This window comes from Chanodichthys erythropterus, chromosome 10 (genome assembly GCF_024489055.1).
Source record: "Chanodichthys erythropterus isolate Z2021 chromosome 10, ASM2448905v1, whole genome shotgun sequence".
Lineage (NCBI taxonomy): Eukaryota > Metazoa > Chordata > Actinopteri > Cypriniformes > Xenocyprididae > Chanodichthys > Chanodichthys erythropterus.
In genome coordinates, this window is record NC_090230.1 from 15,147,939 (window position 1) to 15,292,117 (window position 144,179).

Here is a 144,179-nt window from a genome sequence, read left to right on the forward strand (position 1 = left end):
AGCCTCCAAATGGTTGAAGGTGAAAATTACAGTTTCATTGCAGCTTCAAAGCGTTCTATGCGATCCCAGATGAGGAATAAGGGTCTTATCACTCATTTTCTAAAAAAAAATTTTTTTTATAAATTTGATACATTTTAACCATAAATGCTCATCTTGGACTAGCTCTCTTCTTCTTCTTCTCTATTAGAATTCCGGCAGTGTAGACACTGTAATACTAAGTGTATTACTGCCCTCCTCAGGTCAAAGTTTGAACTAAATTGTCATATACAATATGCTAGTGCAAGTATATAACAATTACTTCAAACTTTGATCTGTGAAGGGCAGTAGTACACTTAGTATTACAGTGAATTCTAATAGAGAAGAAGAAGAGAGCTAGTTCAAGATGAGCAAAATGTCAAAACAATTTTTTTTAAAAACTAATCACTGAACATTTTTGCAAACTACTAAACAAGGTTTTCTTTGGTGACATTTCTGACATTTTGGTGACATTTCTGACTTTTATGCCCCCCCCCCAAAAAAAAAACACAAAAAAAACAAACAAATACATTTTAATACAGAAATTAAAAACATGCTTATTATACAAGAGTATACATTGCGTTCTGTGTGTAAATTGCAGATTTTAATGCACTTTTTAAATATATCGTAATAATAGTAATAACATTAGCGATAGTAAAAATTATTAACATCAATAATAAAAACAAAATGATAATTAACATCATTTAATTGAATCACTACAGCTTATCAAATAAAATCATCTTTATGTCCATAAAACTTAAAACTAGACACATTTGCTTATAACAGACATTATTGCATAAAACTTATCCTGACTGAGTTGTCATACTTTGATAATTCTTAACTTCTTTTACTTACTGTTAATGGATAATCTGACTTTTCTCAAACATGTTACAGTACATCTCAAACATATCTCAGTTTGACTGTAATAGCAGATATTTTCTCAGTGCGGTTAGGGTTGGTGGGTGTAAAGTGGATTAAGTGACCTAGTTGCTCTTTTCCTGAGCGCTGAAGCCATTGTAGAAACTTTACCAGACATGAACTAGAGCAAAAGCAGTGGTTTTGTAGAGGAAATAGCACAGAAGGATGCAGATGCGGTAGTAGGACCAGTGCCCCTGCACCAGCAGCAGCCTGTGGAGGAAGCTGAAATATGCATTGTGGAAATTTAAATTTAGAAATTTGAGAATTTTAGATTAGTCTATGCTTACCCATGTTTCACAGTTTGATCTCCATTCAGCTCATGAGCCCGATGGAACTTGGTGTCTCTGCAATTGAAAGAATTATAATGATGTTGAGACATTTAGACAATAATCTCTCCACAGTCTGATATAATTAAAAAAAAATTCAGTAATGACTGAAATTATAATGTCAAGTAAATATGTATATAAAAACTTAAACTGCAAAAACATTTTCTTGGTATTTTTATTTTTTGTTTTGTTTCCTATTAAAATATAATAATTAGTATAATTATAAGAATTATATAATAATTAGTATAATTTTTATTATTATTATAGTTAGTAGAATTTCAAAAGTGGACTATAGAAATAAAATGTAACATAAGTTTATTTTATTTATATTAATTATTTTATTTATATATAAAGTACATTACAATATATATATATATATATATATATATATATATATATATATATATATATACACACACACTCTAAATGCTGGGTTAAAAACAACCCAATTGAAAATGGACAAACCCAGCGACTGGGTTAAATGTTTGCCCAACCTGCTGGGTAGTTTTATTTAAACCAACGATTATTTAAAAATTGCTATATGGCTAGTTTAAAATGAACCCAAAATAGTTGGGGAATTAAAAACCAGATGCAATTAGAGACAACAATAATAGACAAAAGGTGAATGTTTATTAATAAGCTTTAATATTTTATTAATATAAATTTATTAATAAGCAATTTAATAAATGTTTATTGTTTAATAATTATTCATTGAAAATTAATAAATGTTCATTTCCAACATACTTTGGGTTAATTTTAATTAAGCAATACAGTAATTTTTAAACAATAGTTGAGTTAAATAAAACTACCCAGCAGGTTGGGAAACATTTAACCCTACCGCTGGGTTAAAACAACCCAATTGCTATTTAGAATGTATATATATATATATATATATATATATATATATATATATATAAAATAAATCTAACAAAAAAGCATATGTAATAGCATAAGAAAATGTTGAAATTTTCCTTCTCACTTAAACATATCTTTTGAGACTTGGATATTTTACTGTGAGCATTCTGCAGCATTATTTATTCATTTCATTTTTTATTCAATTCTGTGTGAAGGATCAGTGAGTTGAAGTCCATCAGTTCTGGTGTTTGGCCAGAGGGAGATGCTCTTACCCATCAATGTTTCTACATAGCAAAGACTGTGTGGTTCAGAGAGTACAATATTGCATCTTTTATTATAAGTGAAAACAGCGTTGGTTGAGATTGTGACTAGTGAAATGTCTTTAATTCCACTTGCTATGTCAGTGGCCAGACCTCTACACCCACACTCAAACAGCATTCAGGGGTGGCTCAACTGTGAAAAACCATGGCATATATAGGAGCACAGTGAATGAAGCAGCCAAGATGCACAAAGCAGCATATTTTACACCCCTCAGCAACCGTACGCTAACCACTAGGCAATACACAGATGATTCATAAGGACAAACTTGGTTTTAACTTGCCATTAGTGTGTGGTGACATGCCGTGCCATGGTGGTTGTGTGGATAGAAAGTACTGACTAAAATTTTCCTTTGTATTTCTAATTAATGCTTAATGAAAGCTTGTCAACATCCCAAAAATATTTTTTTTATTATTCATTAAAAATGCAGCAAAATGCAATAAAAGCAGCAGGCCTACATGAAATAAAGCCTTTTACAGTGATGGTTAAACACTAGTTTAAAACAAACCAGAACTGTTCCAGGGTTGAAAGTATGATCCTTAAAATGGGTATTTAGGGGGTTTTGTTACTCTTAGGTGTGTACAGTGCCTATAGAAAGTCATCACACCCCTTTGAAATAGTTACTTTATTTGTTCTACAGCCTAAAATCAAAACCCATTCCAAAAAAAAAAAAAGCTTTATTTACAAATTGTGCCTTACAACATCAGTAATGGTGAATGGCAAAAAGCAAACACAGCACACCACCCAAAACGCACCATACCTACTGTGAGTGCAACAAGCTTACTCACTAGCGTAGGACTTCAAAGTTCTTTTGTACTCAACACAAAACGTCAGTGAATAAAAGTCTTGAATCCAAAGTTCTTCGTTTGACTGTTTAATTATGAATCTCAAAACATAAAAAGAAATAAAAACTTAGGATCTTTACTTTTCTAACAAATTAACTGCAGTTCCGTGCAGGTCAAAAGACTGTGTTGCTCCAAAGTCCAGTGGCTTCTGACTGTTTCACAGGGTTCTATTTCTTTTATACTAAATCTAACAGCCAATCAAATTACATTATACTAAATCACTGGCTATGCTTACGTTCCAATTTCTACGTTTCATTTGCAACACAGGTTTTTCTCAGATTTTACAAAATAAACCAAAAAATATTATTAATTCCATAGAAATGGCTTCAACATATCCCGGTCCCTAATTGACTAGGCCTTAACATATCAATTATCAACTTAAATTTAAACTGAAGTCATTTACACTTACATTTAACACTTTTTCTATTTCTTTTAGCAAGAATCTTCTTCTCTTCACAGGAAAGTGTTTAAAGGTAAACATTAACTGGTAATTTCTATTCTATTCAAATCTTTCTCTTCCATCTTCAGTCTTCTCCCTGCAACAAACAAAGTTTAGTTATGGGTCTATGAATGATGCTGGTCTTCGTCCGAACTTCAGCACTTCGGACAATGCCTTTGGAATCAGGCAATACCCTCATGATTCTGCCTAACATCCAGGAGTTTCTTGGCAGAAACGAATCTGCGACGAGGACAACATCTCCAACCTTGAAACTTCTCTTTAAGCTGAGCCATTTTTGCCGTTCTTGCAGAAGCGGTAGGTATTCGTGAGTCCACCTTCGCCAGAAAAGATCCGCCATATATTGTATTTGTCTCCAGCGCCGGCGGGCGTAGACATCATCCTTAGTGAACACACCAGGTGGAAAACTAGGCTGTGTTTTCAACGCGAGCAGATGATTTGGCGTCAGCGGCTCGAGGTCATTGGGATGATCTGTGTTCGTGGTTAAAGGTCTCCCATTGATGATGCTCTCAACTTCGCATAAAAGAGTGTGTAGTCCTTCATCTTCTAAGAGCTGTTGTTTCACAACAGAGCTCAGCACTTTTCTCACCGTACGGATTTGGCGCTCCCAGATACCGCCGTGGTGAGACGCAGCAGGCGGGTTAAAAATCCATTGCACACCCTTCCTCATCATGACTTCATTAATGCGAGACTGATCCAGCTCTGCCAATGCCTCGCGCAGCTCTCGTTCAGCACCGACAAAGTTGGTGCCATTGTCGGAACGAATAATTGACACTTGACCTCTTCTGGCCTGAAAACGCCGTATGGCATTAATGCATGAATCAGTGTCAAGAGAATGGGCTACTTCTATATGTACTGCCCTGACAGTTAAACATGTGAAGAGCACTCCATAACGCTTAACCTTTGCACGTCCTCTTCTGACCTCGAAAGGTCCGAAATAATCTACACCCGTGTTGGTGAAGGGTGGTTTGTCGGGGAGCAGACGGTCTTGTGGCAGATCTGCCATTTTCTGCTCTCCTGCCTTTGCATGCATTCTTCTGCAGAGGTTGCACTCTGAAATCACTTTTCTTGCTGCTGCATTGGCTCTTGGTATCCAATACCGTTGTCGCAATATGGCTAAGACGTGGTTTCTACCTCCATGTCCATACTCTTGATGGATGTGGTGGAGAATGAGGTGAGCTATTCTGTGCTTTTTATGCAGAATGGCAGGATGCTTAGCCTCCTCAGGCATCGCCGATCTGTTCAAACGTCCTCCTACTCTCAACACATCCTCTTGCAAGTATGGATCCAGTTTGAAGATAGAACTGTTCTTTTTCACACGGGAGCCTGCCAGCTGCAAGGCTTCTATCTCCTCCATGTAAGTTTGTCTCTGACTGTATTTAACCAGTTCAATTTCAGCTCTGGATAGATCTTCCACGGTAAGTATTCTTTTTTCTAGGTTTTTCTTGCACATCACCATTTGCTGTTCAACTATAGATCTGCATTTCTCTAGATCATTTTCATTCTGCTGTATGTTCTGCTCAAACTCTTTTCTCTTCTCGCTCAGGTGCCGCAACATCCTTCTCAAGTGCAAAATCCAGGCTGCCGCCTTTTTCAGCTTATGCCAACTGGAGTAATACTCAACGAGCTGATTCAGTGGATCTGTGCACTCGTTTGAGTTTGTGCATGACACTGCAGCAGATGTCTTCACCTCAACATCATCTTCAGTCAGGTAAGGACACTGTTCAGGTTGTTTTGGCCATTCAACTTCTTTTCGCAGAAAACTAGGCCCCTGAAACCAGCTCTTACTTTCCATGAAGCTCTGGATCTTCAAACCTCTGGAAGCCTGATCTGCTGGGTTTTGTGTGGTGTTGACATACTTCCACTGAGAAGATGTAGTCGCTTCTCTAATGAAAGAGACACGGTTGGCTACAAATGTCTTGAAACGAAGGGCATCATTTTCAATGTACTTTAGTACCGCTGTACTATCCGTCCAGAAGACCGACTCCATCAGGGGAACTTCAAGTTCTTCTTTCAACATCCGATCGATCTTGACTGCAATCATTGCTGCCGTCAACTCCATTCTCGGGATCGTGATCTGTTTGAGCGGAGCGACTCTAGACTTTCCCATCAAAAATGATACGTGTTTCTCACCTCGGTCATTTGTCAGCAAGAGATACGACACAACGCCATATCCGTCTCGACTAGCGTCTGAGAAATTGTGAATTTGAGCAGCTTTTGTGGGCCCAAATGCAGGGGGTTTGAAACATCTGTTCAGACGGAGTTCTGAAAGCTTGTCTAAGTCTGTCAGCCACTTCATCCATGTCCGGCATTCCTTTTCGTGGATCTCTTCGTCCCAACCTTTCTTCTCTTGGCAGAGATCTCTTAAAATGAGTTTGATGGGTAGTAGGAGTGGTGCCAAAAAACCCATTGGGTCATACACCGAACTGACTACAGATAAAATGCCCCGTCTTGTGCATGGCTTGTCCGGCAAATGTATTTTGAACCTGAAGCTGTCAGAACTTGTGCACCACTGCATGCCTAATGCCCGTTCCACTGGTAACTCATCATGCTCCAAATCAAGATCTTTCACTTCAGCCGCTCGTTCGTGGTCAGGAATGGGGCTCAGCAGGGCTCTGCTGTTGCTGACCCACTTGGTCAAATGGAAACCACCACTGGCACACAATGTCATCAGTTCCCTTGCAAGAGCAACGGCTTTATCTTCTGTGGCTACTGACTTCAAACAGTCGTCCACGTAGAAGTTCTTGAGGACTGTCTGTGTGGCTTCTGGGGTACTCTTTGATGCTGCATCTTCCGCTGTTCTTCTTAATGCATATGACGCACAACTAGGAGATGATGTAGCACCGAACAAATGCACACACATTCTGTACTCTTCTGCTTCCACATTCAGATTACCACCTGGCCACCAGAGAAAACGCAGCATATCTGCGTCTGTGTCTGGAATCCACACCTGGTAAAACATGGACTCTATATCTGCCATCATGGCTACAGGCTCCTGTCTAAATCTCAACAATACTCCGATGAGGTTGTTAGTTAAGTCAGGCCCTTGCAACAACTGGTCATTTAGCGACACACCTTGGTAAGTTGCCGCACAGTCAAAGACGACTCTGAGTTTCCTCTTTTTTGGATGGTAAACCCCATGGTGTGGAATGAACCATACTCTTCCATCACTGCGAATCAACTGTTCTTCTGGAATCTTTACTGCGTAGCCTTTTACCAGTATGTTGTCCATAAAAGCCTTGTACTCTTGAAAGAAGTCTGTATTCCTACTGAACTTCCTCTTCAAAGAGTTAAGCCTCTGTTCAGCAATACCACGGTTGCATGGCATCTTCACCTTGTCATCCTTCAGAGGCAACTTGATGCAGAAGTGTCCATCCACGAGCTGAGCTGATGTTGTCACCGTATGCATGAACTGTTTGTCATGTTGCGACTGTTCTCGTCTATCGTCACATCTTCTTTCTGGAAAATCTGCATTGTAGTGCTTCATAAGCATGTCTTCAACGCTTATCACAGAAATACGGTTGACAAGGAAACTTTGTCTTTTGCCATCATCTGATTCCTTCTCTTGGCATCTGCTGATTGGCCCACTGACGACCCAGCCAAGAGCTGTCTTCACAGCGTATGGTCCGTCGTTCTGGCTATTAATGATCTCCCATGGCTCCATGGCTTTGTACGCGTTGACACCGATGAGCAGACCAACTTCTGCTTCAAGTTTTGGGAGATGGACTCGACTCAGGTAAGACCACTTCTCTAAATCTTTCTTCTGTGGGATGTTGGCCTTTTTTGCAGGTATATCCGGCTGAGTATACACATTGGGAAGCTGAATGTAATCTTGCTCCTCTAAGCCACACACCTCCAGATCGGTAAGTTCATAGCTATTCACTTTCTGTTCTTGCGCTATAGTACGAAGCAGGAACTCTGTCTTTCTGCCCCGCATATTCAACTTCTTCGCCAATTCTTCAGTGCAGAAAGTCGCTGAGCTTCCTTGATCCAGGAAAGCATAGGTCTTGATTATCTTTGTGTCTTTCTTGTGTTTTATCTGCACAGGTACGATGGGAAGAATACACTCACTGTTCCCGGTCCCAGTATGGTCACCTTTCCTAGCAAGAGCACTTGTGACCTCACTCGTGCTTTGTAACTTGTCGTCTGCACTGTTGTTCTTTGATGAAGCATCTTCTTTAACAACATGCAAGATAGCTGGGTGCTTGAATGAACAATCTGGACAAGAGGCCCTTTTTTTACAGTCCTTGGACATATGACCTGCCGTCAGACACCCAAAACAAAGGCCGTTCATTTTCAAGAACTGAATTCTTTCTTTTAGAGGCTGTTCTCGAATCTTGTTGCATGCATTCAGTGCATGGTTCTTCTGGCAGTAAAGACAGGGACTTTGAAAAACACTTGCTGACTTGGCTGCAAAAGGTTTCTTCTCAGGTTGGCTTTTACTGACATTATTTTCGGTAGCAGATACATTCACAGCAAAACTGCTTCTTTTAGACTCACTTTTTCTAATGCTTGGTTTCTTTTTTGAGCTGGTCTGATCACTTGAAGTGGAGTCCAGGATATCTCCAAACAGCGGGTCATTGGCAACCTTTGCTTGTCGGTACACATATTCCACTAAATCAGGAAATCTGGCTCTTTTTCTTGTTCTTTCTTGTATGTCATAAGCATAACTTCTCCATCTTTCTTTCAGTTTGAATGGAAGTTTGGATAAAATGGACTTCATGTTGGTAGGATTGTTCATTTCTTCCATGTAGTCCACATCATTCACTGTGTTACAACATCCAACTAAGAACAAAGCAAAAGCATTCAATCCTTTTCTGTCTTCTGGCCTTATCTGAGGCCATTCCATGGCCTTCTTGATATAAGCTGTAGCGATGGTCATTTCATCTCCATAGTGACGATCAAGCAGTTCTCTGGCTTCTTTATAAGCTCTGTCGGGTTTCATGTGCTCACAGCTCCGAATGAGATCAAGTGGCTCTCCGCTCGTGAACTGTTCGAGGTAGTACAGCCGGTCCTGATGACTGTCTGTTTTACTGTCGATAGCATGCTCGAATGCCCTTATGAATGATCTGTAAGTCAGAGGATCTCCTGTAAACGTGGGTATGTCTCTTTGAGGGAGTTGAGACAAACTCTGTTGTTTAATTAGCATCTCTGTGACTTCGTTTTGACGCTGTAACACTTCGTGCAGGCTATCTGTAGAAAAATCAGTGTGATCATGATGATTAAGATGTGGCGTGCTGCTGACAGCATCAAACCTTGACGATGACTTTCTTCTATCTGAAGCACCAACTTGAGTGGCTGGCTTTGGATCGAATGTAAGGGATATCTTACCAGCTCCACGACACACATAATCATCTACATTGTGTTTTTCTTGTCTACACATCAGGGGTTCAAATCTGGGTCCTGAAGGTAGCTCTGATAAATCATATTTAGATTCATGAGCATCTTCAAAATCTTCGTACACCTTCAGTTTGGCGTCTGAAGCAGCAAGCTCAGTTTCAAGCTCCAATTGCTCTTTTTTAATTCTCAAGCGAATTTCTTCCTGTTCTATTGCTTCTCTCTTTTTCATTGCTGCAGCTCTTGCCAACAGTGCTTCGCGTTCAGCTTTAATTCTCAGCATTGCAGAAGTCGTACTGGAAGTATGGCTTACCACGGAGTTAGCTTTGGATACACTATCATGTGGCCTAATATCATCTTCCTCATCTTTTAGGACATCTGCAATCCATTTGTTTGTGTCTTCTATAAACCGCTGAAATTCTGAATATCTGTTCTGATAAGCATCTTGATCCGCTTTCTTATCATCTTCATCTATTAACTCACACAACTCTTCATTAATCCGTTCATACTGTCTTAAGCATCTTTCGAAACGTAGCAATTCTTCATCTTTAATGAAATTAACATTGTGTTCATTTTCCTTCAATTTGGCTAAATCATTCTTCTGTTTGGTTAATTGTGCCAACTTTCCCTTGCGTTCTCCTTTCAGCCTGTGTAGTTTCTCCTCTACAGCCTTTTCTGTGGGCTTTGGCGCCCTCTTTTGGTCAAGACACGCAGCTGCGCTTTCATCTGCCATGTCATGTCACTTTAAAAATCTTCACGCAAAACTGTCACAATTCTTAATATTTTCCACAGCTTTTAATCTTCTTATAAACACTCGTTTAAAAGAGTCACTGATGTGCAGGATTTATGTCAAGCTCTATGACTTTAAGAATGAAATATCCAGTGAACACTTACTTTCACTTTTAGACGTTGGCTAATAGAGTCATGAAGAAAATATCAGAATAACTGTTCCAGGGAAAGTTTCATTCAGCCAACGACTCACTCTCAAGATAGGCTACCTCTGGCTTTCTTTCTGTATTCTTTTGCTGCGACGTACTTTTCGTCCGAATTTGTCCCTTGTCTGTTGTTAGCAGCCGCTAGCGTGTTTCCCTCAGATTCGCCCAGTCGATTAGATCGCCGTCATCACGAGTGTCTTTTTCTTTAGCGATCTTCTCACGCGGCTCGTCTTTCGGCTTTGTCGAGCGATCTTCTGAACTTACTCGATATTTTGACTATGTCGAGCAGTCTTTTGACTTTGGATGTGAGTGCAACAAGCTTACTCACTAGCGTAGGACTTCAAAGTTCTTTTGTACTCAACACAAAACGTCAGTGAATAAAAGTCTTGAATCCAAAGTTCTTCGTTTGACTGTTTAATTATGAATCTCAAAACATAAAAAGAAATAAAAACTTAGGATCTTTACTTTTCTAACAAATTAACTGCAGTTCCGTGCAGGTCAAAAGACTGTGTTGCTCCAAAGTCCAGTGGCTTCTGACTGTTTCACAGGGTTCTATTTCTTTTATACTAAATCTAACAGCCAATCAAATTACATTATACTAAATCACTGGCTATGCTTACGTTCCAATTTCTACGTTTCATTTGCAACACAGGTTTTTCTCAGATTTTACAAAATAAACCAAAAAATATTATTAATTCCATAGAAATGGCTTCAACACCTACTGTGAAGCGGGGACTGGGCAATAGGTCAGGACTGAAGAGAAAATGAATGTTGCCAAGTGCATCCAAATTCTTGAGAAAAATCTGCATCCCTCTGCTTGACAGTTGAAGATGGGCAGGTCATTCACTTTCCAACATGACAATGATCCTAAACATACTGCCAAAAGAACAACCCCAACATCCCCCTGAAATCAAAAATTAAGTTTTTTAGCTTTTAGTATGAATATGTTAGCCTTAAGGTTATGAATATGTTAGCCTTAAGCTGGTGTGTTCCAAAACAATGCCAAAATTTGCATTTAGGAGATATAAGCATTCAAAACTTACAATCACTCACTTCAGTTAAAATGGATCCTAGATTTTCATGACATCAAATATGCTTTCCATTGATCCGAATTAAGTCCGTTTTTATGTTAGTGTAATGTGAACCGTCGCAACCCGAGCAGTCTGCGTCAGTCCAGAGACATGAGAGCACAGAGCGGATCATATGTGCTAGTCAGCGCAGACCACACAGAATGCTATATCTTAAAGTGATATGGAGGAGATTATGAGGAGAAACGGTTAGAGATTAGAAGGAAACCAAAGCTTTACCGAGCTCAGAGGCTCTGGCTGAGCTGTGATATAAACTAAACGCTATTTGCTATTTTTTAAAGGGAGGCGGAGCTATTCAATATATCCCGCTATGTCTTCCTGTTTCAGTTGAAATTACATGAACACATTGAATAATGCTGTGCGCTCCAAGACACTTCAGTGGGCCTTTAAGGAAGGTGAATGTCCAAAAGTGGCCACGAGAACCCTGACTTGAACAGAGCAGTCCATTTCTGCCCACCGCGGTTTTGACTAAACTTAAGCAAATATTCCCCAATTTAGGTGTGCAAAGCTAGTACAGACATATCCACAAAGATTAATGGCTGTAAATAATGCAAAAGGTGAATCTATGAAGTATTAAATTTAAAATTTAAGTAGTACATTTTTATTAGTTTTCAGAACTGTTGCTTTTTCTTTCATGACTGCAAAGTTTGTGAATACAGCTGGAAATTTTTTTTTTTTTTTTAATGAGTTCTGATTTCAGGCTGTGCGACAAATAAAGTACCCATTTCAAAGGTGTATGATGATTTTCTATAGGCACTGTATAGTTAAAAAGTGTTAACAAACGGCAAGCAGGGTTGATAGGTTTATGTTTTTATACATAAAAGCCTTTCTATGGGCTTGAGATGCAACATAACAGTCAAATTTACTAAAGGAAACTAGTTAATTTTACTCAAATGGTATTTAAGAGTTCATTGTACTTAATAGAAAAAAGTTATGCAAACTCAACTGATTATACTTAGCAGAACTTAAACTAAATGAGTAGATTTCCTATTATAACATGATTACAATTAAATGTTTGAAATATAAAGCAGTATAATGGAATGTTTTTGTACAGGTAAAATAACTGGAAGCCAATGCCACCGAAAGCCGGACACATTCAAGTTACAAATGACCGCGCCCACTCTTTCGTGGAGGGTGTCATAATCCAGACAGCCATCATGAAAACAACCTCGATAGGAAACATACCATCATATATCGCATTTAGACATGTTTAAGCATTAGCTGTATAAAACGTCCTATAACAGTAAAGGAAACCCACAAATCTGCATGACCACAGCAAGAATGAGAATAGTATTTGCCACTCACTGGAACAGTTAACAAGTTATGGTGAAGAAAGGTCAGGTCAGGTCATATTTGTAGCTCCACACCAAGTTGCTGAATGTGTTAAGAAATATTATTCGATAAACATTATTCAGTGCTTCCATGACTACTTTCCCAAGTCAGTATGATTAAAAAAAAAAAGTTTCTGACCGCACAAATAACGGCTTCAGCGGAAACATTGGAAAGATTTGCAGTGTAACGACTCATGAAAACGACAGTTGATCTTAAATTCCCAAACGTCATCATCAAAAGGTTTAAAGAGACGGTTTAAGCTCTCACTACATGCATTAAGTTTCATTTTCCTGATACATGATTCATGTTTTGGCCACGCAATTGACAATGAAGTGACTCACATGCAGTTTGTAAAGTAAAAAGTTTCAAAAGTTGGACTTTTAAGTTAAAATGTCCATGCATTTGCATTAGAGGTAGAAACACTTTAAAGATCTAGAGAACACACAGGAACATTTGAAATAGCATGTCACCTATCCCATTCTGGTCTTTAATACACAATTTATGCATCCCTGTCTCATTTCAGCGCTGCGCTCATTCTGTTCTGTCTTGGTTTGTATTTCCACAACATGAAGGTTAGATCTTACGGATTTTTATACTTGAACAGCTCGTTTTAAATTCTTCCCGGTCTACTGACATGTTTATGACATCCGCTTCAAACATTACAATGCTCATGATAACTTCCTTTAGCTAATTACTCTACAACAGCGACGCCATAGAAATATACAGAGTTACTACAAAAATGTTAGTTCAAACACAAGAATATAGCTGCGAGCAGCGATGGCGGGCCCAAGCCCGGTGGCACCGCCACCCCGGTGGCTTCAGGGCAACTGTGCACAGCGGGCAATAGGCACTTAAAACGGTTAAACATCAAAGGACTATGTCAAATTCACTCCACATTTACTGCACTACAAGGTGCCGTTATAGAGCCCCTCCTCCCTGCCCATTTTCAAAGGATTACATGTGCCAAGTTTTAACATTATTCTGATGAATTTTGAAGCAAATCAGGTAAAAATAAGAGGGTGATCTCAATGTATGCTGAAAGTGACACATTTTCTGCTTCCAGTTGGTGGCGCTATGACTTTGAATCACAATAGTCAAATCCATGTGATCAGCCTTGTACAACGAAGACTAAGCCAAAGTTTCATCAAAATCAATTAATGTATGCAGAAGTTATAACACTTTGTTTCCCTTTTCTTGCCATAAATTCGTTGCCTCGCCACGGCCAAACCGTTTGAGATATCCAAAATCCGTTTGCAATTAAACAACTTCAATGTTTTAGCAACAAGTTAAAAAAAGCTTGGTGTAAATTGGATAAACTCTGTAGGAGTAGTAGTATAAAATTCATAGCCTGTTTTTTCAAAAAATTAACATTCAAACCAAAATAGCTGACTTCCTGTTGGTCGGAGCTAATGAATGTAAATTAGAAAATTGTCCGGCTTGATGAGAATAATATGTGTACCGAGTTTGGTGACTGTAGGAAAAACTAACCCCCACTTTTGTCAAAAGGTGGCGCTACTGAGCCCCTCCACCACGCCCATTTCTATGGCTTTGTCCATGTCTACTGGTTGACAATATTGATGTGTGTGTCGAGTTTCATGCAATTTGAAGCATGTTAAGAGCCTCAAAAACACTCAAGAATATTATTACAGTTTGACCTGTTGCCATGGCAACAATATTTCAAATATCAAAAATCCTGTCATAGGTCTACATCTGCTGTGTATTGACATTACACTGATGAAGTTTGAAGCAAATCAGGTAAAAATAAGGGTGATCTCAAAGCATTTTAAAAGTGATACACTTCTTGCTGCCATTTGGTGGCGCTATAACTTTGACTCACAATAGTTACATCCATGTGATCAGACTACTACAACCAACACACTCCTGAAGTTTCATAAACATCAATCAATGTATGCAGAAGTTATAACACATTTCCTGTTTCCCTTTTCTCGCCATAAATTCGTTGCCTCGCCACGGCCAAACCGTTTGAGATATCCAAAATCCGTTTGCAATTAAACAACTTCAATGTGTTCGCAACAAGTTAAAAAAAGCTTGGTGTAAATTGGATAAACCCTGTAGGAGTAGTAGTATAAAATTCATAGCCTGTTTTTTCAAAAAATTAACATTCAAACCAAAATAGCTGACTTCCTGTTGGTCGGAGCTAATGAATGTAAATTAGAAAATTGTCCGGCTTGATGAGAATAATATGTGTACCGAGTTTGGTGACTGTAGGAAAAACTAACCCCCACTTTTGTCAAAAGGTGGCGCTACTGAGCCCCTCCACCACGCCCATTTCTATGGCTTTGTCCATGTCTACTGGTTGACAATATTGATGTGTGTGTCGAGTTTCATGCAATTTGAAGCATGTTAAGAGCCTCAAAAACACTCAAGAATATTATTACAGTTTGACCTGTTGCCATGGCAACAATATTTCAAATATCAAAAATCCTGTCATAGGTCTACATCTGCTGTGTATTGACATTACACTGATGAAGTTTGAAGCAAATCAGGTAAAAATAAGAGGGTGATCTCAAAACATTTCAAAAAGTGATACACTTCCTGCTGCCAGTTGGTGGCGCTATAACTTTGACTCACAATAGTCACATCCATGTGATCAGACTCCTATAACGAACACACTCGTGAAGTTTCATAAAGATCAATATATGTATTAAGACGTTATAACACATTTCCTGTTTCCTTTTTCTCGCCATAAATTCGTTGCCTCGCCACGGCCAAACCGTTCGAGATATCAAAAATCCCCTGGCAATTTTTAATCATCAGTGTCTTGACTTCATGCTGACCGAGTTTGGTGGCGATCGGATTAATCGTCTAGGAGGAGTATATCAAATTCCAGAGCATGCGTTTTTCAAACAACCCTTAATAGCTGACTTCCTGTTGGCGTGGTGTTTAACTTAGAGCGCGAAAGTTGTTCGGCCCGATGAGGTCTATATGTGTACCGAGTTTCATACTAATACGTGCAAGCATGTTTAATATATGGACCAAATTTTCAGACTTTTTTCAAGGGGGCGCTGTCGAGCCCCCCTGCCACGCCCGGGTACCAGCCTCTCCGGCGTCCTAATGGCCGCGGATTCCAATGTGTGTGCCAATTTTCAAGAGTTTTTGAGCATGTTAAGGCCCCCAAAAAGCCCCGGAAGACGAAAAAAAAAAAAAAAAAAAAATCCTTAGAAGAACAAGAGGGCCCTGCGCGAATTTTCGCTTGGGCCCTAATAATCCTTAGAAGAACAAGAGGGCCCTGCGCGCTTAATTCGCTTGGGCCCTAATTATAAAGAAAAAATTATATAGTTTTGGTTGATTGTTAATTGATAATTATACGGTTTGTCATTTCACAAATGAAAGGTTAAGTTGAGTGCATTCCATCCTCCTGCCTTTCAGTTCTGACTCAGGTTGTTTTTCTAACCAGTCAGATTGTTTTTGCTTAGCAGACCATTAAAAATCCACCTAAAAATTATATTTGTAACTCCTCCTTCATTTTATTAACCATATTGTTTCATTGCTTTAAGTCCGAAGGCCTTAGGTCTGAGGTTTAGTGACTGAACAGATTTATATGTTCATTCATTATGACTTTGCTCCTTAGTACTCTTTTCTGTTTAATTTTCTATTACAGATTAAATAGTTCTGATCACGTTTAGGTTTGTAGAGAGCACTTCACCTGTTGTGTAACTGCTTGAAATAGCACAAGAAGCAAGGGGAAAAGGTTATAAGTGCTTAAAGTGTGGAAATAAACATAAACACACACTTCCAAAGGGATTTCCCCCAGATTTCCCACGGACGTTTCTCTTTCGTCTACACCACACACACACACACACACACACACACACACACATATATATATATATATATATACTGCCCTCCAAAAGTTTGATACATAAGTATTATGATATTAGATTAGTTAGTTAGTTAGTTAGAAAACTTTAATGTCCTCAGAGAGGCAATTTGTTTTACAGTACAGACATATTGACACATAATTCACAACACAAACATTATCCACATACACAATATCAAAAAAAAAAAAAAAAATCATACCCCTCCCTATACATTATTTAATTGGGTTATTGCCATGGGAATAAATGAGTTTTTTGCTCGGTTAGTTCTAACCTTAGGGTATCTATATCTACGACCAGAAGGGAGACGTTTAAACTCCACTGAAAGTGGATTGGTTGTATCCATGCAAACCTTGTCTGCCTTCTGTACCAATCTCGTCAGATATAGTTGGTACAGGTCTACCTGTTGTTTACCAATGATTCTTCCACACGTTTTAACAATCTTCCCCAATTTGTTCCTGTGGGTGATTTTTGAATGTCCATACCAACATACAATACAGTAAGAGAGAATACTCTCAATAAAAGACTTATAAAAAAGGGACAACATTTTGTTATCAACATTAAAATAATTAAGTTTTCTAAGAAAATATAAACGTTGTTGACCCTTTTTAAAAACGGCATCAGCACACTGATCCCAGGATAATTTGCAGTCAATGATAAGACCGAGATATTTATACTCCGTCACCATCTCTATCTCCTCTCCTTTTATCAGAGTTGGAGTGGGTGAGGGAGCCCCATGTCTAAAATCAAAAACCAACTCTTTGGTCTTGGTCGTATTCAAATGCAACTGGGAGGCTTCACACCAGTCAACGAATTCATGCAACACTGGACCGTGCTCAGTTTCATCTCGCTCCAATAGACTAATCACAGCAGTATCATCTGCAAATTTAATTATATAACGTCCAGGATAACTACTGCGACAAGAGTCAGTGTACAATATATATAATAGTGGTGACCCTTACTCTTTGTGGCCGCCCACTCAGGAAGTCCAAGATCCATTTAATTAGTGTTGAGTTTAGTTGGAAATTGTCTCTAAGTCTGTTTGCTAAAATTTGTGGATGGATTGTATTGAATGCTGATGAAAAATCTGCAAATAAAATGCGAGCATGTGTTTTACAACCCTCCAGGTGTGTATACAGATAATTTAAAAGCACTAAAATAGCATCGTCTGTCCCCCTCCCAAGTCTATAAGCAAATTGTAGAGGGTCAAGAGCATGTCTACAGGAATTCATGATGTGTGTTTTAATGATCTGCTCAAGTGATTTAACTAAAAGAGAGGTGAGGGCAATAGGCCTGTAATCCTTGGATGAGGATGGATGGGAGACTTTGGGAAGGGGGTTCACAACTGCTGTTTTCCAAAGCAGTGGAACCAGCTGGGTGTCCATTGAACGTTGAAAGAGGGAACAGAAAATACCACTTAATATATAAATCCTTATCATTTTTTTGTTGCAAATACATTACAGTAACTTGACATTATCATTGAAGGCCAGCAATAATAATTTTCATTTTGATTACATAATAATGGCAATATATACATGTCAAAGTCAGACATGCCCCTTTGCCAGCTGTGATGCCTGGTTACTGGTTTAAACTTGGCCCAGGTTTGTAAAAGATTTTTGGGTCAGCACACCTTAATAGCTTCAACAATTGATTGCCAATTAAGTTTAGAATACAATGAACTAATGGTGTATATTTTGATGCATTGAAAATTTAATTTTTGTATAAACTGTTTATGTAATAAAACATTTTTTCATAGTTTGTGTTGTCCCTTATCAGTGCAAATTTATCACAAATTAAAAAGGATTCATGCCAATTTTGTCCAAAACCCCACTTTTCTAGGGCGTTTCCAAACTTTTGGAGGGCAGTGTGTATATATATATATATATATATATATATATATATATATATATATATATATATATATATATATATATATATATATATTATATATATATAATGATACAGAAAGCAATTGTTGGTAGTTAGAATGGTCTTTTTTTTTTAAGATTTATTTTTGGTGTTTTTGCATTTATTATGATAGGACTGTGTTTAGACAGGAAGCGAAGTGGGAGAGAGAGAGGGGGACAGGATCGGGAAAGGACCACGAGCCGGGGATGACCCATGAGGCCATCGGCGCCGACAGTTAGAATGGCCTTTTGCGTTGTAGAAATTACTTCTCAAGTAAGATGTCTGGTAAGAAAAGAGTAAATATATCTATTATATTTTATATGGTATATGCATCTATATGTTTCATGTATGTATATTCAAAATAGGCCTATTGTCCTCAGGTATCCTATAGTCTGATATTTTTTATTTTCTTAGTTAAGCAGACTGAAAAGTTGAGCAGATAGCAGTTGTTATGCCTTTATCTCGTTATTGTTGTCATCTATCATTTTCACTTCTCCTTTTTGTTTCATGGAAACAGATATAACTTTACACATTAGCGAAAATGCCACAACAATCTAACCTAAGCCAGGAAGTTAACCAGCACTAAAAGTGTCTGAGAACAGCATTAGGTGTAAAAAAAAAAGACTGGTGTGTTAGCATGTATATGGTGCAAAGAATGACATATTTATCAGATAACTACACTGAGGACATCTATAATGTTTAATTTTATTCTGATAAATACCAGATAAATGGATGGTTAACGGAAATAACACCTCTATGTTTTAGGCCGACTCAATACTGTTCACCTACTGCTCCATCTAGTGGCCTCCAAAGACACTGCAGCTAAATTAGCATCCATTCACCTGCTGCAAGACCATATAAAAGGGCCCAAATGAAGATGCTCATCTTCCTCATTTCATATCATGACCTGTCTCATTTCAAATCAAAGGATTTCCCTCATGGTGGCCCCTATGTGCGTGCTATCAAAACTCGATGGGCAGCGCTGAAGGCGTGTAGGAGTTTTGACAGCACGTACGCGTGTGTGTGTGAGATAACACGTCTCAAGTCCTATCAAGCTCATCTATTTTTACATGTGGCCCCTCTCAGATGGAGAGTGGTTTGCGAGATGAGAGGAGAGCCAGACCTGCAGAGCCGTTGTGACCGGATGACCAGGTTGCTATTGGCAATGCTCCATTACAGTTTAACTGTTGGCCCATGCCTGTCAAACCGCAGCTCAGTGCTCATATCTCGCTCTCAAAGCCTCACCGCATGCGGTTCCACAGGTGCTGATGGAGGCCTACTAAAGGGTCTGTCGATGCCCATTATCAAGCACTGGAAATGATCTCAATATCAATCAGAACAAAGTAAATATATTTAGATTGTACATATGTGGCCTTGTGGGAAATCATGAGAGTGAAAAATGGTATTGTACTAGTCGTGTGTTATATTTATGTGCGAGTACAGTAGTTTAAAGCTCAGATATGTATTAATGCGCAACATTAATGGTTAGGAGCCATGAAAAATCTGCAGAATATCTTATTTTGACAATTATGTACACTACAAGTCTAAAGTTTGTGAAAATTTGTGTTTGGGAATTTGTGTTTGTGATGTAAAGGCTTGAAATTAGTTTTGTAGACAAAAATATAAATCACGGGCATCAATTTCATCAATATCAATTTCAGTATAGCACTGAAGTGCAATGTTCAGAGATGAAATCTAGAGAAAGGCCGGCAACTTTAAATAAGTTCAAATAAAAGACATTTTGACTCATATAATCCTTATTTTATATAAAATATAAGATTTATCATTTGTTTGTTATATAATTTCCAGACTTTCACTAGTGTGATGTTATAGTTTTGATGAATTTAATAGCATCCAAACATCACATTCATGTAGCCCATGTGACTTTTGTGCATTTTGTTTGATAGTTGCTGAAAAAGGGTGTCAATCACTCATAGAGGTCAAAGGTCAAAAGAAATCGTACAAAAGTTTGGTTGTCGGTACAAAAGTGTTTTTGAAAGAAGTCTCACCATGGCTATATTTATTTAATCAAAAATAGCAAAAACAGTAATGTTTTAAAAAAATTTTGCAATTTAAAATAGCTATTTTAATATTTAATTTGTTCCTGTGATGCAAAGCTGAATTTTCAGCATCGTTACTCCAGTCTTCAGTGTCATCCTTCAGAAATCATTCCAATATGCTGATTTGTCGCTCAAGAAACATTTATGATTACTATCAATGTTGAAAACAGTTGTTCTGCTTATTTTGGAGACACTGTGATACAGTTCTTTCAGGATTCTTTAATGAATAGAAAGTTCAAAAGAACAGCATTTATTCAAAACAGACTCTTTTTTTAACATTATAAATGTCTTTACTGTCACTTTTGATCAATTTAATGCATCCTTGCTGAATAAGTAGGGGTGTAACGATTTATCGCAGTACAATATTTCGCGATGCAAAAATGTTACGATATGCATCGTAGAGTGATGGCGATGCTTTTACAATATGACGGCAGTCTAATCTTATTGGTTGAGCTGCCAACGTGACCTACTCTGCGAGGTGGGAGTGATGCTGCGTTCCAGGCAGGTTTTTGAGCCCGTAAGTCACAACTTTAAATCACGACTCACGACTTTGTAGCGTTCCAGGAAAGTCACGCCAAACTGCTTAAAGTGTAAATGGCAGACCGTAGGGGGCTTATGCTCATTAACAATTATTTCTATCGCCAAAGGTGCTTACTCCTTGCTTATACGAGGGAAACAGAGGAGGAAAACGGCGCTTAAGGCAAGAGAAGCTGTCATACCTCTTATTTTACGTTATTTTACCGTGCACTTGCATTTAACGCATCCGTAGGGGCTGCCATTGATGTTTCGCGGGCTATGTGACGTCAGAACCCGTAACTGGGAGTATATAGATCTAGTACGAGTTTACGGGTGGGAAGTCACGGCTTTGACTGTTGTTCCAGTGCACTTTCACGGGTAGAAGGTTGGAAAAACACGGGTTACGGGTTGCCTGGAACGCGGCATGAGAGAAGCCGGTTGTCACCGCATATAAATGGTGTGTCTCAATCAGCTCTCTAGTTCTAATGTTTCGGGCACACATTGAATCTTGCAAGCAGGTTTACACGTTTCTCGCGTCAGTCTCTTGCTTGGCTTTCCTTTACCGCAGTGACACAGCTGTGCTCACAGAAAAGCAAAAGATGCTTGCGATGCTTTGCTTTAAGAAGTTCAGCGGGGCCGTTCACATAACTTGGGTAAAGTTGGTTTTATATTCGCACATTCGGACTTCTGATAAATTCAGACTTTCCAATAAATGTGCAATAAATGAATGTTTGCGAATTTTAAGCAGCGACATTATATTGACAACCAACGATTGTCAACTTACAACCTTTTTCACAGCTGATCAAAATAGGCAAGTATTGTTTTAATAGCATATTTACTTGTGATTGTCCAATGTAGTGTGATTAACAAGGCTATTGAATACGGATGTCCGAATGTGCGAATATAAAACCAACTTTACCCAAGTGTTCACATATTGCGTCTTTTCCGCGTGCAAGTCAGTTATTTCAAATGTAGGCGCCCCAGACAGCAACATAGTGTGGCCCAGATCCGGCCCACATCTGGTACATGTGGTTTACACACGGACCAGATGTGGGCCGGATCTGGCCCGACAATATGTTGCTGTCAGGGGCACTCATAATGGGATCAACGCGGTCGCGACGCGCATCCGGTGCGTTTTCCAGGCGCATCGAGATGAACAATTCTCAACTTCTCAGAATGCCGCAAGCGCACCGCAGGTCGTGTGACAAGAATCGACCGATCAGCTATGGCCTTTCCGTAACAAAACATCAAAAGCTCAGCCGAACAGCTGATCATTGCTGTACAGGCCTACAGGGTATATCTTATCTCCATAAATATACCTAGTAGTAAAGCTAATGCAAGGGCTAGAAATCATTTATCCTTTGCAGAAACGTCCCGATCCTCTTGGAGAGCGCAGTTCATGGTTGCACAGCAACGACCGAAGCCACGGGAGCGCAAGTGCTTTGGAAAGAAGGAGAAGCGGTGCGGCTGCACCTTCCACACATTTTTATACGCGATATGTGAACGGCCCCTATTCATGTTAAATTTAACATTCTTTTTCAGTGACAGACAGACCTATTCAGCGGTTGATTTGAATACAGAAGGTTTTTATTAAACCTTGAAATGTGATCTTGTATGTACAACAAGGAAAATTATTGAAATTTGTTAATGTTTTTTGATTAAATCTTGTTTGAATTTCAGTTTCATTTTGTTCAAAATATCGTGATACGTATCGTATTGTGAACTCCATAACGAGATACGTACCATATCGTGAACTGAGCGTATCGTTACACCCCTATGAATAAGTATTAATTTCTTTAAAAAAATCTTATTGACCCCATACTTTTAAACGTATATAGCTATGCCAGGCAGGCTCTATAAAAGTCTGTATCAGCTCTTTTCCAAATTTTAAACATCTCTTGCATTACTTTTCATTGAGAATCCTTTACTTAAAACACATACGAATACAGGTTTATCATGATGGATACCTTTCTTGTGAAAAAGCCTCAGATCTTACTTGAAGAAGTCTCAGCATCACCATTTCCAGGGCCTTTCCAGCCACCCTAAACAATTATTTGAACTACTTATGCTATAGAATGAAAAGCGCACAGAAAACGTCAAGACTCCAAAAGGCCCAACATCTAATGTAAAATATCAGCAAAATCATTTGTATTCTGGGAAGTGAGTAGGTGGCTATGAATGAGGTTTGCGGGGTATACCCCAGACTACTGCTCTGCAGACGCTGCTTTGGTTTCTGTTCCGACGAACGAGTCAAAAACGGGAGAGGGGCTAGTTAAAATGAGGTCGTTGTGAGGAGAAAACACTGACAACTCAGAGACAGGAAGTGGTTTGAATTCATTTGAGAAAGAAACAGGGGGTGACTGAAGTTACTGTACAGACAAACAATGCAGCTGATCTGTATGCAAAAGGTGACAGCCCTGACAGTACAAACTTCATCTCGCGAAGGCTACGGCGAGCGTTCGTCCTCGTTTACACGTGCACTTGCAGCATACCAGAATATTTTGTGTACATTTTCAACTAAGACATCGATTACCTGGTTGAACTGGGACGTTTATGCACGCATGTGACTATGCACACCGCGTGAGGGGGCTGCGTGCGGTAAACAAAACAGTACATCTGAACTAAGGGTTATGTCCCACGTTAAAACATTTGAGTTCTGTGGAGCTTTGAGGTGGCGTTATGAGTCACCAGGCACCAGAAGAAGAAAAATCACAGAGAGATCCAACAGCTATTCGATGAGTCAACGGTACACAACAACAGGTAGGCCTATGTCACCCCTCACAACCACTGCGACCCCAAGCCCTGAGAATGATCCAACATGCGTTTAACACTCCAACAACATCTTGTGCTTGAGTGAATTATGTACGCCCAATTTTCATCTTGAAAACACAAACTGTCTTCAAATGTCAAATGTGGCTTATTCTTCAAACCTTGTAACCACAAATGATGCATAGCACTAATTAACTCTCATAAGTTAAATAAAGGCAAAACGTGCATCGAATATCTCTTTTTTTTTTTGCAGCTTTTTCAGAGTGATGTCAACCTAATGGTGGTTGGAAGTGGAGCTGCGGCAAGTCGAACTTCAGAAAGTTGCTGTAACCCTGTGGCGCAAGCTTCAAACCGGCATTATGTTTCACACAGACACAGATTTAGTCATAATCTAGAACACAAAAACATTTTCTGTGGAAATTTGGAAGGACAGTCCCAGATGACAACCGTAAACTCTGCAAAACCCTCTATTTTTTCACGCAAGTCATTCTCAGTAATCTGTTCTTTTTAACCACAAGAAACAATGTTTTACATGATCTTACCATCAAGAGTTTCAGTTTTTATTGAGCTTCAACTTCTTTGTTTGACTGACATTCTAACCCTTTCTGAAGAATTTGGTTTACTAAGAAGTGAAGAATACTTGCGTATACAAAGCAGAATATAATAAATAAATAAATACACAACAACGCACATATGCCCATACAAGCACGCTATTTGAATTGTGAAGTAAGGCCTCAACATGAATATCGGCTTTATATGCACAGACATCCAGACTGACAGGCTAGTGACATAGTCTAATTAATGTGCCATCTTTGGTTGAAGTGCAGGACTCTTACATAATAGTGCATCCATGACATAAAAAATAAAAAAAAATACATTTAAATAAAATGTAAATTAAAATCCATGACTTTAAAAATAAATAATATTGAAAAAATAATCTGTTATGACCAGATAATGGTGAATGATATATGTAATTCAATAAACAAAAAAAGTTTTAGTTTCGATCTGAATGGAGAGAACTAAACAATAATTGGGAAAAATGCAAAATGTAAACATAGAAATGTATAATGTAAACAAAATATCAAAATGATGAGTGTGCCAGCAATAATTTTTTTTTTTTTTTTCATTCTTTTAAAAGTAGAACAAACAAAAGAGTGAGTCATAACTTAAGCCACTGGTTTGAGATACTTGTTTGCAAGTCCCCGCCTCCATATCTAAGGAAGGAAGATGTGGTCCTCACCTACTACTCATGCAATAGGCATGTGTGTGCATATCACATGTGCCACCTTGTCTGTTATTGGTTGGTGACTCTTTGAATGTTTCCAGCCAAAGAGTTTTACTTTTAAGCTCATGTCCTTTAATTCATTTACACTTTCTAGCATCATTCCTGTGGCAACAGCGTAAGGTAAGGTAAAGCGAATGTTTCTCACCACGGTTCTTTTCAGTTACTGTATTTGTATTCTGTACGCAGACTTAAAAATATTGAATTCATTAAATAATAGAAATGTCAGTCATGCAGTAATTTAATTCTAGATTGTTGCAGGAAGCAGAGGCAGTTTTCATATTCACCAAACCAAAATATATTGCTTTAGAAAATAAGATTAGTCACAAAATGAATAGTCGCTATTTGATGCTGTCAATTTTGCAGATATGCAATGGTTTCAAATGACCTATAAACAGTCTTCCTTTTAGCAAAGTAAAAAATAAAGATCTTTATCCATGGTTAACCCTCACCAAAATTGGTCTTATCAAGGTTGTATGCATCAGATCATTAATACAGCATGATGCATTTCTCAGAAACTACGTATATCATTATTTTGAACATTTAAATGCATGATTTGCCCAGTATGTTTCCTTGGTAGGCTAACAAACTTCTCATGTCTATATTTATCCTCTTTCTAACAGGAAACTGCAGTATGTACACTAATAAGTGATAATGAATTAAGTTGCATTGTATAATGCAGGCGTATTCTTATACGGAAGAGGGAAAATCAGCTTTTGAAGTCATACAGCAAAACCAATTATTGTTATTCTATTGTTCTCTAAACAAAAAAAAAAAAAAAAAAATATATATATATATATATATATATATATATATATATATATATATATATATATATATATATATACATACACTTTTTTTTTTTTGCTAAAGTATTGGATTGAAACTGGGGCCTTCTGATCATCAAGCTCTTTGTCTTTCCAGAACAATGAGCACCATAAGAAGTCCCGAGCATCTAGCAGACACTTGTCTTCCCTCCTCCACGGGCGAGATCTCGACAAGCAAAGATGAACCTGGAAGTCTAAGCAGGCTTCTGCCCCTCACTGGCTCATCTTCACTGGCACGACGACTGTTTCACCTCCAGTCGTATCGCAACCCACTCGTACCCAGTAGACGACGTAAACGCGAGATGACCCCTGCTGAGAAAAAGGATGCATCGTATTGGGTCAAGCGGCGGAAGAATAACGAGGCTGCCAAGCGTTCCCGCGAGAAGCGACGACTCAACGACTTCATGCTGGAGGGACAGCTTCTGGCGCTGAGTGAGGAGAACGCCCAACTCAGGGCAGAGGTGCTGAGTTTGCAGTATCACATGGGAATTGGGCGAGGTCTGGACGTCAATCATCCCGTGATGCCATTCCACTATCCTGTTGCGTCCCATCTCAAGCCTTCCCTGTGGGGTTTGGGTACCGGTGCCACTGCTCTTTCAGCAAAAGTTCCAGAGCGGTACCCCTCTTGGCCACAGCATAGCTCTTCTCCATTCATCTCACCTTTGAGGGTGCCTCCTAAAAGTGCCGACCTACCTTCGCAGGTTAGCCACTTAGACGCTGACCGAGTAGAGTCAGATACAGCATCTCACCCGCAGGTCTCTTCCAGCAATGACCCACCGAGCCACCCACAACTGTTTCCGGCCCAGAGAGCACCTGCAGCCTCACCGCCCCCTCCTCAGCTGCTGCCCGGGTTGAGCCACTCTGCCACCCAGCACAACAACCAGATGTTACCTTGGGACTTGTCGTCTTTGCGTCCATCTCCCCTTCATCCCAACTGGCCGTTGTCCTTGCCTCTGTCACTACGAGACACAGACGGATCTCGTAATGGAGGAAGGTCCCTCTGGAACTTCAACAGCAGGTACAGCATGCTGTCTGCTGAGATCTCAGGACAGCTCAGAAGAATATTTTGCCCGGAGAACTCTTAATCAGCAATAATGCTGCCTGAACAGTAATTTTATTACGATTATAAACTGCTAAAGGGATCATTCACCCAAAAATGAACATTCTGTCAACATTTACTCACCCTCGTCCTTCCAAACTTGTATGAATCTCTTTCATCTGTTTGAAAATTGTCTCAGTGTTCAAATGGGGTCAAATCAGTGCTGTTGTTTTTTGGACCCCATTGACTTTCATTGTATAGACAAAAACAGTCCTTCAAAGTATTTTCTTTTGTGTTCTGCAGAAGAAAGAAGTCAGGTTAAGAACAGCATGGGTGAACTATCCCTTTAAGGCATTAGCTGTGCTTAATGTAGTGATGGGCAAGCCAACTCCTCTATATACGGCCTGCCCAACGATAGACATAACTTGAAATGTTAATTCTGCAAATATCTGGATTGCAATTAAAAGTAATTAATCCTTTGCTTAATCCTCTTGGTTATTTGCTTATTGCATATAACTCTGATTCAAGTTTGGGACTCTCCTCTATATATTCTCACAGCCATATAATTTATTGGAAATTATTAAAAGTATTTACCTTGCTTGTGTGACATACCAGTTCCAACTGATTATGACACTGAAAACAACCTTTCATTGAAGCCGTTATGCAATAGTGATGTTCCACGTAAAGGAAAAACAGAATAATGAGAAAAAAAAATTACGTGGCTACCGCAACACAGACAGTAACAGCAAAACTAAAAATGGTTTCATTTGCTGCTCATCGCTGAACTTTCAACTATTTCATATTAATTAGTAGAATGTGTAATGAGAACAACTATGCTAATCATTATGTAGTTAATTCTTAATTTATTCTCTACAAATAAATATGGGGTAGGCTACATGTAAAGTAAATTATTAAAGTGATCATGATTAAATATGAAGCATGGTCACAATGTAGATGGTTTTAGGCTGGGGTAAATTTGTCTGATATCTGATTGAACTCAGGCTTGACAAACCGCATGTTCACACTTCTGGTGTGTGGATGTACATGTACTTGAGTGTGTGAAGTAGAATAAAGACAAATTTACAGGCGTAAATAGACCAGTTCAGCTCAATAGAGTATTTAATTTAAAGTATTTGGTATGATCTCATCTTATTTTCTTTGCCTATGGTGTAAAAGTCTCTCGCTATATAATAATAATAATAATAATAAATATATATATGGATCTGACTTCAAATTTTGAATATAGTGAAGAATTTATATATTACACGGTAAAAAATATAACGATAATTGAGGTACCATTTGGTTTTCCTCAGATCAACACAGTGGCCAAAAGTTTTGGCGGTATATTTTTGAAGGTGCCTCTATCCTACTTGTGTAATCAAGGAACTTCTACAGGCCTATAACTGCCTAAAATCCACAAGCTCTTGAGGAAACTTTTTAGAGAAGAGCTTTTTCAAACGATGTCTAGATGTTCTCCAATAGGATCTACCACTGTTACGATATGAGGAAATGGTGATCAAAAACATTATCTTATTGATAACTGAGATTTTTTCGCATATGTAAAAGAAAAACGTTAGCATTTAAGTTAATAACTAGCATTAGCCTAAATAGCATGCACTGAGGTGCAATTAATCTAACGTTATAAACACCACAGAAAACTTGACTTCACTATACCATTATCAAGATCACGTTCAAGTCAACAAAGCAGTTAACAAAATGAAACAAAACAGCAACAAAATCATCACACAAACACGACCGTCGATGTGTAAAAGTGTGCGTAGAGTCGTTAAAAAAAAGTGAATACTTCCCATAAAATATGCCTACACTCACTCATGGATTTATTAAGTCTATATAATAATTCATCAAGATTAAACTTAATAGAAAATTTGAAAATGGTAGGCTAATTTTCTACCTACCGTTGTTTACAACTGCACGTTCTTGGTCGGAAAAATGTTTGAGTTTTTTTATGACTGTAGATGGATAAAAAAAAAAAACAAAAAAAAAAAAACAAACTTAAATTAGACTACGTACCTTCTATTAAAATTCACATGAATTATATGTGAACAGCTATGGGGATATAACCAGTAGGGGGCGCGCTGTCCTTGACAATACACACGAATTGCACACTAGCCACCACAGTCACTCGCACTTGCCATCTGACGACAGCTATTATTGTGTATGTTCTTCTAATTATTAGGAAAAATACATTGCTTTTTTGTTATATGTGTGGTAAAAACACAAAAAAAGAGCAAAACAGATTTATCAAAACAACATTTATGTGGTTATTTGTTTGAAAGTAGGAACTAGCAATGATGTGACAAAATATTCTCAGCTGGTGGGAACAAATTAAGAATTTAAGAATCATTTGGGGTTGGGTGGGGTATGAATTTAACATTATTATTAATATATATTGAATTTGCCATTATTATTTTTATTAATATTGGAGGAGAATATGGTGGTTACAGCCTGGAGAATGAGTAGGCTAGATAGATAAGTGCCTTATTTTGAAGGTGGCTGTGTATTTTACATATTTCCAAAACAGCACAGACTTCTGTGGTTCCTTAATCTTCAATTTATTACTTTCATATTTTTAGTTAATGGCTGAAGATCAAGTTGAACAGCAAGGACCTGGTCATGGGTAAGAGAAGACAAGTATCTGGTCATCGGAAAAGCTCAATCACTAAGAGTGGTTTTCCATATCTGACCTTTTTTTTTTTTCATAAATACACACACACCCACCCACTGATACACGTATGTGAGGGACATGTGGGCCATGATGTAGACCCATCAGCTTTGTGTTAAAAGAAGTAGTCACAGACAGGGGCTTGTGGGCTGATCTCATAAAGCAGCAAACAGGCAGCCTCTAACTTTTAATCACACTTCACACCAAAGAAAAGCCACGAGTCAGAGAGGAGAGCGTTTAATCAACACTGCACAGTAGATGAGACGCTCAGGTCATACACAGACAAGACAAGGGTTTGATGTGCGGAAAGTCGGCTGGTTCCAGTATTGAGGAGCATCCTCAGTGATGTCAACGCTGGGTGACCTGACGAGGCTCTAGGAACTGTGAGAAGCTGTGAAGGTAAGAAACGGGTGACTTTTGTGTGTCTGTCAGTCCAACTATGAACACAGTTATGAAAGTGTGATGTAATGACAAAAAATAAGCAAACTTCCTTTGACTGACTACAGAATTTGAGGTGTCACACCATCAAGCAAAATAAAAAAAACATGGCGTTGGCCTTACTTTAACAAACATCTCGCTATCTTAAAAGCTTTTTTTCGATAAATAATGCAATTAAAAGGAGAACTACAAGAAAAGACACATCAAGATATGCAGACGGAGGTGAAAATGCTTCATTTAGTTTGAAAGCAGTAACTGATGTGCAAAATTAAACGTAACTAAAACTCATTTCAGGTGTAACCTTTGGTTTACTGGCATTGCACGCATCAGATTTCCCAATCTCAGAACGAAAACAGTTTATTATATAAATCAGTACATAAATTGAAACAGTAAAACAGTACATAAAAAGCTGTCCAATATTGTGTTAATGTAGTGAATGTTTGTAACCTTTTGCATTTCTTAGTATTGGAGAATTTTTAACCCTTTAGATAGCGTTGAATACAATAGTAATATTTCATATTATGTTATATTAAATAATTAATGCAAAAGTGTATATAAGATTAGACTGGATTTGACTTCAAATCACATTTGTAAATGTACCTTTTTTTTTTTTGAAAACCTTCCAAATATTGTGCTTCAGTGAGTGAGTGATGGATCTTGTGCGGCTGGTAAATGTGGCTAATTTTGAAAGGGTGTGTGGTGTGGCATCTTGACGAATACATCTAAATGATTTCAAGGGAAGATTAAAAAAGACAATTGCTGCAAAACACATTAAAAGTCATAAAAGGCACCTCTGATGTAACTTGCAGCTTGAATTATGTACCTTTCTATCTGGAAACAATGCTAAAAAAATTATATTGCTATCCCCATTCAAATTACAATGGGGTACACCAGTGCATTTTTATTACAAAATTTAAATTTGTAAATTATATTACCAGCATAACAATGCATGAACTCCACTAAAACGTGAAGATCATGTTCTCCAGCATGATTTGAGATCATCTTGTGCTTCGATGAAAACATCTGACCGTCCATACTAAGGAGTTTCTCATGATCAATGCCACAAATTTGAATAGAAATAATGCAGAATCTTACATATTTATTATTAATTTTATGTCAAAAAGACATTTTATGTCAATGATTTTGAAATCCTAAAACTTTTATAGGTTTAAATTTGATTTTGAATCCCAGATTTTCAACGTGGTCTCAGATTTTTTGACCCCACAATATTGGCTGATACAAAATAAATGTTATAACACTGGAATAAATTAACAGCACTGAACATCTGCAATGCAACAATACACTTTCAAGGAAAAAAAATATTTTTTTTACAGAAATACGTTATTTTCTATGTAGACATCTCATTTTATTTCAAAACAACCGAGGGGGAAAAAACATAAAAAAAAAAAAAAAGCATAGTCCAGGAAACAAAGATGTACAGAGAAGCAGGTGGTGGGGGCAAAAAGCAACAGATAGGTTGCCAAAAAGGAGAAGTTTACAAGTTTGTTACTGAAAAGCTCCATCTAAACTTAGCAGCAGGTGCAGACCTGTGGCCTGAGGCCTCTGGGGGCCTTGAGACCATCAACTACAGTCATCGAAAGCTGTATTTGATGCCCATTAAACAAATACTACTGGTGACAAAAATGAAATTGGACATTTTGACCGTTATTTCACTGGAAAAACAATACAGTTCATCAAACTTCAATTGTGGGACAGAAAAACAGCAATCGGAAGAAGCAATATTAGACTTCAAAAGGCGATGATTTAATTGTAAGCGCTGCAGGTTTCAAAGTAAAAACGCGACACGGTTGCTCACTCATTAGGCTCGTGCTTTCAAAGCAGTTCATGATCAACGAACACCGATTCATCATGCCAGCAATTGCTTAAAATTATGTCAGTGTTTACATTATAGTGTTTATATCAGACCCCTGCAAACTCACTGCATTACTAAAAAGGCACAATTGTGTTTCTGCTGTTCCATAAATGCCACCTACTGTCAGAGAATGAGATTGCATTTTCATTCAATAGGTAAATCAGACATAAGCTAATGTGCATTCATTAAATCTAAACACTTAGGATAATAATAAGATAATCACATTTGTAAAGAATACGATAAACATACTTATATATACATACACATTATAAATGCATTCTTATATATAAAAATATAACTATAATAGCCTAATTTACAATTTGACATCTCTTTTCTTAGTTTAAAGGCTGATTTATCATTTGATAAAATGCTTTGTTTTTGTCAAACCCTACATTATTTGAACTTGTATTAAGTACAACTTGTATTGCTCATATGGTAGTAATTTTATTCGTGCAGGTCTTAAAAAGGTCTTGTGTTATGTAATGACACAAAAAAAGAAAAAAGCAAACCTCCTTTGGCTTACTACTGAATTTGAGGAGTCACAACATCAAGCAAAAAAACAAAAAACATGGTGTTGACCTTACTTAAACATTTTACTATCTTAAAACTTTTTTTTGCATCAAAATAATGCAATTAAAAGGAGAACTATAAGATAAGACACATCAGATTCGCAGACATTCATAGTTCCAGGTTAAAGTACTTCATGTTGTTTGAAAGCAGTAGCTGATGTGCAAAACTATAACTAAATTCAGATGTAACCTTTGGTTTAAAAACTGTAGATACCCAGGACATGCCCCCCACCCCTCCAAACACACACACTATTTGCGGTATGTCACCATTGAATGGTCTGTGATAGGCAAGAGAGACATGCATGAAGTGTTTATATATTGTTTATATATTGTATTTCAAGAGCTTTTCTAGGTTTTCTGACTAACTTCTGTTCAATGTATACTTGACACAGGAAGAGGGAAAGCATGTGAACAGCCACTTTTGACTTTCTCTTTGTGTATGCATCTGTGTGTATGTGGCACAGCGACAAAGCGGGCAGAGGGTATATTTAGATACACAGCGTGTGTCACCATCACCACACCTAAACTGTTAGCCTATCCAATGAGCGCATGTCCGCATTAGCAGGCTGGCAGACAACAAAAAAATCATCTCACAATTAGCAAGCAAAGCCTTTCACAAATTTACATTTCCCCAGAGGATGGTTTTCAAAATCTGTTATACATTTAGCAGCAAACAGATTTTGTCGAAACTGACTGCAAGATGCCAAGTTAGCAACTTATGTAAAATGCACGACAGTTTCACGTTCCAGTAACTGGCTGAAAATAAACAGGGTGGTATTACTGGCTATAAACAGATGTCTTGGATGTCATCAGTAGGTACAACTATAGTGATGAAACCAAACATGAAATATCGGAAACACAAGGTGAGAATTTAGTCTGCAAATCGATGCTACGTCTTTACAAGGGAGCAGCAGAGCTGTCAATGTGGAGCGGCTCATTTGAGCGACTTTCAAAGTGCACTGCTAAAAACCCACCAGCCCTTCAACACATTAACACCTAAATGTCTTTTATTTTGACACATCACTAAGAAATGTTGACTGATAAAGAGAATTAGGTTAGTCTTGGAGTAGAACCGCATGTCAGTGTGGTTAGCATACCACTGTGGCCCACACAATTATTTAAAAAAAAAGCCTGTTTGCAAGCTAACAGTGGTTAAATGGGTGTTAGGTACAAGAATTCCATTGGCCAGTGGGAAAAAGAGAAATTGCTGTAGGCTAAAATTGATTTTACATATCAAGGATCTACATCTATAAAATTATGTAGCATTCTGATGCATAATATAATATGTATAAACAATGTGTGGCTTTCAAAATCTAACCGACAATGATGACAATATAATATTTGCATACTGAAAAGTGATGGACGAACTTTCTATCTGTAGAGCGCTGATGACGTATTTTTGCAGGCTAACCTCAGAAGTTAGCATCAACCTGGTTAGGGTTAGGGTTAAAAAAAAGGGGGAAAAAAAGGATTTTTCCATTAGTTTTCGTTCATTATGATAATCTTCACAAATCACACAACTTTTATGAATTTTGAAATACAATCAGCAGAATTAAAAATCTAAAGGTAAGCTATAAACGAACAACACTGTGGTCGCATTACTTCAACGTCATATCATTAAGCTTCTGACAACTCTTTAAGTCTTTATTTATCAAAAATTTTCCCTGAAAGTGAGTAGATGAGTTTACCGCTTCGGCTGATGATGTTTAATGTTCCTGAAAACCTCTATAGTCCCATTTAGCCACTTCTTATCCTTTTTCAAGACATGTAAACAAAGGGGTATTACTGATGTCTTGATAAATAAAGACTTAAAGAGTTGTCAGAAACTTAATGTTGTAGTTTAAAATGTGAAATCTTGAGCTTGTGTTGACCACAGACCTTATTTCAGACATTTAAAGGTGCCCTAGAATTAAAAATTGAATTTATCTTGGCATAGTTAAATAACAAGAGTTCAGTACATGGAAAAGAAATACAGTGAGTCTCAAACTCCATTGTTTCCTCCTTCTTATATAAATCTCATTTGTTTAAAAGACCTCCGAAGAACAGGCGAATCTCAACATAACACCGACTGTTACGTAACAGTCGGGATTATTAATATGTACACCCCCAATATTTGCATATGCCAGCCCACGATTGAGGCATTAGACAAGGGCAGAACGTCTGGATCTGTGCACAGCTGAATCAGACTAGGTAAGCAAACAAGGAAAACAGCGAAAAATGGCAGATAGAGCAATAATAACTGACATGATCCATGATAACATGATATTTTTAGTGATATTTGTATTGTGTCTTTTTAAATGTTTCGTTAACATGTTGCTAATGTACTGTTAAATGTGGTTAAAGTTACCATTGTTTCTTACTGTATTTCCGGAGGCAAGAGCCGTCGTTATTTTCATTATTAAACACTTGCAGTCTGTATAATGCATAAACACAACTTCATTCTTTATAAATCTCTCCAACAGTGTAGCATTAGCCGTTAGCCACGGAGCACAGCCTTAAACCCATTTAGAATCAACTGTAAACACCCAAATAAATACAATACTCACACAATCCGACGCATGCATTCAGTGTGCATGACGAACACTTTTTAAAGATCCATTTTGAGGGTTATATTAGCTGTGTGAACTTTGTTTATGCTGTGATAGAGTCGAGAGCTCGGGAGGGGGTGGAGAGCGCGTGATTTAAAGGGGCCACAACCTGAAATCGGCTCTTTTCTAATTATGCCCCAAAATAGGCAGTTAAAAAAATTTATTTAAAAAAATCTATGGGGTATTTTGAGCTGAAACTTCACAGACACATTCAGGGGACACCTTAGACTTATATTACATCTTTTAAAAAAAAGTTATAGGGCACCTTTAACCCAAAGCCCATTCAAGATTTTAGGACGATGAAACTGGAAGCGCTAAATGCTAACTCGTTTCCAGGTTTTAAATTACAAAAATGTCATCCCTGGAGAACTCTATTTGAATACCAACTTTCCATTGATCTTTTCTTTCTTGCATTTGCATCTAAACATGTGCTCAGTTGTCCTGGACTTATACTGACATCTCATTTCTAGTGCAAGCGAAAATGCAGGGGAGTTTCATGGAAATCGCAGATAAATGTGACAAAATCTGAGGCAATCGGTGCTTTCTCATGCGAGTGAAAATAACAACAGCAAGCTAAATATGCTAAATGCTAAAAAATCTGGACCTTTCTGCGACTCAGAGTCATGCAGTGTGAAATGTGTCTTGACTAGAAATTACATCTGTGATGACCTACAGCCAATGAGAGCTAAAATACAGGGCAAGGGAAGCACAGACAACTTGGATTGCAAGCTTCTTGCAGGCTACCATTTTTGAAAGGAATAAATCCAGTCTTGCGCGAGAACTCCTGTCTCACTTGTGATCTTATTTCCTGTATCACTTCTCGCGTGTTTGGTTGTGAAACATAGTTTATAGACCAGTTAGAGTTGTCAGCGATTCCTCGTGTTGAAAGGTTGTGTAACGTGTGACCCCCTGACGCCAGTTTGTTGTGTAATGTGCACAGAATTAATTGTGAATGTGCGTGAATGTGATGATGAAGACAAAACGGTTCTGGTTCTCCATCAAATTTTGTTTTCCTTTTTTTCCTTGAAGGACTAGTATTTCCTTCTGGTAATACAAATCTAGCCTATCACTTTCAAATCTGCAAATGACATGCAAATCTGTTTTTACACTAGTGAAGCTAAATTACTGTGCACAAATGCACACGCTAATACTGGTCAGCGTAGCACCACATTGCAGGCTTGGTCTCATAGCTGTGGTATGAGCGAGCATCCACAATTCATACCCTCCACACCAAGACCATGCACTTCTTGCGCTGCATTCAACAAACACACAATGTTTCATTGGCTCGTGGGTTGGCCTAACAGTCTGTTTTTTTTTTTTTGCTCTGTGGTAAGCATACACGTACCTCGCTGTCACGCTCTGAAGCCCAGATTCCAAGCTCATAAAAAGGCAGAGCAGATGAAAGAAAGGGATGAACAGGATGTGGTTAGCCTACATGAAAACTCACACACTCTGTTAACTTGGAGAAAGGTTCTGAGGAGAGAAAAAAGAAACCACAGTGAGCGTGGGGTTAGCTGTACAAAACGCAAGGTGCACAAGACTAGAAGATCTGCGCACACTCTCATGCTACTGTTGAGATTTTGATAATATGCATTCTGTGGATCCAAAATTATTTAAACTGTTAAGGTATGAATTTGGCATTACATATAGCAGGGTTAATATGGTTAACTAAATACATAAACCATAAAAAAACTTGATGTTAAGATAACTGAAACAAACAAAAAATGAAATAAAAATAATAAAAAATGAATACAAGCTATATTGACATTAAAAAAAAATCTAATAAATATAGCAAACATTTACAAAAACGTTAACATTAAAATGGAAAATATAAAAAACTCATTCAAAATATTAATAAAAACTATAAAAGTATCTCTATGATACTAAAATAACACTGACAGGCATATATCAAATTAAGTAGTATTTAATTTTAAATAAATATATCACACAAGAGTTTTAAGTTAAACTACTCACAAAAGGTTGTTAGGTTCTAAGTTATTAAATAATCAATACACTAATTAAAGTTCACATTTTGGGGTTTCTGTTTTAAAAAAAAAAAAAGTAAATGAAAAAAAAAAAAAAAAAATACAATAATCCAAGTCAAAAATTTGTGACTTAATATATCCACAAAGCATTTTGTTTGCGCATGACACTTGCTTTGATACGGAGTTATGTAATGCAATGACATTCAGACATCTGTAAATGTGACTACAAGAAGTAAATAAACTACTTAAAAGACCCATATGATTGAGTGGAAGAAAATGATGTTTTATCTGACCTTTTGTCTGGAAAGGAAGCTAAAATTAACATTATCAGCATAGCGCCAATACAATGTGTTAATGACATCAGAGGGGAAGTAGGTCTATGTCTTGAGTCTAATGTACAGTTGTTAGCATGGCATTTGTTGTCACTATATCTCTCTGTCCTTCACAGTAAATTGTAGCGCCCCACTCCAAACTTATGTGAAAGGGGCCCTGGATTCGTTTGTGGTTAGATCTCTCTAAATATTCTCTGATAATTATTAGCTTCGTTTCAATAAACCTTTTCTCTGTTTTTGGTATGCGTATTAACTGATTAAAATAACCACACTGTCTGTTAAATGAAATTGAACTTTGATTAGTTTACTTAAGGCAAAAATAATAAATAATAAATATAACAGAAAATAAAATGTCAAGTTTTCCCCCTTACAGATGCACAATAGTCAAGTTTGCCCTCAAAATCAACAAATTACAAATATAACACTTTGTATTTGTTCAATGTAATTAGTAAAGTTGGACAACAAATGCAAAAATGTCTCAAAAATCCCTCAATATAATATAAAGTGGTGCTTTATACTCCAGTCCAACTATTCACCCAAATTGGTTCAAGCAAACACAAAATAATATTCAGAAACTAATTTTCAATGTTCAAAATGGCCATAAACAAATTATGTAACCCGTTGCAGGCCTAAAATGTTGCTGGGGTTCGTTGAGGCACAAAACAACTTGCCGCTTCGCCCAATGAGCAACTAAAACAACAGCGGTCTTACCAGCGCTAGTCCGCGATAGCTCTTGTGTGACGCACTTTCTTTACGAGGGAATTACAGTCCGGGAAGAAGGGAATGCAGACCGAGGAACCTGTCCATCGATGCCAGAGGAACCACTGAGAAGTCCTGGTATCTCAGGGCGCTATCTGGGAAGTCTCCAGTGAATTCAGTTAACAAAAGAGGCGATACGCGATGGTTTTCCACCATCGCGAGTCTCTCACGTGCTGATGAGCGCTGTTTCTTTAGAATCAGCCACGCAGCTCTGTTATCCGACGATCCGAAGGGAAATTTCTATCCCCTCACGCACAAACAACATTAAACCAAACTTAAATCAGTTCTCTTTTGGATAACTGCCGTAGAATGGTATTTTTACTACTTTAGTTTAACTTAAACACTCGATCATACAGCCATAACTTCTTCCCCGTCATCTCCCCCTGTTCCCGCCTACTTGTGCATTCAACCAATCCCGTTGCACAACAACCGCTAAGACTTATAACAAATGAACATACATTTTTTCTTTTCAATCAAAATGAACTTATACATACATACAATTAGGGGAAAACAATACACATGAAATAAAAATATAAAATAATAAAAATTATATATAGAAAATGCTGACAAACCAAATGAATTAAACTGCAATTGTGCTTCAAAATTATTCTTCCACTGGTAACCCCACAAAATGACGGCTTATCAGACAGTGTGTGGGTTCTTGGAACCCTCAGTGGGAAGTCTCAGGTTCCGATCTTGTCTGAATCATGCCAGTGGTCACACTCATGTCCTGGATGCTGCACCCGCCCCCAACACTTCATAGTCACTTCATAATCAGCCTGTTGCTATTAGCATTGCTCGTGTGTTGAATGTGTTTGAACTGACAATGGTATTGCAATTGCTAATAGGCAGAGAGCTGAAACTGAAAGTCCTTGACAAAGACTTTGATGTTTCTACAGGTATTAGTAATAATCTGCAACAATTGTTAATACTTGAATTTTAAATTAGCTAGTCAACTGCCTTGTGCAACTGCAACAACAATAACAACAGTCACCACAAGGGGATTTTTTTGTCTTATTACCTCATCTACAACATTACACAGTTTCAGCTGTGTGGCACCTGTAACCAAACTGGTCTCTAGCAGGTAAAGGTCAAGACGTTTAACAGAAATTGATTTGCTATGACACTCATAACCTATTGCAGATTGTATCAATGACTGTAATCTGACACATAAATGAACCAATAAGACCACCTGCAAAGGAAATAACTCTGCTCTTTCATCATAGGTAAAGCTCCTGGTGACAGCATGACTGAGAAGTGGGTCTAACATCTGACTAACTCCAGACACCACATACAGAAAGAGAGCAGGTGCATCTTGCGTGAAACCAATCAGAAAGTTCCTCCCCGGTGAAAATGGAGTCTGCGTTCTCACGGATGAGGTGGGAACCTGATGAAGAGGCTGAAGAGACCTCCTTGAGAGGTCTGGGATTGCGTCGCAAACGGGAGTTCATCCCCGAGGAAAAGAAAGATGCGACTTACTGGGAGAAACGCCGCAAGAACAACGAAGCGGCGAAACGCTCGCGAGAGAAGCGAAGGGTCAATGACTACGTATTGGAGACTCGTTTGGTTTCATTAAGCGAGGAAAATGCCCGTCTACGAGCTGAGCTGTTGACTCTAAAGCTTCGGTATGGTTTGCTCAACTCTGGAGCACCCTTCTCTTCATCTCAAAGGGCTCTATCTCAGCTTCACTCTTTGGCCCCACAACCCCTGGTTTCTTGCCCGGACAAAGATCTCTACTGGGGTAGAAGACAAGAGAGAGAGGCTTCCAATCTATTGGGGAACCAACAAGCACCCGTCTGTCTGGGTACCCACCCTGGGTCGGCATTCCTTCCCACGCAGCCTATGGCCATGAGAAGAAATCAACCATACTTCCTAGACATCCCCACCCTCCATTCTCATACAGCCACACCTTTACTCTTTTCACCACACCTCACCCCAGCAACAGCACCTTGGGCAGGACGGCCCCTGCTCCAGCCAGGGAGTCAGAGGATCTTGTCGGACGACGAGGGGGAACAGCAAGTGCCGGCGGATTCCAGCACTGCCCTGCCCCATAAACTAAGACTGAAGTCGCAAAACTCACAGCGCAAAGACAATAGAGCTAAATCTACATCTCCTATTCCAGCATACATTTCAGATTGAAATCAAACTGTCTAAAATAATTCAGCAGATATGACTCATCCTTAATTACCACATTTGTGGTATTTAAACTAGGCTATTTTCCATGAAGTTTGTTGTAAACCATTTGATATAAGAAAAAAGGTCAGACATACAGATAAAGTTTCCGAAATTCATTTTGAAGAGTCAGTATTTCCAGTACTGAGGTGGAAAGAGGCCAACTTGAACTGGGATAATGACGCACGTTTTTTAGTACTTGAAATGTTCCACCTCTGTTTTTACCTTTAGCATAGACAGGAAAGTAGAGATAAAAGAAGGAGAATAGGATCAGGACTTGACCCAGGTCAGACTCAAACCGGAGTCATTTTGAGCCTACAGCTTTGATGTCAGATTGGCATTTTCGCATATGACAGATGCTTTAAAGCAGAACTAAGTAACTTTTTTTACCTTCATAAATAGTTTTCTAAGTCCTTACGATGGTTAATTGACTTGTAGTGGTGTGTTTGAGGCGTGCACTAACCCCCTCTGGCACGTCTACGCCAGAAAACAGCACTTGCTAGTTGAGCTTAGCCGACCTGACACAGTCTCGCCTCATGTTCACGTTCACGCGAGAGTGACAAAATGCTTTACGGTAATTCAAAAACAATGTATATATTATGATTTTATAAGACAATTTCGAAAATTATCCACCTCCATTGAGGTTTCTTGTACTGTACTTGCAAAACTACTGCGCTGGTGAGCGTTGTAGTCGTTGTAGTCCAGAGCTGCGCTTGGAGTATTTAAGACAGTGTGATTCACTGAAGGAACCTGTAGGGGGAGCTTCGCGAATCTTACTGAGTTCCGCTTTAAGCGAGTTACGTTGCATTCAAATTTTATCATTTCATGCATTCCATATTACAACAGAAATGTTGTAATGTTCAATGAGGGGGGGGATCTTAAAGAGGTTGGATCTGATGCTGATAGCATCCATTTGCAATTTCTTTGGGAACATCAATATATGTGTCTGAGTGGCCTAAAGTATTTGGTTAACCACCAATCAGATGCATGCAAATTTTAGGGAAACTCACCACACCTTAAACAGTCTGAAAGGGGGAGCTAAGAGGATCTTTCTGAAATCCTTTAACAAAGTTGTCATCACACAGTATGTGGCCTGTAATTTCTGTCATCATATCTTTTAACATGTTTTGAGTTCTTGTTTTAGTTTAAACTGCATATGAACCAGTGCTACACATGAACATACAGTGCCTTTGCACAATATACCTGCTGTAAACTAGCCTTAATTCAATTTCATGTAATTTTTCAATACACAATACATTATGTATAATTTTGAAAGACTTGGAATTGTAAAGCCCTGATCTTTGATGATGCCGTAACTGTTTTGTATCATTTATATTGTATAATTTTGACTAATGCATGATCATCTCTTTTAGAGACAAATGCCTCAAACATAGACTGACTGACCAACAAAACCAACTTCCAAATCTCAGGCATTTTGTTTCTGTTGATGCTAAAACATGCACAAGGGCTGCTAAGAGCCTTTTTGATAGCCTTGCAACACATATGAACTTGCTTATAAAATCTTATCAGTCTTCTTTTTTCTTTTCAGCCACTTTATTCAAATGACATGCTAAGTTCTTGGTAGGCGCTTAAAGACCGATCTTCATTTTATAAAATAATTTACAAGCTGTTTGTCTACAATGTATTCTTTTTATTTTTTGGTACATTCTTGAAAGACAAAATGGCTAATGCAGTTAGCATCGGCACGCTAACTGCAGTAGCCATGTTAGCAACAACAGTAGCTGACAAACCATGAAAGGAGGATATCTAAAACCTTGTGTCACTGACTGACCAGCTCACTTTCATTTAGAAATACAGTTTATGAATGTAAATCACTTTTGCTTAAATGCTGTTTTAGGTTCACAACTCAATAATGAAATATTGAATATAGAAAGACATAGTGTCAAAATAATGATTAGTCTAGTTCAAAAACGGATTACCTTAAGTCTTCTCTTAAGGTGCATTAATTAGAAGATTTCAGCTTGTAAAGGGCATTCACATCCTTGTAGAGCTTGTGATTACAGCTTGTAAGAATGGGTCCGTTTGACTTGAAAAGGCACTGCAGAGATCGATCAGTGTATGACATCAAAGTACTGCGAGAGTGATTAAAGAGCAGACATAGTGTTGTGCTAATAGTTGAGCTACAGGAGCAGCACTTATGTTTTTTATATATATATATATATATATATATATATATATATATATATATATATATATATATATATATATATTTTTTTTTTTTTTTAACAAATTTTTACAAAGATTCATATTTTATACATTTTGTCATGTTGCATTAAGAGGTTTTTTTTTTTAATTTTTACAATAAAGTGCAAATGAAAATCTCGGCTTTTTGACTTCATTTATTTAAGCAACATAGCACAGTTCAGTCATGTTAAAGCACTGAACACAAAATAAATTATTATAATACATTTTGAGAATTACTTTTATCTTGATGCTTTTCCTTACGGCGGTGAGACAAGGTGTGTGTGAGTTGTGCTGCTTGCTTCTGGTGACAGGCTGAAGGACTTCACAGGGGCTGTTGCGGTTTAAGAGTGTGAAAGGGGGGCTGCAAACAAAGTTTCAGTGGCGTGTAGGGGTGGGAAAGGTGGAGAGGGGGTTTCTCAGCACTAATGAGTCACCGTTAATGATCAGTTGCGTTGTCTACAGGATACACGCCGCAAACACACTGCACAAGGTGAAGAGAGCGAGCAACAATCCGATTGTTACCACCAAAGCAAGCGAGTGATTCAGTGACTTGCATAACAAGCCTGACACAAAGTAATCTTGCATAACGATGGCATTTCTTCATGAACCAAAGTAGTTTTTAGCATTTTGGTTGTTTAAAACTGGATTTGCATACACTTCACTTTCACTTTACTGTTAAAAGTTCTTCATTTCCTTTTTTATGCTCTAACCACCTGAGAGATGAAGGGAGAGAAGTACAATGAATAAATAGGAAGTTAAAAGTATATTGTCTTTTACATCTGTGAACCACATCCTCTAGAGCAAATTAACTCAGTTGCAAGAGTACAGGATCTAATTGTTTTCATGTATTTATCATTGTTTAAAATCTGTTTTAGACAGATCTTTGACCCAACAGTACCTTGTGAGGCTAGTATAAGCTACAAGCTAGCAGACTTGCTAATCTTAAAGGATTAGTTCACTTTCAAATAAAATTTTCCTGATAATTTACTCACCCCCATTTCATCCAAGATGTCCATGTCCTTCTTTCTTCAGTCGAAAAGAAATTAAAGTTTTTGATGAAAACATTCCAGGATTATTCTCCTTATAGTGGACTTCAATGGCCTCCAAATGGTTGAAGGTCAAAATTACAGTTTCAGTGCTGCTTCAAAGGGCTTTAAACGATACCAAACGAGGAATAAGGGTCTTATCTAGTGAAACGAGCTGTCATTTTCAAAAGAAATTTAAAAGTATAAGCTTTATATAAACAAATGATCACTTTCCTCCAAAACCACACTTTCATATTCTTCAAAAAGCTTATGCTTAATGTCCTACGCCTTCCCTATTCTACTTATGGAACGAACATGGCACCAGTTCCATTTTTTCCGTAAGTAGAATAGGGAAGGCATAGGAAGTACAGCGTAAGTTTTTTGAAGCAGCACAGAAACTGTAATTTTGACCTTGAACCGTTTGGAGGCCATTGAAGTCCATTATAAAGAAAATAATCCTGGAATGGTTTCATCAAAAACCTTAATTTGACTGAAGAAAGAAAGACATGAACATCTTGGATGACATGGGGGGTGAGTAAATTATCAGGAAAATTTTATTTAAAAGTGAACTAATCCTTTAACAAATTACATGGCACAGCTTTATAATTTTGGATTCTGACTAGTCAATCCCGGCATTCTGCAGTCAAATATTTTTGTATAATAACTGCTATATTTGTCAATGGCAACCAGTTTCCTAAATAACAATGCTGCCTTCATGTCTCTTGTAGCACTCGACAGTCTTTCTTCTCATATAATAAAACAATTAATCTTAAATCCATATTTCAGTGTTTAGACCTACTCTGTCACCTCTTTTCTGCCATTCACCAAAAGATATAAAAAGAGTCATTGATATATTTTATCCACAAGCTGATTTATATAAACTTAGCCTACCACAACAAGCTCTAACATAACATAACAGAAGATAAGATCGCTTAAAGAAATATACACTGCATTCTTAAACATCTTTCCTTAACGACAGCCATGATTCATCAATCACACATTTTTCTTTCAGTTTGAGTCACTGCCCGCCATAAGCACACTCTTTGTGCGATTACATCATACAGTAGGTTAGCAAAAGAACAAATGTATTGCATGAATATGACTATCAGATACAACTACTAGACATTTTGTAGGCATAATAATGGATAAGTCCTTCCATAACAAATCAATCAATTGCAAAGTACAGATGTGCAGTACACCTAATAAACACACAGAATAATACCTGCACAGAGACCTGCATTATCTTTTTTTGTACAAAGTGCTAATCTCCATAATGGGTAAATGCATATTAATATTGCATAGACACATCTTGCATCTTTGGTGTGAAAGTGAAACATGACACTTCTCTTTTTTTATTTTATTTATAGACTGTTAAGTACAAAATTCCTGGCCACACACAACTAAATCTACAACATCATTAAGACATCAGATCACTCTTATTTTGTATTATGATTACATTAATTTACTTTAGATAGGCCTATACTATATAAATAAGAAGGTTGTTGTGTGAGAATCACAACCAGTGTGATATTGCCTAAATTTATATCACTAATTTAGAGACAATATCATTTTTTTTAATCCAGTGGTTCTCCACTATGTTCCTGGAGCCCCCTAAAGGCAGGAACACACCAAGCCGACACTGACGAACTAGTGGAGATGAAATATCTTTCCTTACCAGCAGGTGGCAGTAGCTGAACAGCCAATCAGAATGATCAGTGGGCCCGACGAGCTCCGACGCCGATTCAACGTGTCGAATCGGCCGAAAAAAGAAGACGAGGACCAACTTAAGCCGACGGTGCGGAAAACACTGAAGGCCAAAACACACCAAACTGACGCCGACGAACTAGTGGCGACGAAAGAAGACTGTGGGGTTGGCTCACGTCGGCAGCGTCTGTGCCCAAAGTTGCCACCACGTTAAAGTAGCACGTCAGTTCTGCGTCTGCGTGAGATGAAATGCCTTTCCGAACCAGCAGGCGGCAGTAGCTGAACAGCCAATCAGAATGATCACATGGCCCGACGGACCGACGAGCTCCGACGCCGATTCAACAATTCGAATCGGCCGAAAAAAGCAGACGAGGACCAACTTCAGCCGACGGTGTGGAACACACTGAGAAAACTTAGTCGGCCGATGAAGAAAAACTGCCTGACGGCCGACCGTCGGCTTGGTGTGTACCTGCACTGCACTCCTTTGTCTGACACACCCATTTCAGGTCTTTGAGGGGCCGCTTACAGGAAACCATTTTCAACACAAAAAAAAAAAACGGACAACTTTATGCGTTTTTGCCGTTCATTAACATGACAACAGCATTTTGGAGGACTAAAAATGCACATTTTTGAAAACGGGTTTCAAAGTGCAAGTTTTTGAAAAAGGTAGCCTACTGTTATCTCTGTGTAAACTACATGCAACGCGAACCTGTGAAAAAGGTGACGGCATGCACATGCATATAACGTGTTTAGTCTATAGAGTCTGGGAACGTGACGTCAGCAACGCATTGCATTCTGGGACTTTAGGTCACGGACATTACAGTAGAGACTGGGAAATAGTGGAGGAAGATTTTAAAATTTATATTATACAGTTAAAAACATATTAGAATGGTGAACGCTGGCTGTGTTATGAACTATCTGCATATACTGACCAGCGTGGAAAACGGATGTGAAATGGAGCGCCATTTTGTCCCATTTTCGGGACATTATAAAAAGCTTAACGTGGTGTAATGCTGGCGTAATGTAAGTCAACATCATACTAATAGCCCAGAATTTGAACGCAACGCGTTTAATTTCATGTTAAATGTTCTCCTCTCGTAGAAACGATGTACAGCAAAGCAGATATGAGCCCAGAATATGAAAAGAACCCGTCTTATTACACGTTAAGTCACTGTCCATTAAGTGTTTTCTTTATGAGAGGAAAATGCTTGTGTTAAATGTGTTGCGTTCATATTCTGGGCTCATCTGCTTTTCTGTAGTAAACACCAAACTAATAAAGCATAAATTTTGTTTGTCTTAGTAAATTAAGCCACGTTAAGCATGCTATAATATCCCTCATTTTCTGCCTTCCAGCTTAGAAACGACACAATGGTCAAAGTGAAACTCAATGAAAATAAACTTGACCAAAATGTGGCTTTGTCATTTACAGATTCATAACTTCTGATCTGTTTGAATATGTACGTGCTCACGCCATTAATAATGTACGAAAACACGAAATGTTATTTGTGAAATAGCTCATTGCGATCACTCTCCGGGTTCATAAAGCAGCACTTGATTCATTGTTAAGCTTCTCTCTGTAAGAAATCATGTATTTATTCCATTTAGGTCCAGTAAAACTTACTTGGTGTAGCGACTCCACAATATAATTCATTTCAGAGCTGCATTACAGATGGTCATTGTGGCGACCAGTGCGGGCGAGAGCCGTGAGGGAACGGCGCGAGGCCGGTGACGCAAGTGATAACAAGCATCACCTGGGAGGCGTACCGGCCTTGAGTCTCTCACGGAGGAGCTCCGGGAGCATAAAAGGAGGAGCGACGACCGTGGAGGACGAGAGAGGACCAGGCCTGGACTTTATTTTATGTTTTATTATGTTTGTGTGGTTGGCAGACGTCCGCGGGGGTCTGCCGGCATTACTTTCGTTTTGTTCTATGTTTATTTTGAATTAAAAGTTACGTTGAATGTTCGCCGGTTCCCGCCTCCTCCTTCCCACATTTACGAACTGTGTTACAGTCATGCTGTTATGTTATCCCTTAATGCTTTAACATGAAGAAATCAGGGCGATATGATGATATGCTGGCTGAGATCAATCTATATTTTGTTTATTATTTTATCTGGCAGATATATCGGTGCCACTAGTTATTAAAAACTGCAATAGAGAAATCACTTTGGTCCTGTGTGTGGTCCGATAGAAGGCGTCAGTATGATTTCTATGTGTGTGTATCGTGTCCTGGCCACACGACTGAGCGATCGAATGAACACAAGAGATTAAAATATTAGTCCATTTATTCTCAGCAAGTACAAGCAGCTCTTTAAAAAAAATAACGTAATTACAGTCGTTTTTTCATCTGGTGAGTTGTATTTATTGTCATTGTACGCTCCTGGGCATGACCTAAAACATGGCGGCGACTACCCAGAATGCAACGCGCAGTGACGTAGTTTGCCAAGCTCTATAGGCATGTGCGTTTGGTGCGAATGCTCTGTAAAAGAATTCGTATGTGCGCAGGCGCGTAGTCTTTCTTTACAAAGTGATAGCGCCAACTACTGATCTGGCATGCATAATACAGCATTTTTAGTCATTTTCATGTACCCAGATGAACCATAGACTGTAAAAAAAGATGGCTGATGCACCTTCATTCTCTTCCATTGTAGTAACTGAAGCTGCCAGTGTGCCAATAGAGTGCCCCAGGGATGACGCGTTTTTGTAGGCAAAACCCGGAAGCGAGTTAGCATTTTAGTATTTCCGGTTCCAACGTCGCAAAGTCTATGGGTTTTTTGAATGTTTTTTTGCTAAATCGCCTGAAATAAGGTTTGTGGTTAACAAAGCCTCCAAATACTTTCACGTTTTGATCTATGACCTAAAACACACCAGTTATAACCCGCTTGTGATTTTTTAAACTTTTACTGTGTCTTAAAATCGGCGGTTGCTAACAAATTGCTAAAAGGGACTACTTCCTTTGGCGGGGACTTTAGACGTCATCATTAAAAACAGGACATTTGGACAGCATTTCTCATGAAAAAGTGGATAAGTATTCATAACAGCACAGATCATAATCAGCGAGCATGTTTTTAAATAAAGTTGTTTTCTAAATAAAGTTTGAGGAAGCGTGGTGGTGTTGGTGACGTTCCGCGACCATGGTGTGCTGTAGTCCGTTTATAGCCTACTGTTAGCCTTTTATATCTGACGACTTTATTTAGGCTTCAAAATCTATAAATGTTGTTAACTTGTAAAGATTATCTTGATAGACAAAACGTGTAAGTTTCATAACCCTTTGTTAAACACAGAGCTTATTTTCTGCGATTTTCCAAAAGTCTATGAGGAAAATGAATAGGCTTTCAGTCGAGGGAACCCGTGCGCCCCTAACTTATGGGTTGGCCTACAAAAACGCGTCATCCCTGGGGCACTCTATATGGCACTGACATCTTGAGTCTCGAGTCTGCGCAGTAGTGAAGTGGAGCCGCGATATCTGTCCCGCCCAAACTCAGAACAACTCATTATGTCGGTATGAAATAAACAGTTATGGAAATGTAGAAATTAAAGCTAAAGCTCCAGTCACCTTGTGAAGATCCAGAAAAAAGTTAGTTGGCGCCTCAGTGACTACTTCATTCAGAGAAGCTGTCAATCTCAGCTGTCAATCATGACGTAAAACCCCCGTTTTTATAGCATCAAATAACTAACTAAAACCAAACTTTTTAAAAGAACGAACACTTGAACTAACACCAGCATGATAAAAACTGCCTAAAACGACAGAAACAGTTTTTGGAAAAAAAAAATATTTGAAGTGTAATAGAGTGCCCCAGGGATGACGCGTTTTTGTAGGCCAACCCGGAAGTTAGCGGCGCACGGGTTCCCTCGGTTGACCGCCTATGCATTTTTCCCATAGACTTTTGGAAAATCGCAGAAAATAAGCTCTGTGTTTAACAAAGGGTTATGACACTTACACATTTTGTCTATCAAGATAATCTTTACAAGTTAACACAACATTTATAGATTTTGAAGCCTAAATAAAGTCGTCAGATATAAAAGGCTAACAGTAGGATATAAACGGACTACAGCACACCATGGTCGCGGATCAACGTCGTCACGACCAAGCGTCCTCAAACTGTATTTAAAAAACAACATTATTTAAAAACATGCTCGCTGATTATGATCTGCGCTGTGTATGAATACTTATCCATTTTTTCATGAGAAATGCTGTCCAAATGTCCCGTTTTTAATGATGATGTCTGAAGTCCCCGCCAAAGGAAGTAGTCCCTTTTAGCAGTTTGTTAGCAACCGCCGATTTGAAGACACAGTAAAAAATAAAAAAAATCACAAGTGGGTTATAGCTGGTGTGTTTTATGTCATAGATCAAAACGTGAAAGTATTTAGAGGCTTTGTTAACCACAGACCTTATTTCAGGCGATTTAGCAAAAACCCATTAAAAAAACCCATAGACTTTGCTGCGCTGGAACCGGAAGTCCTAAAATGCTAACTCGCTTCTGGGTTTTGCCTACAAAAACGCGTCATCCCTGGGGCACTCTATTACATTTTTGTCTAACGTCCCAGTAGAATACATGGAGAGGGCGGGTTTTATGACCTATACTGCATCCAGCCAGCTGGGGACGATCGATAAGCTTTGGTTTCACTATTCAGGACTCATGTGGCAAGCTTTAGATGAACATGTATCTTTTTGTCATAGACAAAATAAATAAATAAATAAATATATAAATATTTTTTTGGTACATCATTTAAATCATGTAAACGAACCCTGAGTCAGGTGTGTTTAAGAAGACATGCACATTTTGTAGTATTCGGGGGGCTCCAGGAACATAAAATTTTACTTGTTTTGAATTATATATTGTATACTTTTATATAATTGTTTTGTTTATATATATATAATCATTATTTGCCTTCATGTCTGTGCTTTTTGAGTCCTGCAGTAAGCAACTTTGTTTTGTGTGGTTTTGTTTTAGAAAGCAGATGGTACAGTAGAAAAATGTCATAAGAAAATAACTGACATTACTGACTATACCAGATGCTTATGGCCAACAATTGCTCACTTGTCATGTCATTTTATTCCAAGTTTGTAGGACTGAATTGAAGTATGCTGACAAGGCTGTCCTTATTGAAACTTTTTAGGCAAAAATAGTCACACTTTTTAGAGACTCAGGGCTGGTGGTTTGTAAGTTGGTTGAAGACAATTCTGCCCAGTTGCACAGCTATTCCCATCTGATTTATTGTGCTGGTATTAAAAATGAAAGCATCAAACATTAGTTTAGCATGTCAGTTTTATCAAAAATTGCTGTGAAAAGTTTATTTTGAACTTCCTCTTCACATCTGAGAAAATTAAAAAAAAAAAAAAAAAAAAAGTTGAGAACCTTTAAAGAAGCTCTGTCTTTTGAGATATTTTCATTAGACTACAAAAATTAGGAAAAAAAAAAAAATTCATTTATAACCTTGCTTATTATATAGACAAAGAATCAGAAAAAGTAGTAATTCCAACACAGGTACTTAGATACATGCTTTTATAAACAGCATATTTGTCATTAGTACAATATAAGAACAATATTCTTAACATATTTAAGAATAAAACTATCTAGAACATAAAAATGTTGTGGATCCCCTTTTTTTTCATTAAATAAAACTGTAAAATGACTTTTGTTTTTTACAAAAATATCAAAAAGCATTGTTTAATTATCGTTTGATTTACAGTAGTTGATGACAAATTATGGCAGTTTGCAATGTACATACAATGCTGCTTAAAATAAGACATCAAGGGAGCATCTGATCTGCTCAAACAGAGCTGATAATCTATTAATTTAAACTTTGTGTTAAATAGAGATTGACCAATAGAAGGCAGTAAGGTTGAGCCTGATACCCTGTGTTCTTTAAACATATATGTCATATTTTAACATTAGGGGGCAGCAGAACAGCTTTGTAAAGTGCCTTCCTGTTTCATTTTAAGCGGCAGCACTTGAGCAGGGAAAATTTAGTGTCCAACGCCTCATTTATAAACAGACAATATAAGCAAAAAAACTCCATAACGAATCAAAGGATCAGTGACTTGTGCACAGAAAGCTATCTTTGTATTCGGTTTCCTGCTTTGTACATGTATACTCATGCAAATGAACATGAAACAATTCATGAGGAGACATTCCCTTTTACACACTTTACATAGAAGAGGCATAAACACATAAGGTCACCAGTAATAAAATGCTCAGAATTTTTTTTTTTTTTTTTTTTTTAAGTAGTAAGTAACCCTTTAAGAGTTTTCACACATAATCTGTGATTAATTTAAGAACATGTTATATTGAATAAAAGTATTTCACATTAATTTAACATTAATTAAAACAGGGCACCAAAATGTACACACAAAACAGCCATATATACAATAAGATACAAAATGTCTTCAACCCAGTGTAAATACTGGGGCTATTGGTGTTTAGCTGATAAATATGTAATGCTTTATAAAGACAATGTGCTTTTGATGTTGTTACTACAGTACCTTTGTATGTGTGTGTGTGCGTTTACTTTATGCGGGCATGACTCAGAAGTAGGTGGCAGTGTAATATAGGAGCACTCATTATCAGGCCTCATTATCCAGAGCAAATAAAATCAACTTTTTAAGTAAGATATAATTAAAGTTTTAATTCTTTAAACAGTCTTCTAGCAACCCAGTGGTTAACAGGTTCAGATTTGAAGCTAATCCAACAACAAATCCTTGTTTAATTGGCAGTGTGAAATGTATGCCCATGCCTACAAACCATTGGGCACTTAATTTAAATTGCTTAGGCAAAATGCAATAATGTACCTTTATTAACTTTTGAGGGAATTGGCAATTTCTTGGCAAGCAGAAAGCACCCATTTAATAATTATAACTATAACTAAATTAAAAATGACTAAATCCCACAATGACCTCCAAAATATTAACAGTATACTTTAAATTTTTTTTATTCCATAGGAAATTACATGGTAATATTTTTTTAATAGTCATTATGTATCACTACAAGCTTGGCCTTCTCACATGAGAAAGTTTAAATGGGTACCTAATGCCAGCCAGCCCTGCAGATGTAATTGTGTAAAATGTCCCAAGACACCAAAAGTAAGGTTAAATTATAAATAACTGCTGACGGAAAGTACCTCTCAGGAACTACTCTGTGTCTTAAAATCTGGTCCTATAGCTATATGCAGGACTGGTATTTGAAATATATTTCAGTTCAAAATAACAATATTGTGTGCTTTACCCCTTTTTACCCCATTTTATATCATCTTCATGTTAAACTTTCGTGCTCCTCCTTGACCCCCGCTGGCAGCAGGTCCATCTACCTTTCTGAATGAATACTCTACTGAGAAATTGTTCTTGTGTTGTCCTCGTCCTCGGCTCCACACAAACAAGAGAATGAAACAGAAAAGCACGACACCCAAAAACATAATACAACCCATTGCTGTGGACACCAGGATGGTCTTGAGGTCCAATGTGAACTTCAGGAAGACACGCGTGTCGTTTAGGTTAGTGTCATTAAGATCACCCACGTAGTAGGTGCGATTCGCTGCCAAAGCACCATCCAGTGGCAATCCACTGACTGTGAGGGTGGCAAAGTAGGTATCGTTGCCACCAGCATTGCTTGCTATGCAGATGTAAGTGCCGCTGTCTGTTACTTGGGCATAACGGATCTCCAACGTACCTTCAGGCAGGACAATGACTCTACCAGTACTCTTGGTGGTGATACGTCGGCGTTGAGGTGAAATCCAAAAGATGACCGGAGTTGGGTCTCCTTCCGCTCTACATATAAACGACACTACCTGGCCTTCACGTGCCGTCAGTTGTTGCAGCTTGCGGTTACGAATTTTGGGCCTCTGACAGGTGAAATGGTCAAAGAGCGCAGAGTCCGAAAAGGTACTAAGTGCTTTTCCTCGCACTTCCAAGGGTGTGGCGCAAACGGGTGACTTTCCGTTGAAGTTGAGGGTCTTACGGCGCTGCAGGATCCACAGTAGGCGGCAGTCACAGGACAAAGGGTTGCCATCTACACGCAATGTCTCTAACGTATTGACCGAGTGGAAGGATCCCTCCTCCAAAGTCACCAACCCATTGTTTGACAAGTTGAGCAATCGTATCTGTTGCAGGCCTCCAAGACCATAGGGCTGCACTGATATCAGGTTGGTACCAACCAGGTGCAGTTCTTTCAAGCGGACAAGGTCCCGCAAGGCCCAGGACTCGAGAACCGTGATGGGGTTGTAAGACAAATTGAGGCTAGCCAAGTGAATTAGGTTGCGAAGAGCACCCGTAGGCACGGTGGAAATGTTGGTGTTGGTAATCGAGAGCCAAGAAAGGTTGAGGCCTTGGAAGCTGTGCGGAGAAATATACTCAAGGAAGGGCCAATGGTCAATCTCAAGTCCCCGCAGTCCACCTAGTTTGCGAAAGTTCTGCTCTTCCAATGAAGCAATACTGAGGTAGCGTAATCGAAGAGTCACCAAGCCTCGAAGGTAGGAAAGAGACTGTCCAGTTATAGAAGTCAGATTGCACCTCTCGATGGTTAGCTCCTGGAGTCCCACCAATCCCAGGAAAGCCTTGTTTGAAATGTACACCAGGTCATTATCACCAACTTCCAAGTTGCGGAGGTTCCTCAAATCCTGGAAGGTGAAGTCTAATAAGATGACCAGTTTATTCCCACTTAGGTCCAGGGTGGTGAGGTTGCTGAGACGAGAAAAGGCACCCATGGGCACGAGTTTAAGCTGGTTGGCTCGCAGACGCAACACTCTAAGATTAAGCAAGCTGGAGAAGGCATTAGGCTCCAATACACTGATGAGATTCTCACTCAAGTCTAGCTCCTCAAGTCTCGAGAGAGTCGACAGTTCATTGTATTCCACCCAGCGCAAACTGTTGCAGCTCAGATCCAGCAGCCGTGTGTCAGCCGGGATGCCTGCAGGAATAGATCCCAGGCGCTTGTTCTGGCACATCACAGCTCTCTGATACGAGATACAGTCACAGCGCTGTGGGCAGCTCTGACCATGTGTTATGGATGCAGCGATTAGGAGCACAAGCAGCCCCGGTAAGCTCAGGCATGGACAACCCGCCATGCCCCTTCCCTACCTTACAGGGGCTGAATCACTGCACCTCACACCTAGAGACAAGAACACAAAAAAACAGGTACTGATTAATCATGACTTTTGCAAGTCTTAGCTGTAATCACTTCTAATGCACTATAAAATAAGCCAATCCATTACTCACCAACATTTATGTTTGAGCATGTATAACTATTTTTAAAATTGTCCGTAAACATAGGCCGAATTGGTGCTAGATGCAACACATTTTCAGACCAGTACAGATAAACAATTTTGCAGTCAAGTTAGTGTCTTTATAAGCAGTAAAACTGCCATTTTAATGAATTTAAACTCTTAATTAAATGAATAAGGCTTACTTTGTATACAGGGGTAACTGGGGTATTTCTGCTTTTCTATAAGCACCATCTACTGTTAGGGAGTGAATTCACCCCATCTAACATTGTGTTCACATATAACAACAAGTTGGATGATGATGTTGCTCCATTTTTATAGATTTGTCTTGCCGAGAACAGGCCTTTATACTGTAATATTATGTTACAGTTTAAACTGAAACATCAAGTGGTTAAGTTTAAATGCAATATGAAACAGAAACTTGCAACACATTTTCAGTGAAAATCATTATGGTAAAAAAAAAAGAAAAAAAGCTTTAGTATTTCATGAGCACTTTACACATGAACTTTCAGAAATCCCAGATGGCTTAATCCCCTCTTTAACATCATGACTTCTTTTTTTATCTTTATAAGTCAAGAAATAAATGTACTGTACCAAGCTTTTAGCTAGGCATGGCTTCAGAGTCACTATGATTATCCCCAATTTCTGTTAGTTAGCATTTCAATAAAAAGATTAAAAAAGGATAAATATTTTAATGTTAACTTGATCTTTATAAATGTGCAATCGAAGACATCCCAGTCAGTGCATTTTCATTTAAATTTAGAACATTTAGGCCCACACTAGTGCTAAAGCTTAACATAATGAGACTCACCTTGGGTTCAGAAGTTTATTAGTCCCCTCTCTGAGCACCAGGTTATTGAACATTTGACAGCGACATTTCATGATGTACCCCAGTACAAATCTTCTTCTCCCTCCCCCATCATCTCTGGTAACTCAAACACATGACCAACCCCTGGTTCAAACCCATATCAGTTGACACTAAGAAGCTGTCCAATCAGTAGACAACTGCTTCAAACAATCAGCAGTGACGTGAGTGAGGTGAATAGAAAACTGCACCCGACTATGACTCAGGTGTCATAGGTCATGATGTCAGAAAATCATTAATACTAATATTATAGTCAATGATTAATACCCTGACACTTTTCTTTCCACCCCCAACATCTCTCCCCCTCATGAGATGTCAACAAAGCATATTTCAACAGCTTATTAAATTTAATTGTCTTCAGGAAAGTGCTCCCATATGAATTTATGTGCCACGCTGATGTGCAATAACTCCAGATCGCTGGAATAGAGGTACCCTAACAATATCATTGCATAGTTAGAGATACATTTAAAAAAAATATTGCTCCCTAAAAAGGATCTTTTACACCAAAATGTACATTGTCAACATTTATTCACCCTCATGTCATTCCAAACCGGTATGATTTATATTTTCTTCTAAAGAACACAAAAAAAGATTCTTGTCCATACAATCAACATTAATAGAGCCCAAAACCAGCATTGGACCCCATTAGACTTTCATTATGTGGACAAAAAAACAAAAACAAAATTTTTTAAATATCTTCCACTGAAGTCATGAGAGTGAGTAAAAATGAATCTGTAATGATTTTGAAATAGATTTTAGTTCCAATTTTAGGTTCATCTGAAATGGAATTTAAATGGATCTGGCCTTGACCCGAAAGTTGTCAGGAGTAAATGAGAGACACGGCTATCTCTTTGCTCTGTTGTTCACCTCAGCAAGGTAGAATGTCACCTGAGAATTACCTAACATCTGTTAGTCGATACATGAAGGGCAAATCAAGCAATTAGTGTTTTTTTTCCTATAACAGCTGTTAGTTTTTTTTTTTCCTATAACAGCTGTAAAGTGCACTTACATTTTACTTTTTACAGTGCATTTTAATCACACTTACAAATCTCTAAATTGCATTAAAATGTATCAAATAAATTTGTTTGAAGGTGGTTTTTAGTGTGTAGTTAATCACATTAATCATGTTCTGTTCACATTTGACAACCACAAATATGTTTTGTCATTTACAGTAAAGGAGTGCTTTGGTTGAGAAGTATGTTATATTTCTTTAAATTAAATCCCAGTGTTATTGTTAACTAAAAAAAATAAAACTACTAAAAATATTTTTCATATATTCAAATAAAGCTGAAAAACAAACTTAAATGAACATTTAAAATGTTGCCTTGCCAACCAAGCGGATCTCTCCTGCCATTGACTGCCATAGTATTTTTCCTACTATGGTAGTCAATGGGGGGGCGAGATCTGCTTGGTTACAAACATTCTTCCAAATAATTTTCTTTGTGTTCAGCAGAACAAGGAAATTTATACAGGTTTGGAACAACTTGAGGCGGAGTAAATTATGACAGAATTTTAATTTTTGGGTGAACTATCCCATTAAGTGTCACCATTTTAAATCTACTTAAGGTAGCCTACTTTAAGATAAGTGTACTTTTTGGGTACTTTTATTGCAACTATAAGAAACCCAAAATTAATGCATCCTGTGGAGCCACACTATTTAGAGGAAGATGAAGTGAAAAGGAAATAAAAAACATTCTACATTTTTTGAACGAGTACTTGTTTGAGAGGGGAAAATGTGTAACTAGGTGGTGGTGCTTGATGTTTCTGTCGAATTCAGATATAAACAAGACCAGGTTATAATGATGAGAATGAAAAAATAGCAGCATAAACACAGACTGAAATCGCACAAACATCAGAGAGAAAAGTCTATCTGGGATGGAAAAAAACACAATTAAACAGATGATACAGACCGGGAGCAATTAAGGCAACCTAGTACCTTAATTAGAGAGAAAGCACATAAAAAGGAATAATGAACACACTGGAAGAAGAAAAAAAAACTCTAGGGCAGGTGCGAGAACTCATGGAGGGGCCGTAAGCTGAAGGGAAGTGTGTGGAGGCGTCAACTTTCCCATATATCACCACTGGATCTGCACTAGTTTAGTGCTGCTGATGGCACTCTTCAACTCACATCGATTTCAAATGCTGCCCACACATCTCTTTACATAACCGTACATATCCTCCTCATTCTGTCTCTTGCTGCTCCGCAAGCCCATCTATCATTTACAGCTCGGGGGAAAACCTTACAGTAGCCCGTGAGGAGACAGTCAGACAGGATGAAGCAGAGCGAGGATGAGGAAGGGGCAAATGACGGATGCTCAGGGTGAATGTGGACTCCCTGGAGGTGCCATCTCAAGGGGAAGTCGTACTTCAGAGAGGCAACAGTACCCTTGGCCAAACAAAAGCTGACAAGGGCATTAGCGTGCTGCTGGAGAACAGAAGCCAACTGAGACCAGGGATGTTCGCGGATTCAGCAGACGTTTGGGAGTTCAAGGAGATGACAAACAAGGAGCAGCGACTGAGAAACGCTGACATCATGCTGGCTGTGTGAAGAGCAAATGTTTACAGCTTCAAGAATTTTAACCGCAAAATGACTAATGTCATTCCAAACCTGAACAACTGGAACACAGAAGAAGATATTCTGAACAGTCAATGGGGTCCAAATGTTGTTGACTTCCACTGTTTTTGACAAAAACATTATTCAAAATATGTTTTATCTTTTATGTTCCACAGAAGAAATAGTCATACAAGTATGGAACAGCATGAGGATAAGTAAATTATAAAGATAAGGACTGGAAAGTAATCGAATCTTAGACTTTAGACTTTAAAGGTGCTAAAGAAGATGTTTTGTTTTATAAATTTTTGCAATATTACTTGAAACTGTCTTTACTAACTGATAAAAGACTATTTATTAGGTGCACTGAAAGGAATAATATTAATATACATCATCTCTGCACGAGGTAGGGCCTTAAAAACATCAGCCAATCGTTTACGCGATCATCACGTAAACGATTGGCCCTCCGGCTTGTCAATCACTGCCATGACGTTCCCTGTGAGAGACGTGCGCGGATTGGCCCTCTGGCTTGTCAATCACTGCCGTGACGTTCCTTGTGAGAGACGAGCGCGGCTGCGCGCTCCAGTAACTTTCCACACTCCACAGGCGCCGCATGCAATGTTTTTGTCAGGAGACCGGAGTAACAACTGCAGATTATGAGTTACCTGCGGTGAGTCCGACAAAATGAATCCACTAACACAACACAGTGAATGCCGGTGGTAAACACTCATATTCCAATACTCGTGCACGACTTTTGGGAGGCGTTCCCTCTAAATGAGCTGTGAAGGAGGGGGGCTGTTCTTACCCATGCGCTCATTTCAAAAACTCAGTAACAGTCTTTGGTTTCTCAGTCGACGAAAATATCCTCTTTATCACCTTTAATAGGTCATATTTCAACAGAACCCAACGTTCCCGACCTCGGTGCTGAAAACAAATCAGTCCCACCCAAGAAACGCACCTCATTATATGAAGCTGATGTTTGGAAAGCATGTTTAAACCAAATTTACACTCTAAAGGCCCATTCACACCAAGAACAATAACTATAAAAATAACAATAAAGATAGTTCTAAAAATCGTTCTGAATATAAAAGAATAGCATGTCCACACCACAGATATAACGATAACGATATCGTTGGGATCACTTTCAGAACGTTTTTTTTTCCAGCTGTTAAACGATAAAACTCTGACAGCCAATCAGAATCCATTCTAATTTAAGGGCTCGCGCATTTAAAATGGCAGATGACATTGCGGTTGCGGAGAAGTTAATCGCCGAGGTCCAGAAAAAGCCTCCACTGTTTGACAAGTCAATACTCCTTTTCACTGATACTTTAATGAAAATGGATATATGGAAAACAATCGGAATAAATGGTGAGAAGTATTAACAATGAGATCATTATGCCAGGCTAGCAAACAGTGTAAAATAAAATGACGTCAAGTAAGTTAAGCCATCCAGCGCTAGTTTCGAAACATAGCATGCTGAGGACATCTGCTGGGTAAAGCCGTGTAAATGCAACAAGAACAGCAAAAACATGTTGTATACACTTTAAAACTGCAGTGCGTGAACAGACCATTATCGTTCGTTAATAGTTATCGTTATAGTTATTGTTATAGTTATCATTCTTGGACGGGCCTTAAACCTATGCGTAGTTTAGTTGTAAATAAAAATGAATGAAATCACAATATGGCTTGATTATCAAATCGCAAAAGGCTGTTATTTAAATGAATAAATGTTTCAGTTTTAATGTTTGAAAAGTAATAAATAAAGACAGGCATAAATATTAGTATGGCAGTTTTTAGTTGAATTGCAAAATAAAATAATTTTTTCTTAAATACTCTTTATTTTACAGTGACATATGTGACCCTGGACCACAAAACCAGTTATATTTCGAAACTAACATATCATATGAAAGCTGAATAAACAAGGTTTCCCCAAGATACAACTATTTGAAAATCTGGAATCTGAGGGTGCAAAAAAATCTAAATATTGAGAAAATCTCATTTAAAAGAGTCTTTAGCAATGCATATCCACTCACAAAAATACATTTTCGATATATTTACATTAGGAAATTTACAAAATATCTTCATGGAACATGATCTTTACTTAATATCCTAATGATTTTTGGCATAAAAGAAAAATCGATCATTTTGACCCATAAAATGTATTGTTGGCTTTTGCTACAAATATACCCATGTGACTTGTTTGGTGGTCCAGGGTCACATATTACAGCAGTAATATTTCTTCTTTAGAATAGGAACATTACAATAGTAATTTAATAGTAACATTTCTTATACAAACAAGAACAAACCTGAAGCTTGATCACAATTCGGCTACCCACACGTGCTGCCCTACTTGCAGTCTCTGCACGACGTTAACCGAAAAAAATCATATCACCTATCAACAAAAGAAGGTTAAAAGCATTCATGAAACTTCACCTGATCTGGTTCATGAGCAGTCATGCTAATCAGCTAAAAGCTAATGAGAGATGACATGCTATTGTAGAAGCGGCGCAGAACAATCACACACAACTCTTGGGAGGATAGAGTATCAATTGTGTTTCAGGGAAGAAAGACAATGGTTCACCGCAGGCTGGGAACATGACTTGTTTAACATGCATATTTAATACAGGTGAGAACAGAAAGGCTCTCTATGCTACCATAGATTGGCATTGCTCAGTTTCCTAATGGGATGAATTATTCAGGTTATCATGGTCCATGAACATGACCTACCAGCACAAAGACACTGACCACGGCTCCCTGATGGACCATCTCCAACAAGAATAGTGATATACAGACTTGAACATTCGCTCTTTTATTGGATTACAATCCTGTGAATAAATTGATTGATGCTGTATTTGACAGCTGCTTGGCAAGGTGCTTACAGTAATGCTGATTTTATCTTGGCTCATTGAAGTCGGGTTAGGTGACCTGATCCTTGGCTCCAGCTATGATGTAGAATCTAGACAATTAGGTCAAAAACAGTGCTGGTACTGACTAAACGTGGCAATCAAAAGTGAAGAACGTTAACAGACAACCATTGCTGACATCATCTTCATGGTGTTGTTTTCAACTAATCAAAACTACTTTGCATTGACATAGCCTGTAGTGGTTAGTTCATGTGCCAGGCTAATCATGAATTTATATATATTATAGACTCATTGAAAATGTTTGCATAAATATGTAATGAAGGCCAAAAGTTCTAGACCTTGAGAGAATATCTCAGTATAGAATATCAGTTCTCGATTAAGAATAAAAAAATTGCCATTTGGTTTCATTACCAGATGAACAAATGCTACTTACAGCCAATTTCCATCGACATATGGAGAGCACAGTTTCTCCACAGGATGTTGATAATGACATTGAAAACAATGGCTCTTGGCCAAAAAGTCACATGAATGTAGCTGAAGAGAAAAAAATAGTGAGAAACCAATGACGCAAGTCTTGCCATACGTACAGTTATGTCTGACTCACAGCCTTCAGGCAACGTCTGACTCATTTACACCAGTATACACCAGTACATACACCAGTATTAAAGTGCAACTTTGAGATGCAATCTAATGATTTTGTCATTAAAGGGCCATTTGCCTTCACTAAACAATGATCAAATGGACCTTTATCACAAACTGCAAGCATATTTATTTTGCCGCTCATATTAAAATGTTAGACCATTCACACTGTTTGCATAGGCATGATATAGCATTTTTTTAATTCAACATTAAGTTGAATTTGATTAGCCGTGAGGTGAGCAAATATTACTGATATGTACTCCAACAGCACTGGGATTAGCAGGTGGGAATTTAGCAATTCTTTCTGCAAATTACATTGCTAATCCAGATGATACCAAGTGAGTGAGTCAATGACTTTACAACTGATTTGTTCAAAAACAAATTAATTCAGGAAAGAAACAAGATTGTTTATTATTAATAAGTCACTGAATCATTCACTGAAACCCAAAAAGATTGCAACAACTGCCAGCAAACAGAACATTTCCTTAATCTTTCTATATGGTTCCCAGGGCCGGCTCTAGCCCTTTGGTTGCCCTAGGCGAGATTGCCCTAGCCCCCCTCCCCCCAAAGGACAAATTCTATACACCAACTACAAGCATAGATAAATGCAACATAAAGTTACAAATAAAATATGAGTTCTAACTGTAGTATTAATTTTCGTGTACATTTAATAATTAAATATAAAATGAAACTGTTCACTGTGTAAATGTAATGTAATATAGATTAATCTTTATTAAAGCTGTGTTTTGTTGTTTGACATGACAGACAACCGCAGGTATTTTTAGGTTGCTGTCACTTTAAGAGTAAGACTCCATGCACGCACATCCGATAGATACACATCCAATTCCGAATTCTCACCTCGTTCAATTAAGACATAACTGAATGTGTTTTCGAGAATACTTTATTATTTTGACTGACATAATGCGTATATGTGACCATCCAAGTGCATTGAGGACGCGAAAGAGAAATTAATTTAGGGTTTAAGAGCTATCTGGAACGTGCCTCTCTCTCTCTTTCTAGCTCTCTGTGCGCGCGAGCCTTGTATGCGCGTCTGCGCGTACCGATAACAGACCTGCGTGCGATACCGAATTAAATCCTCTTTTTCCTCTTCTAGCGCTGGAATGGTTTTATATCTATTTAATGTGTGAAATAGCAAAACAAAACACGTTCAAATTATAACCTGTTCACTCTATTGCGGTGAAACTTGATGATCCGTGAATCACATTCGTCCCGAACCGTGGGGCTTGATCCGAACGGATCACGGATCAACAACAATCCGTTTAACCGCTAGTTCAAGGTGATGATGCACAATACTAAGCAAATTTATTTCATTTAACACCTTAATGGCTGAGATGAGAAGATTTACCTCTAATACTGGGTTTTCCTTTTATCTTTCTCCGTTTTCGTCCCTGTGCACTGGAGGGTTTATTAGACCGCTTCATTTTCTTCATCAACTGCGCGCTTGCCTAACGTAACGTAACGGCGATCCTAGAGGGCGCCCGCGCCCCCAACATATTTGTCGCCCTAGGCAACCGCCTAGTTCGCCTATAGCAATCGCCGGCCCTGATGGTTCCCATTTGTATATTCTTTTGGGAACCAAATAAGAACATTCTGATCTAACCTTCCTACCTTTTTTTATAATAACCTAAAGAGAATCTATACAGAACATTCTCTAAAGGTTTTTTTTATAACCATAAAATATCCTTCACAGAACATTACAGGGAGGTTTGTTTTGGAATAACCTAAAGAGAACCTATACAGAATGTTCAGTAATGGTTATTTTTAGCTTATATTTTTGCAAACCTAAAAATAACATAAATTTCCGTAAAGAAAACATTTCTGGCTATAGTGGCTTACAAAAATGTCGTTCCACCCTAATGTCGTTCCACACCCGTAAGACCTTCGTTCATCTTCGGAACACAGATTAAGACAGTTTTGATGAAATCCGAGAGGTATATGACTCGTCCATAGACAGCAATATAATCAACACTTTCAAGGGTCAGAAAGGTACTAAAGACATCATTAAAACTGTTGACGTGACTGCAGTGGTTCAACCTTAATTTTGTGAAGCGAAAAGAACAGTTTATGTGCGCAAAAACATAACAAAAATAACAACTTTATTCAACAATATCATCTCTTCTGTGTCATTCTCATACGTTGTTTATGTCCAGCGCTTCCGGGTACTACGTCAGAACGGCAGTTCATTATTGTCCGGCTCCTGCATCGGCATCACACGCATGCGTCGTGCTGCTCATGCGTGCAGCTTTGGCCAATGCTGAGCCGGCATTCTGAGGTAAACACGGAAGCCTTCACTGTGCTTACTGTGTCACCTGTGTAAGGATAATGACAGGGAAGGGAAGAGATTGTTGAATAAAGTCGTTATTTTTTTGTTTTGTTTTTGTGCATAAAAAGTATTTTCGTCTCATTAAAATTAAGGTTGAACCACTGCAGTCACGTCAACAGTTTTAATGATGTCTAGGGTAGTAACCTTTCTGGACCTTGAAAGTGTTGATTACATTGCTTCATATACCTCTCAGATTTCATCAAAAAGATCTTAATTTGTGTTCTGAAGATGAACAAAGGTCTTGTGAGTGTGCAGTGACATGAGGGTGATCGAGTAATGAGTCTATTAATTATTTACTAGAAATAATTTATTCAAAACACAGGTTTATTTAGGAAGTAAACAAATTGCTGTCTTTAATATTGAGAAATTGAGTCACTTAGTGGATTTGTTCAAAAACACATTAGCATTCATTTAATTCAAGAATGAAACATCACTTCTGTGCCTTGGAGATGCGCAACGATTGATTAGTTTGGAGCTATTTTCATTTGCAGAGTGAAAATAGTAACTGGAAATATTTAATCTAAAATGTAAGTTATTCATTATCAACATCTTGTTTTTTGTTTTTCAGCATTCACAAGTCACTGGAGTGTGTTCACTGAAGTAGCTCAGATTACAATGATGGTGAATGTCATACTCCATTATGGCATGACTCATCAAACTGAACGCAGAACAACACGTCCCAGGCAGCCCAAATCCTGAATCTCCAAATTTATTCTCTCCAGCAAATAAATACATTTTTGCCTATGGTATCATCTTTAAAATGTAAAAATGCACACCTCACAATATTTTCCACCATAAATAAATGACCTTCCTCTTCTTCGGTATTTCACTAGATCAGTTCTCCTTGTAGTTATGCGGCGGCTAATGAGTTCCACTGGGTAGTACAAGTCCTAGCAGCACTGCAGTCAGCATGCATGCGGACAGGGCAATAGTAAAGTAGGTCAGCCATGTATGGCACCCCTGGCATTTGGGCACAGCCAGCAGTACCCGTAAATTAACATCCTCTCCGTAAGCCCATCCAAATTGAGACACGGCACTGACAGGAGTGCCGCCAGTCACTGGACGTGTTAGGGATCCTCAGAGCTGAGGAAATAAATTAAGAGGATTACAGAAGTGGTATAAAGATTGTGATTACACACGAGTGAGGTGTCATAAATTGCAAGCGTTTGTTACCATGACTCAATGAAACACCATCCACTTGCGTGTATGTAGTAAAATTATGTAAAACTATACGGAATATGGAAACATACTCCAAAGTAACTAGTTAGGTGTGTCATAATATCACTGCTTAATAATAATTGAAACTTTTTTGGTTTTATATTTCTTTTCTTTTTCTGTCATCGGATGTGATTTTTTATTCATCCACACTGCAAGTGTTAAATATTAGAACAATTCATTATAATATTGATAATTAAAATAAAAATAAAAACAGTTCTAATACATATCACTCATAAATACTTCACTTGTTTCATTACTAGATTTTCGAATGAATCTCTTAAATGAATGATTCAATGACAAATACATTTTTTAACAGTCGCCACCTACTGGCATCACAATGTAATCGATACAACCAACAAAGTTATTTTGATTGCTACTGTATCAGTGTTTATATCTGAACTATAAACTTTTATATTGATTAAAATATTACAAAATGAAAAAAGAGACACCCTTACCAAAATACCCAGAGATTAATTATCGTATATGCATATTAGGCCTACATTTTAAGAGTCAAGGGGGAAAAAATGCCAAGAACAAATTAAAAAACCATACTCATGCAACAAAGGACGCATCTAATTATGATGCCTTCCACCATGACTCTCTCGAGATACTTATCTTAACCGCCAATTCATTGCCGCAATTGACTCTTGGGGCCAATTACACATAAACACAGCGCGATAAAATTACAACGCATTCCATTATGGCGAATATAACACTGAAGTTGCATAAGCTTTTAATTAGAACGATGAGAGAGCTGAAGAAGCGTGAAGCCTGGTATTGCATGAGAAATGTCTTTGGGCAGTGTCGGAAAAGGCCATGGCCTAGCTAGGTCACATTGCGGAGGTTGGATGCTGTCCTGCGGTCGTCTCTTTGGCTTGAATGGATAGGAAGACACCCTTCACTGCCTGGCATTCTAACCCTGTCAAAACGAATCACTTCAAACTGCCTTGCCACTGCCAAGCAAGTTAGCTTAGCCTTCCATGAGAGTGGATTTATAGCATGTGATTTTGGAAATCACTGTTACACATCCATGTACAAAATCTGATAGAGAAATAGTACTTCTGATTGTTTTGAAGAATAACTTTAGTCCTATGTGGCTCTTTAGAAGGCCAGGACACGATTAGTATTTATTTCCATTTACAAATGCAAATAGCTAAATGTGTTTTTGACTACCTTTGGTTCACATGTGCACTCGTTGGATCACCTGAAACTAATCTTCCTTGCACAGCACTTCCTTAGTGCAGCACTGAGCTAATGGGCTAATAGTTGAGCTAACTGTTCATTCAGTCAAAGCGTGACCTTTGGTTGAGATTTGCAATGCTTTACTGTAAGATGCAGCAGCTGCAATGACAAAAAGACCCTTAGGCTGTTGGCAAGCCCTGTGTATGACTTTTAATTTGCCTTTAATCAATGTTCTCCCTGCTTACAAATCAGCAAGAGCAATTAGGCACTATTAGCTGGAGTTTTTAAGCACCAGTGAGAGCCGTTTCTTATTTTCCTGCTGTGTGAAAGCTGATGCTCAGTCTTTACCTCAGTAATTTATCCCGTTCCTCACAATTATCAGAAGCCTTTGGCAAAACCCCACAAATTCTCCTCTGACATAGTGGCTCAGTTTCAAAAACTAAAGACAAAGGCAGCATCCTAACCATTATGGAACTTCATATGTGACTGATTCAGAGCCCACTATGTAAAGCAAATCAAAAAATAGCATTTCTCACAGGTGAATTTGACACATTATTAGTTAGCATGTTGCTAAGCTAACAGCATGCTACTCTAATAAGCAAATTCTTTACAGAATGAAATGCAACCACTTACAGTCAACTTTTCCTTGTCCACCATCCAACTTATTTTATTTATTTTTGTACAGAGCTTTTTGCATTAGCATTACATTAAGTATCATAATGAAATTGCCTTCCTTCATGCTTAGGGTATGCCTGTGATCCCTTAAATTACTGCCGCTGTAGGCAGCTCATAGGCTTTAGAACAGAGCATGTATGGGAGATGGAAACCAAAAAAGGCTAGAAATTCAGGCAGTGAGAATAAAACAGCATCTATACAACTGCAGTTTAACCGTCAAAGTCCCACTAGCGGGATGCTTGACGTCTTTTTAATTGCCTTTTTTTCCTATCACATATTTTAGTAATCATCATAAATTAGGTATCATTCGAAAACTTAATTCAAAAATCATCCTGTGAAAACCATTTTGAAATCAGACATTGAGTTACCATGGAAACTGTACTTTAAAATCTTTTAGCAGGTTTCAGTGTACAGAATTTATTTTAACCATTTTATAATCAAATGTTTTTCTAATGTTGACAAAATGCATATGGTCAGAAAGGTCTGAGACTCAAACATCCATATTTGGCAACTGTTTTGTGAATTTGTCACAGGAGAACACATAAAATAAAATAAAAATTCAATGTAAAATGGGTGTCACCCAGTGGCTATTTTTGGTATAGCACCTAAACATCTCATAAGAACTTAAATTTTTGTGGTGATAACTTCAAATTTGGAACACTTCTTGGTTAGACATATGGCTTTGATTGTATAGCAATTTTAGAGTAAAATTATTTTGTTAAACATATATTTTGTACAAAATAAATGTTTTATACAGTACAGTTTGTTTTACAGTAAACTTCTATAACTTTTTTACACTTTCATTTATTGAAGTGCTTTCACTTCTGCTGAGTGCCTTCCAACCTTAAGAGACCAACCTTAGGTCTGTACTCCAAAGCATTCATGAATTACAGCCATTTAAGTTTGGATAGTGCATTTTCACATCCTTGCTCAAAAAGAGGGGTGACAGTTAAAGGGTTAAGCGTTGAGGTTTCACTGTTGAAATGCATGTCAAAGAATAAACTGCTTTTAAAAAGTGTCTCAAAATCAATGGTTGCTCTAATCTCTGTCTGACACTAGTGTAGTTCAACTGCCTTGAGAAGTCGAACTCAATGACTGAATGGCAAAGTTGAAGCCTGGGAAATGCACATTGATCAAATCAAACGCTCTTGGCTCACTTGAGTGAATTAAAAAGAAAGGTTGTAACTTCTCCTTGACTAGTTTTTATGCTCCTTTTAGAGTGTATATAGTAGATATAATTCCACTAAAATTAAGCTTTTGAGTAAAAAGGTTTTTTTTTAAAGGGTAAGCTTTTGATTTACGATGCATACTAGAACATGACTCCATCTATTTATCACTGCAATTCAGTCAACCAGTATAAATTTGAGAACGCAGTGACAACCATTTGACACCAGCAGCTGTTGCAGGATAATGAGCCCGAGGTTAAGTTTGGAGTGACTCGAGTCAAACTGGGTTCCTTGAAAATACAGGTCTATATAGGCTCCATATGCCTCAGTTTCAGTTACAGACAAAACACGGTACAACCATTATAACACGCAAGAGGACTGGTAGCGATTGATAGAAGTCAGTTTGATGGAAGTAAAAAAAAAACTGATAATTGAGATACTGTAACTAGACATTTTGAGATTTGTATTAACAATTATGAGGAAAAAGTTATAATTGTGAGATATAAAGTTCCTATTACGAGAAAAATACACGACTGTGAGATAAAAAGTTGCAATTACAAGAGTCGCAATGATGAGAAATTAAGTCGCAATTGTGAGAATGTCACACTGTGGGATATAAAAGTCCCAATTATGAGAAAAAAGCTGTAATTAAGAGATAGTTACAATTGTCAGAAATAGTCACATTAAGAGATACAGCAGCAAACACAAGAAAAAAGTCAGAATTGTCAAATATATATTTGCAATTGCGAGAAATAAAGTTGCAAATTGTTCGAGGGTCGCATTAAGACATAAAAGTAGCTGCGATTGTGAAATACAAAGTTGTATCTCCATCTCCAACTCTGTAGGATTTTGCGCTCATCAATTTACTGGTATTTGAGCCATAATTTAAAAAAAGCATGTCTTAACCCATTTTGCATCATGGCAGCAATTGTTGCTGCTAGGAGGAGACACCGCAGAGAACAGAGAGCGCGTGGTAGAAGGGAAAAAATATTTTCCACTCGTATTAATTTTGTTGGAATCCCAGAGGAAGACGTTATCCGTATATTACATATAACAAGTTGCGCCTGTGTCGACCAGATGAACATCAGCTGCTTATTTGTGACCCAACACTAATTTGGTAGATTGCGTTGGTCATTATGTAAATGATTTGACTGCATCTGTGTTCTTGAATTTGTGTTTTAGCAGTACATCATGTGCAAAACTTGCCATCGGCGCATTTGTGGAATTCTGCTCTCACAATAATTTTCACCATTTTGTAAATCTGGCCCAAAAATTCATAGTTCTAAAAATATAAAGTTGCAATTAAAAGACAAAAAGTGGCTATTATGAGAAAAAAAACATAAATTATGAGAGCATTAAGATATAAAAGTCCCAATTACAAGAAAACAGTTGCAATAAAAAAAAACTATAATGGTTGCACTTTATTTTACAGCATGTGCTTACAGTGTACGTACCAAGAAAGTACTGAATAATATAAGGCAACTACATGAGTTAAGATTTGGTTTAGGGGTAGGTTCAGGACTAGTATCTAGTTATTATCCAGTTATTGTAATTACTACAATAAGTATATATAGTACATGCGAAATAGGACTGTAAAATAAAGTGCTACAGCTATAACTATGAGATATAAAGTCGTAATTGTCAGAAAAAGTCACATTGTAAATACAACAACAAAAAAAGTCACAATTATGAAATATAGTCGTAACTGCAAGAAAAAAAAGTGCAATTATGAGAATAAGTCATATTGTGAGATATAATGGCAGTTGCGAGAATAAAGTTACAGTTCTGAAATATAAAGTCGCAATTACAAGAAAAAGTGGCTATTAGAAAAAGTCACAATTGTGAAAAATAATGTCATAATTATCTTTGAATTTGTCTGAAACAGGCTTCATTACAGAAATGTGTGCAGAGCCCTCAACAAATAGGCATCAAGCAATATGTGCCTGATTTTATTAAACAAGAGAGAGGTAATTCAAACCTTGAATGAGTTTCCTCAAGCTTGCTGGATAATAAGCTTCTCGTATCTCATTGTAAACCTGATTACAAACAATGACGAAAACGCGAAAACACCCAGCAGCATCCAAAAGTAATGCTGTTTACCACCCACTCTGCGTCAAACTAGAAGTATGAATATAACCTCAAATGAAAGGAAAACCATGGAGTCTACACTTATTTTTGTCACAACGGCAGCATACCGCATAATGTCCAACCTAGACAGAAATATGACAGGCATGTGCCGGTGTAAAATAGAAGGATTAACCGTTATTACGCGGCTGATGTTCTGGGACAGTGGCCCCAGTATTTATGTTCTGAATGCGAGCCTGGCCTACTTCAGCATCTTCCTTAATCCTGTGGCACACTGCCTGCTTTTGCTTTTTCCAATAACCAGCTCTAATCTCTGCACTGGCTAGACAACAGTGGTCTAGCGATGACAGCTGGCAGACTTATACTGTCTCTAGGAAAGAGACCACACGACAGAAGGCTAACCAGCAGCAGAGGATGTCCCATGTGAAACCTGTTGCATCGCTAACGTTTTCACACTTTGTGGGATTTATCGCAGTTGTGCTATTGTAAATCCCTTCTGGCCCAGAAAACACATCAGGAAGTGTTTGCTGCACACCAACAAAACTGAACTAGATTATCTTGTAGCTAGAAATGGTTTGGAATTTTTCTGTTTAATCCATAGGTTTCTATTTATTGTATGAAAAGTCTATGCAAATTTAAACTTTAAGTAAATAATCCAACATTTTAAGATTGTAAAGGAGCACTCTAGTAAATAATGCTGAAAATATCCAAAGAGATGAAGATTCCGTATTAGAATATCGTACTTATCATTTTTTGTTCAAATTAGATTCTCTCAGTTGTGAGATATGTATGTTTAGAACTTTAGAAATAATAACAATTGTGACAAAGGCTGAGATATAAAGTCAAGACTGTGAGAAAAAAAAGTCCAGATTATAAGAAAAAAAGTTGAAATGACAAGCAGTAAAGATGTAATTATGATATAAAGTCACATTGTGAGCGACAATCGCAAGAAAAAAAATATTTGTGAAATACAATTGTGAAATAAATTCACAGCTGGGAGAAAAACATTGCAATTGTGAAAAAGTCACAATTGTGAAATACAGTCACAATTACGAAAAATGATATAAAGTCACATTGTGAGATAAAAAAATTCCAATTACAGGATAAAAAAAAAGAAGTTGCATTTGGAACAAAATAAAGCTGCACTTAAAGTAAATAAATCCAAAATCTTAGGCTCTAAAATGAGCACTCTAGTAAGTAATGCTGAAAAATAACCTAAGACATGTTGATTCCATATTAAAATATTGTATTATTGCTTTTTATATTCAGATATGCCTGAAAAGAGCTTTTGTAGTTGAGTCGCATTCGCCCTCTTCCTAGCATGCACTGAGGCATGATTGTTTAATTCTTGCGAAGCTGTCATTTTGTGACTATTTAAAGCCTTAAATAAATGAGTAATTTGGATACAAGTCTTAATTTAGTGGTGAGGATTTTAATTAATCCCATTAGAATTATTTAAATCTGTACTAAAAAGACTCGTTCGCTAATTCGTTCAATGATTACTTCTGCAGGTTACATTGTTATGCAAGTGGGTGGCCAAAAGCGGGTGTGTTTTTAATGAGTCATTGAATCACTGAATAAATGATTCAATGACTCATTCAACTGATACATAAAAACATCCGCCAAAATGATTATAAAAATATATAATATATTTTTTATAATACCTACAAATCAAATAAGAGACTCACTAATCGAAAATGAATGAAACATTTGCATTGAAAAAGAGACATGCATTGAAGTGAAGGCTTTGTTTTGTTTACATGACAGCAATATGCTATAAAATGTAAACGTTTTTCCTTTGTGTGTTTTTGGGGAAAAATAAGTTGATTTTAAATTTCATGGCATCAACACATCTCAAAAAAGTTGGGACGAGGCCATGTTTACTGTGTGGCAAACGTCTGAGGACTGAGGAGACAAGTTGCTCAATTTTAGGAATAGGAATGTTGTCCCATTCTTGTCTAATACAGGATTCTAGATGCTCAACTGTCTTAAGTCTTCTTTGTCGCATCTTCCTCTTTATGATGCGCCAAATGTTTTCTATGGGTGAAAGATCTGGACTGCAGGCTGGCCATTTCAGTACCCGGATCCTTCTTCTACACAGCCATGATGTTGTAATTGATGCAGTATGTGGTCTGGCATTGTCATGTTGGAAAATGCAAGGTCTTCCCAGAAAGAGACGACATCTGAATGGGAGCATATGTTGTTCTAGAACTTGGATATACCTTTCAGCATTGATGGTGCCTTTCCAGATGTGTAAGCTGCCCATGCCACATGCACTCATGCAACCCCGTACCATCAGAGATACAGGCTTCTGAACTGTGATGATAACAACTTGGGTTGTCCTTGTCCTCTTTAGTCCGGATAACATGGCATCCCAGTTTTCCAAAAAGAACATCAAATTTTGATTTGTCTGACCACAGAACAGTTTTCCACTTTGCCACAGTCCATTTTAAATGAGCCTTGGCCCAGAGAAAACGTCTGCGCTTCTGGATCATGTTTAGATATGGCTTTTTTTTTACTTATAGAGTTTTAGCTGGCAACGGTGAATGGCACGGTGGATTGTGTTCACCGAAAATGTTTTCTGGAAGTATTCCTGAGCCCATGTTGTGATTTCCATTACAGTAGCATTCCTGTATGTGATGCAGTGCCGTCTAAGGGCCCGAAGATCACGGGCATCCAGTATGGTTTTCCGGCCTTACGCACAGAGATTGTTCCAGGTTACAAATTTGCATTTTTGTTGTTTACACAGAGACGATAATGGTATTGTTTTCAAAACATTTGCACTTTGAAGCCTGTTTTCAAAAGTTTAAAAAAGGTGTTGTGTAAATGGCCCGTTAGTTCAGTTTTTTTTTTTTTTACCTTATTTTATCACAAGAACAGTGATGAATATTTTTCTGAAACTACGTTTATGGTAATTATACGACATGACAGAACCAGGTTTGGTGAAAGATGGGAAGAAAGAGGGGATTGGGGGAGTGTTTGGAACTTGCCGAGTGCTCCCTTTTTACTCCACCAAGAGCTCAAGCTTTCCCTTTTGGCTGTCACCATATAAATCCAGTGGGTGGGAGCACCGTCAATGCCCCAAAGTTTGCCGGGAATTAACGCTGAGCCACTGCAAATGACTGACAATCCTAAGGCCTCTTTGAGAACAGGCTTAAGATGGAAGAGAGGAAGGAGGATGAAAAGAGATATGAGGAACGAAGAAAGTACTGAGAATATCCAGCGCTCTGTACTTTTTTCCAGCAAGCTCTGCAAATTCAAAAGGACTGCCGTTCTTTTTTCATTATTGCTAAGCATGACAGCTTTTATGAGGACATTATTTAACAACATAAATCACAAAAAAAGTTGACAATTTGTCAAAAGCTGAATAATTTAAGTTGATTAAGTGTACAGTTAATTTGATAAGTGTACAGATTTTGTTCAATGTTATTATATCTTCTTAGTATTACAGTAATAAGACAGATTTCTCACATTACTATACTCCTAATTGTGGGTGAAAATGTGCTTTAATAGTAATGAAAATAATCACAATGCCAATTAAATTAATATTTCAGAAAAAGCCAAATATAATAAATATAATTACCTGTTTTCTACCTAATCTGTTTTGTTTTGTTTTTTGTAGATTAACATGATCAAACAGATCTCCTAATTAAAATATCCTCTGGCATACATTTTTCATTCTTCTCTTGCAGTAAAAGCAGACAGCAAAATAAACAGCTGACCTTACTTGAGAAATGATGTGCATGTGACAAAAAAGATGGATTATCCAATTACAATCTTGCTTCCTTTCTTGCGTGACAGTTTTGAGCTTTGACAGTGTTGCAATTTTACGTCACCCCTGATCGAAGACAGACAGTGAAGAACCTGATTGTGTCCTTGACAAATGTCCTTTCAGACAAATCCCACAATGACAGTTTGAAACCTTCAAAAGCACTAGTCAAAGATCGACCACAGCAATGTAGCCAAGCATGAGTGTGAGAGGAAAAAATCGAAACAGAATATAAATCAAAATTGAGAACAAATTAGAAATATTTTTTAAATAAAGGTGAATAAAACTGAAAAAAGTAGTAATATTTTGTGAATAGTCAAAATAATGAAAAAGCAGTAATATTTTGAGAAAAGTATTAAAAATTATGAGAATGAAGCAGTGATATTTTGTGAACAAAAGTTAAATTTATAAAAAAAAAATAATATTTTAGGAATAAAGTGAAAAATATGAGAATAAAGGTGTAATATTTTGAGAAAATCAGTAATATTTAGAGACGTAAATTTATGAGAATAAATGAGTAATATTTTGAGAAAAGTAGGAATATTTGTAAACATTTTTCATAAAAATTATAAAAAATAGTAATATTTTGAGAGTAAAGCAAAATTATTAGTAATATTTTGAGAATAGTATTTTGTAAACAATAGCCAAAATTATGAAAACAAAGTAATATTTGAGAAGAAAGTGCAAAGTATGAGAATAAATTAGTAATATTTTTTAGAAAAGTAGCAATATTTTTAGAATAAAGTGAAAATTATGAGAATGAAGGAGTAATATTTTCAGAATATAAATGTTTTGTCAACAAAAGTCAAAATTATGAAAATAAAGAAGTAATATTTGAGAATAAAGTGAAACTTCAAAATAAAGGAATAACCTTTTGAGAAAGTAGCAATATTTGGAGAATAAAGTGAAAATGATAAAAATGTAATAATTGCAGAACAGAAATATTTTTGAAAAAAATGTCAAAATTATGTAAATAAAGTAGAAATGTTTTGAGAATAAAGTGAAAATAATGAGAAAAGGAATATTTTGTAGTACTATTTTTAGAATAGTAATATTTTGTCAAGTCAAAATTTTTAAAATACTAACATTTGAGAATAAATTGAAATTTATGACAATAAAGGAGCAAAATTTTGAGAAAAGTAGTAATATTTTGAGAGCAAAGTGACAATAATAGTAGTTAAGGTCAAAATAATGAGAATAAAGGTGTACCATTGTGAGATTAAATTAGTAAAATCAAACGAATTAACTGTATACCACATTCCAATGCAACAGAAAGAAAATCGAAACATAAAAAGGAAGAAACAGACAGAGATGGAGACAAAATGAGAATTTGTAGCTGCAAGAATTGCTGCTATGAAACTGCCACATAAGGCTCTATGATCAGTGTGTTTTCCATTATAGTTGAATAATTCATCAATGCCTGGCAACAGGCTTGAGATGTTCAAGCTTGTCTGTACTTTCTATTTTAAGTCACATGAGAAATTCATGGCAGGTCCTCCGAGGTCCCATCATTCTGAATTCGGCCTCGCCCAGATGGATGCATTGACATGGGGGTCATTTTATTGCCTCCACGAAGCCCCGCAAACAGCTGAACGACAGGAAGTTAAGGGTACGGAGGGTGTCGCACAGAAAAGATAAGCTCTGCCAAGCTTGGTTGGGAGACAAGCTTTATAGAGCATCCAATAGGAATGAACTGGAGCTCTGGAGCCATACCGTCCATCACCGACAACCAAAATCAATTGCCTTTAGTCATTCTTTCTACATCCTTCATCCATTTGACATCTAGTAAAACGACATCTGGCAAACTCTCAACAGAGTGGATCCATTTCCACAAGGCACAAGAGAATTTTTTTGGACGCCGCCCCAGTACCGCTTGCTGAACGCCAGCTTGAAGACACCTTGATATGCTGTGTAAACAAACTCTCTTGCTGATTCCACTTTGGTGTGTATTGGAGCGTCATTATAAAATCCATCTGATGAAATGATCCAGGTCTTTCTGACAGCTACCGCAGGGACGGGAAGCAAAATGGTGTGGGTTTAAACCGATCTCTCTCTCACCATCTGTCGCCATATTGTCAAGAACGATCCAATAAAGGAACGTGAACAATTAAACCATCCTTGGGGAATGGCTGTTTTGCTCACGATCGACATCAAAGCCTCTTCAAGTCCAAAAGTTTCTGGAGCAACTATGGCACGGTTTCGTCTACAGAAAAAAATGAAAAGATCAACCAGGGCTGTTTGCACAGAGAAGACAGGCTGTGAATCTTCAAAAAACTGAAAAACTGGGACGAGAAAAAAAATACTACTAAATACTTGATGAAACAGTGTGCAAACCATTAATATTTCTAAAGCAGCATTGTCCGACAGTTAAACCAACAAAAATGAGAGGCAGCAAATAATGAAAATATAGTAATATTGTGAGAATAAAGTGAAAATTATGAGAATAAAGCAGACTTATTTTGAGAAAAGTAATATCTTGAAAACAGAGTGAATATTATGAGAATAAAGTGAAAATTATGGGATTGACAGAAGAATTGAGAAAAAAGTAAAAAATTAGCAGATGCAGCTATATTTAATAATAAAAAAAAACTATAGCAATACATTAACAATATTCAAAATTATGTAAATTAAATAGTTATTCTGAGAAATACAGTGGCCCAGTAGTGCACAACACAACGAAATGAAAAAAGCAAACAAGTTCACAACACAACGGAATAAAGCCATAACACAACAAAATCAAGCCATAACACAACGAAATCGAGCCACAACACAACGAAATCAAGCCATAACACAAAGAAATCAAGCCATAACACAACGAAAGCAAGCCATAACACCACGGAAATGCTCCCGACCACTAGGGGGTTCCCGAGCTCGGTATTGTTGGTATTCCTTGCCAATGTTTTATAGAGTCAGCAGTGATATGAATACCACGATTAGTTTCAGCAGTATTTAACCACTGTTTATCGACATGAAATATTAATTTAAAATCACTTGAGTGCACAATGGCTTCATATTTATACTTGTGAATGATTTGACGCGCTACCATGGCGAATGATGAAGGGAACGCCTGACAATTCCACCAAGTGGTTAAAACGTATAATTTGTATTCATTAAAATTACTTTTAACATTTAAAAACAGACATGTTCAAATTACAAAGCTTGTCAGACTTACCAACAGGAACTAACAAGCTTTGGAATTTGAACATGTCTGTTTTTAAAACAAAGTCATTGTAATGAATACAAATTATACGTTTTAACCACTTGGTGCAGTTGTCAGACGTTCCCTTCATCCGTGGTAGCGCGTCAAATCATTCACAGGTATAAATATGAAGCTATTGTGCACTCAAGTGATTTTAAATTAATATTTCATGTCGATATACAACGTTTACATACTTAACACTAATCATGCTATTGATATCTTTATAGAACAGTGGCAAGGAATACTTATATTAACGAGCTCTGAGAGCCCCCTAGTGGTCGGGAGCATTTCTGTTGTGTTGTGGCTTGATTTCGTTGTGTTGTGAACTTATGTTTGCTTTTTTAATTTCATTGTGTTGTGCACTACTGGGCCACTGTAGAGAAAGGTCAAAATGGAGAATTTTATCTTGTAAATAGCATTACAAGATTAAGTTAGTAACCACTTAATTCCCATAATTTTTACTTTCTTAAAACTTTTTTTAATTTAGGGTGCGTTTACAAGAAAATGATATGGTTAAAACAGAGAAGCTTTTCCTTTGAGTTTTTAGTGTACAGACGACACCATTGTCAAAACGATCCCCATTCACACGAATCCGCAAAAACGACTAAAAACGCTGTAATCTGCTGGCAGGCAGAATGAAACACTATAGACTGAACGTGTAATGCACATGTGCATGAAACCCGTCTTCAAAAGTTTGCGTTTTCAGGCACCCAATATGCCATAGTCGTGTAAATGAACAGCCAAAACGCATTAAAAGTTTTACGTTTTTAGTTGAAAATGGTGTCGTGCAAACGGCCCCTTTATCTAGCCATGCTACGACTTAGGGTACATTTACACAACAACGATATGGTTAAAATGGAGAAGTTTTTCCTTTGAGTTTTCTGCGTACAGACTGCACCATTGTCAAAACGATCCCCATTCACACGAATCCACGAAAGCGATTAAAAATGCTGTATTCTGCTGGCAGGACATTAGATGGCGATGAATCACCATAGACTGAACATGTAATGCGCATGTGCATGATGTCATTGTTTCCACAGATTTGCATTTTTGTTGTTTACATAGAGTCTGTTTTCAAAAACTTGCACTTTGAAACCCATTTTCAAAAGTTTTTCAGGCCACCAAAATGCTGTTGTCGTGTAATGGAACGGCCTTTAAACGGTTTTTAGTTGAAAACTATGTCGTGTAAACAGCCCCTTAGAAAAAGTTTTGCTGTTTCATATGCTTTTAGCTCAGAAACCATGTAAAAGTCAAGCAAATGAACCTCCTACCAAACTTCCAATGTGACACAAAAAAGAAAAAAGAAAACGAAAGCACTACAAATTCACTTCCTGTCATTATCACACTCATTCCTCCAGCGAATGGATATGAATTATATGTTGAAGTGACACCAGGCTGAACGGCTTTCTCTCCATCTCAGCCAGTAAAATTGGCTGATGAAATGAGTCATGACTTTAATGCAGAACAGAGGGGAGATAGAAGTCTTTAAATTGATACTATGAGTATCATGCGTGAAAATGAGCGGAATAGAGTTATTAGTCTCCGTACATCATTACCCTTCATGACACAGAGCTCCGGGTTGTCTGGCAGAAACTTTGAGGCGCTGCGTTCACAACGTGGCCTTAATATGTCATCGCTCGGGATTTATCAGATATGGCCAATTGTAGAGCGCAATGAATAATTGATTAAACGTCAACATCAACATGGAAGCAGTCGGGAAACGTCTACTAATGCCATCTAGCTTGAGATATCTGCCTCTTGTGTAACCTGTGGGTGGACTTCCAACCCAGAGGGGCTATTTTGGGGAATAACATTTAAAAAATTAATCAACCTCCATCTGCCAGCAACTGATGAGTGGAAATTAAGGGGACAGCTTATCAAATACCTTCCCATCAAATCAATCTCATCTTGATAGAAGAGGACAAACAGCTTTAGGGCTTGTTTGATGCGTAGGTTGTTAATCCAATTACATAATTAAAGAGCTGGCTGAAATGAAGGCCCAATGCAGGGCGACACCGAAGACATGCAACCTGAGCCTCACCCCGAACATTAGAAAGTAGCCAAGGACAGTGAAAAGGTAATTCTAGTCCATGACTGAGCAGAGGAAAAGCGCTACAAGCCGTCCTCTAAACCACTTGGAAGAAAGTTGGATATCAAAGGATGGAAGAATCCGTCATGTTAAAAGCGAAGATATCGGGAAATGCATTATCTGCGTCACATTTCTGCCTCAAGCCATAGCAGCAACTACAGTAACAAAAAAAGGACAATTACAGTGAACGCTGCCAGTACAGAGTGAACCGGGGACCATTGTTATACCCTAGTATTCTTGTTTACCATGTAAATACCACAATACTTGAATTTAGCACCATAGTACTTTTTCTTCTGTGAAACACAAAAGGAGATATTTAAAGAATTGAACTGGGTGCTGTTTTCAATGCTGTTACAATTAGTGTGGAATGCTTTGCAGCTTTACAAAAGCACCATAAAAGTGGTCCACATGACTAATGTTCTATATTTTCAAAGCCTTCTGAAGCCATATAAAAGCCCTGAAATACTCCACATGAAATCAAAGAACGAACTGATGTGACATCATTTTGAACAATATCAGGCCAAAACGAAGCTCAAGAAAAGCTGCAAAACACCTTTATAGTACCACTGGTCCGTGACGATAATGTAATAGGAAGTGTGCGCCGAGGCTTCGCCTTCTTTCACGCAGAACTGTTCTCTGACTCATTTCATCTGTTGAGTCCATCGAGGGAAGATCTCCGCAGGTGAAAACATGAACACACTGGATAGCCGCTTTATAGTAGAAAATGAAGTCGTGCTTCTGAGGAAACGAGGCACTGACAATGTTTTTCATGTTTGATACTGTAAAGCTGCCTGCTTTTAAGCAATATATTGAATAAAATGCCATATAAATAAACGTGACATTGATTTGCAGAGCTCATGCTAACATACCCATGTTGTTATGATCAGATGCTTTTCTTATGCTTTCTATAAAAAATGCTTGCTGTTATCTCATTTTTTTTGTGCTAATTTTGTTACTTAGAGGAAAGCGTGCAGCACATATATTCTGCATTCACATGGGGCGTCGGCATTGACACTTCTCATTTACTTTGAATGGGCGACGTTATGTGTTGCTGAACTGATTTGTGGGTTCCGTTGCTTCACTCGCATTGCTCATTGCAGAAGTTGAAAATTTCTCAACTTTTCAAGCCCCAACGCAGGCGTCAGCCAATCAGATTGCCTTATGCAAATAACCTTGAGCAGTCGCTGCCATTTGCATTCATGCAACACCGGAAAGTAATGTGATTGGCTGTTGTCACTATGATGGTTGCGTCAGCACCAAGCTTCAGACACGCCCTCCGTCAAGTGCTGAACTTCGTTTTACCCCTAAATGAAGAACTTTGAGCTTTGCCGTTAGTATATCAGGTCCTTAACTCTTTTTTTGTTAACAATCTTGACATCCACCCTCACTTTTCTCCAAGTGTTTATGGGCAAAATTTCTGAAGTAACAATGTCTGATACATGAACAAATCCTTCTGTTGAGTTAATCTAAATGATTCATTTACAAATCAGACTGATTTGCTTCTCGAGTGATGAAATGGTGTGTAAGCCATTGCTAAAATAAAATCGTCCAAGTTTCCAAGAGAGACAATATCTAAAAAAAAAAAATAAAAATAAAAAAAAAAATGATAAAAAAAAAATTGTAATAAAGAAATAAAGGTTCAAATAATATTTTGAGAATAAAGTAAAAATTATAGGAGTGATATCAATATTTTGAGGAAAAATATGAATACTTTGAGAACAAATAAAAAATATGAAAATAAAAAACCCAAATGAAATACTAAATAAAACAAATAATAAAAATATATACTCCATTCGGCTGTACACGACATGAAAAATCCTTTCCTTTGAATATTTTTGTCTTTTATCAATAAACAGCAACTTAAACTGGGCCTGTTCTTCAAAGCTATATGATTCAGAAAACTAGGAATGTAGTGCATGAGTCGTATGGACTACTTTTATGGTGCTTTGTGATGTTTGAAAGCATCAGTCGCATTCATTGTAACTGCATGGAAAAGAACAACCACAACATTCTTCAAAACATTTTCTTTTGTACTCCAAAAAAAAAAAGAAGATAAATAGTCATACATGTTTGGAACAGCACAAGGGTGAGTAACTGAGTGGGAACTGGTGAACTAGTCTTTTATTCTGGAGACTGAGTTTTTAAAAGCCTCACATGCAGTGATCTTTGAAGTTTACATGCAAACCATAACAGACTCGTCATATGCGCTGCATGTAAAATCGAATTTTTTGGACTCCGTTGGGAGCCTCCGATATTGCTTGTTTCAAAGCAATGAATAAAACATTAATGTTTGGCTCAAAACTGTTTTTGTCCCCTTTTCATGATGTTTTCAATAGCCCAATTACTGTACTTTGGCTTGAAGGAGGCCCAGTCCTGCAAAGAAACAGAGGAATCTCGAGCTCATTAAATGAGATACCAAAGAAACTTGGCAGTAGTTTACAAGAGCTCAACAGAGAACACAAGTGACTGGAAAAAGTAACACAAATGGGGACTTAAGTAAAGGAGTATGTGCAGTATATAAGTCACCATGAAATCAAAATCGACCATTCTTATTTTATTATAGAATACTGCAGTATTTATTTTAAATTATTTAACTGTGCACATCATTAATTTTTTAAAACTCATGTACCCTCAAAATTTTTAATAACTTCTCCCTTTTGTAGTAACATCTCTTCTTTTCTCTGATGATGCATTTACTGGCGTGAGGGCGGGACAACCTGTCACTCACATGAGATTGACCAATAGCAAAACACAACCGTCAAACGGTCCAATCAATTCCTGATGGACAAAATCCATCGTGCAGTTTTTCTTGTTCGAGAAACCGTTTCACTCGGATATATGTCACAATAGAGAAGAAAAGACTATCACAACTTGTACAGGAATTATTCCTTCCCAGCGGAAAGCCTGATCTTTATTGTCTGTACTGATTCGAACACAACATCTGCAATGTATTTTCATCCTCTTCCACTGCCCACACACAGAGTGATCCTCTCTGCTCATCATGCTTTCATCAGGAGCTCTTTGTGTCTTACTGTTGTCATAAAGGCAACATTGAATCCTTAAGCTGCTGATCCAGTAAAGACAGAGCTTGTCACTTACAGTAAGAGGGGGCTGAATAACCCAGGTTCAGTAATGCCCTCAACACCTGAGATGGCAAAATGAAATTGCTTCACACATTTTATTGCCATCAGAGTTTGTGTTCAATATGGTTTTGATGTTAAAGCTTTGAGCAGAGACACTATAATGAAAATATGATGCCTGAATAGTGACAAGCAAAAACACACCTGATGTGCAATCTTTATTCATCATTTAAAAAGCCTTGCTGTATTTTTCGCCATCTTGCATTGACCGTAGTGGTTTGAATGCACCTGACACGAATGCACCTTAGAGTACTACCAGCTACGAGCTACCACATGGCCTCTGTACCACCTGACCTTCGCCGATTTAAGGTGCGTTCGACTTTAAGCAGTGCTGTGCACCATTTCATCACTGTGCAAGTCCATCAAAGCTTTATATACGGTAATTACATGGTAATTACATGTTGTGAAAGCAGCAATATTCATGATTTCCTAACTCGTAAATATAAACTTCCCAGGAGGACTTGAATACACTTAATGGTGTTAATGGTGCAAGCTAATGCTGCATTTGTACATTTTAGTACAAAAGAATTAAAGTTCACAAAATTCACACAAAAATGAAAATTGTCATTTCAAATCCGTATGCAAAATTTGTGCATCTCTCTTCTATACGAGTGTTTATACTAACCATAAAACCCACTTGACCCATGAACTACATTTTGAGTCTTTTTAAAGTCAGATGAACAGGTTTATATGAGGAACAGATGCAAATTTATGACACTATTCACTGATATTTGTGCCACTTTTGGTTACGACACATGCTGCAAACCAGTATGTTTTACCGTCAATGACAAAGATGGACATCTTTGACCATTGCGCTCACATATTGTGCTCAAATTAATTTAGTTCAACTTTTAAAAATGCATCTTCAAGACTTGTTTCACTACCCATCATCTCATGTTCAAAAACGTTTCTTTGAATCAACTCTTGTGGTGTTTTTTTGTCCTCTTGGACAGATGTGGTCACTGTAACCTTAAAAGAATAGTTCACCCAAAAATGAAAATTATCCCATGAAGTATCCCAGATGGATGTTTGTCGGAAGCTGGTTATTATAGTTTATAATGTTTTAATATGCATATTTTTCTTACAAAAATGCATTGCTTTGCTTCAGAAGGCCTTTATTAAAGCCATGGAGTCGTATGAATTACATTTATGATGGATGTATGTGCTTTTTTAGGCTTCAAAATCATGAGCGCCATTCACTACTATTATAAAGCTTGGAAGAGCCAGGATATTTTTTTTATATAACTCCAGTCGTGACCCTGGACCACAAAACCAGTCAAAAATCTCACGTGTATATTTGTAGCAATAGCCAACAATACATTGTATGGGTCAAAATTGTCGATTTTTCTTTTATGCCAAAAATCTTTAGGATATTAAGTAAAGTAAATTAAGTATGTTCCATGAAGATATTTTGTAAATTTCTTACACTCTAAAAAATGCTGGGTTGTTTCAACCCAAATTTGGGTCAAATATTGACAAACCCAACCGTTGGGTTAAAAAATGCATTTAAAAATTTAACCCAATGGTTGGGTTTGGCCATTTTTGACCCAAACTTGGGTTGAAACAACCCAGCATTTTTTAGAGTGTACCATAAATATATCAAAAAATATTTTTGTGAGTGAATATGCATTGCTAAGGACTTCATTTGGACAACTTTAAATGTGATTTTCTCAACATTTCAAATAGTTGTATCTCAGACAAATATTGTCCTATCCTAACAAATCTCAATTTCAAAAAAATGACCCTATGACTGTTTTTGTGGTCCAGGGTCACAATTGTGTTCGTCTAAAAGAAGAAAGTCATATACGCCAAGAACCCCCTTGAGTAAATCATGGGATAATTTTCAATTTTGGTCAACACTCAAACTAAATTTAGATCAACCTTTAAAAAATATGGGAATCGAGTAATATTGCGGGGGGGTTTTTTCCTTCTTATCTCATTTCACTGCCCTGCGACTCGTGATGTTTTCTGTCCTTTTTGGACAGACATAGTCACTAAAAATGGAAAAGTACATACCAACACTTCAAGGCATCTTCTGTTGTTCCATTTCACAGAATAATGTCACATGGGTTTGTAAGCAGTGTGAGTAAATGACAGAATCTCATTTTTGAATGAACTATCCCTTTAAAACCACCTTGAAGAGGACATCCAAAGAAGACAGACCAGCCGTATTTAAATGATGAGGCTCGTTATTTGCATGCACGAACACCACAGAGGTAATTAAGCTGGGCACAGGCTGCATTGTTGCATTAGATTGAGTATAAATGCTTTTGAAGCTCCTAAAGCAATAGCAACTGATTTAAATTAACAATACGGTATCCGCCGGGATCCTTGTCAACCCAACGGCAAAGATGATAAGTTACAGGTCTGACTTCCCCAATCAGCCCCCTATATTTCAGCCCTAATTACAGGTGGGACACTGCCAATTTGCCACACTAAATGACCCCTTTCTGTAGAAGATGAAAGTGCTCACCCAGGGCTAGAACTTGACAGGTTGTAGGTCCACATCAGCAGCCCTGTCAGCCCGTTGTACTTGTCTATCCTCGGTTTCGGCTGTCCCTCTCAGCTTCGGCGTGTGGGCTGTGCACAGCTGCTTGGGTTGAGTCGCCCAATTAAGCTTGCAGATGCTCCTTGCTGCAGCATCGGATTCCAAGATCCCAACCAGATCGTCCCTCTTCTCGCCACTGGATCGTTCTTTTGTCTTCTACTGTTGCCAACCGGTAGTCATCAGGTTCTCCGTACACATTGCTCCAGTGACAGGAGGGATGATGTGTGGTTTTCTGCACAAGTGTGTGAGGGAAAAGAGAGAGTGTGTGTGAGCGTATCAGGCAGAATGAGTTGTACTCTGTGAAGCGGTGATATGTGAGCGAGCCTGCCTCTCTTCTACTCTCCACTACTGCTGTATGGCTTCAAAACTCACACTGCCAGCGAACTGATCGCTTAGGGACCGTCTCAAAAGTGCAAGCTAACTGAAAACAATCAAAAGCAATCCGCTAGAAACAGATCCACTTGGTGTCCCTCTGGGTGATACCTAAAGGACTCGGTGGCTCTTGTAAAAAGTTGAATGTGAATTGACTGTTCTGTAATGGCTAGTTGTGTTTGATATATTTTCATACTCACGCTTGACTTCACGACTCAGTCCCTCAACGAAAGCTCCCCATGTCCACGAGGGCTTGAATACTCAAGCAAAGACCAGCATCTGGAATTGTATAATTTTAGCAGACATGTGACCCTCTTAATGCGCAATCCTTTTATCTTTTGTCCTGTTTTCAGTTTTCAGTTTTTTCATCTGTTTACCTCCGGAGACCCCTTAGCAGGAGATTGGTGGATGCTGAGAGAGAGAGAGAGAGAGAGAGACAGAGATGAGAAAGAAAGAGAGAGAGAGAGAGAGAGAGAGAGAGAGAGAACATTTATCAGTGTTGAGGAGTAGCTTATGGAAGACCATATATAAATGTTCTTTAAATTTTTTTAGAGAAATCACGCTTTGGTAAATCATAATTGACAATTCAAAATTATGAAATACTACAATATAATTATGAGATAAAAGTAAAAATTATAAGAGTCGAAATGAGAATTTATGTCATAAGTCATAATTATGAGAGTCATAACTATAAACAAAAAAATAAATAATTTTTCCCTGGTTTCACAGAAAAGCTTAAGCTAGTCCTAGACTAAAATGCATGTTTGAGCTGTTTTAACTGAAAGCAACTTGTACTGATATATCTTAAAATATGTCTGTGCAATTGTTTTGTCTCAAGATGCACACCAATGTTTTTTTTCTTGTGTATGGTTATAAAAGTTACTTAAATATCATAATTGAACTAAGGCCTAATCCTGGCTTAGGCTAAGCCCTGTCTGTGAAACCGGGCCTTTATGTCATAAAATATGATTTATCTTGGTTTTGTCATAATAATTGACTTATATCATAATTCATAACTATGACAAGTCAAAATCAACAAAAAATTAAATAATTATGAAATAAAAGTCTCTTTTTTTTAATTGATAAAAAGTCCTTATGAGAAAGTAAATTATGAGATATGTTGAAACTGAGATGCTACATATAATTATATATTTTTTTTGTTATAGTTATGACTATCCTATAGAGCCCTGCACATGACATGCAGGGAAAAATAGCAAATTGAGGGAACAAATTAGTAAATTGTGTGCACGATTTAGCAAAATGAGGGAACAAATTAGTAAATCGTGCGCACGATTTAGCAAAACAAGCGAACGAATTTGTAAATCATGCGCACGATTTAGCAAAACGAGGGAACAAATTAGTAAATCGTGCGCACGATTTAGCAAAACGAGGGAACGAAATAGTAAATCGTGCGCACGATTTAGCAAAACAAGGGAACAAATTAGTTAATCGTGCGCACGATTTAGCAAAATGAGGGAACAAATTAGTAAATCGTGCGCACGATGTAGCAAAACAAGCGAACGAATTTGTAAATCATGCGCACGATTTAGCAAAACGAGGGAACAAATTAGTAAATCGTGCGCACGATTTAGCAAAACGAGGGAACGAAATAGTAAATCGTGCGCACGATTTAGCAAAACAAGGGAACAAATTAGTTAATCGTGCGCACGATTTAGCAAAACGAGGGAACGAAATAGTAAATCGTGCGCACGATTTAGCAAAACAAGGGAACAAATTAGTTAATCGTGCGCACGATTTAGCAAAACGAGGGAACGAAATAGTAAATCGTGCGCACGATTTAGCAAAACAAGGGAACAAATTAGTTAATCGTGCGCACGATTTAGCAAAACGAGGGAACGAATTAGTAAATCGTGCGCACGATTTAGCAAAACAAGGGAACAAATTAGTTAATCGTGCGCACGATTTAGCAAAATGAGGGAACGAATTAGTAAATCATGCGCACGATTTAGCAAAACAAGGGAACAAATTAGTTAATCGTGCGCACGATTTAGCAAAACGAGGGAACGAAATAGTAAATCGTGCGCACGATTTAGCAAAACAAGGGAACAAATTAGTTAATCGTGCGCACGATTTAGCAAAACGAGGGAACGAATTAGTAAATTGCACGGTTTAGCAAAACAAGGGAACGAATTAGTAAATCATGCGCACGATTTAGCAAAACAAGGGAACAAATTAGTTAATCGTGCGCACGATTTAGCAAAATGAGGGAACGAATTAGTAAATCATGCGCACGATTTAGCAAAACAAGGGAACAAATTAGTTAATCGTGCGCACGATTTAGCAAAACGAGGGAACGAAATAGTAAATCGTGCGCACGATTTAGCAAAACAAGGGAACAAATTAGTTAATCGTGCGCACGATTTAGCAAAACGAGGGAACAAATTAGTTAATCGTGCGCACGATTTAGCAAAACGAGGGAACGAATTAGTAAATCATGCGCACGATTTAGCAAAACAAGGGAACGAATTAGTAAATCATGCGCACGATTTAGCAAAACAAGGGAACAAATTAGTTAATCGTGCGCACGATTTAGCAAAACGAGGGAACGAATTAGTAAATTGCACGGTTTAGCAAAACAAGGGAACGAATTAGTAAATCGTGCGCACGATTTAGCAAAACGAGGGAACGAATTAGTAAATTGCACGGTTTAGAAAAACAAGGGAATGAATTAGTAAATCATGTGCACGATTTAGTAAATCAAGGGAACGAATTTGTAAATTGTGCACATGATTTAGTAAAACGAGGGAACAAAATAGTAAATCATGAACACGATTTTCTTTTCTTTCTTGCATATCATGTGCGGGGCTCTATACTATTCTAATTGTGTCTTTTTATCAAATTATTCTGATGTATTATCAAATTTTTTAACGTTTATCTCAATTTTGACTTTCTTTCAATTATGACTTTTTAATCTCATAATTTTTACTTTTTTATGTCATAATTGTGATTTACTAAGGCATTTTTATAAATTGGAAATGGGTGTTCATAGTAGCTAGCTACAAGTAGCTAGACTGCTAAAGATATTTTAGCCACTGGGCCAAAACTCTTACCACTGCAGCTGCTCAAAATAACAGCTAAGTATTTTTATTGGTGAAGGAGTTAGACATGCACTAGACTATAACTGTGAGAGGCCCTTCATCCCTGTTCTCTTCCTATCTGTCCTAAATAGTATAAGAGATAAGAATTAGATCACTCAAAATCATAGTACGCTGAAAATAGCGACAGATATGCATCCATATGCTTATGCCAAATTTCTAAAATGTAAAAACTATAACTTTTAAGTTTAATCAATCCAATGTAAAATACAAAAGATTTATATTCTATATCCTGTTCTTTTGAATTTTCTATTTCAAATCCTGAGTTTCCACAAAAATATTAAGCAGCACAACTGTTTTCAACATTGATTTCTGAAGGATCATGTGACACTGAAGACCTGAGTAATGGCGCTGAAAATTGAGCTTTGCATTGCAGAAATAAATTACATTTAAAAATCTATTCAAGTACAAACAGTTATTTTCATTTTTAATAATATTTCACAATATTACTGTTTTTATTGTATTTTTGATCAAATAAGTGCAGACCTGGTTAGAGACTTCTTTCAAAAACATTTTCCAAAAAACTTTACTGACCCTCGACTACATAACTAAGAATAATGAATTATCCAGTATACTGCATTGAGACACCTTGGAATGTCGAATCCAAAGGATTTGGCACCTTCTCTAAAAACATCCAAGATAACAATACACACATTGCAGTGCTGTCTCTGCTCCTAATGGCCTCAGCCAGCCTTAGATGTGGGTGTTTGAAATGCACTTCAACACCCTCACATAACTCAGCTTGAGCATTAAAACCTTTAAGATGGCTTCGTTTGAGTGGCAGCTGTGAAAAATGGTTAGAGAACAGTGAGGAGACGGGGGAATTCTGGGGCAACAGAAGAAAAACATCCTTTGTCTTCTTTTTCAAGGAAAAGAAAAAGGTTGACTGACCTTTCCAAGATCTAGAAGTGCCTGAGTGCGTCACGCTTTATTTGAAGCAACAAACCCTGGTGGAGGGCGGTAAAAGGGCACCTGGAGGTGTTTGAGCTCCGTCCGGTGAGACCATCTGCATTACTGAGAACAGTGAGAACAGCCCACAAGCAAAATAAACTTGTGATAGGGACACTAGATGTGGCGAAGGCAAGGGTCTTCCCATGGCACTTGGAGGAGGTCACCTTGACGCGTGTGTGTTTTCCCTCCGGGTGCTAAACCCTGTTAAAATGCTTTCAAGGTGGCACAGAACATTGCGAAGCTGAGTAACATTAGCACGTTTTCAAGCCTGTCAGGACACTAACCATGTGCAATGCTAGATGGCTTGTTGCATATGGTGGCCATTGTGTTGAGTAATTTGAGTCACTGGGGGGGTAACATAAAGAGATCATTTAGTTCCAGTCAGAAGCTTCTGTACTTTGAAACTGCTGGGTTGTTTCATTTCATGTTTGGGTGAAATATGGACAAACACAATCGTTGGTTTAAAATATTGGTTAGGTTTGCATATCTGACCCAAACATGGTTTGAAACAGCCCAGCATTTTTTAGTGTGCTTTTCGCCCGCTTGGCTTTAACAATCCCTGATTTAAGTACTTTTTCCCAGTTTAAGCATCCAATCGATTATAAACGATTCGTTTTACTATGTGCATATACTAAAGTGCACGCAGAGAGCTGCATCTAGACAGTTCTCTTTTGTGTCTCATATGTTCACGCCTCATTTCTTTACAGAGAATGATAATTTGGTTCCCTCCTGTCTCACTGCCATCACACTATAGTAGGGCAGAAATGTCATCAAAATGAGTAAAAATAAATCCATTAAATGAGTTCCAGTTATTTATAATAATATCTATCTATGATATTTGAGTTATCACACAAGCAAGAGTGCTAATTTTCTTAACATCTGCAAGAGTGCAAATGTGGCATTGATTTAATACAACAGTTCAATAAACAAGTAAATTTCATAGACATTCTGTATTTGCTCCAAACAAAACAAACAGCAGCACTGTTTGTTCCACAACACAACCTGGCCAACTGCTACTCAAAACTAACCCAATTGTGTTTCGGGGGAGGGGGAGTAAAAACCACCGGTAAAGAAGAGTCCCACTGGTAAAAAAAAATGCGTTTTTGCTGGGGTCCCCTTGGTAAAATTTGCACTCCAGGGGCAAAATATCATGTTATTTGGGGTCGCTTCAACCCACGGACATAAAAAACAACCTGCGGCAAGAGTGTTAAAGTAGCCCAATTCTGCTGGAAAACCACAGACATGGCAACATTACAAAAATGGTGGAGGGAAGCAAAACGCAAAAGCGAAAAAAAAAAAAAAAAATGCACCATTTTAACATTTACAGCATGCGAGCGTGTGTGCATTTGTGTGTGCGTGTGAGAGTGTGCGTGTGCGTTATTGTAACTTAATACTTGAAAGTTTAATGCAGTATTTGCATGTGTTTAGCAAATCAAGGGAACAAATTTGTAAATTGTGCACATGATTTAGTAAAACGAGGGAACAAAATAGTAAATCATGAACACGATTTTCTTTTCTTTCTTGCATATCATGTGCGGGGCTCTATACTATCCTAATTGTGTCTTTTTATCAAATTATTCTGATGTATTATCACATTTATCTAAATTAAAATTAAAAAATTAAAAATTAATCTCAATTTTGACTTTCTTTCAATTATGACTTTTTAATCTCATAATTTTTACTTTTTTATGTCATAATTGTGATTTACTAAGACATTTTTATAAAGTGGAAATGGGTGTTCATAGTAGCTAGCTACAAGTAGCTAGACTGCTAAAGATATTTTAACCACTGGGCCAAAACTCTTAGGCATATATATCTCATATATATATATATATAATTGAGGATGCAACGCATCGTGGAATTGAATCGAATCACTATCGTAATCGAAATCGAATCGAACCATATCATGAGACCAGTGACGACTCACACCCTAGTACCTATCTGTGAACTTCACTGTTATGAACTGCGCTGAATGACTGTTGTTGTAGGTAAACTGTATTCAAATTAGTTCAAATTGTTAACACTTCATATTACACATGGTTTATGTTTTAATAGTCAGGAAGAGTCATCGATATTTCAAATTTTAGTTTGCACACTTTTTTATTTAAACAGGTTAAAGGTCTGCATCAGGAGGAGTTGTGTAGTTGTGGTTGTGCTTGTTGATCAACAAGTGCTTCAGTTTCGGATCATTTATGTAGCGTTCAAGCAGCAACTCTTTTTCTCTTTGCTCCTTCTCCTTGATTTTCTTCTTCTCCTCTGCCCAGGTGAACAGAACAAGTGGCACTTTTCTTTTGCACTTTTTCTGGATGCTCACATTGTGCTGGGTTACACAGAAGAGCTTCATCATAAGCTCATCGATCTGAGAGGCATCATCCTGCTTTCCTGTAGCTCGGTGGTTAGAGCATGGCACTAGCAATGCCAAGGTCATGGGTTCAATCCCAGGGATTGCACATACTCAGATACAAATGTATAGTATAATGCAATGTAAGTCGCTTTGGATAAAAGCGTCTGCCAAATGCATAAATGTAAATGTAATCATCCGAATAGCCTTGTATGGCCTTGGAGTCTCCCATTTCACTGGGGTCACCTTCCTCTTCCTCAAATCCCTGGACCTCCACCACTTTGCTTGCCAACGCTTCCTCCTGCACCTCGCTGTCCTTCTCCAACCAAGCAACCATCTTTCTCGATTTAATGTCAGCCTGCTGCATTTGTGGGTGTTCAGACTTCAGTAAGTCACTGGCCCGGATGGGGCTCCACATACTCATTCTCCTCATCTTCTATGTCTACCAGCATGAGTTGTGGAGATGGCTCAAACAGGGAAGAAGTGAAAGGCTGAGGCTTCCGGCTGGGAGGACGTGGCAGAGCAACGACTTCATCAGGTGCAGGAGTTGGGCTCAAAGGAAATTGTTTAGAATGACGCTCTTGGGATGAAGAGTACCAAATGGAAAACAGTTCATCAGGTGCTGGAGTGGGGGAACCGCCAATGGAAGCATCTGGGATGAAGAGCTTCAGAGGGAAACAACTTTATCAGGACATGGAGGAACTGCCAACAGTTTGGGAGGATCCACTTGAAGTGGAGAACATGGCAGGGATAACACATCCTCAGGTTTTGGAGCTGATTTCTGAGGATGCACGGGTGGTTTTGTCACTGGTGGCAGAGGTTTGAAGCAAGCGGCTGGTGCCGTTGGCTCTGTTATCTTTTGATTTTCCTTTTCTTTTCTCCAGCTCACTTCCTTCCTCCAACTTTTCCAGAATCTGCATCTCTCCTTTTTTCTCTTCTTTACCTTTTCAAGGCTGAGTGTTAATATGTCTCTTTCAGCCTCATCTTTATGACTGCCTCCCTTATTAAACTTCACCTCTCTTTCCTCCTCCCTCTCTCCAAGCTGGTACTTCTCAGGTACCTTGCGGCGTCTCTTCCTGCACTTCCTGCCATTGGCTTTGAAGTTAAAGGCCTCACACTCCTCTGGAAGTTTCTCTACTGCCGCTAATTCTTGTGCTACACAATGCTGTGCTCTCTGAAGCGTCTCTCTTTTGCGCAAGAAGTGAGCAAAACACTCAAATAGTGTTAAACTGCCAAACAGTGTCATTATGGACACCGAATGTTCCAAGTGAATTCAATATTTGTCGTCAATATCTGCAGAAAATCTCGAAGTCTTTCGATCTGTTAACTCCTAACACCACCAACAACCAGAGTCAGAGCTGCAGTTTAAGCCACGCACACACTTAACGATTGTAAGGCCGATTATGAATGTAAATTGATACTTATGACTGATTGCACTCAAACGCGTCCAGTCTGAGCCAGTTGCGTTCAGTCTGCGATTACAGTCGGTGTTCAAATTCCATGTGTGAGTATATAAATCAGCTCCAGTCGAAGGAAACAATCGGTATGTGTGTTCAGTCAAAGTCCCTTTAAGTCATTAAGTCATTTAACTCTGCGGCCATCTTTGAAACGCCTCTCGGGCATCCTGGGCATCGTGCAATCTCTTTGAATGGGGAAACATCAAATTCTCCAAAACTGTTCGCCAACCTTACGATTAAATTTAATATTTGAAATCACCAATGAAATCTAACAACAACCGGCTCATAAATTTAGTTTCCAAACGCTCGAATCATGACAAACTGTATTTTTCAGGCTGGATCAAGCTAATGCGCAGAACTAAATGCTCATCTCTTGTTCCTTATTTTAGAGGCGCATATCTGACTGTTTCTATAGAAACCGGTGCTTCTAACGGCCGCTGCAGTGACGCGATGACTTTACCAGTCGGCGATTGGCTCTTATTTTGAAGGCGGGACTTAATCCGTCATATTGCGCGTTACACTTTCTCCCATTCAAAACAACACGAGTGACATGTCTTGTGTTATTCTATAGTCTTTGGCTCAACCCTACTGAGTAAGAACTGAGCAGCTCCAGAAGCAGCATACACACACATTCACACTAATGGCACCAAATTAAATACTGAGTGTTTCCAAACAAACACTCCTCCCCCTCCCTGAATATTAAACGGAGATAGTAGAAATAAATTGAGTTCCCTGGTTTTAGTTTCATATTTAAAAAGGAGCCTATAGACCAATTTGGAGCAGACATCACAGTTACGTCACTTGCAGCTGCGCGCACATAGTGGTGGCAGAAAAATAGAGGTAACAAGTGGAGGAAAATGGGCAAAATCCACAGAATAGAGAAAAATGTTTTGTTGTGCCTTTGAATGTCAGAATCGGAATGCAAAAAAAAATCATCATTTTCATTTGAATAGAATACCATAATTGAAGACACCCTTTGAAGCTAAATGCAAATGTTTATGTTGCAAGTCACAGACTGGACTGATGAAACCTGCAATGATTAGTCTACTATTAAAGGTGCCCTAGAATCAAAAATTGAATTTACCTTGGCATAGTTAAATAACAAGAGTTCAGTACATGGAAATGACATATAGTGAGTCTCAAACACCATTGTTTTCTCCTTCTTGTGTAAATCTCATTTGTTTAAAAGACCTCGGAAGAACAGGCGAATCTCAACATAACACCGACTGTTGCGTAACAGTCGGGATAATTAATATGTATGACCCCAATATTTGCATATGCCAGTCCATGTTCAAGGCATTACACAAGGGCAGGCAGTATGTCTGGATCTGTGCACAGCTGAATCATCAGACTAGGTAATCAAGCAAGAACAACAGCGAAAAATGGCAGATGAAGCGATAATAACTGTCATGATTCATGATTACATGATATTTTTAGTGATATTTGTAAATTGTCTTTATAAATGTTTCGTTAGCATGTTGCTAATGTACTGTCAAATGTGGTTAAAGTTACCATCGTTTCTTACTGTATTCACGGAGACAAGAGCCGTCACTATTTTCATTATTAAACACTTGCAGTCTGTATAATTCATAAACACAACTTCATTCTTTATAAATCTCTCCAACAGTGTGTAATGTTAGCTTTAGCCACGAAGCACAGCCTCAAACTCATTCAGAATCAAATTTAAACATCCAAATAAATACTATACTCACATGATCCGACGCATGCATGTAGTATGCTTGACGAACATCTTGTAAAGATCCATTTGAGGGTTATATTAGCTGTATGAACTTTGTAAATGCACTTTATACGCGGTTTAAAGGGGCCGCAGCCTGAATCGGTACATAGTTAATGATGCCCCAAAATAGGCAGTTAGAAAAATTAATTTTAAAAAAATCTATGGGGTATTTTGAGCTGAAACTTCACAGACACATTCAGGGGACACCTTAGACTTATATTACATCTTGTAAAAACTGGTTTTAGGGCACCTTTAAAGCAGGAATTTGACGTAAACAATACGTCTACATAATATTCACATATGCAGTTCATAGGAAACATACATAGTAGTTACAGCATGAAATAATATTTAAACCTCTAACATTTTACATAGACATTACACATTTTTATTTCACAATTCTGACTTTTTTCTTGCATTTGCGTGTTTGTATCTCTTTTATAACTCACAATTTTGAGTTTATATCATAATTCTGATGGGTAAAAGTCAGTATTGTGGGATATAAAGATGCAATTCTGAGGGAAAAAAACAGAATAATGAGTATATCTCACAATTCTGTTTTTCCTTCTAAGAATTGTGAGACATAAACTCTAATTTGTGAGAAACAAAGTCAGAATTCTCGAAAATAACTTTTTTTATTCTTTTTTTCCGTGGCTTCCACAGACTGCTACTACAGAACTGTCATTTTCTGCCACCAGGCTCCACCCAAAAAAACATCACAAATCCTCCAAGTCCTGCACATTCTTTGGTTTTCCAGCATCTTCTGCATATTTAAACCCTTTTCAGCTGTGGCTATATGATTCTGAGATCCATCTTTTACAATGAGGATGACTAAGGGACTCAAACACAACTATTAAAAAGGTTTAAACATTCACTGATGCTTAAGAAGAAAACACAATGCAATAAGGAGTGGAGTGTAAACATTTTGAATTGGATGATCAGGATAAATTGTACTTTTTTTGTCTTCTTGGAAACATGTATTTTCTGTAGATTCTGGGGGGCAGTACTAAATGAAAAATATATGATCTTTAAACAAAATAAAAAAAACATCATCATCCTGTTCAAGTCTTTACACCTCCAGTTCTTAATGCATCATGTTTTTTTTCGTGAGCATCAGTGAATGTTTAAACCTTCTTGGATAGTTGTGTTTGAGTCCTCAGTGTGAAAGGATGGTCCTCAAAATCATACAGTCACTGCTGGAAAGGATGCTGAAAAACCAAAGAATGTGCAGGAGCTGGAGGATTTTTCTGAAGAACAGAGCTTAGTTTAACTGCTCAGGACAAACAAGGGACTCATGAACATCCATCACAAAACAAAACAACAACAACAGTCATGGATCATTCAGGTAATGACAGTATAGTAAAAATCAAGGGTATGTTAACTTTTGAACAGGGTAATTTTTATAAATTAATCTATTATTTTGTCTTGTGGTCTATATGTAAACCTCTGTTATGTAAAATGGCTTATTCAGGACAGTACTAAATAAAAAATAACATACAATTTTATGATCCCTCTTATTTTGTTAAAATTAACATTTTTGCAGAGTCTGCATGTAAACTTTAGATTACTAACTACTATTAGATTACAAACTACTCTCTCTCTAAAAAGTATTGATTTACTTATTACTCATTTTCGAAATTTTCTAAATCCCATATCAACCTTGACCAGATAAACAATACAAAGATAGACATGAAACTGCTCTTTAAATCTTTCAAATAAATATAAAATTGCATAAATTGCATAAAATATTGTTACTAAGAGCTATGTGAACTAAGGTCACCCCACTGAAAAATTAGTAGCAAAACTACTCGGTAAAACAGTTTCCAATAAGGCTGGAAGGTTAACTAGCCCTTTTGCTACTACCAGCAGGAATCATGAAACATTTAACAAATATTGCAATTACTAAGTGGTACACTTTGGATAAGGGCCAACACTAAGTAAGGCCTATATTGCACTTAATTATTAATATTTTCAGTAGAATTACAATTAAATATTTAGAATATAAAATGCTGCGCAGGACTCAGCTTGTTAGCTTCACTTGCTAGCATGCATCTTGTTACAGGAGCTACACTGTCTTGTAAACAACTGTCTTGCTCCTGAAAGTTAATTTGGTAAAGTCACTGATCCCATTAGTTGGAGGCTAACTAGCCAGTTCCTGGTACTACCAAAGGAAGATGTCTAGCATTTCATGTTTCAACATGCCATAGTCAGGCAGAAATGTGTTACATAATAATACAAAGTGACATGCTGCTGTGAAATCATTGTGAGGCAGAGAGAAAGAAGTGACTCAAATTTTCGATGTCACTCAGACCTCAAGTTGACCATTCTGAACTTAGGGCTTTCTTCTCTTTTAGCGGTGAATGACATTGCCAGAGCAGGACCTAATTTGTACCCTTAGTGTGTGTGCATGCGTCTGTGTGTGTGTGTGTGTATGCGTCTGTGTGTGTGTGTATGCGTCTGTGTGTGTGTGTGTGTGTGTGTGTGTGTGTGTGTGTGTGTGTGTGTGTGTGTGTGTGTGTGTGTGTGTGTGTGTGTGTGTGTGTGTGTGTGCAAGGAGTTTGCATTAGACAGAACAAGCCACCGCCTCCAGAGGCAGTCGTGATTGAAGTCATGCAGAGCATAGCTGGAGTCCCACCGGGTCCAAATGGGTCCCTACTGGGAGGAGGAGGAAAGGGAGCGAGAAAGACAGAGGGCATCCCAATGAGAGAGAACAACCAATGTCATTCCCAGAATTCAATTCAGAAAAGTCTGATATATATATACACATTCTATGAAAAAATAAAATATGCATCAATAATAATGAAATATGCATTAAATACAAACTACTGAGTGTTTTCAAACACTGGTTATTAATATGAAGTTGTGTGTATGATTATGTTTGATTAATTCATAGAAAACCCTGTTTTCTACCACAATTTAAACTGATTTCGAATTTAAAAACCACTCAATTTAATTCTGACCGATACCCAGACTGATAAACATTCTTTATTTTTTCCAAAAAATATTTGCATTTAACACATTTAACATTCACAGACGGCTCTTGAAAGACGGTCCCTAGCCTTGCAAGGAGGGGTTCAATGATGTCCACAAAGCCACGTGTAAATGTCTTTCATATCCAATATGCAAGGCTGCGGCATTCTTGTTTACCATAAACAAAGCACACATCATCCTCCCTTCTGAGAGCCAAGGATTGGGAACCATCCAGTTACGCAACTACACATTTTTATATTTAAATATTCCCTTTAAATCTTGAATTGGAGGAACTATAGATGCTGATTTCTCATTGTAAAGGAGGTCAAGGACCAGGAGACTTGAGCTCATGAATTTCATGAGTGGGGAAATGAAGCCATGGTCATTCTTTTTTTTTCAAAATCCAATAAGCTACAAGTCATTGCAATTCTGGACCGAGCTGCTTTCTTATACTGCAGAAGAGGTTTAGATGGTCTTCAGTGACAGGTTCATGTAAGAGCATGACTTCATGTGGTAACATAATTCGAAAAAAGACATCATACACAAGCCTGACACACTTTACTAATGCTGTGAAGTGGAAATAAGCTGACGTTGCAGATAAAGGCAGCGTTGGGAATCAGTCACGCACACCTGCGCTGATATCGCTGATGCAGCCAAACACCAGAAGACGAGAATGCTCTCGGAGAGCAACAGTGGCAAAATATGTGATGATCTGTTTAAAATGAATGAAGCACAGTAGAGCGATGCTACCTTGGAGGTTAATGCAAATAATGAATGCTATTTTCAGCTTGCACACAGAGCTCCAATCCCAGAGTTAAAAAATATAAATAGACAACCAGCTTCTTCTAATGTATGACATCACCTTTTGTTCACCAAATTACAAGAAGACTATCAAAGGACAAGGTACATTCATAGGGATGAGTTGATATTATATACTTGGGAATTTTGAGAGCCTACAAAATATGAATTAAGTTAGATTAATTTAACAATAAATTTGCCAATGTTTTGGAGCCAAAACTGGAACTACAGCTGCTTTCATGTAAATGCATAGCAAGGCTGAATGAAAACCTTAAAGGTGCAATATGTAAAATATCCAAAAACCACTAGGCCAGTGTTATATATTTTGTTCACTTGAGTACTTACAATATCCCAAATGTTTCCAAATATTTGTAAATCGTGAAAAAACTGCAATTTTAACCAAGGACATGGGACGTGTGGGGAGACGCCTGTCAATTTCGTCATACCCGCGTTATCCTCGGTTTCCGGTTTTATTTTGTAGAAACCATGGAAACACCAAAGACGCTTTAATATATTACATGTTTTAATAGACAAGGGAACAACTGTTTGGTTATGTTTATAGCTCAACACGTTTAGTCTTATTGTTTAAATCTAATTTTCTTGTTTTTTTGCGAGTACCCCATGCCTCAGAGAAAAACATTGTTTTGTCAAATAGCTAACATAGCATAATCAGATGCAGCTTTATTTTCCGTAACAGTAATACAGCATTTTCTCCATCATAAAATCTGTTTTAAAATTAATGACATGCAATTTATCAACACAAGCCATCCAATATTTAATATTATATTCTAAAATCGATCTATCTTACTGCAGTGTGCAACAAGTGTCTCACAGCAGCCGCCGAGCGAACGCACAGAGTAACGTTATAACATCATTTTCAACACTCTCAAATGTATCTAATATGATAAACAGAGCTTCGTTACCTCATACTCATGACCGGAAGCGTTTTTACATATTGCACCTTTAAATTTAAAGTGTATCATTTTTCAACATCAAAATATTTTCTCATTATAAATGCATCCCAGTTTGATGCCCAGAGACAACTATAAGTCTGTAGGTTAGTTTATACAAAAAGTGTAAAAACACTAACATAGGCCTACTGACCTGCCTGATGCCGCAGTATTGGCTCAGCCAGTGGCGTGAATTTGGGGGTGTGACTGTCCATTCATGCAACCAATGGCAGATGGGTTTGGGGAAACCTGCACAGAAATAGTAGTTATTTTTACCATTTAGTTTGGTGACAATAGCAGAGAATTTACCTGAACATTATGTTAGGAATAAACTAAAATGTTTCAATCCAGACTTCAATGCACACTTAAAAAATAAACTCATATTTATATTCATTCATTGTAATAGGTTGTCTCCATCTGAAAAGAATCTGGCTCAAGTTGTCTGATGATTACTTAGTAACACAGCTAACATTCAGCAAGATGCTGGGCGTCCACGTTCTTTTTTTTTAACAGCGCTTCATTAATGCCTTACACATCCTGGGGTTCCAGAGCACGCGACATGCCATCTCTCTGCAGTCAGGATGAATTAATATCCTCTTGTTCACACTCAAACCCCAAGCCGTTCCACTGCAGAGACAGGACTTTTGGTTAATATGGAGACTCACTTTGCCCTTCTGCAAAAGACACTTTATTCATACAGATGAATACATTAACCCCAAAATGCTGATTTACACCAAGTGTGTAGATGGAATTGTGAAGTTGTGGATATAAGACTGTCATATTTATATCAAGTTGCTACATGAACACCTGAGATAGGAAATTTAATGACGTTCACCTGCAAAGATCACGAGCTAATGGTATTCATCAGGTGATGCAAAGTGTGTTCTGAGAAATAACAGCTTTTTTGGCTCTTCAGGAGCTGGGAAAACAAAACAACAACAAGCAGCACCACCGTCCATAGTGACTAGCACTAAGAATCAGACAATGATACTTGAGATCTGGTCAAACAAGTAGTTAAATATACAGTATGCACTCCAAGAACTAGTAATGACTATAGGGCTAGATGTCTGCATTAACTTAAGTAGATATTTTTCTACATTTTCCTTTAATTTTGACATTTCTGCTAGCGATGAGCTAATTATAGTATGCTGCGCTTTAGCCGTTTGCTTCTCAGGAAAGTTGTCTTAGAGTCACTCCCTTTAAAGCACTGTCACCGTTTTAAAGGAGTAGTCTACGTGAGCAATGCTTTTTCTATCCCATACAGGAGCTGACAGATTGAAAAAGTCAAGAATGACCTAGAAAAGCTAGCCATTATATAAGATCTTTCCCCATTCCTTAAATAATCAGATACATAGGCTAGTGTGTTATCGTGAAATCTTGTTCATGCTAGAGCTATTCTTAATTTGCACTATGCTAAGTTTGTATGCTAAGCCATTAGCTTGCTAACGGAAGGTCAACTGAAAAAAAATTGTTTGCGCATTAGCAGCTTCAGTAATATAAAAAATATTTTTTAATGATGGTGCTTCAGTTAGCTGAGCTTTAGCAGTTAGCACAGAAACATTTTGGGAAAGTTGACAGTCATTCCCTTTACAGCTATGTAGCTGTACATATGTTAAATGAGAAGGCAAACAATACTTTTTCTATCCCACGAGTTCACAGGAGCTAAAGAGATGACAGATTGGAAATCAGGAGGGGAAATGTGGGAGAACAGCTAGTCATGCAAGATCATACCCCTCTTCCTTGACTGATCAAAAACATGTTGTTGCAAAATCATGTTTGTGCTTATCAAAAGAGCTATTCTTAACCAATTAGCACCATGCTAAGTTTGTATAGTAAGCCATTAGCTTGCTACGAAGGCTAACTTTAAAAAAAGATTACACATTAGCAGCTTCGGTAAGACAACTGATAACTTTTTAATTAGCAGGCTGCACTAACAAACGTTAGCAAAATGAAACACTCTCATGAAAATGAATCAGTTGCTACAACCATTTATGATGAATTTGTTATCAAAACACTTAAAAACGTGCCTCAAGCCTCCGTCCGATGTAGGACCAGGTGAACTCAAAACCTAATTGTACAAGGCTTCCTTAAGACCAAGTAGTCGATTAAGTAGTAGTAGAAATAAGCAGTTTTGCTCATTCCTACTCCCAACACACTGAATTAATGGCTCGCTAGCAAGTGAGTCTTAGGACTGCACGCTAGCTGCAAGAGAAATGCGAGCAGTCACCGTGCAGTGTGTGCGTGGGGGGGGGACTCCCTGCTGTCGGCTGCGTCTGTCTTTGTTTGTATCTTTGGGTTGGCCTGTGTTTGCCTCTGGGAATGTAATGAGCAATTCAGAACACAGCCAAGCATTCTGCCCCTGATACATGCCAGAGTAACGCTGGGAGAGTAGCCAGAAAAAATGAAGCCATCGCTATTACAGCATCCAGACTACGGCAACAGGGTGCCATCGGCCAAAAGCACCGTGTGTTTCCGCAAGGGGCCGTCTGTCTGCTTCACGACTGGCTCATATTCTGTAATCAAGCTTTCAAGATGCTCTCAGTCCAACGTGACAACACAAAATCCAGCTGTCTCATAAAAGCATCCCTTGGGTGTGAGGAAATTGCAGTCTGCATTGAACAGTGTGTACCTTGACTGTGCTTCTTTTGTGTTGTTGTCTTCAGAGAGCATCTAACAAGGAAACTAATCTCTTAATCATGTTCCCAGTGGCACCGTGAGTGGTGTCGCATCGGTTCAAATGAAGACACACTGTGTAATATTTACAGAGGAGCTCGATGCTATCAGGGCAGGGAGAAATTGCATGGCGAGAGTAAACATTATGAAAGAGGCCCCATTTCTTACATTTTTTCCCCTCAGTATCATGACACAATGAGTCAGTGCTGATGTCAATGGTTTTGTCGAACTTTTCGAAATTTGAGTTGCAAGCAAAAGCACTTTCGGATGAGGCCTAGGGATTGTAAATGGGGTCAACCCGTGTCACTGCATTTACACAGAACTTGATTATGCACAGTCGGAGTGAACAGCAAAAGCCTGGGTAGACAGGAGTCTATAGCTGTTATGGTCATAGACCCCAATTTCCAGGCTGTCACAAATAAATAAATGTCCCTCTGGTGAAAAGCAGATAAGGTGGATGTGGTGTGCTGAACAGGAACACTGGGAAATGAGATGAAATCCAGTGGTACAAAAGGAAACCCTACCTTGCACACCTAATAAAATGCAACGTAGTATGGAAAAAGCAACTAAGCATGTTTAAAAAGAACACAGACAACACCTGGATGGCTTACTGCATCTGAGATTCTCAAGTACGCAAACAGCAGACACTTTGCAATCTCATAAGGACACAAGAGCTAAGGAGATTCTGAAAAAAGTGAACCAAATACTCCTTCCTCACGGCAAGATCGAAAACATTGCAATATATTGTTTGAGCTAATCAAAAGTGTTTATTTGCTTCGCTAATTATATATTATGTACTCTGCCGTGTTGTTTATGAGTTTTAGAAGGGAAGTGTCTCAAATTAAACACTTAAGGTCCGTTCACACCAAGGACGATAACTATTATGATAACTAAGCTGTAATAATCATTTTAGTTAGGGAGAATAGGGAAGTCCACACCACAACTATAACAATAATAACACAGAGGAACGATATTGTTGGGATCACATTCAGAACTATTTTTTTTCCCACTGATGAACGATAAAAATGTTGACAGCCAATCGGAAACCATCCTGCTTTAAAGAGCTCTAGCATTTAACATGGCAGATGACAAAACTGCAGCACATGCTTATAATAAACAGAACATTATATTGTGTCCATGGGGATGCTACAGTCAGGCAAATAATACAGTCGGTCACAGGTTATCCACGCTCCAAGAATCCAGAAGGGGGGCGCGTGCTTTAATGCAACGCTGTTTGCTAACTGCTCCACTACCACAGAAAGACATAAAACAGCTTGAGAATAATATCTCACATAGCATTGCATTTACCTCAGGCAAGTCATTTAGTGGCCACAGCATGTTAGTTCACTAGAAAAAGGAACTCTATAGGGGAGCATTTCACTAAAATGTGCTTGTATTATACTATCTCTGTATTTAAAAAATGTACTTCGATACCACTTATAGTTTGAACCCATAGTGTACTACAAGTAGTAACTAAATATATATATTTTTTAATATATCTCCCAGATCTGGACCAGGGCATTACTGAGCTCCTGGACAGCCTGAGGTGCAATCTGGCAGCGTCGGATGGACCAAAACACAATGTCCCAGAGGTGTTCTATTGGATTTAGGTCAGGCGAGCGTGGGGGCCATTCAATGGTATCAATTCCTTCATCCTCCAGGAACTGCCTGTATACTCTCGCCACATGAGGCCGGGCACCAGGAGGAACCCAGGACCCACTGCACCAGTGTAGGGTCTGACAATGGGTCCAAGGATTTCATCCCGATACCTAATGGTAATCAGGGTGCCATTGTCTAGCCTGTAGAGGTCTGTGCGTCCCTCCATGGATATGCCTCCCCAGACCATCCCTGACCCACCACCAAACTGGTCATGCTGAACGATGTTACAGGCAGCATAACGTTCTCCACAGCTTCTCCAGACCCTTTTATGTCTGTCACATGTGCTCAGGGTAAACCTGCTCTCATCTGAAAAGCACAGGGCACCAGTAGCGGACATGCCAATTCTGGTGTTCAATGGCAAATGGCAATCAAGCTCCACGGTGCCAGGCAGTGACGTCGGGCCCACAGGCCACCCTCATGAAGTCTGTTTCTGATTGTTTGGTCAGAAACATTCACACAAGTGGCCTGCTGGAGGTCATTTTGTAGGGCTCTGGCAGTCCTCATCCTGTTCCTACTTACACAAAGGAGCAGATACCGGTCCTGCTGATGGGTTAAGGACCTTCTACAACCCTGTCCAGCTCTCCTAGAGTATCTGCCTGTCTCCTGGAATCTCCTCCATGCTCTTGAGACTGTGCTGGGAGACACAGCAAATCTTCTGGCAATGGCACATATTGATGTGCCATCCTGGAGAAGTTGGACTGCCTGTGCAACCTCTGTAGGGTCCAGGTATCGCCTCATGCTACCAGTAGTGACACTGACACTAGCCAAATGCAAAACTAGTGAAAACAGTCAGAAAAGATGAGTAGGGGAAAAAATGTCAGTGGCCTCCACGTGTAAAACCATTCCTGTATTAGGGGTTGTCTAAGGAGACTCCAGGAGTTTAACTGACTTGATGCTAGTGTTGCTTTAATTTTTTTGAGCTGTGTAGTTTACGGCAGTGTTTCTCAACTCCAGTCCTCGGGACCCACTGCTCTGCACATTTTGTATGTATCCCTTATTTAACACACCTGATTTAGATCATCAGCTCATTAGGAGAGTCTGCATGAACTGAATTGAGTGTGTCAGATAAGAGAGACATACAAAATGTGCAGAGCAGTGGGTCCCGAGGACTGGAGTTGAGAACCACTGGTTTATGGCATTAGCTGAGATAGATTTTTATAATTGAATTTATTTAAAGAGAGAGACACAATTTGTTCAATAAACCACTTTTAATAAAAAAAAAATAAAAAATAATCAATTTTATGTTCAGTTTTCTCCCCCCTGCTGTACCGAAACCATACCGAACCGTGACTTCAATACCGAACCGTCATGTCTGTGTACCTTTACACCCCTATTCTCAAATGAAGGCTAACGGAAAACACAGACAGGGAAATGTGTAAATAGTCAACTTGAAAGTTATACAAGGAAGACTGAATACACTGTTTGTCTATTCACCGTCCATCGCAGTTATTAGTCAGCAATAGCAGGCCGAGCTAACATCAATGAAATTAGTCAATACACACTAAAAATTATAACCATTAATTTAAAAAAATGATGTACATGTAATACACCCAGGAATGCTGCAAAAAGACTAAGTGTGTCCCAATTTAAATACTTGTGTTTTATTCTATGGCGTTTTGTAGTATAAATATTGTCAGTAGTGTGTTCACAGTGAAAATTCATAAAAAAAAAAGAAAAAATTAATAAAGTGGGGGTACTTCAAATACCCGGATGATGCATTTAAATAACCATAAAAACGAAGTGTGGAATGTTAGACACTTCATGCACTCAACTGTTGCAGCTTTCCTTAAGTAGCAGAGGGAGAGGGGCTATCAGACTCATTTGGGACATTTGGGACACCATTTCTGTTATTATTGCTAGCTAGCAAGCTAAGCTAACAATGCATTAAACATGCACATACGTATCAAATTTAGTATGAAAGGACTATGAATGTCCATGTGTAAAAAAAAAATCAGGCTAAGCATAGCCCAGAAAGTTATTGGATCTTACAAACAAATCCATCAAAAAAAAAATAATAATAAAATGGCAGTGTGAAATTCACCATTCTTGAGTCAATAAGCAACACATTTATTTGGCTGTTGGAGCCCAGCAGGAATGTAATGAGATGGGAGGTTTTGAAAAAGGGCCTAAGCAATTTCCTTCGCCTCCGTCCCTCATGATACACCAACATCAACAGGCCATCTCCCAATGTTTACTTACGGAATGATAGGATGATACACAATTGCGGTGAGCGCTGAAAGCAATCAGAGGGAACAATTGCCGTGGAGGAGTGTAATATCAGCTTATATAAAGAATGATACACCACAGCCTGTCCAAGAATAGCAATGGATTTATTGCTCTCCATATACTCATATCAGCACAGGCTTTGGGCACTAGCCTCCTAAACGCTCAGTCACAAAAAACAAGCTGTTTATAATGTCATATATCCAGGAAAATAAAAACATTTAAATCCAATATAAATATATATAAATGTATTTATTTATATTATATTGCATTATATTGGATAATCAGAGTATTTAAGTTACACAAATTGGAGATTCATTCATGCCCATTGTGCAAAAGGTGTTTTTTAAAGCTATAAAAAAAAGCACATCTGAGTCACTCAGTATTAAAATGTTCTGATTTCATTAACATAAACAAGAGAGTGGAACTGTATGTTTCTTGTTGAAAGCTTTGCTGCATCTGCCATACAACTGTTCATTTTTATAGAGATGGAAGGGGCAGCGGTGAGTCTAATGTGGCTATTTACGCGGACTGAAGAGAGGCCACACAATAGCCTCCTACGCTGTATGCAGATTCAGACAGAGAAGAGCCTGTCGTGGGTGGCTTAATGGCATGAGCATGTTCAGAACAAGTGAAATGCATGGCTGGATATGTCTAATTCAACAACATTTTCCAAACGTGTTTTGTTGAGACTGACAATACACACTAAAGTAAACACACTATATTAAAAAAAAGCCCTCCGACCTACACAATTATTTTATTATTTATTTATTTATTTTTTACCTCAGGCTCATGTACTGCTTCCGCCGTCCTGCTGGGAGGGTCCAGCCCACGGCACTTACATAAGGCAGTCGCTGGAGTCTCGACACGATATGATTCATGAACACAATGTGACTGGAGGAACCACGAACCGACAGCAGATACAAAGGGTTATTTTGTTTATTTTAAGGAACAGTTCATCCAAAAATGAGATTATTTACTCACTTCCATGTTGTTTCAAACCTGAATAAATTTCTTGTATCCATGAAATAAAAAAGGAGAATTTTTGTAAAATGCTTGAAGAATGTTTTTGTCCATTCAATGAAAGTCAATTGGGTCCAAATTTTAAATTATAAAAATATTCATAATCATTACTCACTCTTGTCTCAATCTCATTTGTCTTCCTATGTTTATATCCATACAAATCATCTAAATGGTGTTCAAAACTTTCAAGATATATAAATATAACCCATGTAACTCCAGAAAATCAATGTGTTCTGAAGCAAGACAATCAGATGTCAAGATTTATAATGGAGAAATATTTAATTACTTACCCAAAACTGATCGTATTGCTCTAGAAGACACAGATTAAACCACTGGAGCTGTGCTTTTCTGTGTGTTCTGCAGAAGATAGGAAGTCATACACGTTTGAGACATAAGGGAATACAAGATTAATAGAAATTCTAATTGTCATGATGATGGCTAATTAAAAAAGCATTTTATTGACTGCAAAAGGAGGAAAAAATTGAATTGATTTTGGAATAAATGTTTAGTTAACATTGTCTTGACTGTTTTCAGCTTTTGACTTTTGCAATGTTATTTTAGTTCATGTAACATAATATTTTTTCGTACTAATTTCCAATAGCATTTTTTGTTCACTCAACTTCAGACATTGAGTTCTACAGACAAAATTTTTCTGAATTGACTCAACTTAAAAAGATTCGTTATAGAATAGTTGCACCTCTCCAGAAAACTAGCAACGTTAACTCAACTAAACATTTTCATCACAGACAACTTATTTTCAGTTATTATAACTGTTATATTTAAGAAAGTTGAGTAAACAAGATAAAGCTAGGGGAAATTAGTACTAAGATTTTTTTTGTTGTTGTTGTACAGACTTAACATTTTTACAGTGTATCTTTTCCTGGGTCGACATTTCATTTGATAAAGTTAGGCAGTTTTGATCTATATGCTGTTTAATGTTTGATGATCATGTTATTTTACATGTGCATAAGCTTTTATCGCTTGTTTCTGCTTCTTCACGTGTTTTGATCAAGAGATTCTGTACTCTTTCTGAAGATGCGTAATAACACCCCTATCCCATAACAGTGAAAACACGGATTGCCGGAAGATTCTGTGAATGGCAGGGAAAGAGTTAATTAAGGCTACAAAGCATTAAATGTCATTGTCACTGTGAGGCCCTGTGAGCACTGAACTTTTGGCTTTATCACCACGTCACGTCATTTTTACGCCTCCATATGCCGATACATTCAGAGCAGTGGTGCTGCTGCTGTTCAAAACATCTTTGGCACCCTTCTTGTTGAAGTTGACACACCACTGTCTTTGTAACAGTCATTAATCCTTTTTATTTAAAAAACATCAACAAAAGAAAAACTAGAATTCCTCATCTGAAAGCAATTCAGATTGTTTCAGTCTTGTTAAAAACTTTCACCCTGGTATACGTGTTTACCCATGGGTTATGAGTCTAGAGTGGTTTCATGTAATTAATTTCCAAAACAAATTTCAACTTTGCATCCACAAAGGATACAGACACTCCTAATTAAGAAATGCACAAAAATTCACTGCGATTCTGTCAAAAAGGGTTGGCCTCCCACAAGTCACTTAGGGAGCCAATGGTGCCTTTATTAATTTGTCAAAACACTGTCAGCATGAAAGGAATTGGGTAAAGAACGCTACAGTCCCTTGATGGGAATAGCGAGAGAGTTTTTCAGCTGAACACTATATCAGGGGTTCTGGTAGTAAAAGAAAATTAAGGGCTTATTTGGGAATTCCTACTCTAGATTGAAATGGTTGATTGTATTTTTTCTTTGACAAGTGCATTATGAGAGAGATGCCAAATTACTTCTTCAAATTGAACTTTTCAACTTGGTTATGAAACTGACTTTGCATGTGCACGCAATTTTATGCTCTAATAAAGTGAGAGAAATATTATAGTCAGTCAGAGCAGACACTGCTTGAGAAATCAGAAAATGTGGCCTAAAGTGAACCAAGCAGACTGAAGACTATTGTATATTTAATGTGAAGTTGCAAATTTTCCAAGATAAATGGAATTACTGTACTGATTAGTACTTATTAATGGAATATTTTACCAAAATTTGCAATGCTTTCTTGTCTAAAAGTAAAAAAAAAAATCTTTAACATGTTTGGGCTACAGAAGTGTTTCTCAACCAGGGGTCCATGGACCCCTAGTGGTCCTTGATGTGATGCCAGGTGGTCCTTATAAAATATCTGAATGTGAATATTTGTATATTTTGACATTTGACTTGTTCCCATAAAAGAAGATGATAATAATATAACTGACAATGTTACTGAATATTGGACAAGTCAACTAACGTAATAGTAAATTATACATTATTGCATTTGGTTGTCACAAAGACACTAATGATACCAATGAGCCAATATTATTCTGGGGTCCTTGAGGATGGTTCCAAAAAATAACAGGGGTCCATTACTCAAAAAAGGTTGAGATTCACTGGGCTATAGAGATGTAATGTTTCATATATACAGCTATGAAAAAAATTAAGAGACCACTCCAAGTTCAGAAATCAATGTTAATTGGTCTCTTAATTTTTTCCATAGCTGTATATATATATATGAGAGGTGGGCATAGATTAATTTTTTTAATCTAGATTAATCTAGATTAATTTTGGATTTAATCTAGATTAATCTAGATTAAAATGGCTCATTTGAATTCTGCCGAAGACATTCAGAATATGTGAGATACCCAAATTGTCCCTGCGTCCCAATGTCCATACTATCCATCCTAAATAGTATGTGAGATTAAAATAAGTGTGTGCCAAAGCTGAAAAGAGTATGCCAAAAGTCCCCGGATGGTCTACTATTTCCGGTAGATTTTTGAAGTGAGGATCCGTGCACACTATAAAGGCTAATATTGCCCACAACCCATTGCACGTTGTACGAGGATTCAGTTCAGAACTACAAACACGAGTAAAAAGTGTTAAAAACTATAAAACATGACGAATATGCACGATAGACGCTGAGAGGCTGTTTGAGTGACTAATAATCAGTTCAAACTGATAGAAAATATTTATGTAATGTTATATGTGGTATTTGATCTGCAAATACCAATGTGGACTTTTATAAAGATCTGATTGGCCATTAAGTTTTAAATGCATCTTTATGCATTAATATGAGGAGAGTTCTCCACATGAAAGACTCGCGACTGCAGATCAACGTGAAATGTGGAGGATGTAAGATGATTGACAGGGAAGTTTACGTGACTGGATGCGACAGAGAGCAAAGACGCAACTGTATGACGTGATAGTATGTCCCAAAGCTTGTCTACTCTTTTGCTACACACTCAAAAGTAAGTACTTTTTGTTCACAGAAAGAGTACATATTTTAGGGCGTACTATAAGTAGGCGAATTGGAACGCAGCAAATGACTAAAAGTAATCCACCATTTTGTCCGACAAAGCAGATAGGAGTTAGAAGATTAACCTCAGTGGAGTTAAACTTTTGTATATTATATTTTGTATATTGACATCTTTCCGTGTTTGAAACAACACTGATTCTCATGTTCATTCATGTTTATTTGATGCTATAAATGGACTCATAGTAAGAGATGATCAGTTTACGAGCCTCTTGAGCTGAGGCGCTACAGCAATCTGTCACGACCATGGTCACGACACATTAAAGAAAACAGGTTTTATTGTTTGAATTTCTTAAAAAACTACAGTTTTAAAGCTGGGACTTTGTTAAATATCATAAATTACCTGCTTTGTCTTGTCAGTGTCCTCTGCTCCGTGATGCATTTATCACTGTGTGACGTAACGGGCCTGACAGCACCACGGCTTGTCGACCAAAGCAACAGTAACTAAGGGGGGCGTGTGGGTCTTTGAGAAGGGTCAGTTCGGCTAGGAATACATCCGCGCTAAAATATCAAGGTGAAAGTCATCATAACTTGCGTAGAATAGACCCAGCTCCCAACCCAACTTTGAGAATAGATTAACGGCGATATTTTTTTATCGCCCGATAAGAGTCTCGCGTTAACGCAGCACGTTAACGCCGTTAACGGCCCACCACTAATTACATTTTCTGTTCTTGACAGAAATAGTTCCAAGATTTACATTCTTGAAGACAACTGAAGGGGCTTTTAGAAGAAAGGCGACCTGTTCATTTTAACATTGAAGGTTTTTTGGAAAGATAAAGGAGATCGGACATATTAAGCACTGTTTTATTTCATTAGAAATGACTTGTGGTGAATGGACATTGATTTGAGGTGACAGCTTTGTGTTGTTTTGATTCATAAATCTTGAAGATTGACAGGTGTGATATGATGCAGCAGAGTGACAAGACAGAAATTAATTATAGGTTATTTTGATTAATTTTAATGCACCAAAGGGGGTGGGGGTTGGGAGGGGGGCACAAATGGCAAACAAACACGTGGTGGACAAGTTCATCTTCCTGTCAAATACAGCCCTCCAAAAAAACAAAAACAAAAAAAAAAACAGGAGAAAATGCAGGCATGAGGCATGAGATCTTAAAATGCCCTTAAACACTGTAAAATCATTGTAATGGAGAACCAGTGGTTTACATTGCAAATGCAATACTAAAAGACGAAGGTGCAATAACAAATTCTTCCATTGAGTAATATAGTTTATTAGCCTAATTATAACAGCATATTAGAAGCAACTACTGCCTAGTCACGAAATGTAGGCCAAACCCTCACAAAGCAGCTGTTTAGTCCATCAATAAATATCTTTGTGTTGTAGTATCTTTGTTCAACAGAAAGGTCCTTTCATGTAGTGCGGTAGCAGCAAGAGGCTCTTTAATTAACGCTTCAGTCTGAATACTAAAAACTCTGGCACGGCATCTTCAGTCCCTGAGCTCAAACATATCGACTGAACAATTTGCCATAGAATTGCAGAGTACTCTCTGTGGTGCTCATATAAGGTAATTACCTCTGGGATGCTAAGGGAAAAATGCCTGTGAGAGTGATGCTGGAAAAACGTAGTGCCACGGTATCATCAAACAGCAGGGCTTAGACGTCGCTGCATAGATTAAAGAAGAATGATGTGACAGCCGTGTCGTCTGCAGCAAAATCTTCTGCTGCTATATGTTAAACAATGCAGCAGTTTAAAAGCCTGTTGCGAATGTGCGCAATTCAACTGGAGAAACCCTGGGTGTGAAGTAACAGCTGTAATGCTCGAGGGATAGTTAAGCTAAAGACACATTTGATCTGATAAAATACCTAGAAAAACTATATGCAAACTCATGCAACTGATCTAAACACCTTAGCATAGAGAAGATCTCAAGATCCCACTTTTAACTCTTTAAAACACCCTTGTAGCCCAAGATATTGATAAACAGCATTTAGTTAAATATAAATTAAAATACATTTTAGTTACATGATTTAATATTCAATGATTTATATACATGTATAATTATTTACAAATATATTTTATATATGAATGTATTTTATATTATACACAGATATTATATTTATATAAAACAAATCAATTATATATATAATTGGATGGTAATCCAGATATTACAGATATGCTGTGTGCCCTAGGTTAAAAAGTATAATGGATTCTTTACAAGAACTGTCTTTAAATGACTACATCTGATAAATTCAAATGCTGTGCAGTGTTTGGTGTAATGCATTACTATAGGTAACCACTGTAATATAATTACTTGTCCCTTCAAACAGTAAAGTAAGGGATTACTCTTATTTTTTCTGTAATTTAATTACAGTTGCTTCTGATGTAATTGCATTAAATACTGTATAGACTAAAGAATTCTGTATAATACAATACTGCATTTAAAGGGTTAGTTCACCCCAAAAAATAAAATTCTGTCTTTAATGACTCACCCTCATGTCATTCCAAACCTGTAGGACCTTCGTTCATCTTTGGAACACAAATTAAGATATTTTTTATTAAAAATCTGAGAGCTCTCTGACTCTGACTGTCCATAGACAGCAATATAATTACCACTGTCACGGTCCAGAAAGGTACTAAAGACATCGTTAAAACCGTCCATGTGACTGCAGTGGTTCAACCTTAAAGGGTTAGTTCACCCAAAAATGAAAACAATATCTAGTGATGGCTGATTTCAAAACACTGCTTTGTGTTTCGAATCAGTGGTTCGGACTGCGCATCAAACTGCCAAAGTCACGTCAACCATTGAAATTTCTAAACACTTATGACGTAACAAAGCCTTGTTTACTGAAATCACGTGACTTTGGCAGTTTGAGGTTGTTTGATACACGCTCCAAACCGATGATTCGCAACAAAAGATTCATAAAACTACGAAACTTCATGAAGCAGTGTTTTGAAATCGCCCATCACTAGATATTGTTTAATAAAGTCGTTATTTTGTTTTTTGGCATGCAAAAAGTGTTCTCGTCGCTTCATACATTAAGGTTGTTTAGTACCTTTAGTACCTTTCTGGGCGTTTGAAAGTGTAAATTAAGTTGCTGTCAATGCAGACCTCACTGAGCCATCGGATTTGATCAAAAATGTCTTAATTTTTGTTCCGAAGGTGAATGAAGGTCTTACGGGTGTGGGACGACATGAAGGAGAGTAATTAATGACAGAATTTTCATTTTTGGGTGAACCAGCCTTTTTAATGTTATGAATTGACGAGAATACTTTCAAAAATGTCTTCATTTGCGTTCTGAAGATGAACAAAGGTCTTACAATTGTGGAACAACATGAGGGTGAGTAATTAATAACAGAAATTTTATTTTTGGGTGAACTAACCCTTCAACATCAAAATGTAATCTTCTGACTTTAACTACTTTGGTCATTTCAAGAATTGGTTATGCAATTTTATATTATTTATTTGAAAGAATTAAAGGAGCAGTTTCATGTCTATCCTGTATTGTTGAAATGGTCGAGGCTGATATAGATTTAGAAAGTAATTAGTAATAAGTAATGCAATACATTTTAGAAAGAGTAATTAGTAATCTAATTACACTGTTGAATAGGTAATTAGTATAGCAAGCAAAAAATACTTTTTTAGAGTACCTTACCCAACACTGATGCTGTGTATGCTAATGCTCACTCAACCGTAATAAAATGAACAATGCTGAACTTCTTAGCCACTTTTTCTAATGCTTTTGTCTGACACAATAATGTCTTATTTGTGGGATTCTCTCAACAAATACTGCAATATTAACTGAGCTTATTACACTGCATATGTAATTAATTTAATTAAAATGCACTGACAGCACTATATAAAATAAATGGAATCACATTACAAGCCAAGGGAGTACAAGATAATCTAACTGTTAACAGCATTCAGGTCGGATGAAAGTGCTCTCGCCGACACGCGTTGTCACTCAAGGAAGGTGACAATGAGCAGTGTCAGAATGTGCTGAGGAAAGCGGTTTTGTGTGCCAAATCGCAGCAGGCCGTTTATGTACCTCGCCACCTTGCCTGAGGTTACCCCGAGGACAAAAATGGAAACCGAGAGCATGAAAGGGATGAAATATCACCATAAATTGCATCTACAGTCAATAAGTCGGCATCTAAGCATAGCTTAAGGAAAAGGCATTTGTGAATCGAGAATAAGGCATTGCACCCCACAGAAGACCATATCGCATCAGCTTCGAACTCACACACAGCAACATCTACATTAAAGGAAAAAAAAAAAAAAAAAATCAAGAAGTGGGGGATAAGAAGAGCTCCTGGTGCACAAGCACTATTTCAGGCACACTAAAAACCCGATTCTCCCAAGACTCATCCGTCTCCTCTTCAAAAAATGCCCGACAGCTAAGAAATCCCAGCAGGCCATAGATCTGATGTGTACTTTGAAGGCTTTTCCCTGTTCTTACCCTCTCAGAATCTCTGTTCTTCTCAAAGCCTCCAAGAACAATCACATTTCACTATGTTTTTCCTTCACCGCCTGTTTATAGTTGTCAGAAAACAACGGGAAAAACTCCTAGCTAGGTCAACAAACAAGAACCGTTTTGATGGTTGGCCTGATTCGCTCTATGCTTTCACACAGGCACTTCCGCACCACCCCACCACTGAATTCAATGTACTTGTCTCTTTTGCGAACTTGGGAAGGGTAAGCGTTTCTGCAATATACCGCTGGAAAATGTTTTCATGGTGTGCAGAGGGCCATTAAGAGTCCTTGGCAACAATCCACCCCCTCTTCTCAAGGAGCAAGAATGGCTCTCACCTTCAGCTAAAAGCGCACCAGTGTAGGTGGTAGTGCCTTCAGAAGCAAGCGCTCACGTTCACATCACACTCAAGTGGTTGGAAGTTTGTTTTCCAATTTCACCACAGATGAAAGGCTAATAAATAGTAGGGAGTATGGAGTGAACAATGGGTTCTTCCCAACACTTGTATTGATGCTTCCTCGTTTCTTTGTTCCTTGTCCTCCAGCCGGAAACTGAGAGCCATCTTGAAGGACATCTCAATTCTCTAATTGCACCTCGAGAAGGCGAGGAACAAGGAAGCTTCCAGAGGAGCTATGAGCGAGGAAGCACACAAGGTGCAAGTATTAATTCTCCTCCCCCTTTCACGTCTGTCACAATAAATTTAATAGAAGCTATACCTTTGCAGTTTAAATAAACAATACATTTCACATATTTCAACAGGGCTTTATGCTTTATTATGATATATGATAATATATTTCTTAAATAACTAAACTTTAACATCATAACATAGCTGATGACGCTTTGAAGTGACCCTCAAGTGGTCAAGAACATTCCAATATACAAATAAGATTTCCTTTGATTCCTTCGTCCTCATTTTTTCCCTTAAGGGGGGTGGAGCCGAGACGAGAGGAAAGGAGGCAAAGAAAGGAAATGAGGATGCACAAATAAGAAGTGAGCAACACCTTTTAAAATACCTTATGTGTTGACCTATCACATCAACACAAAATTGCTTTCTGGGAAAACTGGTATCTTTCAATTAATACTTGAAAGATTGAGGCCATTTTCAGAACAGTAAATCCAAAAAATTGGTGCGCAAAATATGCATTACCCCATGAAAATAAGTTTCAGATTGTAACAAATCCTATCGCACATTTAATTCAACAAATGGTGTCCAGTTATCTTTAAAATATTTTAAAGAAAACTGGAAAATCCATGCAGTATTTTAATTTTAAAAACTATTTTACGTAAAAGTGCAGCAATAAGAAAAAAGCTTTTTGCAGTGTAATGCATTTCAAAACATTCAAATATCCCATATTCTGGCTATTCATATAAAAAAATTAATTAAAATTTTAAGTGATAAAGTCAAATAATTTCTCTCAATATATCTATAGATAAAATACGTTTTATAATTTTTTTTATACGTCTATATTGTATAAATATAAAACAAACACCCCATTCATAAATATAAAAATGCATTGTGTGCACACATGAATATTTACATTTTTGGCATGGAACATATATAACTCCATTTTATATATACACACATACATAAATGTACATGTGTGCATATGCGTGTGAATATTTTACATTTATTTTCTCTATGGAATAAGTTCAAATGTTTTTTGCCTTTGTATGCCTGTAGTATTTAAGAACTACAAAGTTCTATCATACCGATTGCATATTTCATTTAACCTTCTCTTAAAAAAAAAAAAAAAAAAAAAAAAACCTTTATTATAGTTGGTATATCAAGACAATCAAACTAAGTGAGCATCTGCCACCCACTGGGCAAACTGTGTATTACGCTTTAAACCAAACTACAAACTAGATGTAGTACTACAAAATACTTTTATTTGGAAATTTAACACTGAAAACAAAAACATACAAAATTAACTGAACACAAGCAGCAAATTGGAAAGCCATTAAAGGAGTATGTCAAAAAAGACAAAGCCAGAGAACAAACAATGAACATTCTGCAACTGTTGCAATATTCTTGATTTGCATACTAGTTTGAGTACACACTGCCATCATTAGGCCTCAGGAGGAACTACCTGAAACAAGAAGCACAGGTGACTTGGAATATAGAGTTCAGAAAAATTAAAAACAGCAAAAAGGTGGTGAGGAGCGAGGAGAACTGTACCGTCTCCAAATCTTTGATGACCACGACACCCTTCTCCATTTCCAAGTCACTCTCAGTGTCATTGTGTGACCGGTATTCCTCACTGTCCGTCTCAACTGCACTGGGCTGCAGGAGAAGATTAGTATCCCAAAATTTGGCAGTGACAAGATATATACCCAAAAAAAAAAAAAAAAACCTCATAATCTGGATCAGCTACGTGGTCTTCCTCAGCCAGTTCCTGATTGAGCGCCTCCACCCAGGACTGCTGCTCTACCTCCTCTTCCTCATCCAGGTCATCCTGCTTTCTCTTGCTGCCTTTTCCACAAGGCTTGGTAGGGGAACAACGCACCTCTAACACAGAAATAACCTCTGCTGCACTTCAAGTCTCATATCTGAAAGTGGTTTTTATCTGAAGTAGCTTACCCGGGGACACAGCACAGCCAATACTGGTGCAGACCGGATAACCCAGAGCGCTCTGGATACGCCGGGGCAGGATTGCCAACAGTAGCCGCGTGGCCCTGTGGAGACGCTTCCGGACTGTTCTGCATGGTCTGTCTTTAGGGGAGCCACCTTTTTCATCAACGGCTGGAGAGATGGCCTTCACTGGCGTGGAGAACCCAAACAGCCACCACAAGCCACGGAAAGCCCGCATCTTAAGAAAAGGCACGCAGGATCAAAGAGAAAATATCTAACTCGAGTTACATTATCATCTCAAGAAAGATCAAAAGTTAAAAGCAAAAACCACAAATGAAAACCTTAAAGTTACTACTACTTTATATAAAATGCAAGTTAAAAAAAAAAAAAAAAAAAAAGAAAGTTAAACGAATGAATTCAGCCTAAACAGGTTTGTTGTCTTGGCCAGTGTGGTGCTCAATGGTTTAGCTAGTTTTCTAGCATGGCCACCCGAAAATTGTCCACGGAGAACAGCAGACCAGCTTAGGCTAGTTTTAGGTTTTCTTAGCAGTTGTGTCGGCAAATAATGCCATTTATTGAGGATGTTTAATAGCCTGACATTTTAAATGAGTAAACAGACTAATAACCAAACCTAACAGTTACCCAGTGCCAGGATACAGCTTGTAATAAATCACTACCACAGCCAAGGAAACAAACTTACCCAAATAAATGAAAATAAAAGGAACTCCAGCTTAAACTGATTTGGTCTCAGTTAGTTTATGGTGTTCTTGGCCAGGCGCTCAATGGTTTAGCTGGTGTCCCTGCCTAGACACCTTAAGTGTACACTGATACTAGCAGATCAACTGGTTGTTGTTTTTTTTAGCAATATATAAAAATTAATATATATTAAAAAAAAAAAAAAAAGTATTTGAGATCGTTTGTTTATAGACTGACTTTTTAAATGACTAAATAGACCACTAAACAAACAGGTACTCAGGGTACAGCTTGTAATCACTTATTAGACTTACAGTCAAACTGACTGGCCAAAACTGTGAAATCCGACAGAGGATGGCTGAAACGACTCCACCTCTCTTCGCCACAGCTTTCTTCTGTTGAGAACAACTGTGTTATTTTTACAAACGCTCATTTTTGTCTCGAACGTCTCGTGTGAACAATAAACACTGTCTAGTGAGGGAAATGAAATCGAGTAAACTTGCCTCTTGGCCCTCAGTGTTTTCAGACTCAACTGTGTAGTTGCACTGGTTAGTCATCTCGATGCCCTCTCTGAATTAATCCACCGACTGTCTAAAAGCGATTCCCCGCCAATTTACAAGCAGCCATGCACGTGCTAATTAAAACAGGTGAGCCCACCGCGGTTTGTGCGCGTGTCCGCATGCGTGGAGACTTTGAAATACCAGCGTACTGCATGCTGCGCAGTATATATTACTATTTATATAGTATGGGAAAATCTTGGTAAAAATAAATAAATAAAAAAGCCCGACAAAGATATGAACATGAAAATATAAACATTTAAATAGCCTAATATAAATTAATAATATAATATAAATAGACTATAAGATTTATTAATTTTTTAATGAAATATAAAAAATGTTACATTTCCTGTTTCGTTTAAAATAATTAATTAATTCCAGTGTAGCCTACCTATAAATTGCCTCACAATGATTGTGGAGCAAGAAATCATAAAATAAATATTCTTATTAATATTATTTATACAATTACATTTATACAAATCGTGTTGTTATGTGCACAATATTCCATTGTATTATTTGAAGTAGCTACAAGTACAACGCACATAAATATGATAATTATTGTTACCATAGTATTCATCAAAGTAAGTAATTACTATGCATAGGCTACTAGTTGCAGTGGCAGCTATTATAAATTATAGTATCTATCCATATATTAAACAAATGAGTTTTCATAAACTTTCAACCATGTTGTTTTTAATTGTGTTTCAAAAATACATCAGATTCATACTATTAATTGCAGTAACTATGGTTACCAAATTACATTTTCCTGAGGATTCGTTTCTGTCATCAGCGAGGAGACCCGTCAGGCGGGAGAGATCCTCATTTGGGCATGTTTCCGCACACGGCACCCTCGTCACATTTACGCACGTCTGAAACAAACAGAGTGGGGCAGATTTGAAGGGTCTGGAGGACTATAAATCTCCGAGGATGCTCTTTCAGTCACAACTTTCCACAAACAGGTAATAAACAGTATACTTGACTATTTTTATATATAGTGAGACAGAGCACAGCATGGCAGCAACGCACAAGAACATGACGGTGACGCGCACCATCAGTGTTGGAAACTGCACGGGGACGAGTGCCGACAGCGACTCAGAAAGCGCGGGATTCCCGTTCGCGCGCAGACACAGCTCCGCGGGAATACTCGCGCTCAAATGGGCCACCGCGAGAAGTTGTTCGTTTGGAAGTTCGCTGGGGTTAGAAAACCGCGGGAGTAAAGACAGTATACGCAGTATCGTCGTGACCCCGGACAGTATCCCACAATTCACCATTCCAAAACTCGCCCTGGAGGATGGCTATAGATCCAGAGCGAATGAGAAAGAACGACAGGGTGAAGAAGAGATGGACTGGGGGAGCAATGAAGACATGAGCGGATCCTATCATGCCCAGCTTTCTCTTTCTTCATCAGTGTCGTCCTCATCATCATCCTCTGGGTTCAGCGTATCTCCTGTACCTGGAAGAAAAGCTCTCTCAGATCTCAAACATTGCTCTGATCCTGCTAGCCAAGCGGCTCTCTCGTTACCTCACCTTCCCAAGGTCACCACCCCATACGGCTTTGTAACTTTGAGCAAAAGCCCACAAATGGCCAACGAAGAGGCGCTCTTCTCCCAGGGACATAGGCGTTGGGGTCACGATGAAGAAGTCAACACATCTAGGCACCCTAAGCTGGAAACGAAAAGAAGCATCATTGTCAAGACATCCCCCCTTCAGATACATGCCAGCACCCCTCCACATCAGTCTTCAGTCGCTCAGCGTTTCTTCAGAAGCCACAGCGTTACAGGAATCGAGATCCAGAAGCAACTCGCTCAGAACTGTGATTCAGTAAAACAAGCACCGGTCAGCAAAAGCAAGCGAAACCTTTGGGGAATTCTTCGAAAACATGAAAGAAAGTCTTTCGACTTCAATTTAAACCACAAATGAACAAACCCAGAGCAGTGTTTCTCCATATGATGACAATCAAGCACCTTCTATTGTAAATGAACAATGAAGTAAATGATGTTTTTGATGCTGATGTGTGTTGTTGTGTGAAAATGTTATATTATGCATGAATTCAGATGTTCAGATAGATGTTATGATGAAAATAAAGGTTTTTGAAAATACAAATGGTTTCAAAAGCATAAGTCTACTTACACACAGTGACCCCAAAAATCCTATAAAACCAATTAAAATACAAAATATCAATCCAACTGACATTTGCTTTTTAGGAAATATAACACAAACACACATTTTTAGCAAAACACTTCATGGATTTTTGCATATTTGGACCCTTTCCAACAATGACTGTATGATTTTGCGATCCATCTTTTCACACTGAGGATGTTTGAGGGACTCAAACACAACTATTAAAAAGGTTCAAACATTCACTGATGCTCCAGAAGGAAACACAATGCATTAAGGGGGGTGAGAACTTTTTGAATTTGACAAAAAATATGAAAAAAACAAAATAAGAAAAACTTGCACATCATCTTCTTGTTCAAGAGTTTTCATGGCACCTGTTAGTGGGTGGGATATATTAGGCAGCAAGTAAACATTTTGTCCTCAAAGTTGTTGTGTTATAAGCAGGAAAAATAGGATGTGAGTGAGTTTGACAAGTGCCAATTGTGATGGCTAGTGTCCAAACATGGTCCAAGGAAGAAACAGTGGTGAACTGGCGACAGGGTCAGGGGCGGCCAATGCTTATTGATGCACGTGGGGAGCGAAGACTGGCCCGTGTGGTCCAATCCAACAGATGAGCTACTGTAGCTCAAAAGGCTCAAGAAGTTAATGCTGGTTCTGATAGAAAGGTTTCAGAAAACACAGTGCATCGCAGTTTGTTGCGTATGGGGCTGCATAGCCGCAGACCAGTCAGGGTGCCCATGCTGACCCCTGTCCACCGCCAAAAGCGCCAACATGAGCATCAGAACTGGACCACGGAGCAATAGACGAAGGTGGCCTGGTATGATGAAACATGTTTTCTTTTACATCACATGGATGGCTGGGTGTGTGTGCGTCGCTTACCTGGGGAACACATGGCACCAGGATGCACTATGGGAAGAAGGCTAGCCGGCGGAGGCAGTGTGATGCTTTGGGCAATGTTCTGTCAGAAACCTTGGGTCCTGCCATCCATGTGGATCATACTTTGACACGTACCACCTACCTAAGCATTGTTGCAGACCATGTACACCCCGGAACAGTATTCTCTGGTGGCTGTGTCCTCTTTCAGCAGGATAATGCACCCTGACACAAAGCAAAAATGGTTCAGGAATGGTTTGAGGAGCACAACGAGTTTGAGTGTTGACCTGGCCTACAAATTCCCCAGATCTCAATCCAATCGAGCATCTGTGGGATGTGCTGAACAAACAAGTGCGATCCATGGAGGCCCCACCTCACAACTTCCAGGACTTAAAGGATCTGCTGCTAACATCTTGGTTCCAGATACCACAGCACATCTTCAGGGGTCTAGTGGAGTCCATGCCTCGACGGGTCAGGGCAGTTTTGGCAGCAAAAGAGGGACCAACACAATAATAGGAAGGTGGTTATAATGTTATGCCTGATCGATGTATATATAAATACTATTATGAATTCATAAGTTCCTTGAATTTTGTCAGCATTGACTGACTTCATAAATTTAATGATTCAGGTAGTCAGGAATAGTATTGTAGCATTTAGTTAAATATGATTTTTACTTTTATTTCTTATGCATGATATTTTTATTTCTTATGCATCTGTTGTGATTGTGATTATGATTATTTTAATTCCTTTTCTATGTAAAGCACTTTGAATTACCATTGTGTATGAAATGTGATATATAAATAAACTTGCCTTGCCTTGTCTTACATGACAAGGCTACTGACGTAAATCTTTGGCAAAATCTGTGAAAAAAGGAAGCCCCAGCACTCACAGCATATGAAGAGTCTCTTTACTGAGGGCAGCATATGAGCTTAATGATGATCCACTTCAGGGTCTCTTCAGTGCTTGTGTTGTTATTGTCCCCTCCTCACCCTCGCTTTCTTTCCTTCTTTTTTATTTTGATGAGAGCTTCTTCCCTGCACTCATGTATTAAATTAGAACTGGGCAATTTATCTTTTGATCTGCACTTCATGGACATGATGGACTTGTAAGAAATGCTCGGTTTGTGCATCAGAACATGCAAATCCTACATCTGCATTCTATTAGACTTTTGATGATAGCAAGAGTAGAGTAGACTGATCTGCAACAGTTTGCTTTTAAAAATTTAATACATAAATTGCATTGAAGCAATGCTTACATTGCGCTATTGCATGATAAAGATGATTGTATTATAATTTATATTTTCTTTGTATCATAGTTTTGAATCTTTTACATTATTGAGAAAAAAAGCCCATTTTGTGCGAGCAAAAATGTAGTAAAAAAATATGGGAAATAAAAACCCTTAAAAAAAACACCTTTTTATTTCGCAATATTGTTTTTGGCAACTTAAATTTGACCCCTTTGTCAACTGTGCTTCTTGTGTCATCACAGCTAGTAATTCAAAACTGTTTGCACCTTTTAAGGAAATGTATGCAATCTGTTTAGTCATAGATCTTCTATGGGTGTTTTCAAGTACTCTAAGCCAGATTTAGCTATACATAATGAGGACAAAAAGCGAGAAAATAAGCCGTCTCTGACTCACTCTCACTCTCTGTATCTCCAGAACCATGAGGACACTACAGACTGATCACAGATTTAAGTTTGAATGGAGGCCTTAAATAGGGAATGTTCCTCTTGAACAACATGCCTTGAGCTTTTTCAGTCTGACAACACTTTTCTTGTTGATATGTATATTTGTTGTTTTTGCTGAACGATCAAGCGCCACCCAAAGGTCTGTTTAATACATTGTTTTTTTTTTTATTTTGAAATTCAAACATATCACATCTGAACATAAAAACTTTCATTCAGGACATCTTATGCATGCAATTAGTGCACATGGTAAAACTATGTATAGTGTAACTGAATAAACAGATAAATTATTTCCCCATTTTATACTTTTAAGAACATTCCCACCAAAAAATCAGCACTATTAATACAACTAATATAATAACATAATGAAATATTAGCGATATATGTGGTTTTACTAAAAAAAGAAAATGTTTTCAGAATGCATGGCATCTCATTTTGAATAGACTTACTTAACTTGACAACTTTTTATCTGGCTTTACCTTCTGGGTTGGGTTTTGGTTCCTACTAAGTTTTTATTAGACTGTGGGAGGTTTTCGTTCCTGCTTTTGCCACTTGTATAGCTGCTTTGTGATACTTTGCATTGTTAAAAGTGCTGTATAAAAGGTGCAGTTCAACTGAACTGAGTTATCTGAAGCTCAGTTTAACTGAACTAAATCCAGTCTTTATCAGGCCCATTCCAAAATCAGGCACACAAGGGCTGCATCCAAAACCGCATACTCTCTCGAGTAGGTAGTTATTTTGAATAGGTAATTAGTTTGTGACCACTAAAAAATTCTATATAGAATGAACGTGAGTAGAATTAATGTAATCCAGACTTATTGCGTTTGCCATGTTGTCATTATCATGTGACCAGGGTTTGAAATTAACACCCGCCATTTGTTTGAATGGGACAGTAAAGTGTCCATTGTATGCACACATAAAATCTCGCCGGAAGTAGTAGGTCATCAGGGTACTTTTTGCCTACTCTTTTATGAGTACTGTGAATAACTTCTTTTGCCACCTACTGCATAGTAAGGAAGTATGCGATTTCAGATGCAGCCTATGGCCCTGTCCCAAATGGCACACTTCATATGCGCTTACAGTCTTGTGGACTTACAATGGTGATCTTGAAGTCCACGTGATCGTAGGGTGTCCCATTTTTCATTTTAGGTTTCAGAAGAGTGCTCACTTTGGGGTCGATATGTGCCCTCGATGCACACTTTTGCTGAGACCGCACTGGTGCGAGCTCTGCAGCAAACTTCTTCCCGACAGCCAAAGCGGCATTATGTCATGAAAGTGTGGACTTGTAGGAAGACAGCGAGTGTTTAGAGTGCCATTTGGGACAGGGCCTATGTCTCAAGTCATTGGTTGCTTTTTATGTATAAAGGAACAACAGCATCCTCTAGTGACTGAAAGAGGACAGTGTATGATGACAGATCTATCAGTGGTGTCTTGCAAAGTGTTTGTCTCCAAGCACTTTCCAACTTCATTGTTGCGAGGAGTTTGTAACTGGTGTGCTTTAAGTTGCTTAGTTTCATGTTCTGTAGAAAACACACACACACAAAAAATCTAAATTATGAGATATGTGTCCAATTTATAAAAATGCTCAGTAAGATGAAAAAAAAAAAATCCTTAGATTCATGTTTGACACAAATTTAGCTCAGTGCATGAGCAAAGTGAAAATAAACATGTCATCCCATGCCATGACTGTAAGTCATGACTAATCTAGAGCATACAGAATCTGGTTCCTTATTTTAAAATTTCCTTATTTGAAAGTACAGTGAACAGATGTGCACAAAATGCACTCAGCTTTTCCGCTGCCGACCTCAGATGCTAGATATGCTGTGGCAATGTCTGAGAGAGCGACAGAGAGAGTAAGTCAGATAACTGCGTGTGTGCTAATGCACTAGAAGAAAACTACAGGAACTAACATTTGTAGGAGGGTGAAGCACATTGACGGACGGTCACACTGTCACACGCTAATCTACAATGGATCAAGCAACAGTCCACACTCTCCTGGGGGTGTCAGGAGGGGCATCGCCACCTGCACTGCCCATCAAACAGCGCAGGTAAGAAATGCTAGTGCTATGACTTGACACATGCAAGCTATGATACAGGAAACCTCATACCACAAAAGTTACTCATTGCTCGGTATAATAAAATACAAATGAAGGAGGTCTTGCCCAGTAACTTGTTCTGTTGTTTCTGTATCTCTGTATGCTCACATGTGCACATGGTTAGGAGCACGTCTTCTTCGAGCTCCATCCATGATCTAGATCTGAAGGTAGGAGATCTACTTTCGTCAGGACCACAGACCCCTGTGTCTCCATTTGCTGAAGTGTTCACTCCTACCTACTGCAATGCAGCCCACTGTCCAATACATCATCGCTACGGTGAGCACTTATAATGTCCGGCATTGTCTAGAAAAACGTGTGGGTTTGTAAAGTTTAAAACAAAAAGGTTAGTTTTGCAGCAAGTGATAAGGATCTTAGTAAAATGAGAACTGGAGTCTGTGATGTTTCACATGTGTAGCCTTCCTCATTTCTGGTTGTTTTTTAACACTTTATTTCTTGCATACATAAGTATTTTGAGGGAAGTAACACCTGAAACCAATACAGTAAGCCACCAGACTGACAACTAAACCACGCGGAGTCTGTCTCACGGTACTGTGGGAACTGAGACCGTTTCCATAGAATTTAATTTTACTGTTCCATAACGCATGACACGCACCACATCTGAGTATGCATGTGTGTGTGAAGTTTGCGTACTCTTTTGCTATTGCTAGTAATTTTTACCTTGTTGTGTTACTCAGAAAATCACCAGACAAGATTCTTCTCAGATCAAAATCCTCCTCCAGTACCCAAAAAGAGTCTGAAGAGAACCCTATCCCTCCCAGTGGAGGCTCTGGACCCAACTTACCCTGATCATACAGGAGCCTACAACTATGAAAATCCATTATACATGATAGCACCTTTCCAGAGCACACTTACACTACAAGAGGAAGAAGTACAAGATGAGCTACATCAAGGTCCTTCCTTGCACAAGGTTAACTTTGATACACCAGATGAGCAACTTCAAAGAGTCTTCGCAAACTTCCAGAGTAATGAGCAAGTTTCCATGGGTATTCAAGAGTGTTATCTTCAGTTTCTCAAGAGCACATTGCAAAACATTGAATCGAGCATCTTCCCAAATGAACAGGAAATGGAGATGGCAAAGACTTCTCAGCCTAATGACTTTATATTGTGTGAGCAGCAATGGCCTGAGAGGGATGCTTTCTACTTGGTGCGCTGTTCAAAGGTTCCTGGGAGACTGTTTTCAGCAAAGGTAAGAGCATCAACACTTGCAATTACAATAGGAGAACATCAGTCTAAATTATATGTAGAACCTAGTTAGTTACTGTAGCAATCCACAATTGTTTGTGTATTTGTTTAAAAGGGTTTTCAATCCAAAGCTGTAAGTAGGCCATTAATGCTTCCCAGGCCGAGCCCCTGAACCACAAGCAGAATGTGCACCCTTATAAGGCAACCTTGCAGTAGAAAACCCTCAAACCACACTTCCTTCATCATGCCAGGTGTTGAGCAACAGCATCAACAGTTTGACATGTGCTATGTAGATTTAGTATCACAATGCAACAGTTTTTGGGTAAAGGACTAAGAGAACTTAAAGAATCCTACATGTTGCATGTAACTTAAATGAATAAAACAAAATGTAGTGAAGATGACTCCTAAATGTTTCATCAGGTTCACAGAGATGATTTGGGATCAGATGTATCCATGCCACATCCTAACATTGAGCAAAGAGTGGTCCATTTCCCACAATGCACAGCTACGGACCAAACTTCTACTTCACAGCATGCTCAGACAACGTCAGAGCCTTCACATGGGGACACCACTGAAGTATGCCAACAGCAAACAGTAGCTGATCTTCTGGAGAAAGGTTTTAGTGTGACGGTGGTAAGAGACTTTCCATTGGGAACACTAGAGGACTTTGTTGAGGAAGGACACTCTTTGCATTCCACCCTTCCTGAGGTTTATGAGAGGAGACTTTGTCTTCTTGCCCTCCAGTTGGTACAAGGACTACAGCAGCTGGGACATTTTAAAGTAGTTTACAGGAAACTGAAACCACAGAGTGTGACTTTAGTGTGGCCGCCTATCACGAGTAAGGTGGCTGACACTAGGGAATACCCTAGTGAAATGAAGAAGGTAAGGGACATGGACACTTCTAAATGTACACCCGGGATCACAGTGTCCAAAGAGCAAATACACAACGAGGGGACGAAAAGTGAGATTTGTCAAACCTTATGGGAAAAATGGGGCACCCCTCGTTTGGTTCTGAAAAGTCATTTTGAGGATGAAGTTTTTCAAGAAGCAGCATCCCAAGAGTTCCAGTTGGGGACTTTGCTGAGGTACTGCCTACATCTCACTGAAGATTGCTCATCTGTGTGGAAGCTGCCACAAGACACTCCATACACTCCAGGTTTGCTATGGCTGGTCACCCAGCTTACATCTGAGAAACCTGGGCTACTATTAGCCGATGTGGCAGGTGTCCTCAAGGCGTTGCTTTGGGGTCCACGACAGGGACTTTTTCAGCAGAACCAACTTGAGAGCTCTGTGTTTTCTAATTGGCTGCTACTTAAGCAATCTCTTTTAGTCCTCAAGCTTGCAGAGAAAGGACTCTTTCAGGATCAGTATGGCTTGGACTGGGAAGACTATCTCTGCCTGCAATATCTATCCCTTACTGACCCCAAGACTATGCGTAGCATAACTGAACGCATGGGCCTCCATGACTTTATTAGACCTGCTTAACACAAAAATACAAATGTTAACATTTGTCAGTTGGTACACCTTAGATATAGCTGTAGACTAAGGTAGCTATAAAAACTAAATGTACAGTTTTTAAATCCTAAAAACAGATCACCTTGTAGCATATTTGTAATTCATAGTCATGTTCTGCTGTATACTTCCTATCATAAAAAAAATATGTACAGAGCCCCACACATGACATGCAGAAAAAAAAAATATATATTTTGGCCATGAAGCATCTGTTCCCATCTTTTAGTTAAATTGGGGCCACATTTGAATATTTAGTTCCCTTCTTTTAGGTAAATCTTTGAGACATTCAGGGAATTGATACTTTCATAAAATTCATGGACCAATTCTTAATTTGTGGCCACAGTATTCCCCCCTGCATGTCATTAGATTTGTAGATATGAATTACCATTTTTTCCTAGTTCTTCTTGCTATAAAATTAACATGCGCAACACTTGTTACTTATTAAACTATTTTATCATATTCACACGTGTCAGATTATTCCAATGTACAGTAAAGGCCTCTCCAACATATGTATTATTACAAAATCAGCTTATTGTTGGAAGTTGACCTTGTGGAGTTTACTTATTAACAATACCTGGAAAAATGAGCATTACAAAACATCAGGGGTTAAAAGGACAATAAAGTGTTCTGAAAAACCCAGTGAGACATGGTCTAATAATTTACATTATGCATGTGGAAATGAAAAGAGGTAGCAAAACCAAGTGAATGGTGTAGGGTGAGCATTTTTTATTTTGCACACTGTAGCAAACATGCAGACAGATCCTATTGAGGCCATAACTAAACTCAAAGTCATGCACACATCAAGAAAGAAAACACAACTTGAAGCCAACGGTAAAAAGAAAAACATCAGCAAAGAAAACCATGAATCTATGGTTCATACACTGTTGCATGAGAGATCTTATCCATAAATATTATGCTCTAAAAATGATCATGTGTGGGAATGGGTAAAGGGGAATCAGCAAAGAATCCAATTACACTGGAAGTGAAGCCCAGTAGTAATGGCTTAGAAACTAATGGTCACTGTAGAAATTTGGTTTACACTAGTGCAAATACGACTGAAAATACAGCACAACCCTTACAGAAACTACAATGTAGTAATTAACAGGTGAGAAAAAAAAAAAAAAAAAAAAAAAAATTGACATTCACACAATGTTTCTTTTAATGGTGACCATGTTGGGTGAGATACAGCATAGTTATTAGAAGCAAAATGTGATTGATAAGCTTTATTCGTCACTATCGGTGTCTCTTTCGATGCTGTAAGCCATGAAGAAAGCGTCGGGGCGGGTTGGGACGAGGGGATGACCCGGTCTCACAATCTCAAAGCCCATGAAACTGAATGTCCGCAGCAGCGATGCTGGAGATGGTAGCAGAAAGGAGGTTAAAATAGGCTGAACTAACTCTTAACAAATGGCATGAAGGGAGAGAAAAGCCATAAGCCTTACCTCTGTCATCTCGGCTCTTATGGAAGCAGATGAAAACGTGATCAACCTGTAACTTCTCTTCTGCAAACTCCAGCAAGAGTGAAAAACTGTTGCAAAAGAATTGAACCAGTTTGAGCCAAAAATAACTATCTAGGGAGAACAGAAAAACCACAAGATAACATTAATTTTACTAACCTATCTTTGCTCCCTTCTGGGAGAACACCAGTGGGGATTTCGATGTAAAGGTTTGCCCCCTTCAGTGCCCCCCTCCAAACTACATGCTTGCTCACAGAGCAGCGGCGCTCAAAAAGCAAAAAACGTACACGGCTGTTCAACGTAGGGGCTTCCTCAAGAACCAGTAACTGAGCATCCTGCAAAGAGGACACAAAGTTATATGCACTTATGCACTCATGGACAATGACTGCTGTACAGTCATTTAACAAGTTGTAGCAATGGATGACATTCAAATCATTAACATGACAAATCAAGTAAGGTGGAATGTCCAACCTCACTTCCCATAGGTGATGAGATTATGTAGATAAGATATGACCCTTGCACAGTGAGATAATAGCAAACATCATGCAAACCATTTTTAAGCAGAATACATTCTAAAGACTCACACCAAGAACGATATAACTATGAAGATAACTGCATCCACATTATTCCAAGCACACGCTGTAGTTGTCGCTTGGTGCTTTAAAGGGATAGTTCACCCAAAAGTTAAAATTTAATGTTTATCTGCTTACCCCCAGCGCATCCAAGATGTAGGTGACTTTGTTTCTTCAGTAGGATACAAATTATGATTTTTAACTCCAACCGTTGCCATCTGTCAGTCAAATAATGCATGTGAACGGAAACTATCAAAAAAAAAAAAAAAAAAAAAAAAAAAAAACCCACAGCAGACAAATCCAAATGAAACCCTGCGGTTTGTGACGACACACTGATGTCCTAAGACATGAAACTATCGGTTTGTGCGAGAAACCGAACAGTATTTGTATAATTTTACCTCTAATACACCACTATGTCCAACTGCGTTCAGTATTCGCTTAGGGAGGTCTGATCGTGCTCTGACAATGGCAGAGATGTCTCGCGCTCATTGAAGTACAAGCGCAAGGCATCACTTCCATTGTCAGAGCACGATCAGACCTCACTAAGTGAATGTGCAGTCACAAGCTGCAAGGTTTCATTTGGATGTGTCTGTCGTGTTTTTTTTTTTAATTCTTTTTGATAGAGTTCCCATTCATAAGCATTATTTGACTGACAGACAGCAGAAGTTGGAGTTAAAAATCATTTGTGTTCTACTGAAGAAACAAAGTCACCTACATCTTGGATGCGCTGGGGGTAAGCAGATAAACAAATTTTCATTTTTGGGTGAACTATCCCTTTAAATACTCAAGCTCTTTAAAGCAGAATGAATTCTGATTGTTTTTTACGGTTCATCAGCTGGAGAAAAAAAAAAAAAAAAAAAAAGGTTCTTAAAGTGATTACAATGATATTGTTTCTCTGTGCCATTAACGTTATAGATGTGGACTCTGCTATTCTTTTATATTCAGAATGATTTTCAGAACTATATCTTCATCGTTATCATTATCCGCTTGTTAAGTAGTGACGTAAGGAACGCCGTTTCCGGGTCCAAGCCTCGACTTGTTTCACTTGAGAATGCCATCGACGGCCGTTTATGAGTGCTATTTATTCATTTTAAACATCACTCATCTTAAAAAGTTAAACATTTTAAATACTTACAGTCTACACAACAGTCTCCATGCTCACAGCGTCACAGATATTAATATTTTAACGATTTATAAAAGAGGAATCATTGTCTGGCCATCTGGAATATTGGTATGGAGATGAAGATTATAATTATATATTTTTTGTAGTATTACACCACATCGTGTGTGTATATTAGCACCATTTGTTGTTTTCTTGTGGTATGAGAGAGCGTTAGGACCCGGAAGCGCTGCTGCGTGACGTCAGACTTAACCAAATAGTTGTCATTCTTCGTGTGGACGGGCCTTTATAATGTATAGAATTAGACAATGAGAACACAAAACAAAAAAAAACAAAAGTTGAAATATATTAATCTTAAAAAGTTATTTTATTTAATTCCTATATTCATAGTATCATTTATTCATTTTCGAATGTATTTTATTCACACACATTCACTTTCTTGTGATGTGAAATGTGACCAAACCTCTGCACTCACCGAATAGAATAGCTTAGCTGAAAGACTGTGATCCCGCTGATCATTCCCTCGCCCACCTGGGATCTTCAGGGGTGGGAGAGGGACATCAGGAACACCACAGAGGCCCCGGACACGGGTTACTGCAGCGATGGGAACTGTAACCAGTAAACACAACAACATACTTGTTAATAGACAGCATGCCATCAGCATATAACGTTATCCGTTTTGCCTGAGGGTATAAATTATAATGAACGTCAGACTCTAATTTCCAGTAGCTCAACTGGTAGAGTATGACGCCAATGCTAAAGGTTCCATACCCTGCTATTATATACGTGCTATATTAGGCAGTATCTTAGCGAAAGTGCATTTCTTCCCGTTTTCGCAAGTGTGCTCCGGCCTGGAACGTTAAATGCAGTATGAGTGTGGGCCAGCAGGGGAGTGGGGACAATCGGTTCAAGGCAACCGTGCCTAGTGTGAGTACACCCTTAAGGCCCATTCACACCAAGACAATAACTATAAATATAACTATATTAGCATCACATCAGCAGACGATATCATTCCATTTATTCCAAACACGCACTACTGTTTTGTCGTCTGCTGCTTTAAAGCGGAATAGATTCTGATCTTGATGGCTGTCAATGTTATCGTTCATCAGCTGAAAAAAATAAAATAAATGTGATTCCAACAATATCGTTTCTCTGTGTCATTATCAATAGAGTTGTGCCATCTCTTATATTTGGTACAATTTTTAGAACTCTATCGTAATTGTCCTTGTTGCGAACGAGCCTATAGTAAATATTTTATTCTACAAAAAAAATGTTTGAATTTAAGAAAGAAATGGAAAGACAAAAAAATTTAATTTAATAGTGGGTAGAAATAAAATGCTATCACCTTAAATCTAAAGTAGATATTTTCCACTTAGTATTTTACTTCATTTTGTTTTAGTACAATGACAAACTACGTTTTAAAAAAACATGTATATTTTGGGGTCCTTGGCATCAAAGTTTGAAAAACCCTGGTCTAAGCAACATCATGGCTGAGGGTTTGAAATATAAATTAAATGAATTATAACTTTATAATGCAAATCTTTAACAACCTGACCAAAAATGGATGGATGCATCTGTGCAAATCAGAGCAACCTTATTTCACTTCATGTGCCACACGTAGCAAAGCAATGTGAGGGCAGCAAGAACTTTACTGTGTTCCACTGAAAATGGCCTAATACCTGAAGCCAGACTCCCTACACAGGACGTAGAGAGCCTGTTAGAGATGCTGGGTCACGAGGGAGGGGATAAGTGGTGGTTACACAATAGCCTGTAGCAGGTGAATGAACACCGAACAGGAGTAAAAGGGGTTACTGAAAGACCAGGAAACCTTTGATGAAAGCTTTTGTGAAGATAGACAAAAATACAGGAAGCTAAAACATCCGCCCATATTTTTAAGCCTGGATTTGTGATGCGTCACTGCATTACAGTCATAAATGGATAATATGGTGGGCAACTTCTCACCAAAAAGGATAAAGGAGGTAGAAACTTAGATGCTCCTATGCAAGCTCAGACATGCCTAGATCTCAAAATCACAAAGCAGAAAATCTAATTTTCAGAAACACTAAGCCACATTTCCCCATTGATAGCTGCTATTATTTGAGGATAATGTAATACGATCATATAAAACTACACAAGAAAAGATTCATCTCATATTAAACTTAGTGAACGTTAGGATTCATTGGGCAGTTTTAAGATCAAATTAAATTAAATGTAAACTTAATTGTGTAGTCAATCTTTTGAATTACTTAATGCTTTTAAAAAAACATCATGGTACTCCATTCAATCCAACAACGACGCATGATAGAGGAACAAACAAGGGGAGATGGGCGAGGCGACGTTTAGCGCTTAGCACATTACAATTCGCCTCAAAACGGTTTAAAAGGACATTTTATGTAATGTTTCTCGTTTAAATGAAAACTAAAACTCTTACTCAATATATTTTATTCATATAACAACCTCTTAGCATGGACACAAGTGCTGACTGTTTTCGCTTTGCCAGTTAGCATTTTAACGTTAGCCACCTCGTGAACACCTACCCGTCAATCACTTGTTGAGCTGTGCGACACCTGATTAAACGCGATAAACTGGTGTAAGTCTATAAAATAAAATTATATAATAAATAATACCATGTTATTATGTTATATAATGAGGTTTAAATGACCCATGATTGGCTCAAAAAAAAAAAAAAAAAAACAAACTGAGACGACATATACATCTAAAGCCATTTAAACAGACGATAGCAATAATGACAGTTTGAATGGATGATTTGGAAGTTTCTCGAATAGTCAACGAACACGACAAAAACCTGTTACCTGGCAACGGGCCTGTCAATCATTCTAGTCCGTGACTGACAACACGATCCCATCTGAATGGAGAGGCTCTCACGTGATTTTTAACATAATTCTTTCAGAAATAACTTTATTAAGAGAGTTCAGACAGGTGGATAGATTTAAGTCTCACTCTACAAACGAAAACAATAAGGGGTACATACATTACATTGTATTTCGTCATACAATTTAAAGCTCGCTAGGCTCTACTGCTAAAACAAGGCCGCGAGCGATCTACATAAAAGTTCCACATTACCTTTCATTCTCGGGTTTATTACGGGTCATTTCGATCACTGGCATCTTGGATATATTACTCTCTTTTTCTCTGACAAAACAGTGGCTATTCAGGATCGTCTGGAGGTTGGATTTAACCATCCGGCCAACGTCAAGGCCCAGTTCTTCTCTGTCCGTGCTCCGACTGAATGTGATAATGGTCGTAGGCCCGGAGTATTTATACTCGGAACACGAATGGGCGTGGCTTCCGCGTTACGTCATGCGTTTTAACAAACAAATATGCCCTGACTGAAAATAAACAAATTAAAATATCATGTAGTTAAAAAAAAATTCGCGATAACTGTCTGGTTTGCAAATACACATTTGTGTTGTATGCAAAAACTAGATTAATTACGAAATATAGGTTTCTTACATAATCTGGAGAGGGTCTACAGATAATCTGTCAATAATTAAGCACAGTTCTCATTGTTACTACATGATTAGCATTGCTAAAGATGTACTATATCTAAGATTCATTATAATTAATATAATTGAATTAATTATTTAACTAAAAACATGAGTAATGTTACTGGGAAAATGTCAATAAAATTATTTCTTGAGGTCGTTTGTATGTATATGAGCATAAATAATACCAGCATTCGATTCAAGATTGCAAATAGGCCATGCAAAATCACATGCTTGTATTTTTAATAAAGAAGTCTCTCAGCTGTGGCTGTCCATCAGGGCTCGGAAGAATTTGAGACACATCAGTTTTTGCATGCACTCATGCTTTGCCTGCCTGGGAAGAACTGAGGCTTTTAACTACGAACTATCACTAATGTAGTTGTTTTGCTTGAATTATTTGCGTTTAAAACTTTGATTCAATCTTCAAGTCTACGGAAACTTCCAGAAAGGATCTTCAGAGCAAGTATGTATCCCTTTGTTGAAAAACAAAGGTCTGCAAAATTTGAATGCCAGATTTTCGTTGTCTTATTCACTGTATTAAAAGTGTCACACTCCATTTCTGTGTTACTCCATTCGACAGTGAAATATAGGCGCATATTTCCTGTGGAATCCTTGAGTAAGGTGGAAAATCCATGGAAAGGCTTTACTCTGAACCGCTGTATATTAGTGGCCATGGTCGTCGTGGTGGTCAGCTCAACGGTTGAGATAGTACAAGGTGAGTTCTTGAATGTGTGCATGTAAATGTCCAGCGAGTGAATTATTATCGCACATAAACCCTCAGCGCCTCAGGTGTCTTGTATCACCCTGAAAAGGTTTATTTTTGTCATAATTAACGACTGCCTGTACATTATCCTGCTTATTTCACGACTACTATCGTTCAAAGGTTTAGGGTTAATTAATATAGCCTACTTTTATACAGCAAGAAGGCATTACATTGATCAAAAGTGACAGAAAAGACATGTATAATGTTACAAGATTTCTATTTCTAAATAAATGAATCTAAATGAAAATAAATTCGTCACAGAATCCTGGAAAAACGTGCCATATGGTTTCCACACAAAAAGAGTTTCCAACATAATAAGAAATGTTTCTTGAGCAACAAATCAGCATATTAGAATGATTTCTGAAGGATCATGTGCTGAAATGCTGAAAATACAGCTTTGGAATAAATTTACAATAGATTAAAATAGAAAGCAGTTATTTGAAAACATTACTACTGTTTTGCTATTTTTGGTCATATATGCTGACTTGATAAGCAAAAGAGACTAATTTCAAAGACATTAAAGACTTACCAACCCCAAACTGTCACAACTGACCAATTAGAACAAGTTTTTGTGGTGTGTAACAGAGACAATAGAGCCATACTTTGAAGTGACAGAAGATGAACCTGGATCAGAGCTTCAGGCCGATGATCTGACAGCAGAGGTAAGGCTCATGTCAATCAGCTTGAACAGTTTTCACCTAGTTCATAGTTTTTGAACATCTGCCTGTTTTTGCTGTAGCCTGATTCTTGGTGGGACACCTTTGCATTTTGGAACTGGGGATCTGAGGATGAAATCGAAGAGTTCAGAAAGAAAAGAACAGCGAGACAGAGGCAGGATGGAGATAAGGTTGGACCACGGAAGATCCGTAACAAAGAAATGGCTAAAGGATTACTCAAGGAGAGGGAATAGTCTGTAATATCCCAAAAACTGTTTTTTGGATGAAATATATATATATAGTAAATAAATATATATAACTCTCACCTGAAATATGGTTTATATAAACCCAAAACCACCTGTAACATTTTGAGAGTATTTTTCAATTTACATTAAAGTCATAGTGAATACATTAACATTCATTATACATATAACTGACACAGAGAAAAGCTTTACGAATATTTACTTCATTCAAATAGCCATATTTTTCATGAGCTCAGCACTGATGCAAATCTGTTAACAAGACATCTAATTATTTCACAGAGCTAAAAGTGGTCTACAGGTTTTTGTTTATATCATTGAATATGCAAATTTTCTCTCCTAATTTACACTTCAAATTACAGCTTATGTTGCACGTTTGCATAAGTACCAGGTCTATTTGCATACATTTTGTAAAAACTGAGAGCCTTGTGTATTTTTAGGCAAAAAATAAATGCAGATGTATGAGATTTTATTCATATATTGTGATATACGCATACATAAATGCATTTCAAAGAACAAAGGAGGCCGTCAGCGACATTCGCACTTGGTCGCCACCACGTTGGTCTTGAAGGAGATGTTAGTGCCCTCGCTCTCCAGCTCGATCACACACAGGTCGCCATAGTCCACCGGTACGCAGCAGAGAGAGCGATTGACATGTTGGCCGCTCTGGATAAGGCTGTTCAGGAGGATGGCGTGGTTGTTGGCTTGGTTCAGTGGGAAACCACACACTCCTTCGCAATTGTTGATGTTGGCCACGGAGGGCTCAAGAAAGAACTTCCTCAAGGACACGGTCAAGCTCTGAAGCCGACACTGAGTGGGCGTTGATGGACTGTCCTCGTCTGCTCTGGCTGCCCTCTGGGCTCTTTCCGCCTCCCAGGTACTGAGTACCGTCTGCAGGGCCTTCAGCAGCAAAACGGACCGGTACTGGGCCTCTTTGTGGTCCTTATTGACTATGAATAAATCAAAGTTTGAATGAACCATATGCATAGATGCAATTCAATGGTAACATATAGGGCTGGGTGATATTTTGAATACTCTTTAGCTGTTCAATATGATTTGCCATCAAGTTTCTGTTAATAGACTAGTTTCAAGATCTATCATTAGCTGCCTCTCATTTCAAAGGCTGCGTCCTCTGGAGGTACCATTTGTAGGCTGCATACGCCATCGAGGCAGTCTCATTTAAGAAAAGTAAACATTAGATTGCAAAGTAATAAAGAAGTTATGGTATTTTACACCTCACAAGGAAAAACAGTCAATTTTAGTACGGTTACTTTTCTTAAATAAGACATCCTTGATGACGTATGCAGACCTCCGAGGAGGAGGAGACGGAGCTATTGTATCAAAACTCGTGAGTATGAGAGCGTTAAGTCAGAGATGTTTTCACAGCATCTCTGATTTAAAGTTGGCAAGATTTATTCATTATGAATCAGTTCAAACTGTTTGCTTTACTAAACTAACTCAAAACCATTACAAAATGATTTATTTGCATCTCACAAAAATGTTCACAAATACTTTTTCATGTATTAAAAAATATAAATAAATGTGGGTAAATATGAACGTTTAATGTTATGCATTGTTGTCTCGGTGCATTTAAGTGAAAGCAATTTAATTTTCGGCATTATTTTGAGACTTTTACTGTTTTTTACTTATTTCTCATTAAATCAAAACCAAATCTAATTGGCACTTTGTTAATTAAAGTTATTGTTTGTCTGAAAAAATGTCAACACAAATATAATCAAAAGAATATTGTCCATATCACCCAGCCTCTGTGACATATATATATAAAATCTTCGGAACACAAAGCTCTACAAATCTTTTGTTTTGAATCAGTGGTTCGGAGCACTGCCAAAGTCAAGTGAACTATTGAAATTTTGAAACGCTTATGATATAACAAAGCCTCGCTTACTGAAATCACATGACTTTGGCAGTTTGAAATCGTTTGATGCACACTCTGAACCAGTGATTTGAAACAACAGGTTCGTAAATCTTTGAAGCTTCATGAAGCAGTGTTTTGAAATCGCCCTTCACAAGATATTGTTGAATAAAGTCGTTTTTTTTTTTTTGGCGCACAAAAAGTATTCTCGTTGCTTTATAATATTAAGGTTGAACCACTGTAGTCACATGAACTGTTTTAAATATGTCTTTAGTATCTTTCTGGGCATTTGAAAGTGTAAATGAACTTGCTGTCAATGGAGGCCTCACTGAGCCATCAGATTTTATGACAAATATCTTAATTTGTGTTCTGAAGATGAACGAAGGTCTTACGCGTGTTGAACAGCATGAAGGTGAACTAAACCTTTCATTATTAAGAAACCTTAATAATTAAAAATTATTCTACATTTTGGCCATTGGTGTACATGAAAATGCTTAACGCTCACCTGCTTCATCGTCCTCTCCATGTGGAGAAAGGGCACTTAGTTCACTCAGTTTCTGGAGCCTGTCAATCACCTTTTGCCCCACCTCCTGCTGTTTGACCTGAGCAATGGCTTCATCCAGTCTCATTCTGAGCACAGACAGCAGAGGAGAATCTAGGGTAACCTCCACTCGGTGAGTCTGCAGGCCTTGCTGCCTCTTGGGGAAGACAAATACAGTCGGCGTGGAGGAATTCACCAGTCCTGATAGGAGGGACTCTGTGGATGACACTCCAAGGCTGAGAGGTGGAAGGGAATGCAGTGCATCCAAAAAGACTGCATTTGCATCATCCTGAGGTGTTGGTCTATCTTTCTGATGCAGGACCTCACTCAAGAACTTCTGCAGCTCGCAAAGGAAAAGAAAAGTTCTGGATGGGGGTCTCTCATCCAGTGGAATTCTGGGAAAAAAAAGAAACATTGGTAAAGTATGCTATTCCATTTTAATTTTCACTTCAAGAAGGCACACAATTAAATGTGTCAACACTTAACAGCTTGGTTATCTAATCACACAATGCAGGATTAAAGCAGTAAAAAAATGTTAGCAAGTGAATCATTTACCCCTGATATTTTAAATGATGTGTCCTTTGCTCATCACGATCAGAGAGGAAAAGTAAGATCGGCCTCATTGTTGTACTGCTGCCATCCGCCTTTCTCATCAACACTTCCTGAAGCTCAGACACATTTGGTTTCGGCCCTAAAATGTAAGGGAAAGAGTTAAAATGCGCCATGTGAAAGGATTCATGAGAGTAATGTCTCACCGTTTTCATCCTTGACTGTCTCGACTGTTACACTCAGCTTAAGGTGAACATGGGCATGACTCTGTCCTCCTGTAAGGATCAGGAAACGTGTGGCCTCAGAAATGCAAACTGTCTGAAAGTCAAATATAACCAGAGAAAAAAAACCTCATTGGAGCCATGGTATAGTGGTTAGTAGACATTCTCTGATGGAAGTTGGTAGGAATGCTGTGGTTACACAAATTTTATTATCATAAATATTAAAGGTCCCGTTTTTCGTGTTTTTTTGAAGCTTTGATTGTGTTTATAGTGTGCAATATAACATGTGTTCATGTTTCACGTGTAAAAAAACACAGTATTTTCCACATAATTTACTTATCTGTATACCGCTGTTTCCACTGTCATAAAAACGGGCTGATGACTTCCTTGTTCTATGAAGTCCCTCCTTCAGAAATATGTAACGAGTTCTGATTGTGCCAGTGTTTCGTGTGTTGTGATTCGACAGCAGCTTAGCGCTCCTTGCCCGGAAAGGTCACGCCTCTTACCATAAGGTGGAGATGCACGCGCTCAGTGTTATTGTAAACATGTCTTTAATTTTACCCTATCAATTTGAGCCGGAATCAGACCCGGTGATTGGACTGCGGGTTGAAAATAACAGCGTTTCGACGACATGGCGACAAACACACTCTACAAACGCAACTCTTGTGTACTCCTGTGGGCGGAGGTTAGTCAAAAAACTGTTTTAGTGACGTCATTAAAGAAGGAAGTAGAGGGATGTAGTCCAAACTGGCCGTTCGATGTAGGCGACTTCTGTTAAATAAAATATCTCGCTTGGCATTGAACTTTGAGCTTTAAAATTTTACAGATTTTATTTATACTCTAACAACAACATTACACACTAACTAAAGTTTGAAACATGGGATCACGAAGAATGGGACCTTTAATTAGTAAATGTAACATTCACCCAATTAATATGCTGAAAGAATATGAACTTAGGTGGTTGATATGCCCCTACTTTGACATTTCCCAGTCCTGTTGCCCCTTTTCACCCCATCATTTTCTGTTCTTCCTCTACCATCACTGTCATAAAAGTATCAGAAATATAAACATCATTATTATGAGGTTAACCTGTGTATTTGGATGGATGGAATGACTGTTGAATTTCACTCTCAAACCGTCTCCTTTAATGGAATCGACGTTGAACAGGAGCGTCACGGAGGCCGGGTTGGTCGGTTGGGCATGCCTTGGGAATTTGAGGGTTAAAGTCATCTCTCCCTCCTTGTCAGCATCCCAAATATCTATTAAAAAATTAACCACAGCTCAGCTAATGGTGTCAACTGGACAAACATCCAAATAAAACCAGGATTTAGCTGGAAATGAAATCAAAAAAAATGTATTTACCTTTTGTTGCGTGTACACCCTTGAGGCCATTTCGGTTTTGTTGCACACTCTGAATTAGGCGTGAAACCTCCAAACCTGGTGTTCCGGGAGAACATATTCCGAATCGCTGGAACTCCATCCTCCCCAGTTCACTCTCTCTGATCAGGGCTGACAGGAAGTCATCTATGGCTTGTTGCTCTTGATCACATGGTACGTCTTCGGTGGATTGTGTTGACTGGGCAGGTGGGCCAATTAGCTGTTCACTGGCATGTGCCTTATCTCCGACTTCTCGCTCATCTCCATTCAATCCTGTTGGTCAATTTGACAACCATTCATGGGCAGAAAAAGTGTCACCTTCCCCGTTTGAAGAGTGAAGCAACACCCATGCATTAATGCAGGAGGGTGTCCAATTCTGCTCCTGGATGGCCACCTTCCAGCAGCTAATCAAAGTCTTTAGGATCAATAGAAACTTCCAGGCAAGTGTTTTGGATCTAAACTATGCAGGAATGTGGCCCTCTGGGAGCAAGATTGGACACCCATTCCTTAATGTGTTCCTTAAATTGGTCAAATGGTTCCTACATTCATGCAACCAGTTACAAAACCAATACAATCAAGAAAACATCAAACTACTATCATAATCACATCGAAAGGTACAAGCTATCGCTTCGGCAGATTCATTGATCCGAGAGATGTAAAAATGCGAAACAATTCCATTAATGCGTCAACATACCCTGAGACGCAGGTGCGGGACAAATGGAAGGGACTGACCTGATAGCGGAGTGACTTTTGGGCTGTTGTCCTGTTCTTTGTGTCCCACTGTGGCACCATATGACCCAGTCAGCAACAGCATCAGCCAAAATCTTGCCTGGAAAAGCATCTTCTCTGATTCATTCACAGAGAAATCCAGCACTTGTTTTGGGATGGGTCAGCAGCAGGGGTGTGTTTTATACACAACACCTCCTGCTCTCCTGAGATCAGCCAGCCTGCCAAGAAAGCACGTCCTTGGAGTAACGTGGGTATTCAAAGTATGCGAGTCAATTTCAAGGGATAGTGGACATCCCATGCCTTTGGTCTTTGATAAGATGAGGAGGAACTCATCAAGACAATGGAATACTGTATAGACCCCGGACACAGCTGTAATAATGGAGAACAGTTCGATCTTCCTGGTTGGTAAATTGCAACAGAGTTCATTCTTAAATTTGTACACCTCTTTCCTTATTTCATTACCAAGGGACACAGACTTCCCAGAGTGTCCTCATCTCTTTGCACACATTTTTGTTACCCCCATTGTAAGTTGTCTGGTATTGCGCACCTCATATCTGGAGGAACTATATTTTGTTTTTGACTTGATTAAATGTCTTGCATGCTAGGGCATATCTGGGCCAGTAACCAAAAGAGTGTAGGTGTAAACCCTCCAAGGAGCAGATCCATAAACTTGAATAACGAACCAGGGCACAGCTGTCTATATGGTACTTTGTACTGCAAAACTCTCGAGAGATTCACATTGACTTAAAAGGCAAAAATGCTATCTTTTATTGCTAATATTGTCCCTCTGAAGAAATCAGAGTGCCTCGCTGGGCACTATATTCACGGATTGTTTCACAAGCATATGCACTACCACTACTTGGGAAAATAGGCTTGTACCATTTCCCAGTGCACCTACATTTTCCTATCTATGCCATTCTACAGAATTGATGCAACCTGCTGTCCTACAACTAAAAACACATTTAAAAATCATTTAAGTATTCAAATTTTAGATGTTTACTATGATCATTCTATTATTTATTGAATCCCACAATATTTAAAATATTAGTAAGCTTAAAGGGTTAGTTCACCCAAAAATGAAAATTCTGTCATTTATTACTCACCCTCATGCCGTTCCACACCCATAAAGACCTTTGTTAATCTTTGGAACACAAATTAAGATATTTTAGTTGAAAGCCGATGGCTCCGTGAGGCCTTCATAGGAGCAATGACACTTCCTTTCCCAAGATCCATAAAGTTACTAAAACCATATTTAAATCAGTTCATGTAAGTACAGTGGCTCAATATTAATATTATAAAGTGACGAGAATATTTTGTGCCAAAAAAAAAAAAAACATTTTTTATTTATTCTTATTCTTATTTAGTGATGGCCGATTTAAGAACACTGCTTCAGGAAGCTTCGGATAATAAATGAATCAGTGTGTCGAATCATGATTCAGATTGTGTGTCAAACTGCCAACGGCTGAAATCACGTGACTTTGGCGCTCCGAACAGCAGATTCGATACACTGATTCATTTATGATCCGATGCTTCCTAAAGCAATGTTTTGAAATCGGCCATCACTAAATAAGTTGTTAATTTGTTTTGTTTTTTGGTGCACCAAAAATATTCTTGTCACTTTATAATATTAATATTGAGTCACTGTACTCACATGAACTGATTTAAATATGTTTTTAATACCTTTATGGATCTTGAGAGAGGAAGTGTCATTGCTCCTATGGAGGCCTCACGGAGCCATCGGATTTCAACTAAAATATCTTAATTTGTGTTCCGAAGATTAACGAAGGTCTTACAGGTGTGGAACAACATGAGTGTTAGTGATAAATTACAGAATTTTCATTTTTAGGTGAACTAACCCTTTAATATATAATATATATTTAATATATATAAAATCATAATTTATTAGGTACTTTCAAGTGGGAGGGGGCTGTACTGAACTCTAACCCCTAGATTTTTAACTTCCATTGTTTTTAAAAAAATATATTTTAGATTTTTTTAAAAAGGTGAAAAAAAAAAATATATATATATATATATATATTTTTTTTTTTTATGAAATCATAAAACTTTGTAAAAAAAAAAAAAAAAAAAAAAAAAAAGTGTCCCGCATTTTCATGTCACTACCGAAACAGTGTATGTTTTAGTCTGAGGCTGATTTTAGTCACACCCCTAAATCTTTGATCAGGAAATATTCCTGTGTCCTTCCCTCTCATAGCCTCTCTTTCATAGTAGATAGGTAACATCGTTTTGACTTAAATGTGTTCAAAAGTCTGAAAATCTGTGTAACTTTAAGGAACGTCACTACCAAACACCTTTTTTTCTGCAATTAAGCAAACTTTTTTGGGTGTCATTACATAAAATGTAGTTTCTATGTGTACAACTGTGCCAGCCAACCATGTGCTGATTAGATACTTTTAAACCTAGCTCAAAGATGCTAAAGTCGTCACTACCTAAAAAGTCATGACCAAAACATGTCATCGTTTTAGTAGTGACAAAAGGGAACACAATCATTTATTTGGGTGAAATAACCAAAATTTTAGTAGTTAAGTAAATAATTAGTATTTTAATGTTTAAGTAAGAGTTAAAATTCTGTAATGTGATGTGGTCACTACTATAACATTACTGTCACTACCGAAAACGTG

General features: G+C 38.0%; 8 protein-coding genes across 18 annotated transcripts; 3 read left to right on the forward strand and 5 right to left on the reverse strand.

Annotated features, from left to right (window-relative positions):
* Positions 1-576: 576 nt before the first annotated feature.
* LOC137027745 (uncharacterized) lies at positions 577-38,279 on the reverse strand. 11 transcript variants are annotated; one of them, XR_010896081.1, is made up of 4 exons: positions 37,846-38,279; positions 36,163-36,290; positions 1,221-1,277; positions 577-1,143 (listed from the first exon to the last, which is right to left on the reverse strand). XR_010896081.1 is itself a non-coding variant. In XM_067396161.1 (3 exons), exons 1-2 carry the CDS (start codon positions 9,802-9,804, stop codon positions 3,802-3,804), a joined length of 5,907 nt encoding a protein of 1,968 aa, XP_067252262.1. In that variant the 5' UTR covers positions 9,805-10,716; the 3' UTR covers positions 577-1,277; positions 3,687-3,801. The 11 variants fall into 11 exon arrangements, 4 of the variants coding, with proteins under 4 accessions (XP_067252262.1, XP_067252261.1, XP_067252259.1 ...); XR_010896080.1 differs by having other exon boundaries at positions 577-1,155; XR_010896079.1 differs by having other exon boundaries at positions 577-1,277.
* On the forward strand, positions 24,615-26,817 carry si:dkey-172o19.2 (nuclear factor interleukin-3-regulated protein). Its single transcript, XM_067396162.1, has 2 exons — positions 24,615-24,923; positions 25,725-26,817. The coding sequence occupies exon 2, from the start codon at positions 25,729-25,731 to the stop codon at positions 26,710-26,712; it is 984 nt and encodes a 327-aa protein (XP_067252263.1). The 5' UTR covers positions 24,615-24,923; positions 25,725-25,728; the 3' UTR covers positions 26,713-26,817.
* On the forward strand, positions 29,615-42,175 carry nfil3-4 (nuclear factor, interleukin 3 regulated, member 4). Its single transcript, XM_067396163.1, has 2 exons — positions 29,615-29,748; positions 39,120-42,175. The coding sequence occupies exon 2, from the start codon at positions 39,247-39,249 to the stop codon at positions 40,030-40,032; it is 786 nt and encodes a 261-aa protein (XP_067252264.1). The 5' UTR covers positions 29,615-29,748; positions 39,120-39,246; the 3' UTR covers positions 40,033-42,175.
* Positions 42,176-50,608: 8,433 nt separating this feature from the next.
* Positions 50,609-84,516, reverse strand: lingo3a (leucine rich repeat and Ig domain containing 3a). Its single transcript, XM_067398694.1, has 2 exons — positions 84,473-84,516; positions 50,609-54,101 (listed from the first exon to the last, which is right to left on the reverse strand). Exon 2 carries the CDS (start codon positions 54,055-54,057, stop codon positions 52,240-52,242), a length of 1,818 nt encoding a protein of 605 aa, XP_067254795.1. The 5' UTR covers positions 54,058-54,101; positions 84,473-84,516; the 3' UTR covers positions 50,609-52,239.
* A 31,990-nt stretch (positions 84,517-116,506) lies between these two features.
* On the reverse strand, positions 116,507-118,266 carry org (oogenesis-related gene). Its single transcript, XM_067398695.1, has 5 exons — positions 118,186-118,266; positions 117,188-117,416; positions 116,961-117,115; positions 116,786-116,890; positions 116,507-116,696 (listed from the first exon to the last, which is right to left on the reverse strand). The coding sequence occupies exons 2-5, from the start codon at positions 117,414-117,416 to the stop codon at positions 116,676-116,678; spliced, it is 510 nt and encodes a 169-aa protein (XP_067254796.1). The 5' UTR covers positions 118,186-118,266; the 3' UTR covers positions 116,507-116,675.
* Positions 118,267-124,933: 6,667 nt separating this feature from the next.
* On the forward strand, positions 124,934-128,479 carry peak3 (PEAK family member 3). The gene is made up of 4 exons (XM_067396164.1): positions 124,934-125,153; positions 125,326-125,477; positions 125,897-126,408; positions 126,825-128,479. The coding sequence occupies exons 1-4, from the start codon at positions 125,074-125,076 to the stop codon at positions 127,887-127,889; spliced, it is 1,809 nt and encodes a 602-aa protein (XP_067252265.1). The 5' UTR covers positions 124,934-125,073; the 3' UTR covers positions 127,890-128,479.
* A 139-nt stretch (positions 128,480-128,618) lies between these two features.
* On the reverse strand, positions 128,619-134,327 carry oaz1a (ornithine decarboxylase antizyme 1a). Its single transcript, XM_067396166.1, is given in 6 exon segments — positions 128,619-129,270; positions 129,359-129,444; positions 129,533-129,708; positions 131,541-131,627; positions 131,629-131,674; positions 134,150-134,327. Coding segments are annotated over 6 exon segments (645 nt in total). The 5' UTR covers positions 134,269-134,327; the 3' UTR covers positions 128,619-129,139.
* Positions 134,328-136,743: 2,416 nt separating this feature from the next.
* On the reverse strand, positions 136,744-141,652 carry amh (anti-Mullerian hormone). The gene is made up of 7 exons (XM_067396165.1): positions 141,544-141,652; positions 140,797-141,084; positions 140,524-140,693; positions 139,420-139,531; positions 139,220-139,355; positions 138,629-139,059; positions 136,744-137,200 (listed from the first exon to the last, which is right to left on the reverse strand). The coding sequence occupies exons 1-7, from the start codon at positions 141,650-141,652 to the stop codon at positions 136,779-136,781; spliced, it is 1,668 nt and encodes a 555-aa protein (XP_067252266.1). The 3' UTR covers positions 136,744-136,778.
* Positions 141,653-144,179: the final 2,527 nt, after the last annotated feature.

Excerpts from the sequence above, each read along its gene's own strand:
- LOC137027745 (XM_067396160.1), bottom strand. The coding sequence starts at position 9,804 with ATGGCAGATGAAAGCGCAGCTGCGTGTCTTGACCAAAAGAGGGCGCCA.
- si:dkey-172o19.2 (XM_067396162.1), top strand. The coding sequence starts at position 25,729 with ATGAGCACCATAAGAAGTCCCGAGCATCTAGCAGACACTTGTCTTCCC.
- nfil3-4 (XM_067396163.1), top strand. The coding sequence starts at position 39,247 with ATGGAGTCTGCGTTCTCACGGATGAGGTGGGAACCTGATGAAGAGGCT.
- lingo3a (XM_067398694.1), bottom strand. The coding sequence starts at position 54,057 with ATGGCGGGTTGTCCATGCCTGAGCTTACCGGGGCTGCTTGTGCTCCTA.
- org (XM_067398695.1), bottom strand. The coding sequence starts at position 117,416 with ATGCGGGCTTTCCGTGGCTTGTGGTGGCTGTTTGGGTTCTCCACGCCA. Across the intron at positions 116,891-116,960 it reads TAGCTGATCCAGATTATGAG|CCCAGTGCAGTTGAGACGGA; the intron begins GTTTTTTTTTTT and ends CTTCTCCTGCAG. Across the intron at positions 116,697-116,785 it reads TCATCAAAGATTTGGAGACG|GTAGTTCCTCCTGAGGCCTA; the intron begins GTACAGTTCTCC and ends TTCTTGTTTCAG.
- peak3 (XM_067396164.1), top strand. The coding sequence starts at position 125,074 with ATGGATCAAGCAACAGTCCACACTCTCCTGGGGGTGTCAGGAGGGGCA. Across the intron at positions 125,154-125,325 it reads CTGCCCATCAAACAGCGCAG|GAGCACGTCTTCTTCGAGCT; the intron begins GTAAGAAATGCT and ends GCACATGGTTAG. Across the intron at positions 126,409-126,824 it reads GGAGACTGTTTTCAGCAAAG|GTTCACAGAGATGATTTGGG; the intron begins GTAAGAGCATCA and ends ATGTTTCATCAG.
- amh (XM_067396165.1), bottom strand. The coding sequence starts at position 141,652 with ATGCTTTTCCAGGCAAGATTTTGGCTGATGCTGTTGCTGACTGGGTCA. Across the intron at positions 139,532-140,523 it reads CCATCCATCCAAATACACAG|ACAGTTTGCATTTCTGAGGC; the intron begins GTTAACCTCATA and ends TTTGACTTTCAG. Across the intron at positions 139,060-139,219 it reads CATCATTTAAAATATCAGGG|AATTCCACTGGATGAGAGAC; the intron begins GTAAATGATTCA and ends TTTTTTTCCCAG.